Here is a 143,265-nt window from a genome sequence, read left to right on the forward strand (position 1 = left end):
GCCAAAGGATGTTTCCTTGCCATTTCTACCCTTGCTTTGGGAAAAATCTGCTTTACAATCATTTTTTCAGCACATGTCCCCTTGGAGTTCTAGACTTCAAACTAATCCTTCCACCATTCCTCATATAGTCTACTTTCCAACTCGCTCCTGAGGGCTTCCTGATCACCATGGAATCCATCAAGTTATAGGATCTTAGCTCACTTACTAATTTGCTTACCTCAAATTGTATGAGGTGGGGGGGGGGGAATGTAGGAAATGTGAACATTTTATTATTATTCACCTCACCAACACAGTATAGTAACAATTTTATATCTTTGCTAACCATATAATGAAAACTGATATTATTTTAATTAAAATCCTTTGGGAATGAGACAAGTTTTTGGGTCTATGACTACTGCTGTTTTGGATTTTCTTTTACTTGTTTCCCTACAGAAATGTTAGTCTGTCTTGGAAATGGTTTATAAATTTGATCATTAATATAAGACAATCTCTTCCTTTATTGCCTACCATTTTGAGATATTTTCTGTGGTTTATTTGCTACTTTTGCACAATTTCATTACTAGAGAATTATCTTGACCTGAAAGGTGCTCCCTTTTTAATAGTGAAATATTTTGCTCTGTGGTTTCTTCCACTGTATACATATATACACTTATATTTCTTTTTTTATTATCTTTAAGTAGTTGTACAAAAGGGTTTCAATTCAACACACCAATTTGTAACTATAATGCATCGTAACCAATATCACTCCTCCTATCATTCTCCTCCCAACATTTATATCCCTGAAATCAGACAAATATGACTCTCTTTTCTTCTAGTTTCTTTTGTCATTTTATTAATATTTTTCTTTCTTTTTTCCTTCAGAGGTTCTTGGGGTGGAACCGAGGTCCTCTGGCAAAAGGCAACCATTCTACCTCTGAGCTACATGCCCAGGCCTCTGTTCTTTTCCTCAATCCATTTGGAGAAGTGGTAGTGGTGCGATGCTCATGTTTAGATTGTGTGAACAATCTGCTAACCTACACAGGGCTTCAGGTGTCGGCTTTGAAATAGTTGAGGGGGATAAGGGATTCTGTTTAAAAAGCCAAACCTAGCATGAAGACCTCTTTTCTGGAGGAAAAAGTCCTGCTGTGGCAGACACAACTCCATCAGCTGCAGCCCTTTAGAGAGGCCACCACACGGAGCCCCTCCGGAGCACAGCCAAGCTGTAAGAGAGGTGCCTGGGACTGGAGAGATTTACGAGCTGGCTGTGAGTGCACAGGAAAGTGGTACTTACTTTGAACACTAACATTCAAGTTCAAGTTCCAGTTCAGAAAGTCTGCAATAGACACTGTAAGAAACAGGAATAAAAATATATAGGTTTTATAAATACATACATATATATATATGCTTATCCTTCAGATTCAGAGGTAGTCTGTAGGAAAGAAGAAAGGGGTAAATATATAGAGAATGAATTTTTTTTTAATTCAGGCAGTACAAGAACTTAGAAGTATTCAGATCCTGTTAACCCTTATGCTCATTTGAGGGTACTCTACCGCTCACAAGGAGATAGCATCTGTGATGGCATTTATGATATTGTATAAGTAATATATATGCAAACATATATGTAAGTTTGTGTAGATATATAGATATAGGTATATATATAGGTATATAGGTGTGTATGTAGATATATATATATATATATATATAAGTATAGGTATGTTTATAGAGGTATATATACAAACCTACACACACACACACACACACACACACACACACACACACATACACACACACAGAGTCCACTGAATGAAAGAAACATTCCTAACCATTCTCTACCTTCAAGAGGCTCTATGCCTCAGTCCAGGACTTGGGTGAAATAATCTAAAGGACTTTTATGTTTTAGTAGTTTCTTTTTTATTTAGTATTATTATTTTTTTATTGTGAAAATACTGTACAGAGGGGTTACAATTACATGGGCAAGAAAATGAGTACATTTCTTATCAAGCATTGTAGCCTCCTCCTTTGTTTCCCCTTGCCATCCCTTCCCATCCTCCCCCGGGCCCCACCAAAACCTCCCCCCCCCCACCCCCCACACCCCCCCCATCCCCACACCAAAGTTGTAAAGTTCGTTTTCGACATAACGACTTGTACATCTCATTGTTGCAATGGGTCCACCTGTATCCCTATTTAAACAATTTGTTTTTTCCCTTCCCCTCCACAAATTATAACGACATCAAATACAGTGAAAGCAGGGGTTATACCGTGGGGGAGGGACATACAAAGCAACAAAGAAATAATCTTATAAATGTGTTAGAAACAATCGCATGAAAGAAAAAAAGCATTTGAATACGTATCTTAGGGTTCATTTCCCTAACATCAACTTAACTGACCTTTTCTGCTTGACTCAGACATATACTAGTTATTGCAAATAAGGGAAACCATGGGACCTATGTTTCTTTGGGCCTGGCTTATTTCATTTAATATAATTTTTTCCAAGTCTTTCCATTTCCTAACAAATGGGGCAATGTCATTCTTTCTGATGGAGGCATAGAATTCCATTGTGTATATATACCACATTTTCTTGATCCATTCATCTACTGAGGGGCATCTGGGTTGGTTCCATATCTTAGCTATGGTAAATAAGGCTGCAATAAACATAGTCGTGCTGGTAGCTTTAGTCTGGTCTTGTTTGTGAACATTTGGGTAAATGCCCAAAAGTGTGATTGCTGGGTCATAGGGGAGCTCTATGTGGAGTCTTTTGAGGAACCTCCATACTACTTTCCAAAGTGGTTGAACAAGTTTACACTCCCACAAACAATGCAGTAAGGTTCCCTTCTGTCCACATCCCCTCCAGCATCTGTTGTTATTAGAGTTTCTTTTTGGTGTTAAACTTAAGAGTTTGTTAACCAGACGAATGCTTCACCTGATTGGGTGCTTCCTTCATCCTGGGATGTGTGGCCCATTTGCCTTCCTGGTACACGTGTGGAGGAGTGTATCCATCCCTTCACACGTGAGCAGGGCTCCAGCCAAAACATTCACTCGGTCACCTCCACAACAACAACAAAAAGCCTTTGAAACATTCACATTTTCTTCTGTGTTAAAGAAAAAAGAAAAGACAAAATTGTGGCCTCCCAACGTGGTTACTTCAAGCGTAATATGAATTCAGAACAGGATGGTTAGGAAGTTATTTGATTCCTTTCCACCCCCAGCTGCAAACATATTTCCACTCCTTTTCCACCCATGCTGTTCAACCTTGGCTGCACTTTGAATAACCTGGGGGGGGGGGGGGGGGTTAATACCCCAATGCCCACACCACACCCCAGACCAATTAAACCAAAATCTCTGGGCTGAGACCCAGGCATCAGTGTTCCTTAACGCTCCCAGGGTGATTCCAATATGTGGCCAAGGTTGAAAACCATTGTCCCCTCTATAACCTGCGGGAACGAGGTCCCAGATGATTCGAATCTTTGATTTCCTCCAGATTAAATTCTCCATCCAAGCGCCATGCCATTTTGCCGAAGGTGTGAACACGCCAGGAGCCCCTGGGAATTTTCTATGGCTGAGTGGAAAGATGAGGGCTGGCTTCCCAAAGGCTGTATTGTTTGTTTTGTTTTAATTCCCTGATTAGTAATGCACAGATCACTGTGCAGATTAGAGGATTATAAAATGCTTTTATATTTTATAGTGACTTGACATCTTAGACCAAAATGTTTAGAAATCCAAGGTTTTCACTGTTAGGTTCTGAGAGTTTTCCATTTGTTCTCAGCTCCAGCATCTATTTTCGTCCAGCTCATTCTCAGCAGCTGGAAACTCTCTGCGTAGCTGTCTGTCAAGGCTGTAGTCTCCTGTCCCCGGGCCCTCTTCACTTGGGGACCCTTTTTGCAGGCAGGGATCCCTACCCAGACACTCATAAATGAGTTCTTTAGGGGATAGCTAACGTGTTTCTGAACAGTTGATTCTACACTCAGGGGCAGAGAAGCCAAATATGCAGGCAGTTCCTGTAGAATGAGAAGAAATGGCCCTTGTCCTCTTTCTCCACACCTCCCAGAAGCTGTGGTTGGTGATGTTAAGAGATAAGAAGTGAAAAGTGCGGATCCAGCTCACCCATCTGGCAAGGTCTGGGCCCTGGATCTGTGTTTTTCTGACTGCCAGGCATCAGGAGACCCAGGGCAGGAAGTGACTCATGCCAGATAACAGGGTCTGGAACACAAAACTACGGGCTGCCAAAGGCCAGCCGTCACTTTCATAGACCACCCTCTTTGCTGCTTATCACTGCAAGAACGATTCCGACGCTGTACACTTTACCCTTTGACATCTGTGGACCTTGGAGTGGAGCCGGGGACATCTGGGACATCTTATTTTCCACCTTGGAGGATAACCCAGAGCACCTGCTGTTATAGGGGACACTTTATCAAAAGCCAATAAAGTTGGGAAATTTATCTCCTTTGTTTTAACAGATTTCAATCGGTATCTAGGGAGCCATGACCTTAAAGTAATAGAGCTAGTTCAGAGTGTGGCTTAGGGACAGTCTCCCAAATTCACATATGGAAAACCTCTCTGTGCAATGCACACACACACACACACACACACACACACACACACACACACTCTTCCCTCCTACCTGACTTTCCCCTCCACCTGCAGACTCCCTGTAAAAGCAGTGCTTCACACTCCACACTGCCTCCTCCTGTTCCACACAAGTAGGGCAGAGAAAACCTGGTCCCTACCCACAGAGGAGGCATTAAGACAAAACAGACCTGGGGAAGAGCGGGGAGGGAGGGTGGCGTAAATCCAGGAGTGGAGGTAGTGGTGAGGAAGGAAGGGATAGATTGTATTCTGTATTGTATTCTGATGTGGGACTCTCCTGAAACTCTCAGAGCTGAGAGGGCCACCGAATAGAGCTGCCAGAGCCATCCTGGTAGGAAGTCTGTAGAGGAGGCCATTTGAGACCAAAGGACAAGTTTTAACAAAGGATGTGGTAACCAAAGTTCAAGACTCATTTTTTCTTGGGAGATGACAAGTCATCTCAGAGGTTTGGAATGTAGGCTGCTTTGTAGAGTGAGGGGAAAGGCTACAAAGATACATTGGGGGCAAACCACAGAACGCCTTGAAATCTAAGCTAACTTGGATTTTCCCTCTATTATGTATGTGTGTATGAGAGAGAGAAAGAGAGATGTGTTTGTTTTGGTGTGTTTGGCCACATAGTTGCATATTTTAAGGTTTTCTGTCTTCGACGGCAAGGACTAAGCCTGTTATAATTGAATTTGTACAACACAAGTAGGGGATGGGATATGAATATTGCCCCTTAAATCCCACTTGTGAAACTCGGCCATCATGGCACTACTTCCCAATGGGAAGGGGCCATAGTTAACTTCATGCTCAAGCCTCCTGGTTTTTACAGCTGGCTCCCAGTGTGCCCTGTGGTTTGAGTGTGATTTGCCCTATGATATGGAGCTTTGGGATGGTTACAGGAACAAATTCTCTTCTCAAACTGCCCCCCAGATGAGTTTCTCATCTGTTGGAAGTTCACAGTATCAGTATCAATCCGGGTTCTTTAGCCAGCCCCTCATTGTGTCCTCCAAGTGTGCTAACTTTGTTTTAAGCCATTAGAAGCATATGGTAGAATCTCCATTATGCCTTGGATCATCACTACACTGATTTGGCTAGAACACAACTCAAATGGTGACCCAAACCTAACTCTACAGTGGAAAAGCTTGTCTCCCTAACAATATGCCTTTAAAATCCCAGCTCTACCTATGGAACAGAATCCTAATGTGTCCTCTCTCATCCTTTCAATGTCTCCTAAGACAGCAGAAAGAAAGAAGGGGGTGGTTGAAGGTGCTGGTGGACAGGAACTTTCTCCTTCCTAGTGAAGAGGCAGAGGAACAGGAAACTTTCTGTCTTTCCTCTTTTACAGTATCCTCTCTAAGCCAGCAGTAGAAGAGGGTGGAGTGTCCTGCCTCATTAGAACTCTTAGAGAGGTTGCTGATCAAGTGAAACCCAAGTATTCATTCAGCTGCTGTCCTAGGCAACAAGGCACTGAGCCAAGTACTTAATTTTCTTGCAAACGAAGAAAATTGATCGTGAAAACAAGCCACCCTAGCAGACAAAAATGATTTAAGTCTCTCCACCAAGCCAATAAGGGACTCTGCTAAAAAGGAGGCCCACATAATGTGCCCCCTCCCTTCCAGGTGGAGTAGGAGACCCCATGGGGGGAAGCTACCCCTGGGCCTGGTGGGAAGGATAGGCTTTTCCATAGCTTCTGAGGTTTTAGTCAAAAGCAGCGAGGTGAGAAGTTTGGGACTCGCTTGAAAGAAAATAACCTTGCCATGACCTTGAGGCAAAAGGTACAGGGATCTAAGGCCCTCTGCCCCAGCCAGTTTGTGGTACCCAAGACAGCCCTGGGCAGCCCTCCTCGGCCTGGTGGCAATTGCTCCGGCAGTTTGAACCCAGCTTCCTCTCTAAGCTGCCCCAGATGCACAGCAAGGGGGGGGGGGGGGGGGGGGGGAGGGGTCGGCCTAGCCCCTCTGACCTGAAACCTGGCTGGGGTGGAGAGAAGGGGAGGGGGGAGAGGCGTCCCCTAACCAGGGGCTGATGTGGAACTGGACAGGGGCAGTACCTGCTTCCCAGCCCAGCCCGGGGAGGGGCGGGGAGCCTCGGATCCTACAAAGCACAGCGAGGTGCGGCCATGGGGGACCCCAGACCGGAGAGCCTGGAGGAGGATCTCGCGGACGCCGCCGGCCCCGCACCCGCGTGGGGACCCTCCCCACAACCTCCGCCCACCGGCAGAGGAGCCGGCCGGCACCCCTGCAGAAGCGCGGCCGGGCTTCGCACTCGTCCCCTTAGTTTTGGGCCCCATTCCAGGCGGGGCCCTGCCAAGTGCACCGCAGTAGGTTTGCGTAAGGATTCGATTGATCTTGTGAGTTATTTTTTTTTCTTCCTGAGAAGTCAACCTCGGCGAACACCTCCGGGGCTTCCTGGGACTGGAGTGCGGCGTGGGGGCCCCTGGAAGCCTGAGGGTTTCCCTAGGCGCCCCAAGAAGTCTGGCTCTCCAGGAGCCGTTGTGTAGGACAAGAGTGACCTCTAGTGGCGCCCAGGAGAGCGCAGGGAGGGCTGGTGTTCCCGGGGTACCTGCGCACGCGCACGCACAGGCGCAAACGCGCAGGGTTCTTCATCCAGCCTCCCTCCTCCGCCCCCCTTCCCTCCCCCCCTCCCCCCTCCTCCCCTCTTTCTCTCTAACAATCCAGAAGTAGACGAAGATTTGCTGATAATGTGTTAGACTATCTGCGCGTTTCAAGTGCAATCCCGATCAAAAATTCAGTTTCTGTCCTTCCAAATTCTTCTTCTGCCTACATATTTATACTTGTCTTTTATTGACTACCTGCTTTGTGAGTGGGTGGACGGGCATCTAAAGGGTAAGACAGGTATATGCTGTCTGTCCTATGCCGTGGAGAGACTTGACAAATGTCACTGTCCAGTACACCATGAGGCACCGGGTAATCTGGGTATACTTTGGAAGTCAGAGATAGGCAGGCCAAAGGAAGGGGGCAGAGTCTGAGGAAGATTCTAGGAAAGACCCTGAGATTTGGAGAAGTTGTGGGCCAAGAAGTGAAATGAAAAGGTGTTTGGACATTAGAATGGATAGAAGCCACTAGGACCCTCTAGGGGCCAAAGAAGAGGATTTTTTTTTTAAGGGCCTGCTCATAGGAACTTTGGACAATGTTCTCAGAGCAGTCCAAAGTCACTGAACAATTTGGCCAGGTGAATGTCATGATCACATTTCTGTTTGTGTAGGCTCATTCTAAATTTGATGTTAAACTTTGCCTTAAGCTTGCTGTTGGCACAAGCAGCCTGGCTGTAAGTTAATCAAGCCAAAAGGGATCCTAGGGTTCACCTGGTCCATTACCTCTTTGCCCTTTTATAGACATTGAAACCCTAGGATCTGAGTAGGCAAATAACTCTCTAAATGGTTGAGGCAGAATTAGACTGAACCAAATACCAGCTCCCAGACTGTTCCAATTAACACACACACATACACACACACACACACACACACACACACACAACACACATACACACACACGTCCTCAAAAAGTCTCCCCGTAGGCCAGAAAATCAACTTCAAGATTGGAAAAGGTCAGGCTCATCAGACTTGCAGAAGAGTTAAAGCCTTACCTAAATACCCATGGCTATCAAGGCCCATGATAAGACATGGAGACCAGAGATTATAGACAACCAATGGGAGGAGGCCTGACCCAGCCAGGAAGCTCCCTCAGAGATCTGGGCAGCAGAGGGCTTGACTCCAAATGGACACACCAAATCCCATTTCAAATAACCAATAACACTAAGAAAACAAGTTTAGAAATTAGAACGTCATTCAAACTTTGTAAAAACAGTTGGTGATCAAATGCACTTGTCCTAATATTTGGATAATTTAAATATCCTCAGCAGTTCAGCCAAGCGACAGAATTAAGGAGAAATAATTCAACTGCCACCCAGATCATTGAGCATTTGGTTTGAAGAGTTACGGGTCAGGAAGGAGGTCCCGGCATTTGATGAAAATGTGATAAGAAAGATTTTCAAAGAAAGAAATGTGATCTTGGTGAGCCACACCTGGAACTGGACAGGAAATGGTAGAAAGGTGACCAACAGGCCAGTATTTGAGACCTGGCTTAGCCACTTAGAGCTATATGACCTTGCGTAGGTCACTTAACCTCTCTGACCTTTGTCTCAATAATGAAGTTACAAAAACAGTAACACTGCCTTGCATATCTCACTGGGCTTTTTAGCAATTACTGTGGCCCAGGAGGTGGGTAGGACTGGGTTAAGTGCAGCAGTGCTTCTCTCCACCCTTCTAATCACAGGCTATGTAAGTGGGGGCTTTAGACCCCCTCTGAATGTTGATATGCAGATGCTAACACCTAGCCTGAAGGAAAGGAATGAAGAGACACGAATAGTGCTTCAAAAATCAGAGACTTTTAAAACCAATAATGTGATCATTTGCGAACTTAACAGTATGTTCATAAATGTATATAATTGAAGATTATTGTTATATCTAACATGGTGTGATTTCACTGGGTAACAAGTTAAATATGAAAAAGAGTGAGGTGACAAAGCACTCTTTCCATGTTTAAAAGGAAGGAATTTGTAGCTAAGAACAGATGAACGGAACTCACAAAATTAACTCCTGCTAGCTTAGCTAAGATCTGATCCTATAGACCTTTTTTAGGAATATTAAAAAAAGCAAAAACCCTAGCAGGGATCAATGGCCTGGTGTCAGATTGGGATAAGGTATCTAGTGAATGACTTGTAGGAGTGGTGATCCTTCAGATCCTATCTATCTAACATCTCTATCTAAGAGCCAGAGTAATTGGTATATTAATGGAATCTTACAAAGACTCTTGGCGAATCTCTCTGAGCCTCTTCAGAGCTGGAGAGACTAACCCAGGAAGCCCAGAAATAATATAAAGAGCCTTAAAAGTCTGTTCACTTATTCAGAATGTATTTAATTCCCTGCTCTGTACCTTTGGGCACTGAGAATTCAATGAGGGACTGAGCAATTATGAGAGAGAAGAGTCCTAGGTAAGTTTGAGGTTAATGACAAGTAGGACTACTAATCTAGCCCATTTAAGAGCGAGAGCAAGCAGAACCTGAGTAGGCTCTTCAAGAGTCCATTACACTTGGTCTGATGGAGGAAGGCTAACTACCTTCCTGGGTGCAGGGAACACCCCCTGCAATGACTGGAAGCCATTGGATTTGGTCCTGTGGGGCAAGGATGCCCATCCTGTTCAAGGAAGAGGGTTCCTTTGAAATGCCAGCAAATGGCATTACCTTCCCACATCAGAGTCATTGTCTCTTTTTCAAAGTACATAATAACTCCTTTCTCCCAACCACAAAAGAATCGATGGATAATTTAAATGAACTTGCATCTTATTCATTCCAACAGTGTCCACTGACATTTTTGTTAGGAAAAACAATTTTACTACCCTTTCAAATGACCTTGTGTATTTTAATCTACTGTACATATCTACTTCACATTGTTTTTAATTTGAAATAAATATTTGCCCCATGTGGAAGACCTTTTTAAAATATTTTTTTCTGAAATAACGTTTGTAGATGTATTGATAAACTCTTTAAAATTGCTCTCAACTTACCCTATGCACACTTCCAAAGTTTGTGGTCCACAGTGTGGGGTTGGAGCCCCAGGGAACTGGCAGGGTCTGAGATGAGTGGAGGGGGAGGAGTTGCTGGGGAGTTTGAAGCAGTGTCATGATGGCAGATCATTTTAACAAAGCCACAAGCTAGTTGGGGCATGTTCTAAATTAAAGCCATAACAGACAGGAAGAGAACTGAGCTGAACTGATCCATAGTGAAACAGAGTTGATGTGACTGAGTGACCCTAGATGTGGCAATAGGGGGAGAAGTCTCAGAAGGCCCCTAGTGTTCTATCTTGAGTGACTGTAGTACTGAAAAAATTGTAGCTGCTGGATGAGGTCCTCTGTCTCTAAGGTCTCCAAGAATGAATGCACAGACATGGAGGGAGAAGTAAAGCGGCAAAGGTTCACTGAAGCAAAAGATAAGCAGGACCTCCAGCTAGCCAGGAGGGGTCCCACAGGAGGGTATCACCTCAGGTGGATTGTGCAGGGGTTAATAAGGTCTCACTGGGACATCACTGGACAGCCTGCAGGCCATATCATTCTCCAGACCCATTCAGGTGTTCCGTACCACTTGTATGAGCTCTCCATGTGGTCATCTCACTCCTCTGACTGGACTTCTGTTTCAGTACAAACCTGGCTCCAATCAGTTGACTGTCCACATGCTTGCAAGCCTTCCAGGAGCAGTCACCCATGATGTGATGCGTCCTGGGCTACTACTCAAAGCCATGCTGAGGAATGTGGCATCTCTATGGGAGGAGGGAGCTTTGCCTTGAGATGACTCTCAACTAGATAAACAGGAGTGCCATCATGGATTGGGTGTAGGGGCCGTGTGTGTATGTGTGTGTGTGTGTGTGTGTGTGTGTGTGTGTGTAAACTCAGGGCATGGGCACTGTCTCTGAGCTTCTTTTGCTCAAGGATAGCATTCTACCACTTCAGCTATAGCTCTACTTCCAGCTTTTTTTGATAGTTTAGTGGAAATAAGACTCTCACAGACTTTCCTGCCTAGGCTGGCTTCGAACTGAGATCCTTAGATCTCAGCCTCCAGAGTAGCTAGGATTATGGATATAAGCCACCAACTCACACAGTCCATCACAGATTTTTAAAAAGAAAGCAGAGATAAGCACATGGTTGGAGAAGATTGAATTGCATCCTGTGACTCATGAGTTCCTTGAGGGTTGCCAAGTGAAAATGTATAAGTCTAGAAGAAGGATCTAGGCTAGGGATGGGCTTTGGGAAGCATGGATCTGAAGGTAAGAATCAGGTGTAGGTGTAGACCATAGCACCCAGGGAGAAGTAGGCAGTGTGAGAAGAGAATCCAAGTGCAATGCATAGGGGAACTTCCATGCCTGAGAGTCAGGTAGTGGGTGAATGATTCCTCCTCAACAGGAAACCACAGGCAGAAATGGAGGTCAGTCTGGGAAGAGAGAAGTCATGGGGGGAAAGAGAGGGAAGATTTTCAGGAGGCAGCCATGAAGAACACCTGCCCCACAGAGCAGTCATGTCTGATAAGGACCCAAAAATATATCTGTCCACAAGGACCACAAAAAAAGAGCAACGAAGTCCCATCCCTTGCTTACCTAGTTCTTTAAGCTTATAAAGCATTGTCTTTATAAAGCACTCTTAGCTCATCTCATTCACACCACAGCTTATGTAACATTCTTACAGATGCTAAAGCTGCAAGGCCATGAGGTTAAGGGATTTGCTAAAGGCATCAAGCAAGCTAGAGTTCGAGATTGCAGCCCAATGTCTTGACTATGCTTCCTGGATCCTAACTCCAGTTAAGAGTTCAAACCAACCAATGAGGACTTCCAAATAGAACCTGTTCCAGGATAGCTGCTTGTTACTGGCAAGCTTTCAAAAGGGTTACTTATCACACATCGGTTTGTACTTTCTAGAATCAAAAGATGTCAGCCTTCTGGGATCATCTTATTCTAAAACCCATTACCTAATTTCTTATACCTAGCTCTGTATGTAAGAGAGACAATTGAAGGTTGGCAAGCAGAGGAATTATATAAGTTTGAGTATGTGCTGGAAAGGTTAATTGGTATCACTGAACTTTATATTTGACTATGCTTATGTCTGGTTGTTGGATTCTTACATCACCTGAAACAAAATAATGAAAACACACTGTGGAGACACAAGCTGTCTGGGATTGTTTTACAACTGAGTCCTTCCTCCTTTCCTTTCATCCTATCCTGAGAAGCAAACTGTGTTCACCAGGGAGGCAGCAAAAGCTTCCTGACATTTGAAAGCCAAAGCTCCTTGCATATTAGATGAGGTCAATGCTCAGATCACAATTCTCCCATCACCCCTATACCATCCAGAGCAGGCCTGGCTATGCATCTAGGCGTTTCCTGCTTGTTCCTCTGTTCCTCAGTCATTTTAACAAGAGGGAGATGCTGCCTCTCTCCCAGTCAGATCTGGGCCCAGCCCAAGCTTATCCATGTGGGACCGAGCCTGGAGCTCTTCTCTGCCTAGCTCTCCTTTGGGAACCATTTCCAACATACTTATCTCTGAGAATTCACCACTCTATTGGGTATGAGTCTGATGTTCTCCTTCCCCCTCCCTCCTCAGCACAGAAGGTACAGCAAACAAAAACCTCCATTTCCTTTTATGACGTTTTTCTCTCCTTACAGCTCAGAGGTTAGGCAAAACACAAAGACAGTCATCACCAGGCAAGCCTGATTTTCAGAGGTGACATTACAACCGTATTTCCACCTGGTGGCTTGATTTGGGCCGTTTCTACTGGCTCATAAAACTGGCCTTCCCCTGGGCGCATCGGGAATAGCTGGGAAGTCTGGAGTCAGTACCAGATACATCATTTCTCTTTTCACTCATGGCATGCTATCGATATGATCCCACTTCTCTAGCTGAAAATATCTAGTTCCACAAAAAGATTGGAAGCAAGCAGAGGAGGTGGACTGCGATCTCACATACCAACTTTATCACCCTCTTTGTTATGTTGCAAAAGTGAGAAAACATCTGTTAAATATTAAATACAAAATGCATTCTTAGATTTGAAAAAGCCGAGTTGTTAGCTATGTCTCTGTCCCCTTTCAGAATAACCTTAGGCAGGTGACAGGTCTCTCATCTGTCAAATCTGTCCAGGAAAGATGCAAGTAAATGAGATGGGAAGTTCCTGAAACCCTTGAAAGCCTGTGCATCCTGGGGAAAACTCTGTCAAGGTAGTGAAGTCTGCCTGAGCAGCAAGTATGACTTTACAGCTTCGGGGAAAATTCCCCGCTTCCATATCAGAGTCCTTTCACTGGCCTATATTAGGCAGCTATGGGAACAGAATCCCTAGATTCAAATCCTGGCTTCTAGACCTTAGCCAAGTCACTTAGCTGCTCAAAGTAAACATGGGGATAGTAGTAGTTCCTTGCCTTAGAAGTTTGTCAGGATAGAGGATGAATTCTGACAGTGAAGCAGGTAAGTCAGTGTCTGGGAAGAGCCAGTGGCAGTAAATGCTGATTGAGCCAGTCCGCTAATAGTGCACTCAACTTCCTAGCTACTCAGAAAGTTGAGATCTGAGGAGCAGAGATCGAAGCTAGCCTGGACAGAAAACTCCTTGAGATTCTTTTCTCCAATTGTCATCAAAAAGCCAGAAATGGAGGTGTGTTTTAAGTTGGTAGAACTCTAGCCTTGAGCAAAAAAGCCAAAAGAGAACTTGAGATCCTGGGTTCAAGTCCTAGTACCAGAATGTATAGATAGGCAGATAGATAGATAGATAGATGAATCCTGAGTTCAAGTTCCAGAACCAACAAGCATAGATAGACAGATCGATAGATAGATAGATAGACAGACAGACAGACAGACATATTGATAGGCAAATGATAGATAGGTTGGACACTTAGCATATAGAGTAGATGGATAGGCAAGCCAGGGCTGACCAGACTTTCGTTGTCATGTTGCCTGGATAATATGATATTGAGTCCTATACTGGTTACTTTTTTCTTCTCCCCATTATAGGTCAGTGCAGCTGAATGGCCAGCCCTTAGTGATGGTGGATGATGGGACCCTCCCAGAACTGAAGCCCCGCCCCCTGCGGGCTGGCCGGACATTGGTCATCCCTCCAGTCACCATGGGTTTTTATGTGGTCAAGAATGTCAATGCTCTGGCCTGCCGCTACCGATAAACCACCTTCCACTCACAAGTTCCTGATGGGCCTGCTGGACTGCCTTTTACTCTTCCACCCTCATAGTACCCTGACTTTTCAGACATCTTAGTAACCAGCCTCTTCGGCCCCATACTGCTGAAGTCAACATAGACTCACCCTCCAGAGAGGCTAAATGTCATAGTGTGAGCTTAGCCTAGGTAAATCCCTAAGGAAAATGTAGACACCATGCATGCCTATATAGGATAAAGGTCTGTGTCTAGAGCTGTATGCTTCCATTTACACACACACCATGCCAAACAAGCAGACAGCACACAAATGCTCCCCCCCCACAAAACCTCACATGATCCTGGTCACACAAGGTTGTGTCTAACTCCACAACTCCAAACCTTAGCCTGCTGCTGCCCTCAACAGAGGAGGAAGGAAACCCCAGGAGGACCTGCAAGAACCTAATCCAATTCTAACTCCCTTTCCTTCGTCTTGTTTCCTGCTGCTGCCCTGGGTTTCCTGACACCTCTCTTCCCATAGGGGAGCAAATGGGTGAGTCAGCTGTGGCCTGCTGCGTGAGCTGTTTAGGTAATTTCCTGGCTGATGTATGTGTGAGTGCATGCATCTGGGTTTCTGACAGTGGCATCCATCACTGGCTATTCCTTTGGGAAGCGGGTACTTCAAAAGTAGAATTGCAATCATACTCCAGATTTTGTAAGAAGGCTCTATTCTTCTGTGAATCTGGAATCCCCAAGACTTGGAATGGGAGTCAGGTAACAGTATTCATTTGAATGGAGAATAATGTATTAGGTACCACAAAAAGCAATCAGAATCCTTTGTGTTACCAGGAAGGAAAGAGTTGTAGTACAAAGAGAAAGCAGAGAAAGCACACAGAAACATCAAATGCATACATACTCTCTAACACACACACACACACACACACACACACACGCTGGCAAATTAGACCTGCCCTGCCACACTGAGAGAATATTAGGAGCCTGAAAAGATACGTCTTTAGTTGTTAGGCTAACCAAAAGTCATTGAAAAGGTGTGCATCATAAGTCATCACTGTAAGACACACAGAATCTAGCCTTTCTTCCTCTTCCCACATAACTAAGTCTCTCTGTGGCATTTCCTGAGCAGGAATCCAATGGAGGCATTAAAGATAACCAGGTACTTTCTATGGCAGACCTGCTTACCTTAACACAGAGCACAGCTCTCAGCTCTACTGCGGGAGGACTGAGAAATTGGAGACAGCTCTGATGGCAAAACTGCAGAACGGTAGATGGAAAGCATCTGAGTTGAGCAGGTGTAATACCCTTACATCAAGCATGATTTAAGGCTCCTGATGAAGTCCATGGTGTGATTCCAGGGGTGTGTGGGTCTTTGCAAACAAGCACAGCTGCAATGACATTCTTCTCTGTGAATCCAAATGTCCTCAGGATAGATGACATGAATTGTGCTTTTCTTAAATGGAGGAAATAATTAACTGCAGTGGGTTTCCATTAAGCAGCAACACGACTTGGTAAAAGAATAGGACTGAAGTGGGAGCAACAGACCGAGAGAGGCCTGCAATACCCCAGGAGTGAGGACTTATACGAGTACTTTTAGACGAGCCAGACAGTAGAGAGTTCACAGCTGGGAGAACTGGGAATTTGAGAGAGGGAAGCCAACTGGCTGATTTTGTGTATAAGGAAGGTGGCAAACTCAGGTTTTGGCGTGCTTCTTATTAGGCACAAGAGGAGCAGCACATGGTAGGTATACTAGAACAGAAAGAAAAGAGAGAACCGAGACCAAGCTGGAGCCAGTCAGTGGCTGTGCTCAGCATGGAAGCATCTGGAGAAAGAGGAGCAGGCCCCCAAGACAGCACCCCACCAGCAAGGCTGCAAAAAGGTCGACTCCCTTCTCAAGAATGAGGTACCTCCTACCCAAGCCTTAGCTTTGAGAGGATAGGGAAGAAAAATATTAAGACTGGAGGCAGGAAGATGGAGGGAAAAGAAGAGATGGAGGGATAGGCCAACATGAGCACAGGAAAGAGAAATGAGACAAAATTGTTTCCCCAAATTTTGTCCAGATATCAAATCACTAGTATCTATACCTGAACAGGTGCAGCTGCACAGCCCTGATAATAACAAGGGAGTCATGGGTCCCTAATGGCCGGGCCTTGGACTGACTTGCTTTGCATACATAGCAGCCCCATGATAGAGTTTCTACTGTCACCACCTTTTCTCCTACGAGGTACAAAGAGGATCTTTAGCTTGCCCAGAGAAATGGGTTATTGACCCTTTATCCACCAAGCTCAGGGGCCACCCAAGTCCCAGACTCCCTGCTTTACCTGAAAGCCTCTGCTCACTCAGCACAGCCAAGACTTCCACAGCCCCATCCACACACATTTCCTGTATGGAAGGGTTGATTCTTCACTAAACCTGGCAGAATATAGATGATTCCTGATTCTTTTTGTCTTTCTCTGTGTATTCAATGCTGCACCCAAGAGGCTTACATTTTGTTGACTTTTTAGTTAATCAAAGGGAAAGCAGGAAGCACTGATATTTATCTTGTGGGTCCTGCAGTTCTAACTTCACAACCATCTCATGGAAGAACTATTTCCATTGCTCCAAGGATGCCATCATACTCCACAGTGATTTTAGCACATCTGTCTTGATGCCCTTTGGCATGCAGGGGAGGGGGAGGTTACTAAAGCAACAGCAATTCCTTTTTACAGGGCTTCACCTGTCACAGGTACCCCAAAAGACAGCATGTAGCAAACAGAGCATGACAAGCTACAGCAGGAGAGCCGCTGGTGCGGGCCTGAGAAGCTCAGAGAGCTCATCCAGGTCCGTCTTCCCTCCTTGTGCAAACCACAGCTGGGATCATCTGAGTCTTAAGCACTGCTTTATTTTAAACCCAAGAATGAGCTTGAGAAAATGCTTATTGAGAGACTAATAATGCATAATGAGAAGTCTGTGCCTTTTCATGGAGATAGTTTTCTGCTCCTCTTGCCTCTAGGAATGATTTTCTTTCTCATTTCTTATCACAAAGGCTCAGAATAAATTCTCATTGTTATTTGGAGAGAAAGTCCCCATTCTTCTAGTGCCCTGACAAAACCTGCCCCTGGAGAATATTAACATTATCTCTGGCTGAACAAAAGCTGAAGGGGGGAAAAAACACCACAATCAGACACCTGGAAGACTAAGGCCTTGGACTCCCACCCTCTCCTGGGTTTTGGGGCTGCCTTCAGGCAGATGGACCCCAAGCTCTGCATACATACCCAGGCAGGATAGAGGTGACCAACAGGTTTTACCTACTCCCAGCAGTAGGGGCTGGAAACCACTGAGCATCCACAAGCTGTGGGCCAGGCCTGGCTAGCATCTGCCAGAGTGTCTTTTTGTCTGGTTTTCCCCCTGGGAGTTCATGGACCCTGGTTTTCTTTCTGAAAACTTAGGGTCAATGCTGAATCTTCAGGAGCAAAGGCGAACCAGCTAGATTCCTGTAAAACAGAGGAGTAAGGAGTTGATTTTAACCAAGAATAACAGCAATATGTGTGGTCTGAGAAGTCAAGGGAAGGAATGGCATACACACTTACCTGACCTGGTTTTCTCCATTTCCATCTCTCTCCAATCTTGGTTCAACTAGCCCAGTCTGGACACTGTCAGAGCTCTTTTCCCACTAACATACTCTCCAGTTCCACAACCTCCACTCTACCAGACGCTCTGTCCCCATCAGGGAGCCCAGGGAAGTCTGCTGTGCTTAGATAGAGCACAATTTCCACTGTAGAATTGTTTGTGATCTTTGCTTATGAGGCACCACAGTGGAAGGGAAGATCGTAAGTACTTTGCAGAGAGACAATGCTAACATGCACAAATTTATGAGAGGACCCAAACATAAAGAGCATTAGAACCCCTCTTGTGAGTCCCTCTAACAATGACACAGATGCTTCTGGACCTTCCTTTGTTTATCCAATGCCTTCTCATCAGACACATTAGGTAACCCTCAAGTCCATCCAGGAAGTCCAGTGAATTTAGATCCCATTACAGATGAGGAAGGAACCCGCCCATTGTCTTCCAGACAGAGTGGCAGGACTACAGTTTGGACTAAGGTCACTGAAATCCCAGGGCCTTCTCTGATGGAATGCTGTTGTCTCTCCTTTTAGTGACAATCATCACCCATTCCTTATCTCTATGTTGCCCAGCTTTCTTAATGTCCTATGTGGTTCCCATAGAGAACCTTTGCATGATCTCTAGTTACGAAGAACCCAGGTAGCAGCTCTGATGAGAAGGAAATAGGGCTGTGACTAGCCCACCAGTGGCTCTGCATTGCTGTAGACATCCTACAGATGTGGGACCACTCCCACCCTGAGGTAATGATTCATGGTATTTCTGGGACCTAGGAGGTAAGTGGTAAGGTGGATATCACCTACATACCACATTCACTCTCCTCTCCTGCTACCATTAGAAGTTTGGAAGTCTCTCCATCTTCCCAGACCAAACAACAAATCCATCAGTCAGCACTCTAGGGGTGGTCTTTGCACATACCACTCTAGAACAAGAAAGTAGAAGTACAAGAGGCCCACTGCATTGGTACTGCTTCCTTCCAAACAGTCTTGAGTTCCAGAAACGTTTGAGAGGAGCTGACAGAATTCCATGTGACTGGCTCGTGAATCAACCCACCATTTCCACGAGCCAGCAGAGGAAATGGTGGGGGGGGGGGGGGCCTTGAGGCAGCCCACACCAGGCACTATTATTAAGCCCATGTCATCTTACTATTCTTTGGGAAAATGTCCTAGGAGTCCTTTTCAAGTTGTAAATGTTATACGATAAATTATATTTTTTGGAAGAAGAAGAAAAAGAAACCTTTTGTTTTATTCATCTGGAAGTTGGCAAAAAATGAGGGTAGGAACACCTCCAAGGAAAAGTTTTGTCTCTGTTCAGGGGATTTTTAACAAGTGTTAATATTTCCTTCCAGAAAACAGTTTACAGTATGGTTTATTTGAGTCTGGTGATTGCAGGGAGTTTGGGTCCATGGGGTAGTCTATATTTTGAGGTAATGTTTTGTAAGTAATAAAATGTGACTACTCTTAACTTTCTGTTCTCGAGCTGTTTTGTGGGAAGAAGGGGGCAACTTTCACACACTCTACACCTTGACCTTAAAACTGACGGCTGAGCTGGGCACCGGTGGCTCATGGCTGTAATCCTAGCTACTCAGGAGGCTGAGATCTGAGGATCACGGTTCAAAGCCAGCCCAGGCAGGAAAGTCCCTAAGACTGGTATCTCCAATAAACCAACAGAAAACCAGAAGTGGCGCTGTGGTTCAAGTGGTAGAGTACTAGCCTTGAGCTGAAGAGCTGAGGGGCAGCACCCAGACCCAGAGTTCAAGCCCCATGACCACCACCACCAACAACAACAAAGACTGCTGGATGAACTAACACTTGCTGAGCTTCTTTGACTTCAGGGTACACTGTCCTCTTCTTCTGCCTGACCAGCTCTAGTTCAACTATTCTAAGGAGATATGAAATGTTGTGTCATCGATTGTATTGGTTAAAGGTAACTATTCACAAGGCAACAGGTGAACCCCAGAATCTCATGCCACATGAAGTTCAGTTGGTGGTAGAGGGAAAGAGACCAGTGGCTCTATCCCATGTAGTTATATTTCCATCTAGACTGATGGAGACTTTCTGCCATCTTTGGTACTTCCCTCCAAGGCTGCTATGGGCATCAGCATAAAGTTGAGTGAGTGAAACACACACACGTACATACAGAGAGGGTGTGGGGCGAGGTGAGTAAGGGGCCTGACCTGGAACTGGTAATAAAACCTTTCCATTCAGTTCCATTGGCCAGAAATTAGTCGCACGGTCTCACCTGAATACTGACGTCCCAACAACTATATTTCATGGAAAAGGAGAACAAACTGTGATGGATGCTAGGAGCTGGAAAATGAATCAATGGTGTGGCGTCCCTCCAAAGCTAATTTGCTATACAGTGATTATTAGAGTTTGAATGTAGTGCTATCTAAATCCACAGGACTTCATACACTCCTAAAGCTCTGAAGGGAGCTGTTGTCTATCTACCCCCTCCTTCTTAAGTTCTGACTTTCCGCTACCTATTTGTCTGATTTTTATCAGAAAACTATTGCTGTGTTAGTAGGGTAGAAGTCTAGAAGAGGCTGCACCCTCTTCTAGACAGGCTAAAAATATAATTTGAAACCTCAAAGAAGAAACTGGTTCATAGACATTGAAGAATCTGAGGCCACAACTCCAGACCAAATGAACAGGCATACCCAGAGATCATCGCAGTGTTATCCCATTGATTCTGTCCACTTCAGAGGAAAAGTCACTCAATCTCTCTGGCCCTCAGTGTCCTTATCTGTAAAAAGAAGAGTTTGATTCAGTGGACTCCAAAGTTACCTGAACCTGCTTGTGGCCCAATTCTATGTCAGATGGTTACTGTTATGTCTCTATTTCCTCCTCATGTAGATTTATATATTAGATGCAGAATAAGTCTCTATAAAAGAAAGAAAAAGAAAAGGTAACCTATGTGTGGGGGTTCATGCTTGTAACCCTAGACACTCAGGAGGCAAAGACTGTGGTTCTCAACCAGCCTAAGCAAAAAGTTAAGGAGACCCCCATCTTAAGCAAGCTGGGTGCAGTAGTGTGTACTTGTCATCCTATCTATTACCCATACAGAAAGGCAAATAGGAGGAACCAGGACCAAGCCAGCATGGACATAAACACTAGGGCTTATCTGAAAAATAACCAGAGCAGAAAGGGCTGGGGTGTGGCTCAAATGGTGAGTGCAGCTCGGCTAGCAAACGTGAGGCCCTGAGTTAAAATCCTACCTTTAAAAAATATGAACAAACCAAAAATGAACAAACAAAAAACTCAAAAGATAAAGCTGCATGCTGGCAAAAGGAGGAGGAGGAGGAGGGGGAGGGGGAGGGGGAGGGGGAGGGGGAGGGGGAGGGGGAGGGGGAGGGGGAGGGGGAGGAGGAGGAGGAGGAGGAGGAGGAGGAGGAGGAGGAGGAGGAGGAGGAGGAAGAGGACAGAAAAAAAGATCTGATAAAGGAACTTGTATCCAAATATACAAAGAAATTGTAAAATGTACATCCATGTTGGAAAATGGCTCCAAATTTAAACACACACATACCACACAATTTTATCCACTAGTGAAATAAAACACTGAACCACCTTACACTCGAAAATGACAAGTGTTAATGAGGAAGTGTAGAAACATGAACCTTCGTGCACTATGATGCACACATTGAGGAAAGTATGGATTTTCTTTAAAAAAAAAAAAAACTAAACATAGAATTACCATGAAAACCAGGGTCTCAGAAAGAAGTTGCCACCCCCATGTTCACAATCAGAATGGAAAAGCAAAATGTGATATGCATACAATAGAATATTATTCTGATTTTAAAAGGGCAATTCTGACAAATGATACAACATAAACAAACCTTGTGGATCTGATACTTAGTTAAGTAAATTACTTAGAAAAAGACAAATACTGTATAAGTCCCATTGCTAAGAGGTACTTAACACCATTGAGACAGAAAGTAGCAGAGTGGTCGCCAGGGGCTGGGGAGCGGAGAAATGGGAATTATTGTTTAATGGATGCAGGCTTTCAATTCCACAAGAGAAAAAGGATTATGTACATAGATGGTGGTAATGGTATACATTTTGAATTTACTTAATTCCACATAACTGGATACTTAAAAATGAGTGAGATGAAAATTTTGTTATGTGAATTCTACTAGCACACAAAAATATTTGAACTTAGGTTGACACAAAAATCTGTAAAAAGTAAACCTAGGTTTGACTTGTTTGCATCAAAATGTGTAATTTTGGTGCAGACAAGTGATATCATTAAGTGGAAAAGATAAACCACATAGTGAAGAGGAAAAACATTGACAAGTAAATCATATATCTGATGAGAGTCCTTGAACATAAAGATATCTACAGCCTAGTAGTAATAATAATAATAATAAAATTTCTAAATGGATAAAGGATTTGAACAGCTATTGCACCCATTCTTATTGTGAACACACACACACACACACACACACACACACACAATGAATGATAAACAACATTATTCATTAAGGAAAGGCAAACCCAAAATTACAAGATACCATGCCATGCTCACCATGGATATATAGAGATAGAGATTTTTTTTTAATGGACAAAACAAATATGTCAGCTTATGAAGAGTGTGAGTGGACACAGTGGCAGAGGCGGATCCTGAGATGCCCGTGGCCATGCCCAGGGTGGGGCTGCCAGCTGCTCTAAGGGACGCGGAGGATGTCCAGAGAGGGCGAGGTAAACGGGGTGGTGGGGGTGAAGCGAGGCTCCCTTCCATAGTTCCACTCCCAGCTGGGGTGAAATACTTCATCCTTGGCCTCCGGATTTTCCCAAAGAACTCTTACTCGGCCCTCTCCCACCAAATTCCAGCATCTTCTTTTGCTGCAGGGCAGGGCGCACGAAGGCACCCAAGGGTAGCCTGGATGGAGATCTACTCCCTCCCCCCAAAGTCCACATCACCCACCCGCCCCGAGTAGCCCATACCAGTTCACAGGATGTTTAAGTGGCACCCCCCCATGTGATCCGTGTCAGGAAGTGCCACCCTTGGCCCGCTTGGGGGCAGAGGTCAGGCCAGGCTGGTCCTCTCTAGGAGGGGAGGGACTGCAGCACCCCCAAACCGGGGTAACTGGGGAAACCAGAAACGGACAAGGGCCGGGCCGAGGGGCCAGGAAGCCTGGGTTCGAACTCGAGGTTCGACCTTCAGCGACGGAGTTCTTCTTGGGGTGGGGACGGGCCTTGATTTCCGAGGTGCCGGATGGGGGCGGCCTCCGTGGCCCGCCGGGGAATCGCGGGGCGCCGCAGGTGCACCGGTCCTCCGAGGGCCTCGTAGGTCCCCGGGAGAAGGCTGCAATGCACCCGGAGACCTGCAGCCCCGCGGGCCCGGGGTGCTGGGGGCCGGAGTTGCAGCCCGCAGCCCGCCGCGCCAGGCGGGGGGCGGGGCTCGAACCCGCGGAGCGGGCTCGCGGTCACGTGCGCGGTCACGTGGTCCCACCCGGAAGCGCCCCGGCGCGGGAGCCGCGAGCTGGTACGTGGGTCCCGCGGCCGTGCGAGCGCCGCTCTGGTCACCCCCCTTTCCGCGGGGTACGGTCCTGCCGGGAAGGGGGGGCTCAGCCTCACCCCCTCCCCACGGGGGGGGGCGGTTGTCCTAAGCAGGAGGCCTTTCGTGGGTCGCCGTGCAGGTTTCGGGGGACGTGGATGTTTGGGGTGACACTGCTGTGGGGCTTGGGGGGCCTCGCCGACGCGTTCCCCCGATGGGCGAGGCTGCAAGGCCCGGGGGGGGGTCCCTTTGCCGGTGTGGGGGGGGGGACGGGGTCCAGGCCGTGAAAAGGGGGCGCTGGGGCTCCCCTGGGTCGGCCAGGCCTAGGGCTCCCCGTGCCCGCCAGTGCCCTCCTCGGAGGGGCCCCCTCCCACTGCAGGACCTCGGGGAGAACCCGGAAATGTCCCAGGGGGGTGGGCCCCAGCCTCTGGGGGGGGACAGGCTGAACTTCCGCCGTGCCCGAGGCCCGCTGGGCGTCCGGGAAGGAGGGCGGCCTGGCGGCCTCCCCGCCCGCCCGAGGCTGGGCCCAACCTGAGTCCAGCCGCGAGAGACCCCAGCCCCCTAAGAATCCCCGTTCCCTGTGCTTCCCTTCTCTTCTGCCTTTTGTTTTCAGTGTCAGGCTTCCTGTGAACCTTTAGATCGTCCCTGCCTTCTATCAAAGTCTGAATATTCCTGTTATTTGGAGAAGGGAAGCTGGAAATATGCATAATGATGCCCACACACACCTCTACAGCCCCCCCCAAAGGCGATTGCTAAGCTTAGGTAGCAATCTGGCTGGCTGCTTCCATGATTCTCCCTGAAACCCCTCAGGGAGGTAGAGCTGGCGTTGTTCCCTCCTCTCCCAGTGGAAGTTTGAGTCTGAGAAGTTTAAGTGACCTGGCAGAGCATTGGCTCTGCCAGGCTGGAAGCCTGTCCCCCAAAGCCTTGTCTCTTCATTGATTGTCATTCCTGGCATCCTCCCAGGAGACCTACCCCTTCTCTTCTCACTGGGACTGTGTGGCACCAGCCTGGGATGGGATGTGCTGTACAAGCTCCCCCTTAGTCACCCCTACAGCCTCCCCCGAGCCTGCTCCACCTTCTCTAAGCCATCTGCAGTGAAGTGAGCCCTTCAGAGGAAGTGGAGAAAAGGGGAACTAATGTATGTGGACTTTGCTGTGCACCGGAGGCCCTCTGGTCTGTGCCTGGTCTCCCTCATGGGGGTTGAAGGAAGACCTGCGACCTTTCACAACCTTCCCCCCTCCCCAAGCTTGTTGGGAACTAACTGGCAGCAGTGGGATCAGGGCCTCTGCTGGTCCTCACACTCACGCTCTCTGTCTAAAGCATTTGCAGATCTGAGGATGTTATGCGGCTGTTCCCTGAGCTGGTCACCGAGTCTCGCTCCCTGGAAGCTCTGCTGTGCTTCTTGCCAAGGTAGATGGTCCTCTCTGGGGCAGAGAGGGCAGTAGGGGGCATCCACTCTAGGGCTGTTAATGGCAGACAGGATAGGAGCCTGAGCCCTTCTAGGCCCTTCATACTCTGTCCTCCCACACCTCATCCCCAGCTATGCATTACCTTTGCCTAGGGTCTCCTTTATCCTTTCCATCACTCCCTTCCTCTCAACCACAACCTCTGTCCAAAGACTATTTCTCCCAATTTTGTCCCACTCACCTACAAGTCCTCCAGAGCTTCTCCCCTCCCATCTCTTCTGCACACCCTGTGCTCTGGCAGTCTCTCCCAGCTAGCAAGCCTGAGGAGTGGCGATGCTCTTCATTGCTTGATATGCTATTAGCCTCACCATGGTAGCCTCTAAACACTAAAGGACAATGGGTTCAAGTTTATAAGCCCACTGGAGCTTTGAGAAGAACACAGTGAGGACCACTGAGCAGGATTACTAGTGGATCCTGGAGAGTGAAGGGTCCAGGACCTTAAGATATTGTGAGCCTCCTGGGAAACTGGAGACTTCCCATGTGAAAGTTAGGGCCACGCCTCCTAACTTCCCCTTTTGCACTTGTATAGCCCAGTCATCTCGGTGAGGCACACTGAAGTCCATGGGAGGGGAGGAGGATTTGAAGCCCATGCATCTGTCACAAGCAGCTGTCTGGGAGCTGCCCCATTCACTGGAAGTACTAAAGTTGAACTTCCGTTAAGGTGCAGTGAAATAGCACCACGAAGATCCTTGTGGTGGTGCCTGGCATGCAGCAAGGGCTTGGTGGTTATGTGTTGGGGTGAGGGTCCTCTTCAGTACTCAGGCTGAGCTCATATGTGGAGGGGCTGGGAAGGCCCTTGACCTTGCTTCTCCTTGGCAGATGAAATGTGTCTTGGTGGCCACAGAGGGTGCAGAGGTCCTCTTCTATTGGACAGATGAGGAGTTTGAAGAGAGTCTCCGGCTGAAGTTTGGGCATACAGAGAATGAGGAAGAGGAGGTAAGTTGGGAGATGTCTGCCTCCATCCTGGATGAGCTGGAGGGCTTGGCAGAGCCTGTGCTCATCCAGTACCCTGCACATAGGATCTTTTCATGTTTGAGGTGCAGTGACTACCAACAAGGGTGCAAGAAGATAGAAGAAACATAGTGGTGGAAGAGACTAAAAGGAACTTAGAAAATCTGAGAAACTTGGGCCCTCTGCCTAAAAGCTTAGCATAAGCTTAATGCATTCAATTATTATTTTTAAATTCTTTAATGCTATTAGGGATTGAACTCAAGGCAGGCACTCTGCCACTTGAACTATGCCTCCAACACCCCCCTATTTTTTGTCGGTCTTGGGGCTTGAACTCTGGGCTGGGGTGCCATCCCTAAAGCTCTTTAGCTAAAGGTGAGTGCTCTTCCACTTGAGCCACAGCACCACTTCCGGTTTTCTGGTGGTTTATTGGAGATAAGGAGTCTCATGGACTTTCCTGCCTGGGCTGGTTTTGAACTGCAATCCTCAGATCTCAGCCTCCTGAGTAGCTAGGATTACAGGTGTGAGCCACCAACTTGTATTGATTAGTATTGAACTCGGGTCTCACTTTATGCCTGGGCTGGCCTAGGTTGTGATCCTCCTACTTAAGCTTCCCTGTGTCACTGGAGATGTCAGGTGCATGGCACCAGGCCTAGCCATTGTGCTCCCCCATAGCTGGGATAACAAGTGTGCACCAGCATGCCCAGTCATTGGTTGAAGGGGCGTCTCGAGAACTTTGTTTGCCCAGGTTGGCCTCAAACACCAATCCTTCTGTCTCTGACTCCCAAGTGCTGGGAGTAAAGATGTGTGTCACCATGCCTAACTTAGTTTTGAGTTTGGGATTATGGCTGTGATTCACGTTGAACTTTGAAGATGATGAACTTTGAGTATGGATCGAGGTTAATTTATTTTGTATATGAATATCAAGTTTGCTATTTTTAATATCACTCAAATGTACTCGGCATTTTTACTTATGTAATTTCCATTCTGCAGTTTAAAGGTGGAATTCATTTGAGTTTCTTTTTTTCCCACTAGGTTAATTTTGGGTTAAAGTTCTCTCTCTCTCTCTCTCTCTCTATATATATATATATATACACACACATACATATATACATATATATTTCATATGGAGAGTTGGGTGATTTGAAATAATAAATAGGACTAAGAACATTTTGGGGTTTTTTTTGTTGTTTGTTCTTAGGGGCAGCACAGACTGTCTGCCTCAATGCCCTTCCTGCTGTGTTGTGAGATTGTGCCTCTAACTTCCAGCTACCCAACCCATTTCTCTGTAGCAGCTTGACTCAGCATAGCCTACTGGCAACTCTTGTCAATCTTAGGAGAGAACAAGATTCCAGAGAGTATAGAAATTCCAGTGATTTTATATTTAAGTTAAAATGAAGCCTGTCTTGAAGGCTTTAAAAATTTTTTTAGCAGTCAATGTCTCTTTTTTGGCTGGTGGGGGTGTGGAGCAGGGGCAGGGGAGGGGGGGAAGGGGAGATGGGAAATGGTACCAGTACTGGAACTTGAACTCGGGACCTCTTACACTTGCTTAACTTTTTCACTCTTTAAGATTTGAGACACCTTCACTTCTGGCCTTTTGCTGGTCAGTTGGAGAAAAGAGTTTCTTAAGCTTTTCTGCCCAGCTAACTTTGAACTACCATCGTCACATCTCAGCCTCCTGTGTAGCCAGGATTACAGGCATGAGCAATCAGTACCCAGCAATGTCTCTAATTTATTTTTATTTTTATTTTTATTTTTTATTGTGAAAATACTGTACAGAGGGGTTACAATTACATGGACAAGATAATGAGTACATTTCTTATCAAGCATTGTAGCCTCCTCCTTTGTTTCCCCTTCCCATCCCTTCCCATCCTCCCCCCCCTGCCCCCCTACCCAATCCTCCCCACTACCCTCCTCCCCCCCCCCCGCACCAAAGTTTTAAAGTTCATTTTTCAAATGTCTATAATTTTTAAACAACCTTTTTGTGGCTTTTCAGTTCTATAACTACTGGCATGGGGGAAAAAAAGCACAAAAACCTACCCCAAAAAAATAAAAAATTCTAGAGTATAGCTGAAATGATAGACCCCTTACACAGCAAGCACATGACCTTGAGTTCAAGAGCCCAGTACCACCAAAAGAAGAAGGAGACAAAAGAAGGAAGGGGGAAAGAGGAAGGAGAAAGTAGGAGGAGGAAGGAAGAGAGGATGAAGAGGAGAAGGAGGAAGACAACTTGGCAGGCCTTTCTTCCTTATTATTAAAAGCCTGGATATATAGGATAAAAAGGAAAAAAGGGTTTAAAGTTTTATTTTTGAGTATGCCACACTCACTTTTTTCTGATCATGTAAATAACCTAAGTTACTTGTGGGAATTTGGAAAGAGAAATACTTTATAAGTGACCCCTAATTCCGCTACCCAAAGCTATTATTAATTTCTTAACATACTTGCTTTGGACTTCTTTTTTTACAGTTTTACTTCCTGGTGTTTTTTTTCCTCACTTCCCATTATGTCAAAATCATTCTTCCACTGTGTTAAACATTCTCAAAAGCATAATTCTTAATAGCATCATTATATTCAAGGAGGTGAATAAATATATCATTAGTTAACCATTTCCCTAATGCTGGGTGTATAGAGTGCTTCTTGCTAGCTATCACTTTGTTATAGGGAACATTATGCTTATACCTAAAAATAGAGAAAAAGTCGCAAAGCTATTCAAAGATATGGTAGCACTTTATAATTCCCACCAAAAGAAAATTCTCACTCTACCTGTAGAAAAAGCTGCTACTTTTTAAGATGAGTTGCTAGATCTAGATTTTTTTTAAGTGCCTTTTCTGTTTGCATGAATTGTGACAGTTCAAGGAAATTATAGGTGAGTAATTGTACAGTTATTGGGTTTTGCCTAAGAGGGTAGTCATTCAACAAACACTACCAGAGAACCTATTATGTGGGCCCCTGTGACAAATCAGAATGGTTTCTGTGCCCATGGAACTTCAGGACTAAACAGGGACAATGCACAGTAAACAGGAGGGTAAGCACGTGCCCTGAGTTCAGCTTGAAGATGTTGGATGGGCTGTGGGGGTTGGGGCATGACTAGAGGAGAGTAGCCCAAGTGTGGCTGGTAAAGGAGTCATCCGAGCTGGAGTGAGAATAACAGGATGGAACCACTGTGAGAGCTGGATACACCTCCAGTTTCCTGAGCACCAAGACCGTTAGCAAGCAGACATGTGCTGTCGTGCTCAGAATCGTAGTGCTGTGCGTTCCTGATGACTAGCACCTGGCTCTTTTTGAGGCAAGGGTTTACTCAGCTCCTTGTGGATTTCAACAGTCTGGGGTAAGGACTTGGCTTCCCCACTAGCCATCTGAATCTCCTGAAAGCAGTCAGAGAAGACCAGCTGTTCCCTTCTTTCTTTCCTCTCCGGCATTGAGTGTTGAGCCGCAGTTGTCTGTGGCTTCCTCCCATGTCTATTCACGGATTCTCAGCACATTCGTCCAGTTTCTTTTGTTTCTGCTTTACTTGTTTTGTTCCTTCTTTGAGAGTGTAGTGAGAATGGAGGCAGAAAAGCTTATCAAAGTAAATGCATGCTTGCTATGGAAAATAGAAGAAGTACAGAAACCAAAAAACAAAAATAGAGGAAAAAATCATCATTATAATTATTTAAACGGTGTCTTTAAAATTTTTTCAATACTTTATTCCACATACATTTGTTAAAAAATATTGTGTCAAGAGAATTTTCTGCATCATTGAAAGTAGGCATATAGATTTTATACATAGATGCTTCCATCATTTAGATGTGCTGTTATTTAACTGCCTTAACCATGTTGGAATTTGCATTTTTTCTAAGTATCTCTAACCATACATTATGCTGTAGTGAACGTCTTTATGCACACAGCTTTGTTTCCGTTTCTGATCATTTTTCTTAGGATAAATTCTCCTCAAAGAAGTCCATGCCAACAAACAGCATGGACCTTGGTCTACACGGCAGACTTCCTTAGAGCTGGTGGGTTCTTGATGGCAGGCCCCAGGCATTCCACGGTAGAAACGTGCCTAATTCTTCAACTTTGCCTTCCACATTCAGAGCCTGGACTACATAGTTACCCAGCATACCCCTTTCCCGTCTTCCTAGCAACTACCCAAGGTGTAGGGGCAGATTTCCCCTCCCAGGGAGGGTCCTGGGTCCTGTTAGTTCCGTAGCCAGAGTCTGGCACACTGAGCAGTGCTGCTTTCTCCCTGGCTTGCAGCTCCCTGCACTGGAGGACCAGCTGAGCACTCTCCTGGCACCCATCATCATCTCCTCCATGACAATGCTGGAGAAACTCTCAGACACATACACCTGCTTCTCCACGGAAAATGATGATCACTTGTATGTCCTTCACCTGGTGAGTGTGTGTGTAGCCCCACCCTGTTCCTCTTCCCCCTGCTCTCCAAGAAGGCCACACCCTTTCCCCTTATATCTCCTCAGAATCCCTGGGACCCTGGCCCTTCCTCATTTGTCTTCCAAGATCAGGGTGGGTGATGGGAGTCTCTCCAGGGCTGGCTAACACCTGTGGCCATGCCCATAGTTTGGAGAGTGCCTGTTCATCGCCATCAATGGGGACCACATGGAGAATGAGGCAGACCTTCGACGGAAACTGTGTGTGCTCAAGTACCTGTTCGAGGTGCACTTCGGGCTGGTTACTATGGACAGCCAGCTCATCCGAAAGGAGTGAGTCCTCTCAGCTGCCCCCCTCTGTCTTCTGCTGAGCAGCCTCTTGGAGGGATGTGTCCATCCTTTTTGAAACTGCCCCCACGGGTCCCTCAAGCCCACCTCTGGGCCTGCAGTAAAGAGCTCAGTGAATGAGAACAGTCTTCAGAGCACACCCAGAGGTGGGAAGGGCCCTGGGAAAGGGGGAAGAGCAAGGTTAGACCACTTGATCCTCCAAAGCTGCGATTTGAAATCCTGGGTCTTTTGAGTTTTGAAATGAGCAGACATTGTTTCACAAATCATTGTAGCCCCAGTGGTAATAATGCCAGCACCCAAGCTGCAGGCCGTGGATGCCCAGACACAGGGTTACTCTCAGTGTTTAAGGGGGCTGTATCTCTGCTCAAGAGATGCACAGATTGTTTTCAGGGATTTGTGAGGGACGTGAGAGGCACAGGAAACAGGCACCTTCCTGGCTCCCAGGGGGCTTCCGTATGTCTGTGTGTAAGAGATGAAGGAATGAAGTCATCTGCTCATGTGCCTGAGCCCTGGCACCCATGCCATACCACCCAGCAACCAGGGCACCACTGGAAACATGGCCTCTGTACTTCTAGTTAGGTGTCTGATACTGATCTGGGTGGGGCCCTTGGGGTTGGAGTTAGAGCTGGCTAGCTTTCTCACAGTCCCTCACTTTCCTGGGATCTGTCTCCAGACTGCGGCCCCCTGACCTAGAGCAACGTGTGCAGGTGTGGGCACGCTTCCAGAGCCTGCTGAGGACCTACAACCACCTGAGGGAGCGGGAGCAGAGCTTCGCGGTGGAGGTGACTATGGGGTGCGGGAGCAAACAGCAGGCCTGGATGTAGAAGGACACATTCTCTGCCCGCAACAGGAAATGCGCCACACATGGCTACTAAAAGTACAATAAAGCACCCTGGCTGCCAAATTTGTTTCCCTGTCAAAATCCATGATGGCACAAAGGATGAAGCAGTCAGCTCTTCCTGGGGGATCAGAAAAGACTTCTTGTACAAGAGGAATTGTTACAGAATGCAGTTCAGATGAAACCCAGACCTCTCCCCAAGCCCACCAGGTCCTGTCTGTTCTGTTACGGTCTCTTGTCCTCACTGTGCCTCGGTGATCTAGGCCTTCTTTCCATCTCAGGAATTCTCTACAGTGATCTCCATCCAATACGTTAGTCGTTAGCCACGTATGGGTTTTGAACACTTGAGAGTGTCTAGTCCCAATCCAGGTCTGCTGCGCATGGAATACACACAAAACTTGGGTGACCTGGCACCAAACAATATAGGAATATCCAATTAATGTTGCTCTTGTGTGATATATTGGTACTATAGTTGATAGGTTGGGTAAAACAAAATATAAAGCTCGATATCACCTGTTTCTTTTTTTTTTAACGACAAAGTTTTAAATCACTGATAGGACTTGCCTTCTGTTTCAGGCACACAGCACTGTTCCATACTGTCTCCACACCACAGGGCCTTTGCACCTCTTTCCTTGGCTTGCTGTGTTCTCCTTCTCTTTCTCTGGAAGGCTTTTCATCTCCTCAGGTATCAGTGTTAGTCACCTCCTCAAGGACACTTCTTTGGACACCCTCTCCTATTTCTCTCTAGACACATCCGTGTCTTTCCAGTTCAGCACACCTCACCGTTGACCCTGACTCTCAGTTGCTTTGTTTATTGCCTGTCTCATCCACTAGAGCCTGGGGGCCATTCTGGAAGTCTCAGGCAGATTGGAACCAGGTTAAGTCTCCCTACTCTCTAATACTTGGTGTCTAGTGTGAGCTCCAGATGGGCTGGGTGAGGGAGCCCCGGGCCTCGAAGCAGGACAGTAGAGGTGACATGGCTTCCTTCCTTGACCACCCCTGCCCAGGCTGTGGAGCGGCTGATTCATCCCCAGCTTTGTGAACTGTGCATAGAGGCACTGGAGCGACACGTCATCCAGGCTGTCAACTCCAAGCCTGCGCAGGGCGGCGAGGAGGCTCAGCACGCCTTCCTGCTAGTCCACACCAAGCTGCTGGCCTTCTACTCCAGGTGAGCCCAGGGCAGGTGTGGCGCCGTCTGACCCAGCCTCCTCCACGCCTCCGTCCAGCTCACGCCCCCATTACTGCTATGTGAGCCCTTCTCCACAGGTGTGGGAGAAGAGCACCTCCTTTTATGCTCTTTGTGGTCCTTTGAACCTCCCATTTGTAAATTTTTCCTTATTCTCAACCAAGTTGTATGTTCAAAAATCGACAGGTTAAATGTTACGTAAACCTTGCCTGTCTCCAGGACAGATTAAGTTACATGCTAACAAGCTGCCTGCCTGTGTCTCTGTAGCCATGGTGCCAGCACCCTGCGCCCTGCTGACCTTCTGGCCCTCATCCTCCTGGTGCAGGACCTCCACCCCAGCCCAAGCACAGTGGACGAAGAGGAGGACGGCACCCAGGTCTCAGAGCTGTAGGAGGCGGGCAGTCAGGGAAGTGGCTCTGAAACCTGCCTGGAGAGTGATGAATACCCTCCGAGTCATAGTTGGGGTGTTTTTCTTGTTACTTCAGATGGATGGAAAGTTCTGGAAGGCACAGATTCTGGGACATTAAAAAAAAAAAATTCAGATTTGTAGAGTTAGTCCTGGAAGCCAGCTGTGTGATCAGGGCCCAGGCCTGCTTGCTACTCTCTGAGTCCCCTGTCCCCAGGTGGTCGGTCTCTAGAGGGGCATTAGCAGGGATGAAGGAGATTGAACACAACAGTGCCAGGGTGTGGCAGCACTCGGCACCATGAGGTGCATGGACGTTCTGCTTATCATCAGTGGTAGTCTTCGCAGCTTGGATACTAGGATATTGGGTTTTCTAGAAGTTCAGTAGTAAAGTACCTAGAAATGAAGCACCCCTGGAAAGCCGGGGCTCCTCAGTCCCAGAGTTTCGCATTAGAAAGGCTTCTCTCTGAAGTGCTGGGAGGCAGGACACAGGCCCAGGCCGGTCAGACTTGCACTGATGAGCCTCTGCCCTGCCCCATCACAGCCTTTCCCACAGAGGAGGCCTCGGAGCAGCCAGAGCATCCCGGTGCAGCGGGCCTGGAGCGTGGACAGCACGAGCCCCACAGGCCCCTCCCACCCCACGGCAGAGAGTTCTGCAGAGACGGTATGGCCTGACCCATCCGGGAAAGAGAAGGGCCAGCACTCATCTTGCCCTTGACCCTGTGGTTGGAATCTGAGCTGCTCTCTTTCCATCCAGGACCCTGACATCCCCGAGGAATACTTCACACCAGCTCCTTCTCCCAGTGAACAGAGCTCAGGTAAGACGAGGGAAGAAGGATGGTTGCCATGTGGGGGCAGTCGGGGACTCTGTAGTAGTGCAGTTCACTGGGCCCAGGCCTTGTAAGGGCACCAGCTATTTATACTCAGATTCCTAGAGAGCAGGATGCTGGCTGAGGCCCTTCCCTGCCCTGCCACCTCCTGCTCGAATTCAGAGTGCCAAGACCACTCGAGCAATCCCCAGTGCTTTGCATGGCAAGTCAATTTGATTAAAAAGTATATCTACGTGTATATTCTCACCCTCAGCTTTCTTTTGTTATAACTAATAATTGAGTCATTAAATGAACTTAAGAAATAGTCATTTGATTTCAAGTCCATATGAAAATACATTCTTTGTAGCATATACCTGTTTTTCCAAAGTTATGTGGGTAAGCAGTATAAATACTCAAAATCATTGAGGTTGATTCTGTTCATGAGATTGCGACTCCATTGGACTGGGCCTTGAGTGGGGGGCAGAATTCTTCAGAATTTACCTTAAAAAGTTTCACAAATGATTTATTTTATTGTATTTATTTTTGTACGTTTTTTATTGTAAAAATGCTGTACAGAGGGGTTATAGTTACATGAGCAAGGTAATGAGTACGTTTCCTATTGAGCATCGTTACCTCCTCCTTTGTTTTTCCCCTACCATCCCTTCCCTCCCATCTCTACAACTCCCCCCCACCCCCACCATTGAAGTTGTAAAGTTCATTTTCAACATAGTATTTTGTACATCTCATTGTTACAATGGGTCAACCTGTATCCTTATTTAAGCATTTTGTTTTTTCCCTTCCCCTCCCCAAATTAGAGAAGTGTATATACAAGATGCAGGGCACCAACATCAAATACAGTGACAATAGGGGTTATTTGTCGGTCATGGGGCTTGAACTCTGGGCCTGGCTGCTTCCCTCAGCTCTTCAGCTCAAGACGAGCGCTCTATCATTTGAGCAACAGCGCCACTTCTAGTTTTCTAGTGGTTTTTCACGATAAGTGTCTCATGGACTTTCCTACACTGGCTGGCTTTAAACCATGATCCTTAGATCTCAGCCTCCTGAGTAGCTAGGATTATAGGCGTGAGCCACTGGCGCCCAGCTCCAAATGATTTTAAATGGCAGCCAAAGTTGCACACTCTGGATTAGATAGTCTTAACTTTCCGTGTATGGACAGGAGCCTCTAAAATTGTGCCTCTTTTTTGGGTGAGGGTCCAGAATCATTCTCAGAGCATCTGAGCTCCCTGCAAGGTAACCTCCCTCAGAGGTTCCTTCTGCCCGCCTCCCTCCTTCATCACCACCCCCCCGGCCCTTCTCTCAAGGTGTTTAGTTTTTCATTGCTATAGCTATAAATAATGTTCTAGTGCACACAGAACTCACAACTTACAAATGGCCTGAGTCGCACTCATCCATTTGTAAATCAGGTATATAAAACCTAGAAACTGAACCCACTGCATCCAGAAAAGCATGATTACAAATGAGGGTTATTTGCAAAGAAATATAAAAGAGAACAATATCATTGCAAACATGTAATATTCAAATCTATAATGGTAGGTGTGATAAGTCCAGGATGCCAAAGATAGATAACCAGAAATCTGATGGTAAAAAGAAGCAGAACTTTTAAAATACAATGTAGTGGGTTGCCATGCACTGGGGGCCCACACCTGTAAAAGGTGAAATAAAAAATGATGACTGGAAACCATTTCTCATCTTAGTAGGCTGAGATCTGAAGATCATAGTTCAAAGTCAGCCTAGGCAAGAAAGTTCGTGAGACTCTTATCTCCAATTAACTACACACACACACACACACACACACACACACACACAAAGAGGGGAGGGAAGGGAAAGGAGGGAGAGAGAGAGAGAGGGAGGGAGAGAGAGAGAGTGAGAGAGAGAGAGAAAGAGAGAGAGGGCACGCCACATGCATGCCCAGGAGCTCAGTTCCTAGCAGCTGGCTCTGCTCTGCAGGAAGCCTCTCTTTTCCTAGGTTGCCTCACCCTGGTCCTGGCCAGGTGCAGGAACACTTGGGCTGCCTGGCCTTTTGGGGGCTGCAGCCATAGTAAAATGCCTTTGTCCCTGCCTGGTGCATGGAGATGAGCCATGCTGGGCCGAGCTCCTAGGCCCCAGCTCCTCTAGCATGCTGCACACCCTCGCAATAGTGATGATAGATTCTCACCTGTGACCTGCAGGTAGTACTGTCTGGCTGGATGGCAACACCTCACCCATGGATGTATCTCAGGTGAGTCCCCTGGGTATGCCTGGTCACCCCTCATCTGAGATGCTGGGGGCTCTGTCAGACTTAACAGAGCCAGCCCTGCGGCTGTCCTGGCAGGGCTGCTCAGCCCAGGGGGGGCAGGGAGAGGAATGAGGTGACCCTCAGATGCTGGCCTCACTGTGACCAGTCCCCACCATACTTCTGTTCCTTGGGAATGAAAGTCCAGTCTAAGTTTTGGTAGAGCGCTTGCCTTGCATGCATGAGGCCCTGGGTTCGATTCCTCAGCACCACATAAGCAAAAAGAAAAAAGCCGGAAGTGGCGCTGTGGCTCAAGTGGTAGAGTGCTAGCCTTGAGCTGAAGAGCTGAGGGACAGCGTCCAGGCCCAGAGTTCAGGCCCCACGACCGGACCCAAAAAAAAAAAATCTAAATATAAACATTCATTACAGAAAAATGAAACATAACAAAAGCCAAGTATAGAAAAGGGAATAAAAATCACCCCCCAGGGGCTCCAGGCCTTTGTAACAACTGGCTGCCTGCAGCCTGCTAACTGTATAATAAAGACTCCAATATTCTATATTTCAAAAAAAAAATCACCCCCAGACCCATCCCCAGAATAGGGTTACCATTTTAGGGTGTTTCCTTCTAGTCTTATTCCTATGTTTTTACATAAACTTGCTGTATATATGTGTAAATGTGTTGGTTCCTTGGATCGCATTTAGAGCCTGCTGTCTTCATTCTACTTTTTGACTTAATGCACTCTGCGGCATTGTGGGTTTTACGGATTGTTGGTGAGTCCGGCCCTTGCATATGCTGCTGTTTACTTAGCAGAGCCCCAGAACAAGCAAGCTGTGCCTTGTTTCCAGTCTTGTGCTGTGTTACATACACTGGCGTGACATCCTTATCAAGAAATGTTTGTACGCATCTCAATGATTCTCTTAATTCTCTGGTTTTTCCCATTAAGGACTTCTGTACTCGGAACCCCTGCCTAAGGCTGGAGTCTTTCTTGGCTACTGAGTCACTTTTTTGTCCGTGTCCTCGGGTTGGAAGGCTGACAGGACAGGCCCAAGTGTGGGTCACACAAGGAAGATATTAAATGTTGACTGCCCTCCTCTTAACTGAAGGCAGAGCAGAAGCCCTTCCAAGACTCTTCTCTTGTGTCTGTCTTCCTGCCTTCTGGATTCCTCCTTGACCACCCAGCCCACGCCCATGCCCCTTCCCACCTCCCTGCATGGCATCCAGCCCTGATTCTGGGTAGGAAAACCCAGTAGAAGCTGACAGACAGACAGAAGACAGTGGCTGCTAGGGCAGTGCCAATAGATAGAGACCTAAGAACCTGGATTTCTTGGAGCTAAACATTTCTGTTTCTTATAGTTCATAAGTAACAAGGGAACCAAGACAGCCATGGGTAGATCTAAGCTGATGGGGAGACCAAATTCCTCTTCCCTCCTTACTTCCCTTCCTTGTTCTCACTCTTCTTCCTTCCTTCCCTCCCTTCCTCCCTCCCTTCCTCCTGCCCTCCCTCCCACCCTCCCTCCTCATAGCTCTTCTCCTTCCGCAGATAGCTGAAGAATCCCCCCAGGCCCTGGTTCCTCACTCCCCAGCACCTTCCAGCCATAGGAGAATCTTCTTGGATGCCAACATAAAGGAGAACTATTGCCCCTTGGTGCCCCACACCATGTACTGCCTTCCTCTGTGGCCAGGCATTAACATGGTGCTTCTGACCAAGGTACAGACACCCCCCCACCCCTGCACTGCCCTGGGGACCTTAGGGCCTACACGTCTTCTCATTGGCTGCCCGTTCCACCCGGGCCTTTGCTCTTTCCTGTAGAGTCCCAGCACTCCACTTGCTCTGGTCCTGTACCAGCTGCTAGATGGCTTCTCTTTGCTGGAGAAGAAGCTGAAGGAGGGCCAGGAGGCCAGGAGTGCCCTCCGCTCCCAGCCCCTTGTGGGAGACCTACGCCAGAGGATGGACAAGTTTGTCAAGAATCGAGGGGGACAGGAGATTCAGGTAGGCCCTGGATCCCATCTGTGCCGAGTCTGAGGAGAAGAGGCAGGGCTGGGGTGGCAGGGCTGCCATCTATTCCTGCTCCCCCTCAGTTCTCTGATCTTTGCTTTCCCCATTAGGAAACAATCACAAAAACCAAATCCCTTCACTGTATGTTTTCAGGACCTTTTTATGTAAGTTCTAACAGGAATTAGAATCCACATGTTTCAAATGAGGAAACTGGGGTTTCGATAACGTCCTGGCATAGCCAAGACCAGCCACCCCATGAATGGTAGAACCGGAGTCTGGATGCAATGACTTAAAAAAAGAGAGGAGTGACTTGCCCATCACAGGGCATTCCCCCTGCAGGGTGGCTGATCACCTGGGCACAGAGTTAGCACACACACACACACACACACACACACAAAGTGCAGAACACAGTTACACACACACACACACACACACACACACACACACAGTGCAGAACACAGTTCACTCCTGAACTGTGGAGCACAACCATGGGGACAGTACATGAATAGCAGTGATCAGGTGATCTCTGTGCCCCAGCACCACCTAGCTCAGAGCTGGGGAGGCTCAGGAGAAAGGGTCGCTGGGAGCTGCTCTGCAGCTGGTTGGGCCTGGGGCTGTTGGAGAAGCCGGGATTCATCCCTGGCTGGAATGTATGTTGATGTGAAAAGATCAGAAGGATTGGAGGAGGGAAGAGTAAGATGCTGATGCGTTTTGGCAGTCAGCAAGCAGAGCAGCATCTCACAATGCCTCAGGCATCACAGCGGTGCTCCCGTTAGAATGCCAAGTCTCACCCTTCAAGGAGAGCCACCCAGTCTCCTGCAAGGCCACCCCCACTGCCATCCCCAGGAGGGACTCTCCTGGTCACTCTGGTGGCATTAGTGTATGGATGTGCACCCACAGAGGCTGGGAGCCCCACACTAAGCTCACAGAAATGTTTATATGTGCGGGGAAGGGAAAGGCTGTTGAAGCCAGCTATGGCTGCACAGGGCAGGTGTGTCTGGAATCTGCTGCCTTCCCAAGACCCCGCCTGGGAAGTCTCCCCTGGACCTCACTGCAGAATGCAGTCTGGAAACTGACCTGCCGTCCATCCTCTTTGCAGAACACCTGGCTGGAGTTTAAGACCAAGGCCTTCTCCAAAAGTGAACCGGGATCATCCTGGGAGTAAGTGGTGGGCCCTTAGGGATGGGGAGTCACTTAGACCAGATCCCTCCAGGCCCAGGGAAGAGAAGGCACAGGAAGAAGCAAATGCGTGGGGATTGCACTGACAGGCAGCTCCTGGGAGGCTGGAAGTGGAGCCTCAGAGGCCAAGGACCCAACCCCAGAGATCCAAAGGCCTATGTTCAACCATAGCTGTAGAACCGGATGACACTTCCAGCATACACATTTCCATATAAATTAGCAAACTGACAGACAAGATGTCATGAGATATGGAGTACCACAGGGTAAAAAAGTACGAGGCAGCTGCCTGCTGGCCTGTGAGGAGGTGTATTGTATTTGATCAGCAAGGCCACACGAGCCACGTGCTCTGCCATGCCTGAGGCAAAACTCTCATCTCCCCATGCCCAGGCTGCTCCAGGTATGTGGGAAGCTAAAGCGGCAGCTCTGTGCATTCTACCGTCTCAGCTTCCTGGCCACGGCCCCCAGCAGGGGAGGCCCATACCTGTCCCCGCACCTGCAGGACCAGCTCCAGAGGATCATGCGGTGAGTGCACGCATGCACCCCGGGCTGACGGAGGGGATGTTGGTTGGCACAGGGTGCACTCACAGCAGCCCCTGTACCCCGGCCTCCCTTGGCAGGGAGAGGCTGCTGGACTGGAAGGACTTCCTGTTGGTGAAGAGCAGAAGGAACATCACCATGGTGTCATATCCTAGTGTGCCTAGCCCAGACAGCGCAAGAAAGCCTCCGAGCTCCAGGAACACAGTTCCTGGCGAAAGGTCACCGTGTATTCTATCATCCTTACTAAAAGAATCCTGAAGAACAATGGAGTAAGTCTGTCCAGTAAGACCACCCCACCAGTAAGACCACCCCAGGGATGGAATTTTAGCAGTCCCTACTGTCCCAATGTTAACGCAGAAGCTTACACATCCTTTGTGGCAGTGATGTCTGCCAGAACCCACTTCCTGTGGTCTGGTTTTTTAAAGAGTTCTACGTCAGCCTCCTCACATCCTCTTAGTACACAACGGCAGGTAAAGGCTCTGAGAAGGCCTGCCATAAATGTATTTCCCTGTGTAGAGAACCATTTCCAAGATTTGTTTGGCCCTTAGGCTTTGGAACACTAGTTTTATTGACTAGTGATTTTCCACACACACACCAGGAAACGTCAATGAAGTCTTCCTATGTTTAAACCTCCTAAGTTTCAGGTCTCAGTCTCCTGAGACTGAGGTGGGTGAGAAGGAGGCCAGAGGGTCTCTCACTCACCAGCCACTGCCCTTCAGTGGGCATTCCCCATTCATGTGGCAGCCTTCCCACCTCTCCCATGAACAGCAGTGACGGACGACGTACAAGAGCAAGTGAGGGCAGGGACCCTCTCGTGTGTGTATCCAAGTTCATCCTCCAAACGGGCCCAGAGGTGTCTGTGGTAGATGTACAGATGTTTAAAGACCCAAAGAGCTCCTTAAGGATGGGATACATCCCAGAATTCTAGAGCGTGGCTGGAGTGAGAGGCCGTGAGAAGGAGCAGCCCTTCCCAGTACCTGGCGCTGTAAGCCCCTTAACTCGAGCCCTCACCTACCTGGAGGACTTCCCAGGCCTGGTGCATTTCATCTACGTGGACCGCACAACTGGGCAGATGGTGGCTCCGTCCCTCAGCAGCAGTGAGAAGACTTCATCAGAGTTGGGCAAGGGACCACTGGCTGCCTTCGTCAAGGACAAGGTAATCTCTCCTCTGGCCCTAGGTACCCTCCACTGACTGCCTTACTAATCCCCACCCAAGAAAAGTAGGACTCTGAGCTCTATGAGGCTCTGACTCCTCCCTGGGCCTCACCATACTGGTCTCAACAGCATCTACACCATTACACCATCACAAGGGCCTAAGGAACAGGGCCTTGGCTTCCAGACCTGAGGGACCCAGGGCTGGGAGACGGGGCGGTGGGAGGGGATGGGGGAAACAGCCCTCTTCTGTGACAGCATTCACAGGGCAGAGGAGGACATAGCCAGTGCCTGGGATAAATGAGTGCTCAACAAGGGAAAGACCTGTGGGGCCAATCAATTTGGGCTTCAGAATTGTAATTTTTTTTTCATTTCTATTTCTTGCCATGCTTGGGGAGGAAAGTCAGGGTGTTGCACATGCCAGATAAGTGCTGTGCCACAAGCTACATACTCGCCCCAACGAAATTTAAACTAATGAATTTCAACTAAGAAAGCACTTTCTAGTTCTTTTATTCCCGTAATCTAACTGATGCTTATTCATGACAAATCTATACTTTTGGGGAGCAGGGGCAGGAGGGGGAGAAGGATACACCTCTGGCACTTTCTAATCATCTAGAACTTTTTTTTTTTGGTCTAGCTAAAGTTATCCTAAGGGACAAAATGAGCTGGGTGTTCCAGCTCCACTGTCACTAGCTGTGTGGCCTTAGACTTGGGCTAAGTGTCCATTTCTTCTTCCATAAAGGGAGGTCATAGCACTGTTTACCTCATAGGGTTATTGTAAAGAGTACGTGAGCTGGAAGGTATGAATGGCTCGCTCCTTCACACACAGCGGGTAGCACAGAATGCAGGTAGAGCGCATAGTGCAATCCTCCTCTCCGCATCTTCCTCCCGGGCATGTCTGTGGACAGCTGGGGCTCTGGCATGCTGTTCTTCATTGTTTTCTATGCAGCTGGCTGCAGTTGACCTCACTCTGTATTTGCATGCGTGGGGAGGGGTGCATGCACTCATGCTTGCCACCTTACATTTCCCGTGGTAAAATGGATGGATTTGCCATCTCATCAACTGATGGGTGACGCGCAGCGATGCATTACCCCTGTGCTATTCTTCATACGCGTGATTTTTAACAGCTCCATAATAGTCCATCATGTGAATGCAGCATCATTCACATAACCATTTCCCGCTATTTGAACTTTCAGATTGTCTCCGGGCATTCACTGTTATAAACAGTTTCTCAGTTCACACATTTGGTGCATACATCTGAGTCCTGATCGCTGATGCTTTCCTCGATATAGATTCCCAGAAATGGAAGTACTGAGTCCAATGGGAGGAATGTTATTAAGGTTATTGATGAGTGTTGTCAAGTTGCTTTCCTGGAAAGTGCAGCCGGCCCATGTATCTCTTTGCAGACTTAATTTGGTACTCCATTGTAATCGGCTATGGAGTAAATCTTGCCCCCCTTCTACTATGGCTTTTAGTAAGAGAACTCACACTCCTGGGGCCTTTCCCAGCCCCAGGAGGGAGTGGGAAAGCCACGAGGACCGGCCACCTTTCCTTAGGCATCTCTCAGGCAGCTGGTGACAGCCTGTGCTTAGGTAGAAGAACATGCCCAGAACAGGACAACCTGAGAAAGGCAGGTGGTCGCCCGGGTTCACGGTTGCCAGACGCCTCGTGATGAGCTCGTGTTTGGACTTGCACACTGGAACAGACGATTTGCCAGGTTCAGGGTGCCAGGTCCTCAGGTAGAATTGTGTTGTCACCTCCCAGACCTGAATGAGTGGGGGCCCTAGAGAGGAGGGACCTGCCTGGGTGTCCAGGTGGCCACACCTTGGTCAGGAGTCTGGCAATAGCTATTTTCCAGTCTGAACGAGTACTTTACTAATTTATAGCGTGTATGTAGTTATGTAATGCATTCTTACTTGTGTTTTATTTCTCACTCATCCATCTACCTGCTAATAGTTTGCTTCTGGGGCCTTGCTCTGAGCCTGGGCAGTGGCCTAATCTAAGGAGAAAGGCCCTGGCCTCTGGGAGCTCCAAAACCCAGTGCTTTGCTTCCTTCTTCCCACAGCCGAGAAAGGCCCCGTGGCAAGGTTTCCCCTCTCCTCTTCCCAGGTCTGGGCTCTAGTCCGGATGGCACGCAGGTACCTGCAGAAGGGCTGTACCACCCTGCTCTTCCAGGATGGGGACTTCCGCTGCTCCTACTTCCTGTGGTTTGAGAATGACACGGTGGGTGTGCCATGACCAGGACAGGATTGTCCTGAGCGCCTTCCACTCCTGTAACCTTGACCTTGGATTTTTTTTTGTCGTCCTATGCTGTGTTCAGTCTGTCTATCATCTCTTCTTGTCCTAGTAAGCTCAGTACTGGAACCCAGAACCACGGTCATGTTTTCATACCACCAGAAACTTTGCTCTATAATCCTTCCACCCCCTGCCTAACTCATTGCTGTTCACACAGGGTCCAGGTAGATAGAAAAGGGCAGGCATGTGGCCTGCTCTGGGATGGGCCCTCAGGTGGTCTTCATCTGCAGCATCATTACCCACCTGGACAAAGCGGTTCACACAGTCATTCATGCTGTCTGTCTGGGCAGAAGAACCAAGGTCCAAAGCAGTTAACCAGCCTGCCCTACACAGGGCAGCTGCCAGGAGGACTCCTGTCTCTTGCCCTTTGGCCCATTCTCTCTCTCTCCCTCTCTCTCTCTCTCCCCCTCTCTCACTCCCCCCCCCCCCCCCCCCCCGTCTCTCCCGTAACTGCCATGTAGCCCAGGTCAGGGGAATACACTGTCTGTGGTGTGTGCTTCTCCTCCCCCGCCAGCTTTCCTCCAACCACCCCCACACATACCTCTCCTTGCTTTACCTCTCCCTCTGTGTATCCTAATGATGTCCTAATAATCTAAGGAGCATTTCCTGCAGCCCCTTCCTCCCTTGTTCTCCTGCTCCTGGCCCCTCCCCAAGTCCTGCCCTGGTCTCTGCTCAGAGAGGCCAACAACCCACCGCTTCCATAGTGCAGTATGCTTGGTGGGCCTGTCACTGCAGTGACCTCATTCGTCACTCATAGCTCTCTGCAGTGGTTGGGGGTGGGTTTTGCTGACCACATTTTGCAGGTGGAATTGCTATGGTCAGACACCAGGGCTCAGGCCACGGAGATTTCACATGAGGGGCCAGAACCTAGGCCCAGCGCTACTGACCTGCAGGCTCTCGTCTTCGCTCTGTGCCTTCAGAAATGCTGGAAATTGCTTTGAACTTTACCTGAGCATCTAGGGAGAGCCAAGGATTCGTGTGCTTGGATGACTCCAGGCAGCAGGGCTGGAGACCTGGATGTGAGCTGACCACAGCACGTGGCCCGTGTGAATGTGGATGTAGATGGTCGCTTCTCCCCGCGCCCCCCCCCCCCGTCTGCCTCCCTCCTGTGGAGCTGGCCTCAGGGTTCCAGCTGGGCAATGGGCAAGAGCATCAGCTCTGTGCCTGGTGCCCTACACATCCAGTGGGTCTTAATTCTAACACCACCCCCCACCCACCATCCCCTACCCCATCCATCAATTCCCGTCTCTTCCAAAGCATCGGCCTGGGCCCTCTGGGAATGCTGTCCTGCCTAAGACTCTCCTTGATGCCCCATTCCACCCCATGCTACCCTTCCTCTGCCCACCCGAGCTCCTCAGCAGCCCAGGCACACTTGGTAGTGGCAGTGAGTGCCCCTGTGGGTCTAGTGCACACTCACACCTCACAGATGCTCATCAGAGAGAATGTTCTCACCCATATTCATAAGGTGATAGTTGTTCCTACTTCCCAGATGGTGAAGCAAGGTAAAAAGAGGTGCGTGCACTTTCCCTGCCACTGAGCACCTAGTAGGACCACTTGTGCATCTCCCTTAAGCCCCATTGCCTTCCTGTTCTCAACTCTCCTCCTTGCCTCCCCCCCGCCCCCCAGGGCCACAGACTGCAGATGATTGAAGTGCCTGTCCTCTCGGATGACTCCGTTCCCATCGGCGTGCTGGGAGGTGACTACTACAGGTGATGCCAAGTCAGCCCCGGAGCCCCATGCACCCCAGATATCAGTGGCAAGGGCTTCTGTCTTTATGGGGAGGTTCCCTGAGAAGCTCGAAACCTGGGTAGGAACCCCTCCTGGCTACAAGCCCCTCACAGGCCAGCCCTGTGCTCCATGGGGGTCAAAGCACCAGTCCTGCTGTTGGTACACCCTGGGCAGCATGGGAATTGCTGTCTGCTGGGCCAGAACCAGCATCTCTTAGCTAGAGCACCACTGTGTGAGGATTCAGAGCCCGGAGCGAGGAGCTGTGGTCCACCAGGCACAGGAGACATCGCTGCAGCCCTGAGGGTCGTGGGAGGCCCGCTGTGTGGGCCTTTAGAGGCCCCTCCCCTTAGAGAAGCACCGTGACCTTGCCTCTGAGTCCTGTCTCCTGTCTTCCCAGGAAGCTCCTGCGCTACTACAGCAAGAGCCGCCCCGCTGAAGCCGTCAGGTGCTACGAGCTGCTGGCCCTGCACCTGTCCGTCATTCCCACCGAACTGCTGGTGCAGCAGGCCGGCCAGCTAGCCCGGCGCCTGGGGGAGGCCTCCCGTGCACCCCCGCCCTAGGCCAGGCACCTCCAGCTACCCCGCTTGCAAATGTCTCCTCCTGTCTCTAGTGGCCTCCTGAGGATGTACCAAGGGCCTGGGGCAGCCCCAGGGTTTCTGAGTACACCTGGACCCCGTGTACATAGGGTAACAAGCCCCTATAGCCTTCCCCTTGGAGACAGTGGGAGCCTGTGGGATTCCACTGGTCTTAAAACAGCAGCAGCTGCAAGGGCACAGATGGCAGAGGCTTCTCTGCCTCTCTTCACCCCCAGGAGATGGGAGGAAGCCCCAGTGCTCCGGCTGTCTGAAGACACTCTCTTCCTGCTGTTCAGAGTAGAAGCTATTTCCTTCCTGACATGAAAGGTGCTCACTAGCTGGTTTGCATTCCAGCACTGCCATTCCCTTCTGCAGCTCTGGGCATTTCTCACTGTCCATATATATATATATATTTTTTTTTTTTTGGTCGGTCATGGAGCTTGAACTCTGGGCCTGGGCGCTGTCCCTCAGCTCTTCAGCTCAAGGCTAACACTCTTATCACTTGAGCCACAGCGCCACTTCCAGTTTCCTGGTGGTTTATTGGAGATAAGCATCTCACAGACTTTCCTGCTCGGGCTGACTTCGAACTGCAATCCTCAGATCTCAGACTCCTGAGTAGCTAGGATTACAGGTGTGAGCTACCGGCGCCCAGCTTCACTGTCCATATTTAAGCTGATTACACCTACCTCTCAGAGTGGTCAGGATTCCCAAACACATAGTAGGTGCTCAATAAATACTGGTTATGATCATCACCCAAGCCCTGGACCCTGTTGGCATTGAGAGGATCTCCCTAGGTCCAGCTTCCTTCCTGGGCAGCCTGCTCACTTCTGTCTTAGAGCTGTGACTTCTGAGCTCCCTTCCCTGGCTCAGAGATCCAGTTATTTTGTCAGGATAGAGCTTGGGTTGTAATGTATTTAAAAGCTTGGCAGGGACTAGGAAGGTGGCTCAGTGGTAGAGTGCTTGCCTTGCATGCATGAGGCCCTGGGTTCGATTCCTCAGCACCACATAAACAGAAAAAGCCAGAAGTGGTGCCGTGGCTCAAGTGGTAGAGTGGTAGCCTTGAACTGAAGAACTAAGGTATAGCGCCCAGAGTTCTGGCCCTACAATGGACACACACACACACACACACAAAGCTTGGCAGGCATCCAGTGTGCCTTGGATTAAGACCACTTCCAAGGGGTGCAGATCCTACCCCAATATAGACCCAAGGACAAAAGACTACCAGACTGCCCAAACACAGTCTGCTTCTCTTGGGCCAAGCCACAGTGCTGAGGTAGAGGGAACAGCAACATGAGAATGCACATCCACCACAGAAATGAGGGTCTGTTCCATGCAGCATGCGTGTGGGAGCCGGGCTGGCTGTGTCTGTCTTGGGCTGGAACTCATTTGAAGAAGACTGGCCTTCCTGCACAAGGGCCAGCTGTGCAGAAAGCAGGTGCTGAGGGCACAGGTGGTAGCAGAATCCGCCTCTGGAGACGACCAGCTCTGAATTCCTCCTCTGTGGCCCTGTGCTTGTGAGGCCAGGCAATCTGCCACGTAAGAGACCCACGTCCCCCACCCCCCACAGCCCTGATTTGCTTTAGTTACTTTTGATAGGGTCTTGCATTTTCACCCAAGCAGGCCTCAGACCTCCATCCTCCTACCTGTGCCTCCTGTGCCACCATGCCCAGCTCATCGATTGAGATGGAGTCTTGCTAATAACTTTTTCTCCAAACAGGCCTTGAACCTCTATCTTTCCTAACTCAACTCTTTAAGTAACTGGCAGTGGATGTACCAGAAAACTCGACCCAATATCATGATTTTATGGGTGGAAAAGAAAAATACCAGGTGTGGAAGATAGAGAACAAGGGAACGAGCACCTAGCCCATCAGCCTACCACTGTTTAAGACACTCACTTTTAAAAAAAAGTTTTTTCCCTTAATTCTTAGTGGCTGCATGGTGGGAATGTCTAGTTAACAGTTCTCTGACACTTCTATCTAATCATCCCTAGTTATCTGGGATCCAGGACCCTGGATACATCCCCAAATCTTGAATAAGTCCCTTAAATAAAGGTATAGCATTTGCTTGTAACCTGCATGCACCCTGTCCTGTACATCAAAGCATCTGTAAGTTACTTATATTACCTAATAGGTACATACCACATAAACAGCTAGCATACTGCATTGCTTAGGGATCAACGACAAGAAAGAAGTCTGCTTGTGTTGAGTGCAGATTTGAATATTTTTAACAGTTTCGATGGGCAGTTGATGGAGTTCTTGAAGCCTGAGGGCTGTGACAGATGACAACACTGGGTTGAATAACCTGAATCAGATTGGAGCAGAGACATTCACTGGGGGGGCCTTGCCTAGATGACCAACCATATTGAGAGTAGAGGGATCCTCCTCCCTCAGAACCATTGGCTCTGCATTTGTTTGCATTTTTTAGCAGCAGGCTCCTGTGATACTAGCAGGGCCTGGGCCAGGGCCATGTGAGAACAGCTTTAGGGGAGTGAGCAGTAGCACAGGGGCTTTGCCTGGAAAGGTATGACAGTAAGGAAACTAAGGTTGAGGTGACTTAGTCACCTTTGAAGATAATTGGAAAGTAGGAAAGGTACAGAAGAAATGGATAAACCCTCAGAATGAGAGACCAGGAACTTGTGCCCAGCCAGGCAAACATTCTCTGGGAAGAGAACATGGAGGTGGCTAAAGGGCTGTACTGAAGGTTGACTGGAGGCTTAGACCTTGGCTGTGTGAGCCTCTGGGGGTAAGGAGCAATGGCTGCCCTGGACTGTCAGACTCTGTCCTGCAGGCCAGGCAGAGTCTTGGCCGTTCCTCTCCTGGGGCAGGATTCCCTCTCAGCCTGGGCTTAATGATTGGCTCCCTGCCCTGGCGAACTGTCAATCTGAGTTCAGGAGGTGGCTCAGAGCCCAGCTCAGATAGCCTTGTCCCTCTCATCCACTCCCCTCCTGGACTTCCCACTCCCCACCCCGCCACCAGGGCTGGGGCTAGTCACAGCTCAAGGCCAAAGGGAGGCAGAGCAGCAGCTCCTCCCCCTCCCAGCCTTCTCCCCAGCCCACCGGCCTCTCCCCGCCCCCTCCCCGCCCTGCAGTTGGAAGTGCTGACTGCAAGCAAGTTCCTGTGGCTGAGATGGCTGCCAGTGGCCCTGGCACAGGCCTCAGGAGAGCCTTGGGCTCCTTGTCCTGCTCTGCTTGGAGACGAGTTCACTCTAAAGCTGGGCGACACCTGAAGCAGGAATACGATGCAGTGGTGGTAGGAGCAGGTAATGTGGGTGAGCCAGGGCAGGGGGGGGCGGGGGCGGGGGGAGCCAGCCCAGCCCAGAGGCCCAGAAGGGCCCCTTAAAGAGCCCCACTGCATCCTCTCTCTGCTCAGGGCCCAATGTAGCCTAGAGTTTGGCGAGAGTAGGGGCTGTGCCGAGCGAGGCCTTCTGGTTAAGTCAGGCTCCACCTGCTGCTGGCTCTGGGGTCAGCTTGCTGTGTAGTCTAGGGCAAATTCTTGCCTTTTCTGAACCTGTGGCTAGATAAGCCAGGAGATTCCCCTTGTTCCTCTTACACAATGAATCAATGCTCACCGAGTTCTTGGAAACCACATGGTATGTAAGAATTGGAAAGGAAATCCTAGGATAGCAGATGAATGAAATCCAGCCACTGCATGCCCTTAGTTCTGAACAGAACCACCCCCCCCCCACACACACACACATACATTGCCTTCTCTCAGACATTGGGGTCTGCAGCAGGGGTCTTGGGAGGGACGTTTATCGGATCCTCCCTCCCCCAGGCTCAGAGCACCCAAGCCTGCAAGGTGATGCCTTCTGTCCACCTCAGAGGGCTGGAATGCTGTATTTTCCACTGCACTCATACACAGTGATAGGCCCAAGAGAAAAAAATGATGCTGAAGTAGCTTCAGATGCCACCAGGGCTGCACTTTTGTGTGTTCTAAGAACTGGTGAGCATCTCAATCCCCTCTCTTGGAAACACACGCACGCATACACATAGACTTTTTGTCAATGCTGAAATGTGCAGCACACAATTTCATTCAACACTGTACTTAATATAAATCCCATGCTGCCAGGTGATTCTTATACAACGCTTTCTTCAGGTTTTGCTAAACTGTATAACTAGGCTGTTCACACATGGGCAGAGATCCAATATAAAAAAAAAAGAAAAAAGGGAGGGGGGAAGCTGGGTGCTGCTGATGGCTCACACCTGTAATCCTAGCTACTCAGGAGGCTGAGATCTGAGGATGGCGGTTCAAAGCCAGCCTGGGCAGGAAAGTCCGTAAGACTCTTATCTCCAATAAACCACTAAAAAACTGGAAATGGCGCTGTGGCTCAAGTGGTGGAGTGCTCACCTTGAGCACAGGGACAGCACCCACGACCAAAAAAAAAAAAAAAGCGGGTGAGGGGTGGGAGGAGACTAGATATTTCCATTCACTTCAGAGAGTAGGACCGAAGTGAACAAATAAGCAGCGGAGACTTATATCCCAACTTCATTCCTTCTTCATAACAAGAATAAACTGCTCAGTGAGGTAGTATTTTTCTGATAGTAGAAGAATATTCTCTCTCTTTTCTTTTGGAGCTGTGTATTCACAGCTATGGCCTTCGGGGGCTGTTTCATTAATCTGTGTTCTTAGCATGTCCCTGGCACTTTCTTAAGCCTTATAAGGAACAGAATGGGAGGTCAACCGTGAGGTTTCCGGTATGCTGGCTCCGCCCCCCCCATGGTCTTCCTCTATGGGTGGGGTTGTTGGATGGGGTCTGCAAGAGCTGACAGATGACACTGGGGTGAAGAACTTGATTAGCATCTCATTACTGTGCCCGCTATAAAAGTACCTAGAAGCAGGTGACCACAATTGGTAACCGGCACATGTAGTCATTAGAATATGATGAGCTGTGACTAGTGATTACCTTTGTTTTTTAAAATGATTTATTTACTAGGGAGGTCATAGAATATACTTGTTAACAATGGCGACCTTTGACAGCTGGCTCCAAAACCCCATAGGCAATGGGAAGCAGCGCTAAGTACCCTGCTCTGGCTTGGAACATAGAAGCATCCAGGCCTCAGCCTCAGAGAAGCCCCGGTCTCCTTCCTCTCCTGGCCACAGACACCTGGTTCTGGGTCACCAGCTGCCTTGATGAGTTGCCCACAGGTGTGAGGATGCCTCGGTGTGAGCTTTACCCTGTCGTGCTTTCTCCCATTACCAAACACCACCCACAGCCCGATTCAGAGGCACACAGGCCGGAGGGAAGACATGGGCAGCATCTTCTGAGGTACAAGTTACACCAGAGTCCCTAGAGTCACGCCCCCACCTAGCAGCCACCTGAGGATCTGTAGACTGACTGGAGAGGTTGTGAAGATGCAAACACCTCCATACCAAACCTGGGATCAGGATTGTGCAAAGAGGGCTCCAGCTATGATGTTCCCAGCAGCCAACACTGTAGTGAATCTGCTTCTGGTTAAAGCAGAGCCCTCTCCCAGGCTTGGGAGAAATCTGATTCTAGCAGGAGTCCCTCACCCAGCCAGACACACTGTCTGGGGAGGGGTCTGGAAATCAGCCTTCACACAACTTCCCCAGTGACTCTGAGTTTCTTACACTCACTCCCCATGGGTTTGGAGGGAGACATAGGACCCAAAGGTCTGATTCAGGACTCCTAGCCCAAGAGCAGCCCTCCTAGGATGCAGAGAAAGAAAAAAATGGTAAGATAGATATAAATAGGCCCTTCTAGCTCACCCCTGAAGAACACCTCAATACCCTGGCACACGTCGGAGCCAGACCCATTTAATTACTTGATCGTGAGCTGTTCATCATTCATTTGTTGGAAAACTGATGGTTGGCTGCGACACCCCTCTGTGGTAACCACAGTTGGACCAAACAAGCCAAGCATGACACTAACTCCCCATCTCTCTCCAGCACTCACCAGAATGGCCCCTTATCCCACTCATGTTTAATGCCACATAAACTAGGACATTCCCTTAGTCACCTGGGAGAGGGATGACCCGTGAGATTCTGGGGTTGGGGACATGAGGTTTAGTCCTCAAAGAATGTGTGTCTATTGGCTGATCTGTGATGCTCTCCTCTTCCCCCGTCTCATTGCAGGACACAACGGGCTGGTGGCTGTGAGTACCTGTGGCCCCTGTGATCTCACCCCCTCCCCCAAGCCCCTGGGCCCGTAGCTCTTAGCAGCTGTGAGGAAGCTCGAGGAATGAAGGAAAAGGCAGCCTGCTGTGCTCTCCGTGCTGACTAGGGTCATGGTGTAGATGCACACCTGTCACCAGGTAGGGAGGACATCTCCCTTCCCTGTCTGTTCCCTCACGCACACGGCCGTCTCATGGCCTGTGGGAGCCCAGAACCTTCAGAAACAAGCAGCTGAGAAGCAGAAGCACGGTGCTGGCCGAGAGGCAGCAGGTTAGAGTCTAGGGATTGGTCAGAGTCTCCAGCTGTGTAGAGAGCCCTGCACACCCTAGTGATGTTCAGGTCACTGATGGACCACTGGAGCACATGGCTGCCACTTGTCCAAAGTATGCTCTGGCAATTGCAAGGAGCCCCACCTAGCGGACAGGCTAGCACTTCTGTTCCCGGTACAGCTGACTTTTAGTTCCCAAGCTCTTTCAGCCCAAAGCCTTCTTCAGGCTGTGCTTCTTAGCTCTAGTCTCTGTATCTCCAAGAATCTGACAAACATGGAGCATCTTGAAGTGGTACTTCTAGAGAAGCAACACAGGGAACTTAGAGGACAAAAATGGAGTGCCAAGGGACAACAGCTCATCTAACTCATTATTTTGTTGTTTAACACTTGAGCAATATTCCTTAGTTTTTTTTCCCTCAAAGCTGGCACTCTACCACTGAACCACACCTCTACTTCCAGCTTTTTGGTGGTTAATTGGAGATAAGAGTCCCAGACTTGAGGCTGGGATGGTGGCTTAATGGTAGAGTGCTTGCCTTGCGCGTATGAGGTCCTGGGTTCTATTCCTCAGTACCACATAAGCAGAAAAAAGCCAGAAGTGTCAGTGTGGCTCAAGTGGTAGAGTGCTAACCTTGAGCTGAAGAGCTGAGGGACAGTGCCCAGGCCCAGAATTCAGGTCCCACGACCAACAACAACAACAAAAAAGAGTTTCAGACTTTCCTGTGTGGGCTGGCTTCAAAGCACGATCTGCGGGTCTCAGACTCCTGAGTAGCTAGGAATCAGCTGCCCCAGTTTGGACACATGAGTTTTACTGACCATTTTACAGAGGGCCTTTTGTCAATCAATTAGTAATTTAAACACACCAGTGTCATGTTAATAAAATAAACACTAGTTCATGTCCCAGCTCTGCCATTTTCTATCTGTGAAGGTTAAGGTGTGTCACTCACCTTCTCTGAGATAATGTGCTGCAAAGATCTGAAAATAAGTTTGACATGCATGTGGCCTTACTATTAGAATTTCGAGCCCAGGGAAGGCCATTAATGACCTTCAGGCAAAGACCACCAGTAGTGCATCTAAGGTTATTCAAGTTGAGTTTGTTACTTATAGCTAGTAAGAATGAAGAACTGTGGGTATAAACTAAGAAGGTGCTAGAAAGAACCAAACACAGGATATGAATGTTGCTTTGGAGGGGCCGGGGAAGTGCCTGAGAAAATAGGGCTTTACTCTAGGTCAGACACTGCCCAAAAGTGAGACAACCTGAAAATCCCAATGAATTTGATCTGTCGGAGTGCAGACTAGGAGTTGCATAGCAACAGTCAGTCTCAGGTCTAGAGACGAAGTGTTTGGTATTTGGCTGATGGCATATAGACCGAGCTTTCATTAGTGCTTAGACAACCCTGTGCACTAGACTTTGTCTCATCTTATGGTCAGAACAACCTTGCTGGAGGTTGTTGCTCTGAATTCATTTATAACTCATAAGAAACCAACAGGGCTTACCTCTGAGGGCCAGGAAAGCTTTTACATGTCGGGGAGCTGCCCTTTTTGGTGGTTCTTAGTGGGATAGGTTAGGGGAATAGATCATGGGCTCGGACTGTCTGGGTTTATTTTCCTGCACTTCTATTTAGCAGCTCTGGAAGCCTAAAGCCAATTGTTACTCTCATTGAGTACATTGAGCCTGTTTTCCCATCTGTAAACAAAGATTTCCTACCCACCTACCTCAAGGATAGTGTGGTAGATTAAATAAAATGCACCCAGTGTAGTCAGCAAGTACACTTTTTTCAAAAGTGACTTCAGAGTTTTACCATCCCCGATGCCATGTTGATGTCAGTATCAATAGTGTTAGGGAAACGAGCCTAGGAGAGCTGCAGGTTCACAACTAGCTCAATATTTCTTGTGCTGGAGGAAAACAAATAGCCGTGCACCTGTCATTCATTCCCCTGAATGAGGTTCGGCTATCGCCACAGGTTCATTCGTTTACAGCACTTGTCCCATGTGTCAGAGACCGTTCTGCATTCCTGCCTGGGACCGGCTCATGAAACCCTTTGAATGAGATTACGTAGGTACTGGCAGCCTAGCGCCCATTTTTGCTCATTAGAAAAGGAGCCCCATCAATCCCATGCCAGTCGAAAGAAAATGAGGCGTTAAACAGGGCCTGGCTCTGTGTTGTCAAATTCAGCCCCCCCCATGGGGCCTCATAGATGCTGCTTCTCCCTGGAGAAGAGTGACATCAGGACGGGGAATGGGGGGCAGGGGAGGGGGAGGTTCAAGCTGAGGTCCTGGGGCACCAGGGGCAGGCCATCTCCAGGTGGGACATGGGGAACAGGAGCCGGCAGGACAGCTCTTAGAAGCCATCTGTACTCAGGAGCCCTGTGCAGTGAGGGCTTTAAGATGGCAGGTCAGTCCTCAGGGATAGAGGGAGAGGTCCTGTGTCCCCCCCCCCCCCCCCAGGCTGCATACCTGCAGAGACTGGGAGTGAACACGGTGGTGTTGGAGAAGCGCCACGTGATTGGCGGTGCTGCTGTCACTGAAGAGATCATCCCAGGTAAGCCCCACTGTGGGGGAGGGGGGGAGTAGGGGGATGGGAGGGCAGTGGAGGAGGATGGGCAGGATGGGGACCCCTCCTGACTGCTTCTGTTGATCTGGTTCCAGGCTTTAAGTTCTCCCGAGCATCCTACCTCCTTAGCTTGCTGCGTCCACAGATTTACACGGACCTGGAGCTGAAGGTAGAATGGCCTCCCCCAGGACTGGGGTCCTGACTTGGGGTGAGGGCTCCCTTCCCGTGTCAAGGCAATCCCCTCCTTTCCCTTCTCAAGGTCTCTCTTCAGTCCCTGGGTTCATGAAGATCACACAGCTCTTCTGCATTCCACAGATGCACTCAGATCTTAAACACTGGACTAGCTCACATAAAAGTCAGAGGTTTTGTTGGGTTTTTGTGGTGAGGGAGGGAGGGGCTGTAGTAGGGCTCCAACTCAGTGCCTTGCACTTGCTAGGCAGGCTGGACCCCTAAAGCCACACTCCCAGTCCTTGTGCTTTTAGTTTCATTGTTTGTTTGTTTGCGTTCAGATAGAGGCTCTTGCTTTTGCTTGGGCCAGCCTCTGACCTCACGCTTCCTATTCCCCTTTTTCTGTAGCTTTGAGTTCCTGAGTTTGAACAGCTGCCTTAGGCACAAGCTGAATCTGCCCTCATTCAAATTCTGAGCCTGCTGCCATTCTTGGCAGCCCAAGCAGACTTTCACCTCTCCTGGCACCTGAGCTGTTTGAAAGGCTCCTGAGAACCCTCTGCCTGCCTCTTATTCTCTTCTCAGTCCACTCCCCTCTGCCTACTGCTTTACACACCTCAGCCTCGACCCAAACTTTACCTTACCACCTCCTGATTTAACTCCTAACTGCTGGTGCCTTTGTCACCCACCCCCAGGAGAAAGGTCCCTGTAAAAGATGTGCCACCTATATAGGTAGCTGTGTGCAGGACTCCACCAGCTTTTCTCTGAGTTCAGTCAGAGATGAATGACATACACAGCACTCTTCATTGCTCTTTTCTGCTCTAATAAGTTATCCAAACCACACCATACCACACCTACAGGCCATAACTAAAGTACCCGTTTATGGCAGCAGATACTTGGGCCGGGGAGGGGAGTAGAGACAATTCCTGTCCTTGCCTGCCTGCCTCTCTCAGCTTCCTGCTATGTCCCTGCTGCTCCTGCTTGACCTGGGAAATCTCCCTAAGTTGAAGGTTCCCAGAACTGAAGATTGCCCAGGTTTCTGCTCAGAGGTCTTATTCTGTGGGAATGGTAGGACCCAAGACAGCATTTCACAGCATTCTCCACCATTCTGAAAAAAGAGGCCCCAGCTGTAACTGAGAGCCAGAGTCATTAATTCCCACATGTCCCCAGCCCCTCAGTCACACCTGGTCCTTCCCCCGCCTGCGATGGCTAGGTAGCTTTTGTTGTTTTTATTTGTTTTGTTTTTAGAGAAACACAGGCTTTGAACAAACCTCATAGATTAGATAATCTCCTGGTTATTTAACACTCCCCCTTTTCTGATGACACCTAATTACAACAGCAAGAATGACAACAGTGCCATTTATAAGAGAAAGTCAGAATCCACCACAGCCGTTATTCACATTCAATTAGTTATGCTTGAAACAATCTGAGATCCTCTCAGCCCCTTACCTACTTGCTCAATGGGTCGATGCACGTCTGCTATGTGCCAGGCTCTGGACAAGATTCCTGGGGCTGCAACAGTGAACACAGGAAGCAGGAAGAGAGCTTCCGGTAGAAGTAATGGCAGGAAGAAAAAAAACTAGGGCAATATGACAAGGAGAAACTGAAGGTCTCAGCTTAGCCTGGTGACCAGGAAGTCTTCCTTATAGAGGTGACATGGGGGCCGATGCCAAGAAGTCTCCAGCCATATGGCCATCTGAACAGAGAGCATTCCAGTCAGAGGGAAGTGGGTGTGGACAGGTGTAGACAGAGTTACATCAGTATGGCCAGAGGTGACAGGTGATGGGCAAAGGAACCACAGCTGAGGAGGAATAGCCTAGAGCCTGCATTTTATCCACTACAGTGGAAAGCCAGCAGGAAGTAGAATTTGAGATTCACAGGTTCATAACAGATCAGCTCACCAGGCACTGTAATCCTAGCTATTCAGGAGGCTGAGATCTGAGGATCACAGTTCAGAGCCTGCCTGGGCAGGAAAGCCTATGAGTTCAAGCCCCATGACTGCCAAAACAAAAGCCATCGGCTCATGTGGGTGGTGGTGGAAGCAGGAATAGCTGCAGGTTGATCCATGCAGCAGCTTCTGCAGTGAGTCCAAAGATGGAAGCCTAGGTTGTTGACAGCAGTGGGCATGAAGAAAAGTGGACAACTCCTGCAGGTGGAGCTGACAGGAACTGACCATGGAAGAATGTCCAAGGGTGAGGGAAAGAGAAGAATTAAAGATGCCCCTGGGGTTGAAGTTCATTACAACCAAAGGAATCAAGCTGGAAGTGCCCGGGAGTTAGAATCCTATTTCTCCACCTCAAATGTTAGAAAGAGCCCAAGGTCTCCCAGCCCAAGCCCCTGCCCTTGAGTGGAACCTTTTGCAGAATGCTCAATGTCCCAGTGGTCCAGCCTAGCTGCAACATCTCTGGTGAGAGCAACTCCAGCTATCATTGTTGCAAAGGTCTTGTTCAGCTTCCAGGCAGTCTGCTAACACTGCTTCTCACAAAGGTTCTGCCCCCTGGGGCCAGAACCTTGCCTGCATGGTGGCATTCATTGAACCAGTCAATAGAATGCCTAATGGTGGTACTGGATCTACAATAGTGAGCAGAGCAGGCCACACCCTTGACCTCACAGAACTTTCATTCCACTGGGATCAGGCAAAGAAAGAAACTTAAGATACAGTTAGCCATGTGGTGATTAGTATATTGGGGGAAAACATAATATAGTGGGAGGGACAGGGAGTGATGGTGTGGTCAGGGGTGACCTGGCTGGTGATGGACATTTGAGCAGAGACCTCAGGGAAGTGAGAAACCAGACCACAGATGGAGAAAGAAGTCACTAGAGAGCAAGCACTCCATGCTGACAAGTGTCAGTGGCGCAGGCCCCTTTGGTTAGGCCTGCGTCTCCTTTGGAGAAGCAGATGTGCTCATGGAAAGGCTGTGTGCTGCCCAAACACCCATAAATCAAATTGTATTCTAAATATATCAAGGGAACTCCCATTTAACTTGGCCCTGGAGTAAATGAGTCTGCAAAGTAAATAACATTTTTTGATATAAATAATTCAGCTATCTTATAGATATGGATTTTCACTGTGCTTTATTGTGTCTTTCTAAAGTTTAATTATTTATTTCTGAAGTGAGGCAGTTATAGATTCATGCTGAGAGCTAGGGCCTGGGGGGTCACAGAGATGTGACTTTGAAACCCAGATTTACCTCTTATAGTGACCTGGGACAAGTTATTTAGCTTTTCTGGGCCTCTGTTGTGGCATTTGTACAAAGAGGATAAAGATGCATGCAGGAACGTTGTGAAATAATAACTATAATCCCTAGTATTGTTTCTGGTGCAAGATAATCATAGTATGGTGTAGCACGGTTTGGTATGGTATGGTGTGGCATGGGATGATACACTATGGCCAATTATTGAGTGCCTGGGCAAGAGGACTTTTATTATAAACATATTTGTTATAGACATATTTAAAAGACTAGGAACCATAGAGCATCCTAGACAGACAAGTCCAGGATACTCTCTTCTCCAGTTAACTAGCAAAAAAACAGAAATGGAGGTGTGACTCAAATGGTAGAGGACCAGCTAAGAGTGAAAAGGCCATGTGAAAACACAAGACCCAGAGTTCAAGCCCCAGTAGCAACACACATATACACATACACAAAACAGGAACTAAGACCACATAGTTTGGAAACCGACACACAGGCCACCAAATGGGTCACATAAATACAATGGAAGAGACTACAATTGACAGGTCCTAAAACTTGTGTTATGCAGAAATATGGACTGAAGCTTCATCTCCGAGACCCCTACGCCTTCACCCCCATGCTAGAAGAAGGCAGAGGAGGCAAGGTGCCCAGGTCCCTTCTACTGGGCACAGACATGGCAGAAAACCAGAAGCAAATCGCCCAGTTCTCATGGAAGGATGCCCAGGTAGGGAAAGCAACCACAGATGTATCCTTTGTTGTGCCTTACCAGCCTGGAGAGGCTCTTGAAAGGAAATGAGCCTTGAAAAGAGATGAACTGTCCTAGGACCTAGGACACAATGTCCTGGAGGGTTTCAGTCTGTCCAAACCTCTGATCTAAGACACTTCAAGGAAAAAGGGTAGACAGAGATTAAGAGCAGTAGACACTGGAGCCCCTGGGGCTTGTGTGTATGCGGGTGTCCATAACTGAATTTCAAAATGGAACCCTTCATACATATTCACACTATGTTCACCTTCTAGCTCTCTTGATGTCTGACAGTTCCAAAGGAGGATAATGGGGGATGAGAAACAAGTGAGGCTTGAATGAACGGGAGCAGGAATTTAGGGCAAGAAAATATTCATTCCTTCAATTTGGCATCAATCCCCTGGCACCTAAGGCAAGAAGTGTCTGTGGTGCTGGGCAGCCCTGTGAAAGAAAGGACACACACTGGATGGAGAAGGTGCGCTGTGTAGGGTTGTAGCTGAGGAATCTGCTGGGTAGCTTTGTCCAGATAAGTCACAAGTGAAGTAGTGGATCTGGTGTGCTAGGTGCTACCGATATGGAGAGTTCTCCCAAAGGCCATGTTTTTGTACCTAACCTGGACATGCACTGAAGATATAGCATTAAATCTCATCCAAGAGGATGCATTTTTGCAAGGAAAACCTAGGTTGGTGGAGTCAATGCATGCTGTTTTGTGTTATGTTTAATATTAGGCAAAGCCTAGAGAACAGACATGTGGCATTCATGTACCATGGTTCCTGGCTCTGATTCTTCATCCAGAGCTTTCTGAGCCTGGCTGATGAACAGAACCATCCCAGGACTGAGGATCTTCCAAGTCCTTCTCACATGATTGTTTTGTTCACTGAGCTAGGAGCAACTGTTTCCACCCTCCTTCAGATCCTGCCCATTTCCCACGCATCAGATGGGAGTCAGCACAAGGCCAGGACCCTGAGCCTATAGGACATTAGTGGTGACCTTGCCTGCTAGTGACTCCACAAGCAGACACCAGGCTTGTTTCCCACTGTGGAGATGAAGGAGCCCGATTTCTTAGCTGGTCATGGCAAGGTGTTAGTTTTACAGACCTGCTCTAGAGAAAGCTGTTGAACTTTATTCTTACTGAGACTTCATGAATGTTCTTCAACACAGAACTCGAGGAAATGCTTCTGGTAATTTCCTGAGTATATTCATGAGTGTAGTTGAGCCCTAATTAAAACCTCTGGGCTGAGAATCAAGTGAGAGCCTCTAGTGTTGCCTGACATTGGCCCCTCATCCATGGTGCTGTCTTGTGGCCCAGGCCTCTCTGCCCTCTCCAGGCTGTCTCTGTTACCGATGAAGAAAACTCAGCACAAACAAGCTGAATCATACCTAGAAGTGAGGCCTGAGAAACCACCAGAGGTTCCCTGTGGGGTGCAGCCAGAGAGGGCAGTATGAAGGCATGGTGTAGGGAGAGGGTCTTTGTGGGATTCTCAGTAGTGGAGCCTTTACCTAGAGCTCTGTTCTAGGCCTTTCCCAGGTATGAGGAGTTCATGAGCCGCTTGGTGTTAGCCATTGACCCCCTGCTGGATGCAGCCCCGTTGGACATCGCCGCCTTCCAGCACGGCTCCCTCCTGCAAAGGCTCAAGCTGCTGTCCACCCTCAAGCCCCTGGTGAAGGCAGGTGAGTCCCAAGTGTAGAAAGAGGTGGCCTAGGCCTTAGCCAGGCTCCAATGTGGCTGCCAATTATAGTCAGCTAATAGGCTGTCATCCATGCAGGCTACCTGGTCTTCCCTAAAAACAGAACCCAACATTAAAGGCTTGTGCACAAGTAGTTTACTTAGAAGGCTGATCTCTGGGTCCTAGTAGAGAAACTGGATAGAAGGAGAGCCAATACCAGAGAATATGACCACACTGACCCCATTTGTAGGTGATAAGACACCAGACCCTGCCTAGACCCCCAGAGAAACCTTAGTAATGAACTTGAGGCCCACTCCTGGGAGAAGGGAAGGAGATGTCCAGCTATCAGGCCATTCCCCCACTGGTTAAGGGATGCCTCATGGGATATTAACTCCTATACTTCTGGGTCATGCATCTGTGAGCAATTCCTGATGGTGCCAGAAAAGCCCAGGGTAGAAATGAGGCACATTGTACAAGGCTGAAGTAAGGTGCTGTTAGGGTTTCCATATGTGGAAATAACTTCATGGAGCTCATCGCTATGGCCACACCTAGAACAAGATATCGGGACCAAGAGAATCTGAAGCGCTACTTCCTTACAAGAAGGATACTAGATTGAGCTCAGTTAGGAAAAGTTCTGCTATTAATTAGTGATGAACGGAAGCTTCACAACCAAGCATGCTATTGTTTTCTACTGCCTTGTAGGATGTACAGACCAATTTAGCATCTAGAAAAATACCAAATCAGGTAGCTCTGCTCACAAGGAAACAAAACCCATGAGACTCCAGTGGCATCTGAAAAAAATACTTATTTCCCATGTGCCTGTGTGGTTCAGCTGACTCTCACTGGCTCAGCTGGTCTGATCTGGTCTCATGTATATATGGTGGCTGGAAGAAATCAATGGGGGCAGCTCCACTACAGGAATCGGTGCCCGTGAACTTGCAAATGCTTTACATATCCCATGAATCCTCACAATTGCCCTTGAGAGTATTAAATACTACTACAGTTTTACAAAAGAACCAGGCTCAGAGCTGTTGAAAATGGGCCCAACACCTAGGAAGAGAAGGAAACTGTAGCGTACACTTGCCATGCTAGCCTGCCTCCCTCTCATTCATTCCTGGGAAGCAGAGTCTAATTTGGTTGATATTTGGGGTTCTCTTTCAGGCCGTACTTTGGGAGCCCAGCTTCCCCAGTATTACCAGGTCCTCACAGCCCCAATTACTAAGGTAAGCACTGCCAAGCCTGCACCCATGGTAGCTGGGATCCCTCCTCCCACCCACCCTTCTCCTGTGGCTTTACTCTCCAGGTGCTGGATCAGTGGTTTGAGTCTGAGCCTCTAAAAGCTACTCTGGCAACAGATGCTGTAATTGGAGCCATGACAAGTCCCTGCACTCCCGGGAGTGGGTGAGTGAGGGCACTCGGGAGGAGCAGCTAGAGCAGAAAAGGGCAGGTCCCCAACACTGCCATTCACTGAGCTTACCCAGCATGCCAGGCACCAATTCACCTAGCAGAGCCACATCTGAAGTGGGGTTCAGAGAAGGGAATTATCTTGCCCCAAGTCACACAGCTAGTAAATGGCAGAGCTGACTTCTAGTCCAAGTTGTCCACCCCACCCCCACCTTCTTCCTTTTTGGCTACTCTCCTCTGCTTCACTAGGAACAAAACTCCCTGCCATTAGTGTCCTTTTTCCCCTCGCATCTCCCTGTGTCCTTCCTTCCTTCCTCTCCCTCCCCAGCTCCTGCAAAGGCGTAGGTCCCCTTTCTCTTTTCCCCTGTCCTCAGGCTCCAGGACACATTCACACAAAGCCTCCTACAGACAGGAAGCTGCCATGTCTGTGAGCCAGCTGTGTGCTTAGAGCCCATTAGAGAGGAGCCACAGACACAGTAAATCCTGTGATGAGGTAGGACTTAGAGAGCCCCTTGTAGAAATGGAAGGGCATGTGTGTATCAGGAGGGAGGGAGGGTTTGTCCAATGTGGAGCCATTTTCCATGCACTGGAAGTTGCTATCCATGTGCCTTGTCTTGGAAGGGAGGGGAAGCTCTCTCCAGAAGTAGCTGCTGGGCACCCATTGAGAGAGCCCTGAATTCCCCAGAGGCTGAAGCAGTGTTTGGCACCTTGGCCAACCTCTCATCAAATAGTCAAGCTGCATCCCTCCAGCTGGAGCCTCTGTCCCCTTGGGGGGCTTTGGACACTTGATTTATCAACTGTGCCTTTAAGCAATTTGTTTTTTACATTTGTGTGTGTGTGTGTGTGTGAGAGGGTCCTGGGGCTTGAACTCAGGGCCTGAGCACTGTCCCTGAGCCTCTTTGTGCTCAAAGCTAGTGCTTTACCATTTGAGCCACAGGGCCACTTCTGGCTTTTTCTGAGTAGTTTATCGGAAGTAAGAGTCTCACGGACTTTCCTGCCTGCACTGGCTTTGAACCACAGTCCTCGTATCTCAGTCTCCTGAGTAGCTAGGATTACAGGTATGAGCTCCTGGCACCCAGCTTTTACACCTTTTTTTTGGTCGTTTGTGGGGCCTGAACTCTGGGCCTTGGCTCTGTCCCTCAGCTCTTCAGTGCAAGGCTAGTGATCTACCACTTGAGCGACAGTGCCATTTCCAGCTTTTTCTGCTTACGTGGTACTGAGGAATCGAACCCAGGGCCTCATGCATGCAAGGCAAGCATTCTACCACAACCTCTTTTACATTCTTCTAATAATGATGAATGGAGCACTTGCCTATCCTGGATGTTGGGATGTGGTAGTGAATGGACTAGAAATCCTAACCAGAACAGGAGAGACTCAAGCAAGCAGTGCTAAAGAAGGGCCTAAATGTCATGACGTCAGGTCCAACTGGGAAACTTATGCTGAGGTTAAAAAAAAAAGCAAGAATTCCTCAGAAGAAGAGATGCTTGATCTGAGGAACTTGATGAATGAAAGCTGTGGGAAGAAATGGCTCCAGGCTGGCAGCTATCCTAGGCACAAAAGCTGGACTTGAACAGGCGAGTGTTCCATTTAGTGAATGGAAAAATGCCTGGTTTTTCCAGGGGAAAGTATGGGGGGGCAGGGGACAAGGCTGACCTCAGGCAGGGTCAGAGGCCACTCAGGGAGATTGGCCACTACCCTAAGAGCAGCAAGGAGCCAGTGACGTCTCAGGAGCTCATTGGGTTCTGAGATTCAGGCTCCGAGTTCATGGGCAGGGGAGCAAGTACAGAAGAGGTGAGCCTTTAGGTGAGCCTGCTGCAGTGTGAGGAAGAAAGGAGAGGGAGAGGGGCTTGCAAGCAGTGCCTCTGAATGCTCCATAGAAGGCAGCACTGGACTGGATGTAGATAGTTAAGAGACCGGTCCAGGTCAAGGGTAACACTTCAGTGTTGACAGGAAACTGAAGGCATGGTTCATGAGGATGGAGAAGACTGAAGGAGAAACAGTTTGAATGATGGGGAAAGGTTTCAGATGCCTGCCTCTCCCCGCACCCCCCGAAAAAGCATCCAAGCAGAGATGTGTGCTCATAGCTAGAAACCTGCTGGAGCTCAGGAGAAGGTGGAGCCCCAGGTGTGGGCACCTCTTCCATGCTGACAATTAAGCTCTTCGTAGAAGATCATTTAAAGGCCTCATGGAGAGGCCAAGGGTGCAAGACAGAAAGGGGTATTTGTAACTAAGACTCAGGGAACAGACTCTCACCTGCAGCCTGCGACGCTGTGCTCTGTCCTCAGGTATGTGCTGTTGCATCATGTGATGGGGGGTCTGGAAGGGACGCGGGGCGCCTGGGGCTATGTCCAAGGAGGCATGGGTGCTGTCTCTGATGCTATTGCCAGCTCGGCCACTGCACATGGAGCAAGTATCTTCACTGACAAGGTGAGAGCCCTTTCCACCTCCTTTGATTATTGACCGGGGCCCAGGCTAAAATGGGGTCTTACATTTGGAAGGGTCCTCATTCTATTGATGGACAAGGCCAGGCTCAGAATCCAAAGATGAGGAGGCCGAGCAGTTGTCAGGCACCAAGCCATGTTTGGGCTGAGGCTGCCCATGTAGGGGCTGGGACAAAGCTTTCCTGAGAAGCGGCTGAGTTTGGATGGTAGATTTTGGATGAGGAAACCTGCATGCCCAGAGTTGTGGAAAAGATCTAACCCCAGCTTTCCCTCTGGGTGGATCTTGCTGGCGGCTCCAGCCGGTGGCTAAGGTGCAGGTGAGCCACGAGGGCCATGTTGAAGGAGTCCTGCTGGAGGATGGTCTGGAGATCAAGAGCAGAGTGGTGCTGTCCTGTGCGTCACCACAGGTCACCTTCCTGAAGCTGGCACCACAGGTAAGCAGGGAGTGCGGAGGTAAGATGTCTTCTCAGACAGGGCTTGGTTAAAGGGGGAATCAGGGGAGCTCAGGCTACATGAGCGTTGGAGATGCAAATACTGCATCTTCTTGTTTGGAGAAGGAGGCAGGATGCAAATAGCAGAGAATCATGAAGGTCCAGAGAAGTAAGGCCATCTAGATCATTGCTGTCCAAACTTGGCTGAACCCTTACTAGAACTGAGTCTGGTTTCTGTCTGCCTAGAGTTATTACTAGAAAATTTCCCATTATCCAGAATTCTCCCTTTCCATCAACTCTTAATTCTACCGCCTGTGTCAATAGCCTATTGCTGTATTTGTGCAACAAAAGAACCACAGTACTTTCAGGCAGATAAGAAATCAGCTCGCAGACCAGGAGAACTGCTCGTCTTGTCTGAATTTGATTGCTCTGGGCTTTCGTTTCACCTGCCATCACCATGGTGCAGCCTGTGGGCTCCGCTTGTCTTGGCTGGACTCATTTGTATGTGTGAAAGTGGCCGTCTATGGTTGGTGCAGGACAGTTTCTGCTAGAAAGACCAGGGTAGCCAGACCTTTTTCCATGTGTCTTCCAGCCTCCAGCACAGTGGTCCAGGCCTGTGCTTCCCAGGGTCTGGCAAAGGGAAAAAGCCAGAAAGCTCAATCATCATATAGTTTGATCCGTTTGCATCTTATTTGCTAACATTGTCAAAGCAAATCCCCCATGGAGCCCAGGGGTCAGAGGTGAGGGCACTTTACAGGTGCATGGAAAGGGGTATGCACCCCGGAAAGGCTGAGATATAGAGCAATTGCTGCAATTGCCCACAACTTCCTGTCCTCCAACACTAAGGTAATGAAGCTCCAGCCATTTGGGGATTTATCCTTTGGGGACAGAGCACTAGTTTTTTTCTGAATATTTCCACTTCCCCAAATTCATCAACAAACATCTGTTCAACGTGTCCTATTAAGGCAATTCTGGGATCGCAAGACTCTCGAGAGTTTATAGACCAGAAGAGAAAAGAGAGAGGTATGTGAACTTCTGGTTCTAGCCCTCGCCCTGGCCTTGGACTATGAGCTCCTATAGGTAGGATCTCTGCAAAACTCAGAGGATGGAATGGCTAGCTTAGAATGGGAGTAGCCAGGAAGGTAGATCAGACTGAGCTCTGAAGAGCATGTCCAGAGGCAGAGGCTGAAGGACCACCAGCCTGAGCAAGTAATTCAGGTCCTGATGACTCCAGGCCTTTCACAGCAGCTTCTCCCTCAGGACTGGCTTCCAGAGTCTTTCCGGGAGAGAATCTCCCAGCTGGATACACAGTCTCCTGTCACCAAGATCAATGGTATGTAGTCTGTGATTGACGTTATCTGAGCAGGAAATTTCCCAGTCTCTCTTAACCTACCCACTTCAATCCTTCATCCTCTGACTTCCAGCTCTGCCCTACTTACCCCGACCCTCCCCGATTGAAAGGAGAAACACATTTTCATGCCTGCAGACTCCCAAATCACCATCTAAGGGAGCAGGGTGCTGATTGTCTTGGGAAGACCCTGGAGAACAGGGGCCTGACCCTCCCCTTGGGTCCCTCAGTGGCTGTAGACAGGCTGCCCAACTTCCTGGCAGCCCCCAGTGCTCCCAAGAACCAGCCGCTGTCCCATCACCAGTGTTCCATCCACCTGAACTGTGAAAACACGCTGCTCCTCCATCAGGCCTTCGAAGAGGCCGTGGGTGGCCTGCCCTCCCGCAGGTGGGTGAGCCGGATGGGAGATGGGCCCTGGCCTTTGTGTCTCGATGCAGAGACCTGTGGTGGCTGTCCAGACACATGAGAGGACTGGCCTCTTCTGGCTAGTGTTAAACCTTCACAACGCCAAGGGTGGATCTCCCTAAAACCACACTTACTTTCCAAGGACAGGAAGTGTATCCCAGGCAAGAGATCCATGGCCCAGGGCTGGCAGGGAGGAAGAGGGAGACATGGCAGGGAGTGTCACAGGTCAGTAGAGGAACAGCGCTGCACAGAGGACATTCTGGAGAGGGGGAGATCGTTCTTTGAGTCAGCCACCTGACAGAGGGCGCATGCTCCCTGAGCCCCTGCCCCATGTCCTCCCTCATGTTCATGAGCTTCTTCGTGCAAAACCTCCCCCTGCACCGCTGTGACTCTATCTTCCCAGAGCAGGTGGGGCACAGTGGGGCCCACGCTTTTCCATCCTGCCCATCAGCCACCAGACTTTTGCCAAAACCTGTCTGGCAAGACTGTACACTAGGCATGGGCTGGAGGGCCTGCGGTGTGACACAGACACAAAGCTAATGATAAGTGAGGTACCCGGGCCCACAGGTGAATAAAGGTCCTCAGAGACAGGCCCTCGGCTTGGTGTTGTTTGGCCCACTCACAAGACAGCACCAGGGCCCAGAGGGACACACTTGGATGAACCCTGAGCCCCTGCGGCTAGCCTCTTCACAGAGGCCCATCGGCTGGCCAGACCCTGGTTAGAGAATGGGGGAGAAAGGAAGGCAAGGACAGGCTGGATCAGAGCAGAGTCCTGGAGCGGGTGCAGGAGCAGCTGCTGGGGTGGGGGGAAAGGTGGCAAATGGTCCTGTAGGCACTAAGCCCCTTGGCCTAGGCCCCCTTGGCCCCAGTGGCCCAGCAATGGCATCATCCCAGGGTCTTCATTTGTCTCCAGTCACTCCAGAGCAGCCCCCAGCCTGACCTTGGCTCTTCCTCATACCACAGGCCTATGATCGAGCTCTGCATCCCGTCCTCGCTGGACCCCACCCTGGCTCCGCCCGGCTGCCATGTCATCTCCCTCTTCACCCAGTTCACACCCTACACATTGGCAGGAGGCAGAGTCTGGGATGAGCAGGAGAGAAATGCCTATGCAGACAGAGGTAAAAACGCCACCCTATCCAGTCCCCAGGACTGCTCCTGGCCTTGGGACCTGAGGGGATTCCCCTCCACACTTCCTCGTTCAGGATGAGCCCCTGTGGGTGCTGTCCCAAGGGAAGAGATGTCCCCAGGAGAATCTCACATCATCGTAGTGAAATTCTGTTCTATGGTCAGACACTGGGCTAAAAAAAAAAGCCAAAAAAATGTCACAGCTTCTGCCCTCTTGCTGCTTGTGGTCTGGTAAGGGAGACTTAAGAAACCAATCATCAGAGAATCACGTGTTTTATAGAGCTAAAGGAGGGAGCCTTAAGTCAGAGAGACAGGAAGGCTTTCAGAAGATGGGGCGTTTGAGTTGGGTTTTAAAGGATGAATTGGAGTTAACTGGAGAACAGAGGGCTCTGCTTGAGCAAAATAGTGGGGGAGGGGATAAAAGCAATAGATACACACATACACACACACACACACACACACACACACACATATTCATAAGGAAGCAAGAACAAATGCTTAAGACTGGGCTGGCCAAACACCCACAGTACTTCTCTGCTGAGTTATTTGCCTATGGATTGTTTGTTTGTTTTGATGTTTTACTTATTGAGGTATAATTTGCATAGGATACAATTTAGTGAGTTTTAAAGGAGTTTTAGTAAATTTTCAAGTCATACCGCCATCATGCGCCCTCCCCTTCCTAACGGCATCTCCTTCCCCGGCTTGGAACTCTCCAGTGTTTGACTGCATTGAGGACTACGCCCCAGGCTTCAAGGCCTCTGTGGTGGGCAGAGACATCCTCACACCACCCGACCTGGAGAGGATCTTTGGGCTTCCTGGAGGGGTGAGTACAGGCCTGGGGTCCTCCTTACCCCATCCCTACCCCCCCACACACACTTTCTCTGGTGGCTAATGGTGGTGATAGTTGACAAGGGACAGAGACACAGACAACTCCAGAGGAAGTGAGTAGCCCTGGGTCCTTCAGCCTCTATATCCCCATCGGCCTCTCCCAGATGGGGGGCTCCATCTTGAAGGAACTTCCTTCTCCCAGGTTCTCATTTTATCAAACACAGCACGCTGAAGTCCAGTCTGGCAACCAGCAGCTATGACGGCTACTGAGCCCAGCATGGCAGCTGGGCCAGAATGAGGCCGCCGCAGGTGTACAGTGCACTCTGACTGGGAGACGGCAAGAAGCAAGCTGGAACTGATGATTTTAGGTTGATTTCTTGCCACAAGGATCGTATTCTTAGATCCAGTAGGCTAAATAATATGAACATTAATTTCACCAGTTAGTGTTTGCTTTTGTGTGTGATACTAGAATTTGAACTCAGAGCCTTGAGTTTGCTAGGCAAGTACTCTACTATTTGAACTTTGCCCCTAGCCCTTTTGTTGGTACTGGTATTAGAGCTTACACTCAGGACCTGGGTATTGTCCCTTTGTCTCTTCACTCAAAGCTGGTGCTCTCGTACTTGAGCCACAGCTCCATTTCCAGCTTCTTGTTGTTGTTGTTAGAGATAAGAGCCTTATGTAGTTTCCTGCCCATGCTGGCTTCAAACCACAATCCTCAAATCTCAGATTCCTGAGTAGCTAGGATTATAGGGGTGAGCTTCTGGTGCTTTCCCTCCCCCCTCTTCCCTTCAGAACTTTTACCTTTTTGTTTTGCCAGGACCTCAATCCTTGTATTCATGCTTCCCACCTCCCTGGGATAACAGGCGCATACCACCTCATGCAGCTCTTTATGGGTTGAGATGGGGTTTTGTAAATTTCCTCCTCGCCAGCTCAAGGCTGGCCTTGAACTCTGAGCCTCTTGCTGGCAAGTTGCTGGTATGACAGGCATGAGCCACCACACCCAGCCTGCATTTACTAGTAAATCTAAAATCACACAAGCGGTGGTGGTCATTTTGTTTTACTGGGCAGGGCTGATCTGAATACAGAGTGGAGGAAGACCAGATAGAAAGGAATCGGCGGTGTTGATGGCACATGGGGCTGGTGGGGCGAGAAGCTTTGGTGACCGCATGCGTGTGCTCGCTGGGTACAGAGGCTGTGAAGGCTCCATCTCTAGGGCCGGGGACAGGAAGGTGGCCTTGTCACAGAGGCAGGAAGGTGGGAGAGAAACAGATTTGAGGAAGAGCTGGCTCTGTTTGGGGTCAGTGAGGGGCTGCAGGAGGATACCCCGCAGACGCCGCTCTCCTTGTCCGGGACTCCCACATAGCCTGGGCTTTCTGCCCCCCTCTGCCTCCCTCCTCAGCCCAGAGCTGGTCTCGCCCAAGCCAACAGAGCAGAACTGCACTTGACCCCTTGCCATGCTGTGGCCTCCTGCCCCGGAGCGGGACTCCCCAGAGGAAGGCTCAGGTGGGAAACCTAACGAAAGATATGTTCTGGCAGAAGCATGTGCCAGCAGCCAGAGCGAGACAAGCTCTCCGGGTCATCAGACAGACTGTGCGGGATTCGGGGTCTTCAGCAAACCCACGCAGTGCCCCCTTAGCTCCCCCACTCAGTCCCCTGCTCAGGAAATACCTGGGAAGAAAGGCCTTCCATAGAGAGCCAGATAGGTGAGAAATCCAGGCAGGGCAGTAAGGATGCCAATCAGTACTCCTATGCTAACTACTGCGGCCCTACCTCTACAGAACATATTCCACTGTGCCATGTCTCTAGACCAGCTCTACTTTGCCCGCCCTGTACCCCTGCACTCTGGTTACCGCTGCCCTCTCCCAGGCCTGTACCTCTGCGGAAGTGGGGCCCATCCTGGTGAGTGGCATCGATTCCACCTCTTCTGGGGGCAGTGAGGGCTCTTGGGAGATCAGAGATCTGTGGACAGACAAGGGGCAGAGAGGCAGGGTGTGGCATGCAGAGCCATCCCCAGGATCAGAATCCTCAGTGCGCCCCTGCCAGGCTGCACAGCCGCAGCCTAAGGCACCACCCTGCCCTGCCCTGCAGCTCTCTCTCCCAATTCTAATTTGGGGTTGTGTGTGAGAATTATGTCCCTCAGTGTTCCACCTTCTGGAGACAGAAAGGACCAATAAAGTTATCAACTTTTAAAATTCCTCCCTAAGACAGCTTCAGGTCGAACTGACCGCACCAAGGCCACCTTGTCCCGGAGGTGCCCTGTCTGAGCTGCGGGCCTCCTGTCTTCCTTACAGCCCTATTCTTGCATTTCTGCTTTGCCTGCAGAGGGCTTCCTCATCTGGTAGGTGGGCTCACAGACTGGGCCTACAGATGACTACGGACCATAGCCTGCCCTCCTTCCTTCTCCCTCCCCCCTCCCGCCTCTCCCCCCACCCCCCCATGGACAGAAGCCTTCAGGGAGCCCCAATCTGCGGGGCATTTGCCCCAGCCCCACCTCTGCCTCTCCCTGACTGGTGTTCTGAGCAAGCTTTGGTTCTAGGAGGCGGTGTTATGGGCGCCGCCGGACGCAATGCAGCCCATGTGGTCTTTAAAGACCTCAAGAACATGATGTGATGCTGGGCCAACAAGGAGAAGAACTCATCCCAGAACTTCAAAGATCCCGAACTGGGCCACCACCCAGAATCCTCTGCTCCCAAGAATGCTGTATGAGGATGCCATCTATAAGCCGAGCCCGTGTCAAAGCAGCGTGCCAGTTACCCTGTGCCCCAGGCCTCCCGAACAAATTGGGTTTGTTTTATTAAAAGCAATGTTTTGTCGGACACTTGTGTGGCTCGTGCCTATCATCTCAGATACTCGGGAGGTTGAGATTTGAGAGTCGAGGTTCAGAGCCAGCCTAGACAGACAGATCTAAGAAGAGACTCGTCTCCAGTTAACCAGCAAAAAGCTGGAATGGAGGTGTGGCTCAAGGGGTAGAGAATCAGCATTGAGCACAAAAGCCAAATAGGAATGCAAAGTCCTGAGTTCAAGCCCCAGGACTGGCAAGAGAAAGAAAAGGCATTGCTTCATACAGATCATTGGCTTGCATTTTTTTTTAAACACAACTCTGTCAAAACAGGTGGCCTGATGAACTCATCAAGCTTCTCAGTGTTCTATCAGTTTGAAACAGGCCATTTGACCAATGACAGGTCCATGCATCCTCCTCTCTTCCGCTTGGGTCCTACTTCAGCTGATTGGAGGACTACCCTGGCAAGGCCCAAATAACATTCTCATCCATGTAAGAATGGACCACATCATCCACAGGAGCATGGATCTGAATGAGGCTTGGTACCCTGAGACAGCAAAACCTCTGGCTCTGAAAGGCACTGTGGGATCGCACCTGTAATCCCAATAGTTGAGAGACTGAGGCAGGAGGATCATTCACAAGGCCAGTCTGGGCTACATAGGAAGGCTCAAAAAGAAAATGAACAAACAATAGAAAACCTCCAAGAAACAGCAATCAAGGAAAGCGTGTACCAGAAATTCAGTCCCTTGAATTCAATGCCAACTCAGAAATAGTGAGAGCAAAATTTTGGTAGAAAATGAAATATAGGTTTAAGTGAAGATAACACACTGTTATTTCTAGCGGGGGGGGGGGGGGGACATGAGGTTTTATTATTATTTTTAATCCCTTGGGGCCACTTGTTCTCTCGTGTGAGTCCTGGTGTCAGTCTTCTGAGTTGTATTCCTTGCTGTCCTGAATGTCCCTTCACTCCCGTGGTCAGTGACATGAGGATTGGAGCACCGTGACTTGACTTGGGCAGTAAAGCCCTTCTTGAGTTTCCTCACATGATTGAAGGGTAGGGAGGTGGTCAAAGAGAAAGAAAGGGAAAAATGTCTTTAAGTGACTTCAAACATACCTAACTAAAGCAGGCTAGTCAGGTAAAGTAAATTAGCAATTGGGCCCACCCAAGAGTTGTGACCATAGTTACATGGCTGCCCTTGTCCCTCAACTACAAAGTAGATTCCAGAACATTGTGACTCTTATTTCCCATGGGCTAAACCTGCCATGTCACTAAAACCTCTCAGTATAAATCTGGGACATTATAAGCGAGTTAAGTTGAAAAGAGTCAAGAGAAATGTCCTCTTGCTAACGCACCTTCCTCTTCCCAGCCACCTTCTCCAATGTCAGGACCAAGGTCCCTGTCAGCAGCAGCAACTCCTTTGGCAGACAAGCTAGAAGCTGCTCTGGGCATCTCCTCTTTTCTTTCCTCAGGCACATGGATGGGGAGGTGCTGTATCTACCTCCCTGGTTCCTGTTGAGAAGCCTGGAAGTCTCCTGTGTAAAGAGCTGCATTAGTCTAGCTTCAGTGTAGCATCACCTTCTGGGTCATGCTTTCGCCTCACATCTGGAAGGTAATAAGCACCCAGATCTCAGCGCTGCTCATTTCATGGCAAAGATGCTCCTGTCACTGGCATTGTGCAGAGGCTGGCTTCTCACCCAGTGCTGCGTCCGGCACACCCGGAGCAGCGGGGCAGCACGGGCACAGAGAGCTTCAGGTCCCTCCAGCTTCTCCTGAGGCCCTCCCCTTCAGCACAGGTGCCACCAGCGACTCAAGCTTGTTGAAAACTGAACTTGGGCCCCAACTGCTGGTTTGCTTGGATTTACTTTTCCCTAAAGACTTCCCAGGGGCCAAAGGGAACAAATGATTGGAAGAAAAGAAAGGAAGAGAAGGAAAACAAAGGAGAGAATGAGAGGGAAGGCAAAAAGGCCATGGGGAGGGTTTGAAGGGGGGAAGAAGGGAGGAAAAGGAAGGAAGGAAGGAAGGAGGAAAGGAGGAAAGAAAGGAAAGGAGGCAGGCAGCTGGGGTCTATATCTGACTAATATCTAGCATCTTTGCTCCCCAGGAGCCAAGGAAGAATCACATCAGACCTGCTCCTTAAAAATATCAGTGAGCTGGGTCCTGGTGGCTCACTCCTGTATCTTAGCTACTCAGGAGGCTGAGATCTGAGGATCCCAGTTCAAAGCCAGTGCAGGCATTAAAGTCCTCATAAGACTCTTACCTCCAATTAACCACTCAAAAACTGGAAGTGGCGCTGTGGCTCAAGTGATAAGAGTCTAACCTTGAGCACAAAATGGCTCAGGGATAGTGCCCAGGCTATGAGCTCAAGCCCAACTACTAACAAAATAAAAATAAAAATCAGTGATTCTTTTTTCTAATGAACAAAAATCATGAACATGGAACCTTTTTTAATGTAACAAGAAACATAAAACACATACCTAATCTCACCTGCCGAGATAAACCCTGGTTACTATTTTCTAATATTTCCAATTAGCCTTTCAAACAGTTGAGATATATTCTATATGGGGGCTTTACATCTGTCTTTCATTTTATTTCATGTCATAAACGCCTCAGTGTCATAAACTTTTTTGGAAAACATTATCTTTAATTGCTGCCTCATATTCTCCTATAAAGATGAGCCAGAATTTATTATGGAACCTTGAGCTTGACTTTGGCCTTGATTACTAATTAGGACCAGCCAAAGGCCTAACAGCTCTTCTGTGATGGTTACCCCTTCCTCCACAAAGCCTGTCTTCTCCATCTTGGATGACAAGGTGCAGCTGTTTTCTAACAGAAGCAGGAGTTGGAGGAAGTGAGGGAGAGGGAGTGGAGTGAGCACTGCAAGGAAGAATTTCCCACTGTTCGGAGATTTCTCATCGGTGAAAGATAGCATTTGGTCCAGATGGGGAGACAAGATCAGGCCCGGCACTATGGGGGGGCAGGGCTCCTAGAAGGCCTCAGCTCATGCCAACCCGCTGAGCCGTGTGGTTAGTCTTAACTAAAGTGATGACTCCACACATTGGCTATGAATCAGAAAAACAGGTCCCTGCCTGCCTCCAGTGCATAAAACTCTTTACCAGGATAAGTCAGGGCCCTGTCGTTACCTGATTTATAGTTACCTGTCTCCATGCAGCAGTCCTGAGGGAGCCTCAAGCGTGCCGGAAGCTCACGTGGGTAAGTCATTATGCTGGCCATCACCCGGCAGTCTCCTGCCATGAAGGCCCTGGGGGATCGTGACCAGAGGCTCCAGAGACCCGTGAGGCTTTCAGCTGGGGGAGGGATTTGGCTGTCTTGGTGGGAGGAATAACAGATGTGGCTAAGCAGCTGTGGGCCTTGTGACTTTGTGAAGCAGCTGACAACTCTTGAGTTCTTCTGTGGGACATTGTATCACCCCTGTGGGATGCGGGGGGGGGGGGGGGGGGGGGGGGGGGACCAGCTGAGCACAGGGACACATTGGTGGAGAAGGGGGGTGGGTGGAGAAGAAACATGGAAAAAATTTAAAGGAACACACACTTTTTTTTTTTTAAGGGAGAAATGCACATGGACAGTAAACCTGTGGGGAAAAAAATTAACTGCATAAGGAATGCAACTAGAGGCCAAATAATCATGTTTTACCTAAAAAATGGAGACAATTATTTATGACAGAAAATCGCCAGTAGGGTTGAAAAAGACACTCTGTGCTGGCATCGCCAGCCAGCACATCCATTGTGTTTTGATGTTTATTTCACATCTGATCCCAAAAAGGATCATGATATCACCAAGGATTTAAGTGCAAAGATAGTCACGCAGTGTTATTTGCAATGCCAAAATATTGGAGACAGCCTACATATCTGCCAAAAAGAGAATTGCTTAATCATGATATGCTATCTGTGATGGAATATCAAATCGCAATTTTTAATTACATTTTTGACAATCTTTTCTTTTCTTTTCTTTTTTTTTTTTTTTTTTGCCAGTCCTGGGGCTTGAACTCAGGTCCTGGGCACTGTCCCTGAGCTTCTTTAGCTCAAGGCTAGCACTCTACCACTGAAACACAGTGCTACTTCTGCCTTTTTCTGTTCATGTGGTACTGAGGAATCAAACCCAGGGCTTCATGCATGCAAGGCAAGCACTCTACCACTAAGCCACCTTCCCAGCCCAAAAGCCTTTTGTAATCACATGGAAAAAAGTTAATAAAGAGCAAGATGTAGTGTGATCACAATGTTGGTGATTGAGAGATGGTAGAGATAAATGACATGTTCATATATACTTAAGATATACATATGTATGGAAACAGAAACAAGGAGAGACAGTGAGAAAGACAAAGATGGAGAAGAAACAGGGAGAGACAGTGCACACCCCGGTATTAGCACTAGCCTGAAGTTTTCCAGCCACTTGGTGACAGTGTGGGGAATAGTCCTTACTATCCTCATGGAATCTAAAAAGCAACCCCAAAGAAAATAGATGGGGCTTGGAAACTTTGTTCACAATGGTTACCCGGGCCTGTTCCAAGTGATTTGTGACTTCTCTCTTCCTTGGCATATATTTTTATCAGAAGATTTCAGACACAGTGCCAGCCTTGGAGGTCCTTGGTAGAGATGCAGGCTTCTACTCACAGCTAGGAAGGGAAGCTGGCAGGCTGCTGGTGCTGCTATAGCCCAGCAGGAATCCTGTGGTCTTGAAAAGAGGCTACAGAGGTAGACTCACCCAGACTTCCTCTGGCTTTATCTGAGTTCTGTCAGCTCTGAAAATCAAGTTATCAGATCAGTAGCTTGGTTGCTGATTACGTAGGCCTCTGACTGATAAAAGAATTGGAAGATGAATTAAATGATACTGAGCAAAGGATATTTGCTTAGTATGCACAATACCTTCCAAAGCAATGCTTCCCTTAAGCAAAAGTAACAAAGGAAGCTGCAATGGGAGAAGGTATTTGAGCCAGATTTCTTCTCCATACTTGGTACACATTGGCCTTTCTTTCTTTTTTTTTTTTTTCTTTTTTTTGGGGGGGGTCCAGTCGTGGGGCCTGAACTCTGGGCCTGGGCGCTGTCCCTCAGCTCTTCAGGTCAAGGCTAGCACTCTACCACTTGAGCCACAGCGCCGTTTCTGACTTTTTTCTTTTTGCTTATGTGGTGCTGAGGAATCGAACCCAGGGCCTCAGGCATGCAAGGCAAGCGCTCTACCACTGAGCCACCTTCCCAGGCCTTTCTTTCTGAATGATCCTCCAAACCTCCAGAGAATTGCAGGTGGTTCCAATAGTGTTGTGAATAAGGGGGATGATGGTGCCTTCCTTACAGACGGGAAGTGAGGCTGATGTGTCCACATAGCTCACCAACAGATGCATTCCATGTGACCACACAGTCCAGCAATTCCGCTCACAGGAAAGTCACCAACAGAATGCCTATGTGTCCATCAGAGGACACATGCAGGTTGAGTATCCCATAGGGACAATTCATGGAGCTAAAGTATTTCAGATTTCAGTGTTTCTTAGACTTTCAGTGTTTGCATAGATCTTACTGGTTGGGTATTCCTAATCTGAAACCCCCTCAAGTCTCCCCAAATCTGAAACTTTTGAGCATCAACATTCAAGTGTTAGATTTCAAGGCAGGTGCAGTGGTACACTTCTGTAAATACAATCCTCGGAAGACTGAGGTAGGAAGATCTCAGGTTTCAGGCCACCCTGGGGTAAGATAGGACACCCTGAGTTCTAAGATAGCCTGAGAGACAGTGACACCCTGTCTCAAATAAAAGCCAGGTTTTAGAGCATTTTAAATTTGGTATCCTGTACTAAGGTGCAGATAATAACACTATTTGTGATACCTCCAAACCGGAAACTACCCAATGCATATCTACAGTAGAATGGATAAGTAAGCTGTGACTCGTGGACAAACTCTTAAAAACCACATGCAATAGTATTACACAAAATCAAAGCAGCCAGGCACAAAATAATATATATTGTAAGATTCCTCATAAAATGTACACACATAGACTAAGGAAATCTAATCTATGAGAAGTTCCCCTTCACCAGTTTTAGGGGGCTTAGGATGGAGCCTGGAGAGAGCTTGGGGACTAGTGATAGCCCCAGTTTGATCTGTACAAAGATGACACAAGGGAATTGCTTGAACTTTCTGTATGGTACGTTGCCACTTTCTACATGTTTATTATTCTTCAATAGAAAGTTTTGAAAAGAACAATTTAGTATCTGGATCACAGTACATCCTGACTATCCACATCTTAGTTTCTAGCAAATCCTTACATCTGAGCAAAGACACTGAAGGGAAAACAGGAATAGTAAAAGAAGGAGAAAGAAGTATGGGTATTATTGAAGTGTTGGGTATAAATGAGATCTGTGATTTACTTCTAACCAACAGAATATGACAAAGGTGAAGCCTATGGCACAGAAGATGAAAGCATTCACCTTACAGTGATCTCTCTCTCTCTCTCTCTCTACACACACACACACACACACACACACACACACACATACACACACACACACACACACACACACACGGCCCTCTTGTGTAGTTTTCTCATTTCTCTTTGTGTCTCTGCCCCTATTTTTCTCCTCTCCTCTTCTCTCCTCTCCTTTCCTCTCCTCTCTTCTCTTCTCCTCTCCTTTCCTCCCCTCTCCTGCCTTCTCCTCTCCTCTCCTTTCCTCTCCTCTCTTCTCTTCTCCTCTCCTTTCCTCCCCTCTCCTGCCTTCTCCTCTCCTCTCCTTTCCTCTCCTCTTTTTCTCTGCTCCTCTTGTCTTCTTAGCTCTCTGTGAAGAAGCAAGCGTCTGCAACAGGAAACCCCATGCGGAAAACAGGTATTTCAGCCCCCAGACGACTGTACCTTTCATTCCTACTGCTCAGATAATCCGTGCTGCCAGTGACCTTGTAAGCCCAGGGCACGGGTGCTTGCTTGCTCAGCAGAGCCTCCAGATGGGAATGCAGTGATTCTAAACAGAGTTCAGCTAACCTCTGCTTGGATCTTGAACCATGGAATCCGGAGATAAAGTGTTGAATGACAGATGACAAAAACAAAAACAACAAAACAGCAAGGGAGAAGACCACTCAGCTATGTACACAATGGGTACAAGATATGTCTGATGATATGAACTGAAAATTATGTTTCAAATTCCAATGTGTTCCATGTATAATCATCCTTTGATGGGGACCTTGCTTCCATAGTGGTTGGCCATCTGTCCCTTCAGAGGGTTAAACCAGGTTGACCACCGCTGAGGGTCTCAGGCAGATCACTTGGGTTGAGTCATAGTCTCCCCACATTGTACCCTGGGCAGGTTCCTAATTAAAAAAAAAAAAGAAACATTTTCCCTGACACAAGGCACACAATGAAAACGAACTGTCATCTTTCCTTGCAAAATGGCATGTTACTACACTCAGAAACAAAGAGATCAGACAGAGCTGGTAGGCATCTTGGAAACTTCTGAACTTTCTGAGAGCTGGAGAAAGAAATCCACACCATCACAAGCAAAAAAAGGAACAGATTCCTCTTCCATTGAAGGCATCCAACATCCTTCCATGTGAGGCTTTCTCAAGCCAGGAGCTTCTGTTCTAGGACCTTGACACAACTTACACACACACACACACACACACACACACACACACACACACACACACACACACACACACACACACGTCAATACACCAGGGCAGGAGAGAAGGAGGCAGACAGGGCAGTGTGCCAAAGGCAGACATCCGTGTGAGTTGTTGTGCTGTTTTTCTGGCCCAATAAATCAATCTGCCTTTGAAGGCCTCTCCCGGCTCTGTAACTGTAATCGGAACTACCTTCCTTGGGGGAAGTTCATTATGCTCAAGGTCAGGAGACAAGCACTGGTTTTGCAAGTAGAGCACAGATACTCTTCAACTACCCTCAGGCAAAGCCCTGTAATACCTGGCAAACAGTGAAGACAAATGTGTCTGGAGGCTTGAAGGTATAGGATGCAGTTAACCTGATGGCACAATGTTAGATTTGCAAAAACTCATTTCAGCACCCTCCCTGGACTGCCTTCCCCGGAACCAGTATCTCCATTCACTGGCTACTGGTCCCCTCTCTGCATCAGAGGCACCAGCCCCCATAGAACCAGAAACAGGTAGTGACTGTGTTTCAAGAGCTCTGATTCTGTACCAGGAACTGCACCCATCAAGCGTGTCCCTTGCTTATATCTGCAATAACCTGGGGTCCTTTAGCAGTGCAGAATAGTGAAGTTAAACCATTCACCTGTTCACAGAGCTGGGCATGGACAAAGCCAAGATTTGAACTGAAAACTTTAATAGCACCCAAACTCATGTTCTAAACAAGAAGCTACTTTCAGATCCAAATAGAAGATGACTGGTTTTGTGGCCACCAAATCCTATGACTGTTGACTGCCTTTTAAGCAGGGCTGCCCATGCATGTGAGGCGGTGGCCCAGGCTCAGAGCATTCACAGTCTAGAGGGGAAGACAAAGGACACATATATATGGATTTTGAACCACCTCAGTGCCATGTGACTCTGCAGGGCACATTCTTGGGACTAGATGGAGCTGCCCATCAGTTGGCAGGACCAGGAAGTACTTCAGTGGAAGGGATGGAGCTGGAGGCAACTCAGAGGTGGATGACACTGGATGAATGTAAAGGCCCAGGAAGGTATTCAAGCTTCCTCAGGACTGGGTGAAGAGGGTAGATGAGACTGGGTGAATGTAAAGGCCAACGAAGGGAGTCAAGCTCCTTCAGGACTGGGTGACAAAGGAAGGAAACTGGGACCATGGAAAATCCACGGTAGATGGATGAAGGTTTGTGAAGAGATGCAAGCAGCAAGAGGACCCAACTCCTGAGACTCCAGCTTGGCTGAAGAAGCCAATGTGCAGCCTGCTGAATACACCATTTGTTGGGGACTTGGTACATGGTATAGGATGTCTGGCTCTTAGTGAGTCTAACCAATCTCTTTTTTTTTTTTTTGCTAGTCTTAGGGCTTGAACTCAGGGCCTGGGCACTATCCCTGAGCTTCTTTTGCTCAAGGCTAGTACTCTACCACTTGAGCCACAGCACCACTTCTGGCTTTTTCTGTTTATGTAGTACTGAGGAATCAAACCCAGAGCTTCATGCATGCAAGGCAAGCATTCTACCACTAAGCCACCTTCCCGGCCCTAAACTATTTTATTCTTAGTATTGACAGAAGCTGGGAGGCAGGCTCTTTCCTGAAACCCTCAATGCACTGTGCAGAGGCAGGACTGGGCTAAGAATGGGAGTATGTCACCAGAAGACTTCAATCAACCTTCGGGTTACCACAGCCCACTGTGTGCCCTAGCCAAGAGCTCAATGCAGGTTTGTCATCAAGAGGCCAGCCAGGCTCGTGCTCATCACTATAAATGAGCCCTGTCACCAGCAGCCTCCACACAGTGGGTCTGGGTCACCTCTGGCCTAGGCAGGTAAGAAAGCCTGGCATGGGGCCAGCTTAGGGAAAGTGAAGTTGGCAACCCCTGCTTTTTGTTAGGTTTGTGGGATCTTGTTAGCAATGTTCCCTAAAGCATCCGACACTGCTCTAACCCGAGTGCCCCACTGGGGTTGTATAGGTGACATACACTTCATGCAGGGCCAGGACAGATGGAACTCAGGGGCTGCTGCATTTCTACTACAGAAGCCGGAGGCTCATCTGTACACTGTGGAAATGAGGACATCCCATATTTGGAGTTGGGAAGAAGTTTAATCATAGGACACAGAGCTGCTTGGAAAGGGAGGGATACCCGGGAATGGATTATTATTAAGAGGAAAGAAACCCAGTACTGTTTTAATAATAACCCTCCTCGGTCTGTAATGAGAAAACCTGCCTTCCATACAGATCAGCCTCCTAATGTGAGTCACCCCAAGACTCGGCTTCCAGCCGCTGCCCCTTTAGCCCAGGAAGCGGGAGCATAATGGAGCAGTCAGGTGTGAATTATAGGAGCTGAGCAGGACAGGAAGCCTGGTGAGTTCTAATAGTGGAGTAAATTAATTTCACATAAGTGGGATTAGCAGTTAAATACAAGGCAGTCCCCACACTAACCCTTTCTGGAATGCTTTGTCTGTCCCCTGCCAAGAGACAGAAAAAGCTCTCTGCTGAACAGGAGTCATGCCGCAGTGTGGTCACCTGCCCGCTGTTAAGGACAACTCTTCTGAAAAAATAGGAAGGTCCTTGGGTTGGAACAGGCATTGCAAGTTAGGAAGAGGAAATGGCACACAGGCAGAACTGCCCCCTATGACAGTGCCCTCTTTTATGCTTCAACAGTGGGTACTGGGTCACCCAGGATTTCGGGTAAGTAAGGGGCAATAATACTAAGGACACATTTGTGAGGAGCTTCCATTCTTGACCCAGTGAGTGTTGGTTGTATTTTTAAATTGTCAACCTCTTGTTTGTTTGTTTCTGCCTGTGTATGTGTGTGTGCGTGTGTGTGCGCACCTGTGCACATGTGCCAGTCCTGGGGCTTGAACTCAGGGCCTGGTGCCTCCCTAAGCATTTTTGCTCAAGATTGGAATTCTATTATTTGAGTCACAGCTCCACTTCTGGCTTTTTGGTGGTTAATTGGAGATAAGAGTGTTAGGGACTTTCCTGCACAGACAGGCTTCAAACCATGATCATCCAATCTCAGCCTCCTGCGTTGCTAGGATAGCGGGCATGAGTCACAGGCACCCAGCTGTTGCTGCTTTTTAAGGCTCAGTCTTTTTATCAGCTTGGATGCAATCTTTCTGCTCAGGTGAGTGGAGTTCTGAGTTCATCTAGATCATAGAGGTGCCCAGCACAGTGAGATATGCCAGATTAGGACAGCTAACCTGGAACTTCAGGCAAGCCACCCAACCTATGAATTAGGGTCAGCAATACTTCACACAGTTTTGTGAAGACAACATTAAATTAGGTCAAAAGCAAAAAGCTCCTAATTTGAGTTGTGACATACTGAAAATACATGTAAGTAACTAGCAGCTGTCTTTCCTTCTCTCACTCTGAGACAATGGAACCAGGTAAGGGCATGTCCTTCGTGAACATGACACAAAGTAGGACCTAGGGGAAATCTGCCACAGGCAGGGAAGTTTCCCACCCATCTGTTAGTTCATTCTTTCTTTAACAGGCCCTCTAGAAACGTTTCAGGAAGCTGATTTTTTTCCAGTTGTGGAGCTTGAACTCAGGGCCTGGGCACTGTCCCTGAACTCTTTTTGCTCAAGGCTAGTGCTACCATTTTGAGCCATAGTTCCATTCTGGTATTCTGGTGATTTTTGGAGATAAGAGTTTCATGGACTTTTCTTGCCTGGGCTGGCTTTGAATGGTGATCCTCAGATCCCACCCTCCTGAGTAAGCTAGGATTACAGGTGTAAGCCACAAGCACCTGGCTTAAGAGGCTGATTCTTTTTTTTTTTTTTTTTTTTTTGGCAGTTGTGGAACCTGAACTCTGGGTCTGGGCACTGTCCCTCAGCTCTTCAGCTCAAAGTTAGCGCTCTACCACTTAAACCACAGCACCACTTCCAGCTTTTTCTGATTATGTGGTACGAGGAATCGAACTCAGGGCCTTATGCATGCAAGGCAAGCACTCTACCACTGAGCCACCTTCCCAGACCAAGAGGTTGATTCTTAATCTATACTTGTGCTTAGACTCCCCTGAGTTCAAGCCCCAGGACTGGGAGCAGGGGGGGGTGGGGGGGAGGAGATTCTTTTTCCAAGACTCTACCACTTGCTCCACAAGACTACTTTTGGCTTCTTGAGTAATTTATTGGAGATAAGAGTCTCATGGACTTTCCTGCCAGGGGTTGGCTTCAAACCATGATCCTCAGATCTCAACCTTCTGAATGGCTGGGATTAGAGACATGAGCCACCAGCATCTAGCAACTTTTTCAAAGTCTATCTGATTGAAGTGGGGTCAAGAAACCCTAGCAATCTCCGCGCGCCCCCTCCCACCCCCTCCATCCTCTGTTCCACTTCTCTCCTGAGTTTCTTAATACCAAAGTCTTAGGTAAGAATTATGGAAAAAACCAAGTGAAGATGTTGCACTGATCCTGTTGAACATACCATTTGCATAAGTTATATCCTGTTTATCTTAAAGCCTGCTATTCCACATTCAGTTTTATACTATCAGTGAATTCCTTCTGGTCTCAAAAATAACCCTACTCAACTTAAGATGCTACTGTTGATTGTATGATAAGAGTTATTAAAACAGTTCATATCCACAGGCAAGCAAGCCATCAGTGACATGTCCCTGTATAAAAGGATGATCAAACATAGTGATGTACCTAGGATTTCCCCAATTTGACCCCTGAAAGGCCTACATTTTGGCAAAGCCCTCAGTCTGGGCAAACAAGGACTGATGGTTACTTCATGGTACAAGCAACCATAGGGAACTGTGTGACTATCTCCTTGGGCTACGGGGGAATCTGAGAGGTAAATTATTGTGCTGATAAGATATAAATACGGAACAATTTTATAGGCCAAAATTTCTCTTAAATACTCATTACTACCCACCCTAGAACAAGCCAACAACTCTCATCAGGCTAAATGGATAATGAAGGCACAAAACCCATAGCAATTTATAAATAAAAAGTATGAGTAACAGCAGTTGAAAACCACAGCAGCTCAAAACAACTGCTGCAGAGCCAGCTAAAAAAAGACAAACAGTCCACCTATGTGAAGTATAGCATAGAATACCACATTTGAATCCTCAGTAAACCTTGCAAACACTAATTTTAGTTTACAAGTCCTAACTTTTTTGTGAGTCACTGGCAAGTAGCCTCTAATTGTGCATAAAAAGGGAGAGTCTGGTGTGGGATGGGGGTGATCCATTCATAGGAACCATGAGAAAGGTTTGCCTTCTTGGGTCAATTCAGTCATCAGAAATACACTCAGTCCACACCAGGGCCTCAATGTCAACACCTTAAAGTCACTATGTTAGCTCAATTAATACGTTAGAAAGGCAAGGCTCAAAAAAAAGTGGCTTTTCCAAAATGATAGCTGTTATGGACTCGGAAAAAAAAAAAAAAGATTTCCTGGTCAGGCATGTGGTTCAGGAATATAATCTCAGGAAGCTGAAGTAGGAGGAGTATGAGTTATTCCTGCCCAGGTGGCCTACCTGAGAGCATCAAACACACACACACACACACACACACACACACATACACACGTACGTCCAGTGTGTTGGGAAGATTTGTAGAACTTTCAGATCCTTCCCTGTCTAGTTAATCCTTGCAGTTATGTCTGCAGGAGTGAGAAGATTACTTCTGTGACCCTTGTTGGTCCTGTCGAGTTGAATTGTGTCCTGTAATGTAATGTGGGAAATAGGATCTTTGCACATATAATCATGTTTAGATGCAGTCATGAGGATAGGCCCTAATCTAATATGACTGATTCCTAGCGTGCGTGCATGCTTGCATGTGCACACACACACACACACACACACACACACACACACACACTGACAGAGGAAAGAAGGCTGTGTGCAAATAGAGACAGAAAAAGGATTCGTGCTGATGAAGCGATCCAAAGCTGGCTGAAGCCCCAAAAGAACCCATCCTTGAGTTTTTATAGAAACCTGGGCCTGTTGACAGCTTAATTTGAGATGTCTGACCTTCAGAACTAAGCTATCTCACATACAATAACCATCCAGGAAACAAATGCAGGGTCTCTATGTGCCTCCCAGCCTCTAGCTGGGTTTCCCCCTCTCATACCTTCTCTGAAGCCAGTTGAGAAGTAAAAGAGGCAGGGGGCAGGGGCAGGTCCACTGCTTGGCCTCCCTGCTTCTCTCCTGTCACTAGCAGCATCCTAGCTAAAAGGCTTCCCTTCCTCAGCAGTGCTCTCAGTGAGAGCCTGAAGCCAGGGGTATGGTATGAGGGCCTGTGTGAGTTCTGAGGGTGCCAGGAGTCTGGCTGTAGCCCTTTTCCCTGGGAGAGGTGCTGGGAAGATGGGCACCTGCTGTGGTTCCAGTGCTTCCTGCAGGGCCTCTCGACATTTGTCCACCACAATTTGGCAAGGATAGCGATTTCGATGAGCCATCCTACCCTTTATGCTTGTTCTACTATGTCATCAAATGATAGGGAAGGGCCTTTCCCTGTAGGAGCTGAGTAGCTTACGCTCTACCTTGCTTAGTCTACTATCTTCTTACAGATACCTGTGGGCCTAGAGATTCTGGACCACTTGTGGGTCATACTGCCCATAAACTTGCACCCAGAGGAGGGGCCGGCCTCCCCCAGGAAGTATACATCTCCTGGATGCAAGGGCAATGGGCATAAATATCTATCAGGAACAGAATGTGATCCAAATTTTATAAAATAAGTACATTGACAAGTCTGTCTGTCTATTAAAATGTCTAGAGAGAAAACATCAAAAACATGATCTAACCAGGGCAGAACTATGAAGGTAATTTTATTTTACTTTTGTTACAATAAACAAGAAGGATCGATGCAATAAAAACTAGCAAAAGACAAAAGTCACCCAGAGTTACAGATCTTGAGCACAAATACCATTAACATTTGACACCTGATAGATAAAGACACCAAAAGAGAGGGGTGATGGCTACATGTACTATGTAACTGTCACCCCATTTTACTCTAGGAAGGAATGTAAGTGGCTCTTCAATCTCTGTATATTAACGTTATGAAAGGGTTGCATTTTGACACTTATCTGATCAGATTAGCCATTTATTGCTTCCCCCCACCCAATTTGCACTCTCCCTGTTTATGTTTTTTTCAGTAGCTTTCAGTGTATTGGCTTGCACCATCTTTATACAGACATTTTCTATATTGTTCATCCCATCATTCACCTTTCCCCTTCCTACCCCAAAGACAGTCAGTTTCCCCATTAGAGTCATGCTTATCTTTGTCTCTATCATTTCTCTCTCTTTCTATATAGATATACACATATATAGATATATAATATAGAGAGATCTAAATTCTGCATATGAGAGAAATCGTGATCTTTGTCCTTACGCCCCTGAACATGATAATCTCTAGTTCTCTCCATTTTAATTAAAATCTGAGTTGGGTCTAATTGCAAACAGAACCTAAAATGTTTATGCAATGACTGCAAGAGGAATCCCAGAGAAGAAGGTGAACGAGCATCCCGCACTGACATTGCGCAGTCTTCCGTCGGCCCTTTCACTCATGTCCCAGCCCTTCCCCATCCATGTCCTTCAGTGATTGTTCCAGACTGCCTCTTATGATTCTAGTATCATCCATACTTTTCTTGCTTATTTAATTCTTCATGAAGTTATAGACTCCTTTTATTTTCTACTACACACTTTGCCCCTAGTACAGTGCCTGCTGCATTGTAGGCACTCGATAAATGCTCATGAAAGCACAAGTCCTCTGATGCTGCAGGAACATATAGCCGCCCCTCCCCCGGCCCAAACTAAGCACTAGCAAAGCAACATTCTGGATAGGAGTTTATTTGCCCTTATTGTGGGAATAGGAATCTTATTCCCCCTACTCGGTTGGAGGAAATTTTTAGTACAGATTTATAACTATAATGATATCCAGTGAGGTTTTGCTTAAGGGCCTCTGAAGATATTAGACTCATTTGAGACAATCTGATTCTATTCTATGGTGTAAGAATTATGTTCAGTTTACTGTAAACTTAATATAATTATGTACTGAGAACTATAGACACACAACGAAGAACTGATTAAAGAGGAAAGGGGTAAGAACAGAGTAGCAGGAATGAATATGATAAAAGTAATGACACCTAATATATAAAGCATAGTATATAGAATAAAGTCCAATATATAATACATAAAGTATACTATATATAATAAAGTCTAATATACAATGCATAAGGTACATTATATATTATGTGTGTGCATATATATGAACACATTATATACAATTATAATGTTTACATATTTAATATATAAACATATATATGTGTCATAGATATATAGATGATAAATGGTGGATAGATAAGAGATAGATGATATGAGATTAATATGAAGAAATGTACTAAAAACTTTAAAAAGAGTTGAGAGGAGGGAGGAAGTTAAGAAAGAAGAATGTAATATAATGGGTGAATTTGATTCAAGTACATTATACAAATATACAAATATATCACAGTGAAATCCCTTTGAACAATTGATTTATACCAATTAAGTTCAGTTTTGTTTTTTTTTTTTTTTGGGTCCGGTCATGAGGCGTGAACTCTGGGCCTGGGCGCTGTCCCTCAGCTCTTCAGCTCAAGGCTAGCATTCTACCACTTGAGCCACAGCGCCACTTCCGGCTTTTTTCTTATGTGGTGCTGAGGAATCGAACCCAGGGCCTCAAGCATGCAAAGCAAGTGCTCTACCACTGAGCCACCTTCCCAGCCCCTTAAGTTCAGTTTTTGAAGAAAAGAGGTGTCTCTGTGTTGGTGGTCCTATCCTCCCCCCTCTCCAGGGTGTTCCTGCCTGACCCTATTGCTAAGACCAGGTCCCTGGGTTCTGTGTCACACATTTAGAATAAAGAGGTGAGAGGTCTGATCTTCCTGTTTTATGCACCTACTACATGTTTATTTATTATTGCTCCCCTGAAGGGTTTGGTGTGCTAGGTTGGAAGTACCCTATAGGCATGCACATGGGTATGTGAGGGAGGAGAGGAATTCCCATCCTCTAGCATTCAGGAACGAGGAAACTTTTAGAGTGATGGCCTAAATACACAGCTGCACTGTGCATCAGCCAGCTGAGGAGATGCAGGTGGCAATGGGAGAGGATCTCTACCCTGGGCATCGCCAACCTGTGAGAGGAAGGCCTGGAGCCAGCCCAGCTTTGTGAGTGCTCAGCCTCAGGAAGCATAATTGCCAGGAAGGTTCCCACTAAGCAGTTGGGTTCCCACCAAGAAAGACAGAAATTAGACCTGACTGATCAAGAGCCTGTACAATCACTGGTTATAGCTCTGCCCTCGGGCCATCCGGTGAAGGGATGTAGAAATGCCTTCTTCCTGCCCCAGGATCTGAGTAGAAAGCAAGCTGAAAGGCACTGTGATTTGTATTCCCTAGACTCCACCTTCCAGTCTTGTGACTGAGGTTTGCAGCTCCCTTTCTGCCTCCTCCCTTATCCCCAGAAGCCTGGCCTCCCTTGATGACAATGAAATTTACAACAATGCCTCCTCGAGCTGGTATAGATCTCGGCATCCATGCTTCTGACCATGTTCACTTCATTTAACGGAACAACATGGAGATGGAAGCTGAGTGCCCAGTAGCCACAGCCCTGGTTTTATAGCATAACAAACTAAGGTCCTGAGAGTAGATGATTCATTGGACTGGGAAGACCACTGCATGATGGGTGACCTTGGGAAGTCTGGGGTTCACATGGTGCATTGTAAACTGCAGCCTACCTAAGTACTGCCTGAGGACTAAATTCTTGAGAGAAGGGTTCTCTCTTGCACACACACACACACACACACACACACACACACACACACACACACACACACACGGAGGATTTGGAGAACGTTGAGTTCTTGCCCATCCTGGAAAGGAAGAGATAGTAGTGATCTTGGTGGGAATCCCAATGCCGTGAGTAAAACTCAAACTTACAGGCCTCCCTGTCACTCCCACAACCCTTGTACATGAGGTAGCCAGAATCTTAATTCCTGACATCTGTCAGTAACACCTAAAAGTTCTTTTTTTTGTTTTTTGGGTCCAGTTGTGGGGCCTGAACTCTGGGCCTAAGCGCTGTCCCTCAGCTCTTCAGCTCAAGGCTAGCGCTCTACCACTTGAGCCACAGCACCACTTCCAGCTTTTTTCTTTTTGCTTATGTGGTGTTGAGGAATCGAACCCACGGCCTCAGGCATGCAAGGCAAGCACTCTACCACTGAGCCACCTTCCCAGCCCCGCACCTAAAAGTTCTAAAAGACTAGTCACTTGTTTAGGAATGCTCAATACCCATTTCCTCATTGTGTAACAGAATTTATGAGGCAGTGCTCTCTTCATTTGGTGTTTGTACCTCCCCTGGCTTAAGATACACATGTGATCCCAGTACAACCAACCAGATGCTTGCCTGGGACTCTGACTTTTGCATAGCGTAGAGGGAAATGGTTGGGCATATTAATTCTAGAGGCATATTTATTCAAAATTGTTGTTAGTTTCTCCTGCCTAGAACTCAGAGCACTCTGTGTGTTGTCCTTTTGTGAAAGGCACCTGTTACCCTTCAATTAACCTTCTTCTCTTCTGAGAATCTCTTTCAATGGCTTGCAACCAGAGAACCGTTGATCATCATCTCTTTTCTATTTCTTTTGTCTTCCTCCTTCCATTACCAATTTGGTTCTGTTAGGATAGGAAGTGAGATTAGGTAAAGCATAGCTCCTTTAGTGTGAACAACTCCATGTTTAGGGTGTTGAGTGCATCTGTTCTTTGGTGTTATAGCTCTTGGCCAAGCAAGTTTTACAGCTTTGAGCAAAAATGGTAGAGCTGAAGTTGTGATTACTGCCACTGGGTCAGACCTTCAGAAGGAAGCAATATCATTCACAGCCCTGCCAGATACAAATTGCAGACACAACAGCCATTCCCCTCTGGCCTCCCTTCCCTTGCAACCTGAAATAGTTCTCTGGCTCTACTCTAGAGCAGCGGCCACTATGGCTGGGTGCCAGTCAGAGTCTGACAGTTGTCAAGCAAGTAGTCCAATGTTCTAGTCTGACAGTATCTGTCATTTAGATGAAATTATTAAGGAGTGCTTGCAACAAAGCTCTAACATGAAAGCAACATTTTCTTCCAGTACACTTGCATCCAACAATGCACAACCCCTACACAGGTATTCTTTTTTTTTTGGGGGGGGGGGCGGTCCGGTCATGGGGCCTGAACTCTGGGCCTGGGCGCTGTCCCTCAGCTCTTCAGCTCAAGGCTAGAGCTCTACCACTTGAGCCACAGCGCCACTTCTGGCTTTTTTCATTTTGCTTACGTGGTGCTGAGGAATCGAACCCAGGGCCTCAGGCATGCAAGGCAAGCGCTCTACCACTGAGCCACCTTTCCAGCCCCTACACAGGTATTCTTAAGGAGGCTAGAATCTTCCTGGCCTGTCTCACTGCCACCTCATTTCTGAGTGATATATTTTTTTAAAAAAACTCAATTTAAAGTCAGTCTCCTCAACCTCTATGATGAAAACTTTAAAATCTTGAAAAAGGAAATCAACACAGAACTTAAAAAATGGCAAAACCTCCCATGCTCCTGGATTGGAAAGATTAACATCGTGAAAATGGCAATACTTCCCAAGGCTATCTACAAATTCAACGCAATACCTATCAAAATTCCACCCTCATTCTTCAAGGAAATAGAAGAGGCAATCCAAAAATTCATATGGAACAATAAAAGACCCCGAATAGCAAAAACGCTCCTGAATGGAAAGAACACTGCTGGAGGAATATCAATACCAAATTTCAAACTCTACTTATAAAGCCATAGTAATCAAAACAGCTTGGTATTGGCATAAGAACAGACCTCAGGACCAATGGAATAGAATTGAAAACCCAGAAATGAACCCACAGACCTATAGCCATCTAATCTTCGATAAGGGAGCTAAAACAATAGAATGGAAGAAAGACAACCTCTTCAATAAATGGTGCTGGCAAAATTGGTTAACTACATGTAGAAAACTTAAGCTAGATCCTTATATATCACCCTGCACCAGAATCAACTCCAAATGGATCAAAGACCTTGAACTCAAAGCAGACACTCTGAAAACATTACAGGATGGAATAGGAGAAACCCTGGGTCTCCTTGGCTCAGGCCGAAATTTTCTGAATAGAGACCCGGAAACACAACAAATCAAAGAAAGGTTGGACAAATGGGATTGCATAAAGTTGCAGAGCTTCTGCAGGGCAAATGACATAGCTAGCAAGATCAATAGAAAGCCCACGGATTGGGAGAAGATCTTTACTAGCCATACAACGGACAAGGGTCTCATATCTAAAATATACTTGGAACTCAAAAAATTAAACCCCCCAACAACAAATCCTCAAAGAAACAACTGCCCAATAAATATGTGGGCGAAAGACTTAAAGAGAAACTTCTCTGAAGCAGAAAGAAGGATGGCCAATAGACACATGAAGAAATGTTCAACATCCCTAGCCATAAAAGAAATGCAAATCAAAACAACATTGAGATATCACCTCACTCCAGTTAGAACGGCAAAAATCAAGAACTCTAACAACAACAGATGCTGGAGGGGATGTGGACAGAAAGGAACCTTACTTCATTGTTGGTGGGAATGTAAACTTGTTCAACCACTTTGGAAAGCAGTATGGAGGTTCCTCAAAAGACTCCACATAGAGCTCCCCTATGACCCAGCAATCCCACTTTTGGGCATTTACCCTAATGTTTACAAACAAGACCACACTAAAGCTACCAGCACAACTATGTTTATTGCAGCATTATTTACCATAGCTAAGATATGGAACCAACCCAGATGCCCCTCAGTAGATGAATGGATCAAGAAAATGTGGTATATATACACAATGGAATTCTATGCCTCCATCAGAAAGAATGACATTGCCCCATTTGTTAGGAAATGGAAAAACTTGGAAAAAATTATATTAAGTGAAGTAAGCCAGGCCCAAAGAAACGTAGGTCCCATGGTTTCCCTTATTTGTAATATCTAGTATATGTATGAGTCAAGCGGAAAAGGTCAGATAATGTGATGTCAGGAAAATGAACCCTTAGATGTGTATTTTAATGTTTTTTTTTCTTTCATGCATGTGTTTCTAACACATTTATAAGATTATCTCTTTGTTGCTTTGTATGTCCCTCCCCCACAGTATAACCCTTGCTTTCACTATACTTGATGTCAGTATAACTTGTGGAGGAGATGGGGAAAAACCAGTTGTTTAAGGATACAGGTGGACCTGTTGCAACAATGAGAAGTACAAGTTGTCATGTCCAAAACGAACTTTACAACGTTGGTGCGGGGGGGGGGGGGGGGGGGGGGGGAGGGAGAAGGATTGGGATTGGGGGGGAGGGGGGAGGCTGGGAAGGGATGTGAAGGGTAAACAAAGGAGGAGGCTGCAATGCTTGGTAAGAAATGTACGCATTATCCTGCCCATGTAACTGTAACTCCTCTGTACAGTATGTTCACAAATAAAATTAAATTAAAATAAAAAAAAAAAGTCAGTCTCCTCACCAAAAAATGTGATGATGCTTAAAAAAAAAAAAAAAAAAGCCATATATTTGTTGTAAGGATTACATGAGAAAATGTGTGTAAAGGCCCTAGTATGGCACTTGACACATAGGAGATAGGTCCCTTTTTCTCTTCCTTTTAGTTTATTCCCTTGCTATCTTCTTGCTGATTAGTTCCATTCCAACTCCTACCTTCTTTGCCTTCTCTCTCTCTCTTTGCCTTCTCTCTCTCATTTGCTAATCCAACTCTCTTACTGTCCCCTGCCTTCTATACCTCTGGCTTCCATCTCTCCTATTCTCTCTCCTGCTCTTGCTAAGTAACCAGCATAGCAGTGACAGTCTGGCCAAGGCCCTGACTTAACAATGAGTTACATGCACACGGTACACTTTTAATGTTGGTTTGACCGGTAGGTCATGAATGTCAGGTCAATTACAAAGAGTTTCTAAGCTGAATAAGAAGGAGTCAGGCAATGGTGGCTCACATCTGTGATCGGGGGCTGAGATTTGAAGGATTGTGATTCAGAGCCAGCCTGAGCAGAAAAGTCTGAGAAACTCCATCTCCAAAACAACCAGCAAAAAGCTGAGCTGGAGATATGGTTTGAGTGGTAGAATGTCAGCTGAGAAAGCAAGCAAAACAAGTATAAGAATGTGAATTAAACCCTGGTACTGACAAAGAAGGAGAAGGAAAAGGAGGTGGAGGAGGAAGAGGAAGAGGAGTAGAAAAAGAATTCATAGAGCTGAGGAGGAGGAAAGGAATCATAAAGCTGAGTGTTAAAGCTACTTAACCTGAAAGAAGAAGATGGAGGTAGAGCAGGAATTATGATTCTTTCTTCACTGTGAAGGAGACTGTCCTGGATACTTAGTGAGGAATAAAAGAGAGACCCAGAAATACAGCTTACAAACAAGAGTAAACACCCTGGCTTTTGGCCCCAAGAGAGACAAGCACCCCCATTCATTGGGGGATAAAGAGGCACTGAGTTTGTGACCAGGCTGCGGGTACGTTGAGGTGAAGTAGGAAACTCAGGCTGACTCCCAAGTCAGGGGCTGAGCAGGCTTTTCCTTTTGTACATCTGTCCTCTGTTCTAAGCTTGGTATAGTAGAAGGTCAGTGAGACTGACTTCAGGCTGCTATATGTTACCTAGAGTGATGTGTTAGGCTCTGAGCTATTACCAGGCCTCAGGACCTCAGCCGGAAGCTGTTAAGACCAGGACCTGCCACTGGCATTTGGAAGGTGGACACAAAGCCCAAGACTGAGTTTTGGTTGCTGTGAGCCTCCTGTGGTTGGTGATTTTTACTTCCACCTCCTTCCATCTGAGTCTTTTTCTAAACTTGAAAACACCATTTAAAAAAAGATAATTAGCCTTTGACATAGCTCCACATAGCTTCCCACAGCTTTGGACAGGAGGCTTTTATACCGGAATAGTCGGAGTTATATAGAAATGGACTATCCTCCTCTTCCTTCTCCTCTTCCTTTGTTTGGAGGCAGAATTCCGCTCAGCTAATTTCCATCAAGTGCTGTGTTGCTATTCTGATGTACATGCCAAGTGAGCACTACAGTTTGGACCATGTCAGTAGGTTTTCTGGGCCTTTGTGTGGCTCTTCCAGTACTGTGCCTTCAGCAAAGCACTTTCACAACTGTTAAAAAAAATTCATAGGTCTGTCTGGGTGCCACCGATGGCTCAGGCCCATAATCCTACTCAGGAGCTTGAGATCTGAGGATCATGGTTCAAAGCGTCCAGGCAGGAAAGTTTATGAAACTCTTATTTCTAATTATTCACCAGAAAACCAGAAGTGGTGCTGTGGCTTAGAGTGGTAGAGTGCTAGCCTTGAGCAAAAGAGCTCAGGGACAGGGCTCAGACCTTGAGTACAAGCCCCACGACCGACAAAAAGGAAACAGCAAACAAAAATACAACCTTATGTCTGGCTGTGTAGAAAAGAGTTTTGTTGGCTTGTGAGCTCTCAGAAAGATAAGTCCAGCGTTCCAAAGGAAAAACATCAACAAGGTCATCTACAGAGGTCCCTGTTGCTAAAGCCATCAGCATCTGGGATGCTGATCCCATAGAACACGAGGTTTCCCTCCTCCCCTACTTTCTCTGTCTGTCCTCAATGGTAAGGAACAGGAAACTTTGGGTACCCATAAATATCATGACTAGTGATCCATGTGTGCCCAGAGAGACTGTGAGCTCTTAAGGAAGAAGTAGGAACCAGCGGGTCGCTCCATTTGGATGGACTTTTGTTTATTCTCACAGTGAGTTGGCACTGTAATTATCCTATCTTACCCTCATGAATACATTTGAATCGTCACTCCAGCATCTGAACGCCCAATGTCTCTGAATGATGCTTTCTTACCTGCACATGGAGGATCAAATGCTTCAATGAATGTGTTAAAGATTAAATAAGATAAAAACTAAAGTCAGGGGCTGGGAAGGTGGCTCAGTGGTAGAGCGCTTGCCTTGCATGCATGTGGCCCTGGGTTCGATTCCTCAGCACCACATAAGCAAAAAGAAAAAAGCTGGAAGTGGAAGTGGCGCTGTGCCTCAAGTGGTAGAGCGCTAGCCTTGAGCTGAAGAGCTGAGGGACAGCGCCCAGACCCAGAGTTCAGGCCCCATAACCGGACCCACCCCCCCCAAAAAAAAAATTAAAGTCATTGGCTCCATTCCCGATGCCTAGTGTGTGCTAATAGGCATCAGTCCTCTTGCTGGGGTTTGCTGGTGGCAGTAATGGCTCACAATTCATTTCTGTCTCTATTCCTTTGATGGTTCTTTCCTATGATGGGTCTAGGCTTTACCATGTGGCTTTCTTTGGTCAATGAGACACTAACAAAGGATAGAGAGAGAGGTGGGGGAGGGAGAGGGGGGGGAAGAAAGAGAGAGGGGGAGAGAGAGAGAGAGAGAGAGAGAGAGAGAAATACTTGAGAAATCAAGAGCCACGTAGATCCCAGTAAAGCCTAAGAACGATGGATAGTGTGTGAGTACAGTGGTGTCCTCTCTTTATATGAGCCCATTGCCATGGTGCTGGAGTAGTGCTGAAATGGCTAGATGTGATCACAGTAGCTGTCAATCACTGTGTTCTAATGAAGCACCATAGGCGTCGTTAGAATATCCAAGGCTCAGCTAAGCTCTGTGAAGGATATAAGAGCAAGCTATGACTTCATCCTCAATCACTTATGAGCTACGTCTTGGAAGTCATGCCAACCAGATCCAGAGAAGTTCAATGCAATAGAAACAAGTGGGAGCTCAATAACCACGGGTGAATTTCTGGAAGAGAAATGCTTAAGTTAGTCTAAAAAGAATGGTACCATTTAACAACAAAACCTTTTTTGTCCTGAGATCTAGACAATTTCCTCATGAAAAGCGCTGTGGTTGATTAGTGATGGCTGTATGAGCACAGGAATGGTAGTGGCATGTGTATGTTTTGCTATCTCCAGCCTCAGTGATACATGAAAGCCTCTGAATCTTTAATATTCCATGACTAATGCCATTTGCTTTTAGATGCAGCCATGTATCTGACTTCATGTAGTCAGGAAGGAAAAAGCATCACTCTTTTATTTCCCTCTGAGTTGCTAGAGATCAAACCTAGGGACTTGCATGTGCTAGGTAAATAATATACCACTGAACTACATTCCCAGCCTAGTATTACACTTTGCTAATCTAAATTTCTCACCCAGAAACTTAGAAAACTGTTAGTCCAGTCTAGAATTCTTCCAAATGAAAACATGCTAGCCACTCTAGGCAAAAAGAAAAAAAAAGAAAACTTAGGAAATAATAGAGAGAAAGTGAGGGAATAGTTAATATAAAATTCAGAATTACCATTGGGGAATAAAAGCCAAATTCCATTAAGAGAGCTAAGTTATCAGCAATATTCTGGTTTTGTCTTGCTGACTAATAATCACTTAGCTATTATTATTCACTTGTATAGAGTTCATACTCATATTTTAATGTGTGTATATAACATATATATAGGCACATATGTGCACAGACATACACATACAAACATTAGATTAAATGAGAGAAATAATGGATTTGGCACAGTAACTCTATCTGAATCAAACCTGTTCCTCCACAGCTTTCTAGACAGTTACTAACTGAAAACCTACACGAGTGTACGTCTGCCAGTATTGTGTTGTAGTAACAACTACAGACTTGGAGTTAGAAGACCTGATTTGCTACTTAATATATATATCACATTTTATTTATGTTGATGTTATTATATTCTCATCTTTAAAAAAGGAGTAGCAATTGACTACATTAAAGTCTTCACAAGAGAGTAAAAGATAATGATGATGATGATGATGATGAAGGCCAATGTTCTAGAAAGTTCCATATTTTATCAATAGCTTCCCACATTGGTCTGACCATCATCTTGAAGGCACCAGGGATTTGCTTCTGTGACTCTTGTGCATTCTCTCTCAGTTTACCTCAAGGTTTCTTGTACTGCAGTCATCAAATGAAGGCTGATCTTCCTCTTCTGGTCAAAGCAAGGAGCTGTTTTCTGGACAAGATCTTTATCATCTTTTATCTCAGGCTGACAGAGAGGTGATCTGATAAGGTCACTTGGTTACCACATCTGTTGTCCCTGTGGGAATGGCCAACCTGAGACCTAGAATGCCTAGAAAGTAGACATTTGTGACTTTTCCAGGTGACCCCCTCCCATTACAAGATGTTCCTCTCAGGTTCTCCATACTTTCAATCTCCTTAGGAGGGGCACATGGTGAGGTTATGTTAGGGAACACTTCCCAGACCTCCAGAAGAAACATGTCATCCAATGGGCTTAATTTATTCTCAGGAATCACTGGGAGCACATCCAAAAATCCTTGTGCACCCCACCCAAGATCACCCAGCAGGAAGTGGTACCCACCTTGGTTCGTCAGACCTCAAGAGTCTACCTTTCCTTCCCTAACCAATCATCCAAGAGTTTCTTGGAAGTATACATTAGGACAGGGCCTCAACTTATTCTCTACTTTCCATTCCACATAAATATGGTTGTTCTTAAAATTACCTGCCTCAGACCCCCTCAGAAGCATGTATGGAGGAGTCGGTGTAAACTGGTATTTGCTTCAGCTGCAAGCTCCAGGGAGCACACACCATGATGGTAGATGGGTCCAGCAGGATCTATTGTTGCCACTGCATATCTCTAAGGCATTGTGCCAACATCTAAAATAGAACCCAAGAATGTTTTTATTTGCATTTTACAGTTTATTTTGAAGAGCTGAACTCCTTAATAGTTACCCTAAATGTATTATTTCCCTTTAAAATCACACGTTAAAATGTTTCACGGTATCAAATGTAATTTTATTACATCTTGGAATCAAAATACTTTCTGAACTTAATGTCAATTTTACGACTCCAGTCTATCAGAAAATAAGCCTAGTTACGCATTCAAAGATTACATTACAGGATACTGTTATGTGTGCCCATTTCAAAAAGAGGTTTAATCCTTCTCCCTTCCTCGCCCCCCCCCCCCCACACACAATTCTTCTCTTTCTCCATGTCCCTCCTCTTCTCTCTTTCCTGAATTTCAAGAAGAACCAGACAGGAGCTGATGGGCAAATAGACAAGACATACATAATTTTGGCCCTCATAGATCCTTAACATCATTTTTTAAACATTCAGTTTCTTATATCTTTTAGAGAGTGTGAGAGCTTGCCACCTGGGAATTCTTCACTGCTTAAAGCATTTGCTATTAAAAACTACTATTTTCTCCTTTTAGCACACATAGAAACCCCACTGTGTCCAGGGGTTCTCATTCTTCTATAATCATTTTCATCCCACCTACTAACCCAAGGGAGGTTATGTTTCTAGGGAGTGGCAACACATCACAAACCCAAGGCAGCTTTGGGCAGATGCAGAAAAAGCAAATAGATCCAGTAAAATGCTTCACTATTTTGCTGTATTTAGCTGCTTCCTGACTCTCACCTGTCAAGTTCCTCCAGGTCACAAAAACAAACTCAGAGGGATGCCTGCAGCTCCAGGGGGCTTTTATGCATGCAAACACAAGGCCACCCTGGGTTTACACAGACTAGTGGGTGAGACTGGCCGGCAGCAGCTGGCATAGAGGGAGAAAGAGCTTCCTGACTGGCCTTCCTGTGTCCAAGTCTCCCTGTCCCCCCCCCCCACTCTGAACCATAGACCTTTCTGAAATGCGCATAGCTCTCTTCTCAGCTTAAAATTACTTAGATGCAAACAAAGGGTGACAAGAGACATTATGAACAACTTAAGTAATGTTAAGGGGGAAAAAAGAAAAAGAATTAAACCTGAATCTAATGGCATTGCTCGCTCAAACTCTCAATTTACAGGAAATATACAGCTAACGGCATGTGTTACATAGTACTACTACCAAGGCCATTCACTCCACCAAATCCAGACTGTGGGAAACTTTATAGGACAAATGATCATGTATCTTCAACAAAAGAGATGAGAGAGAGGGAAAGAGAAAGGAGATGGAGGAGGAGGATTTGGAAAGGAAGAAAAAAGAAAAGAGAAAGAGAGGAGACTATGAATTAATGAATTAAGAGATTTTAAGGAAAAAGGGCAAGATTTTGATGGCAGCTTGCATTTGAACTCCATGAATGAAAAGAATAGTGACACAAAAGAGCCCAGGTTCAAAGGACAGCAAGAGAGGAAGAAAAGAGAAGTCATAGGGAGGCAGAACATTACAGAAAAGCAGTCACTGTAGGGGGGTAGCGAGGAGTTTGGTACCGCTGCCTAGCTCTCCTGACTGGAGGAAGGGAAACTGAAGACAACAACCAGGTCTTCCAAAAGCATGGAGGTATATCTTTGAGCCTATATTCATCTAAAGAGATCAAAGTAGTAGCAGTGACCAATCTTAGTAGAGACTGACACAAACAAAAGGTCATGGGTTGCCATGTGCAGTAGCCTTTGAGGGGTTTTGTTTTGTGGTTTGTTTTTTTGCCAGTCCTGGGGCTTAAACCCTGGGCCTGGGCCCTGTCTCTAGGATCTTTTTGCTCAAGTCTAGCACTCTGCCATTTTGAGCCACAGCACCACTTCTGGCTTTTTCTGTGATTAGTTGGAGATGAGTCTCATGGACTTTCCTGCCTGGGCTGGCTTCAAACCACAGTCTTCAGATCTCAGCCTCCAGAGTAGCTAGTGTTACAGGCATGAGCTGCCAGTGCCTGGCTTGCAGAAGCCTTGGAAACCAAGCTCCCTCACTCCCAGTGGAAAAGAGCCCCAGGAGAATGTCTTAAGCATTGAAATTGACTACTTGTCAACTGAGACCCACCCTTCCAATTTATATACCACAATACAGCCATCACTCTCCTGAGCAAGTCACAAAGTATCAGCAACCAAAAGGATGTAAGAGCTTGAAATCCACACTATGATTCCCCTTTCTAGGACATCCATCTGACTACCACCGACTGCAGGGATGCTCATTGAACTTCAGGCAGCCTTGGTGCAGCCCAGAGAATCTCCTTCCTGGTGTGAGCTCCCTGCCAGGCAAGGGAAGGAAGTGATCTCAGCTCTCTGGATTACCACTGTGCTCTGTGTCTTTTCTTAAAAAAAAAAAAATTCTTTCCCAAGGAGAAAAGTTCTTAAGACTAGAAATGAGATGATCGTTTGTGCAGATAGACTCTCCGGTGTGTTTTCCTTTTTGTCTCCTCTTCACAGCATGATTTTGTTAAACTTTAGAAATAAATTTGTTGTGACACATCACTCTTGAAGATCACCTGCTTGTTGAGAACCATCCTCATGGTTCTTTCCTGAAGTCAAATGTAACAAACACTCTGGCAAGTTGACCCTGGTCAGGATCTCTGGCGCAGTCCCTTGTTAGGGCTGCTGATGGAATGTCACTAATTTAGAAATGTCTGAAGGCAGTCGAGCGAGATGACTGTTGTGTTAGTGAGACAGGGCTTTGGGAAGTGGCTCGATGTGACCACTCGATGTGGCCATTACTTACGCCAGTTCCATTCTCTTCTCTCTCTCAGGGCTGTAACATTTTATCGTTACATGTTAATCACATTTCTTCCTTCCTTCCCCACTAAGCTCAGCCCAAGCGGTGGTTAAATCGCGGAGCCCCTGCTCAGCATGAAACCAAGATGTCCCCGTTCTTATTCCGACAGCTGCTTGCAGACCTGGAAGCTTTCTGTATTGTGATCCTCGCCATTGCAGGCTCTCTGAGGTGAGGATGGGGAAGTGTCTGTGTTGGCCCAACCTACGGGCTCTCAGGGGAGCCATATTTCAACAACAAGACAAATGCATAGCTCTTGCTCTTAGTGGCAAGTCCAGATGTGCACTCACAGGAGAGGCAGCATGCTGAGACGCACTGGAGGCGAACGCCAGGGTGGCTGCTCTTCAGGAACGAGGCCTGTAATTTGGCACTGAGTACCCTCTCCTGCTGTGTGTCTGGATTTGACATCGCTCTTCGGGATGTTTTGAGATGGGTTGTAAATCTCTCCTGCCTCTGATTTGATCTAACAAGCTAGCCACCTCAAGGGACTAGCAGGTGGGTGGGTCCTCGGTGAGGGTAACTGCAGCTGCCCTTCAAGGAGGTGACCTCAGGGTATGAATTACGGCCTGGGGGGACGGGGGAGGGGACCCGAGGAATTGTTTCTTGGAATTTTGCACATGGAATTGTCACCTGTGTCTCCTGGTCCAGGGAAGGCAGCAGAACCTAAATGTTCAGCAGAGTAGTTGATTTGCTTAGCTATGATCCCACAGGTGTTCCTGGGTGTGAATGCTAGAGACCTGGAAGGATCTGGTGTTGGTAAAGGAGCATTCTGCTACTACCCCAAAGGGTGATTTATAGCAATCAGGAACTCCAAGTTCAATATCCAGAGCTGGCATGATGGAGGAAAGGATTTAAGTTATGGCCTATTACTGTGTTTTGTTTTTCCAAGTGACCACACCCAGAGATGTTCTCAAGATGAGAGGACCTCCCTTTAAATCTGAATCCTAAGGGTCTCCCTGTAACCTAGACACCCTAAACTTCTCTCTGGATCTTCAGAACAGCCTCTGTGGTGGGTGCTGTCACCAACATTTTACTAATGTGTATGCCGAGGTTCGTAAAACAATAAGGCACGTAAGACCTCTGTGCTAATAAGTAGCAGAATGGAAGTTGAATCACAGCTCTTCCTTAATAGACTTTTTTCTCTAGATGTCTCAGTCTGCTTGAGCTGCATAACAAAACTCTAGCTAGACCAGGGCTTAGTTGACAAAAAGTAACTTTCTCCTGGTTCTGAAAGCTGGAGGTCCAAGATCGAGGTGAAGTGGATTCAGCTGGGTGAGGGCTCCGCCTGACTTGCAGAGGGAGCTACTTGCTTCTTGCTTTGCTTTATCCTCACATGGCTTTTCCTTAGTTTCTGGTCAAGCAGGGAGGGAGGGACAGAGGAGAAGAGAGAAGGCAGGAAAAAGACGCCTTCTTCTAAGTACACCAATCCTATTAGGTCAGGGTCACTCTTATGACCTTGAAAGCCATTAGAGGCCCTATCCCCAAATAGAACTACACTTAGGATAATATATCCATTGGGGGGGGGGGGGGCGGGGAGGCCACAAACATTCAGTGCCTAACATAAGGCTCCCAATTCTTATTTGGACTGGGTTTATTGAGATCATACATGGAGAGCCCTTAGTAACCAGGGTGATGTAAACAGTTATCTTCTTCACAGAATAGCTGGTGAAGACTGGGGTGGTAAGCTGAGGGCTGAACACAGGCCAAATGTCCAGTGAGAAGTTAGGTCTGGCTGGAAGAGCATGTGGGTCACAAGTTGTTCTGAGATGGGAGTAGTCTGTGTCTGAGGTTCCCCAACAAGGGCCTTTATTTGGGGATGGCAAGAATTCTCCAGGGAGTAACATGACAAAGCCCTCAAATCTCCTCTTCCCTTCCCTTCCCTTCCCCTCCTCCACCTTATCCCCTCTCCTTCCCCCTCCCCCTCTCCTTCCCCCCTCTTCCCCTCCCCTCCCCTTCCCTTCCCTATTCCCCCCTTCTCATTTTACCCTTTCCTTTATTCCGTTCCCTATGTTAGACTTTTTCTCCAGAGTGCTATGTGTGAGTTTACAATGGTCCTGTGAAGGCCATGCTACATCATCATTCTACATCATCTAACATCATAGTTCCTTGGTCAGCCTGCAACATTCATACCACAAGTTGATTCCCTCCTCTTTTTGAACATCTCCCCCATCAATAAACATCTCCTGAGCCAGCCCCATTCTGTTTGTAAACATGACCCCATTTCTGGGGGAAAGACCAGTTAGCTCTTTAGAAGACGTGGAGTACAAATCTCTCTCTACTCAAAATTCATCCATTCCTCATCTAAGATTTTCCATATTTATCCTTTCATATTTGACCTATTCACTTCCTATGACATATTTTATTCCTATACCAGCCACAAATCCGGGTTAAATAAGCTGGTATTCACCAGAACAAAGCTCTACACTGTTTGCATCTGAGCCATTAAGCAGCCATTCATACACTCACAAGCTAACGAATGAACATGATGTGTGTATGAAGGTCCTTCAGGGCACCAGGAACACAGCAGAATGAGACTGGCAGAGTTCCTGATTACACAGAGTTTACGGTCTAACAGAAGAGACAGACAAGTGGACAAGAAAACAAACAGTGTCAGCTGGGAAATTCCATGAAATAATAACATTTCTTTTCATAATTAGACTACAGTTCTAGAGTTTAGTGCGGACTGATTTTTGAGCAAGGTAATCGTTAATCATGAAAGCTGATAATCTTGTTTGCAAGCTTTGTGTCCCATGAACCAACCACACAAGAACCTTGTTAAGTAAGTGGGAATGGCATGATTAAGCCCCTTTTGCCAACGAGGAAACAGACTTAGGAGGGACACAGCCAGGGAACATGGAAGAATTCACAGCCTTCTGCTACTAGCACTCTGTTCATGGAGCCTAGCTGCACACATCTCATTCATCACTGCTGGCTTATCCCTACTTCCCAGGCCAGCTCCAGTGCGGTCATTAGCTGTGTCATCTGCTGGTTTTTAACCTATGTCTGCGCACACGCACAGATTTATGCAATGTCTTTGGTGGTTTGGAAAACACATCTTGCATCTTGCTTTCATCACGGGTTTCATAGGGAGAACCTTGCAGGGAGGACCTTGCTGTGCAGAGGCAGGAAGCCAGCACCAGGTGGCCCCAACACGGAGCCCAGGCTGGTTTTCCCATCAGGAAGTACAGGAGAGACATCTGGGGAGGTCAGGTGTCCCCTCAGTTAACAGCCCAGATTGGGGAAGACATGGCCAGGCACAGGCAGGGATCCTCAGCAGGAGGGTCACAGGCCACAGCTGCTGAGGAGAAGCCATACTGGGCCAGTGGATCATGGAGGATTGGGGGGTGAGCAGAACGAAGCATCTTCTAGCAAGGGAAGAGGTGGCGGTGTTTGGAAGTCTGCTAAATGAGGTGGCAAAAAAATAAAAAAATGCTTCCACTTCCATGAATGAGAAACCCCTAGGGTTGTGCAGTCCTTACTGGGACTCTTTGCCCTTCCTTCCTCTTCTGTGTGCTCATGAAAGAACAAGACCAAAAGGCATATGCCTACCTTTTTAGGGTTTTCTCTTTACTAGTCTTTTTCAAACCCCCTATTCTCCTATCAATTCTTGAGTCATTATGCTATATAACCTCTTCATGTCACATATGCCTATTGGATCTACATTCAATCACGAGTACAGGTCCTGTTCAGTTATGTTGACCAGGGCCAAGCTTGTATACTCCTATTGAGGTAGCCTGGGTCTCCGTCAAACTCATCAGACGGAAGGGAGAAGCAGCAAGACACAGGTGCTGTACAGAACCACACCTGAAATCTAAGCAAACCAGCTCCCAAGGGAGAGGAGATAGATGTTGAGCCCCAGCAGAGAGCTGAGGCTTTTTTACCTCCCACCTTCACCTGCAGAAGGTTATTCTTTGCAAAGCAGCCTGATCACACTAATGGAGATGTAAAGGGCCTAGAGTGTGCTAATTACTATTATTGGCTTGCAGCAGGGTGGTGGCTGAGTGAGTGCCTGCCACAACATTTGATAGAGCATGTATTTTTATTTTTATCGTGACCAGCATAAAGGGTCCTGAAAGTGGCAAATGAGATGAAAATCAAACAAAACCAAGTGACTACTGTAAGGTCTGCTCCTGGATGGCTAGCAGATTCCACCCTCCTCGCAGCAAAGTCTCCACCCAGTACCTGCGTTACCTAGGCAACTGGCACACCTGGAAGAGGTCACATCTGCATTCACTGAGGTCACATCTGAATTTGATGTGGCCACACCTTTCTGCGCCCATACCCTACATAAGGCCTAACCCAGGCCCAGACGGTCTCTCTCTCTGTTCTTTTCTAGCTCTCTCTGCCCTCTCTTGCTGCTCTTTTCTAGCTCTCTCTGTTCTTTTCTAGCTCTCTCTGCTCTTTTCTAGCTCTTTCCTCTCTTTCCCAGCTCTCTCTCATTCCCAGGCCTTTCCCAGCCGCGTGGAGTGCCAACCTTGCCTGGTCCCAGCAGGTCTACTGAATAAACCTACCCCTTACCTGAATACCACGTGCGTGCTGCTGTTCTTACTTGGCTACCTCTTTTTAAAAACCTAACAACTACAGCCAGACATTAGTGGCTCATGCCTGTAATCCTAGCTACACAGAAAGCTGAGATTTGAGGATTGTGCTTTGAAACCAGCCCAGACAAGAAAAGCCATGAGACTCTTATTGCCAATTAACCACCTGAAAATCTGAAGTGGAGCTGTGGCTCAAAGTAGTGGAGTGCTAGACTTGAGCAAAAAAGCTCAGGGACCACACCCAGGCCCTGAGTTCAAGTCCCAGGACCAGCCAAAAATTTTAAAACAGATGAAGAAAAAGGGGGAGGAGGGGGAGGGGGAGGAAGGGGAGGGGGAGGGGGAGGGGGAGGAGGAGGAGAAGCAGCAGCATGGCTCATGGTTCATGGTTTCAGAGGTTTCTGTCCCTGGCAGCTGTTGTTCCTGGGCCTGGTGAGATCGAGCATCGGGGAGATAGAAGAATGTAGTGGGACCTGCCTTAGGCAATTATAACCCCTCTGAATGTCACCTTTACAATAAAATTTTTAAATATATTTTAACAACAACAACAATGTATCGGGGAAAAGCTACTCACCACATGGTGACCATGAAGCAGAGAGAGAAAGACAAAGAGAGGGAAGTAAAGGGGAGGGGGAAAGGCCAGAGGCAAGATAAACCCTTCTAGAGTATATCCACTGTTGTGAGGAAGCTATTTCAGACACACAGACTGTCTCACATTTGTGTCTTTCCACTTTGTGAGAATGTATCAAATTTTATGACTAGCCAATCCACAAGCTACATCAAATTTCATGTGGATTAATTCAGCAACTACAGTTGAGGTCACTTGATAACCATAAGCCAATGGCAATACAGGTTCTTTTAGTCCAGTCTTAATTACTAATATTAACTTCCAGATCACACATTACACTCTACACAATAACCACCTATAGATAAGGCTAAGAGGCTGTAGAATTCAGAGGGCTGTGTGGGTGGCCAGAAGAGAAAGCTGATACAGATTCAGTGGCTGGGAAGGCAGGGAGTGGGGGTTTTAAAGGGAACAAGATAAGAAGTTCAGGAAACCACAAGCACCTGGTTGTTCAAGGTACAAAGTTGTCAAATACAAGTCCGAGGGTCAGTGTGTTTCCAGTGTCCTTTGGAAGTGAACAGCATGTCACCAGCAGAAGAAACAGGAGCAGAGAGGCCCTTGACTTTAGCAATCTTCCTAGGTGGGGTGCACTGTCAATGACTGGAATGACAGGGTTCAGATGCCTGCCATGCCTCCTTAGTCTCAAGGGTGCTCTTCCTTTTGTAGTCTCAGGTGACAGGACATATCTAGTGTGATCAATAAGTTTGTGTGTCTTGGGTTTCTGATACGACTTAATCTATTCACAGATGTAATTGCTTATTGACACAAATAAATGATCAGTGTGTGCCTCCTGGTGTGCTAACAGATGGTAGTTGTTTATGTGTATAAACAAGTTATAGAGTTGCGTTCGGTTTTGGCATTTATATTCATAATGGAGCAACTTAGGTCAAGACAATTGCTTTATAAAATGGAAGCCAGGCATATGTCTTAACTGTTATGGTAGACAAGATAAAGCAACCCAGAGCAGGCCTGGACTGTTTTCCTAACCTCCAGTGACCTATCTCCTCTAAGGAGCCCCTACCTCCCATAGTTTCTGCACCTCTCACTAATACTATCAATCTATTATAGTGGATTAACCCATTAATAAAATCAGAACCTTCATGACCCAATCACCTTCCTCCATACCTGGTAACCAATTCATTAGCACATGGCCTTTGCTGCTGCTTTTCCTCCTCCTCCTCCTTGGGGGGGGGGGGGGGGAGAGTGTTTTAGATCCACTACTTCTGTTGCCCTCCCCCATCACAATCCATTTGGCCCAAGTATGCCTCAGCTCAGTCCCTGAGACTTTCCCTATACTGGCTGATGTGAAGGGTATGCATGGGGAAGGATTTCAACACTAGCCACGCAAAAGAATTATGCTCATAAGGCAAGAGGGTCTGTCTGCCATGTCTCTGAACAAGAAAATCAATTCAACAAATATTTATTGGCACTTACTCTGTGCAAGGCATGGCCTGTATATTAAAAAGAGAAATGGCATGGCCTTGAGGTGGTGAAAAAAAAAATAAAAACACCGTTCAACTAATTTGTAAATGTCTGAGAGAGCACAGGGAACAAGGTAAGTCCCATACAGTGCATGCGTCCAATCAGGCCAATATCTCTATTATCCCACAATAAGAATAATGACAATTGGAAGGATATGACAGCAGGAGGACTTCTCTCCCAGAAGCTGAACAATGGGAAGCAGCATAGTGCCTAAGGGGATGAACTGAGAGGGGAGAAAGCAAGCCTCCAGGAGATGGACAGCCAGGTCAACCCTGGATCCGAGCTCCAAGTGAAATAGCCTCAAAGAGTAAAGCTAGGAAGGGCCTGAATCGACTGTTGCTCCTTGGCAACCTTTCATGGAGATTGAACTTGGGTCTCTCTCCCTACTTTTTGTTGTTGTTGGTAGGTAGTGGTCATGGGGCTTGAGCTCAGGGCCTAGGCCTTGTCCCTGAGCTTTTTCACTCAGAGCTACCATTCTACCACTTTGAACTGCAGTATCATTTTGAGCTTTTTTTTGAGTAATTTATTGGAGATGAGTCTCATGGACTTTTCTGCTCAGGCTGGCTTTGAACCTCAATCCTCAGATCTCAGCCTCCTGAGTAGCTAGGATTACAAACATGATTCACTGGTGCCCGGCTTCCTCTTACTTTTAATATTGAATTTGACTCCAAGTAGGTCTTATATTTTTTTTTCCACACACAGGAAAGTAGATTCATGCAAGACTTGGAAGACAGTATTTGTCTGGTAGAAATTAGACATACAAAAGAAAGCAAGCAGCGTGACTAGGTCTCCTAAAGACTATCCCCTGAACAATCAGAGTAAAAGCTTGTCCCCGCTGGGACTATACACGTAGGTACAGAACTTCATGTGGGCCTCCAGTGGCAAAGGCCACCCAAGCCCAGCCGGATACCCGCATACCCATTAGTCACTGTCAATGCCAGCCCACCAACCAATCTTCTGCCACTATACCCACCAGTACCCTCTTCCTGAATGTTCATTTTTCCAATAACTTCTCAGTGGGCACAGCCCCTGTCCCTCACAGCAATCATGAACAAGCATAATTACTAGAATTTTTGCTGTCAGGGACTCCAATGCCACCTGAAAAGCTCCCGGAGTGTAAGAACCAACGTGAATGCTTGACGCACTTTTTAAATTATGAAGGGAATACAAAGCTCACTGTCTTAACACTCAAACCAACAGGGAAACAGGCACAGGAAAAGCATTCGGATCTGCCTTCATCCTTTCCTCAGAGATACCCACTACTAACAGATTCCAGGATTCTTATTATTCATTTATGGTAATCAGGGTCCTATGGTTCCCGTGCAGTCTATACTCTTAAGGGGTTGTGTCTGGCTGCAGGGTGGGAATAGTTTCTAGGAGTGAAAACAGGAAGTCTCCTGGCCCCGGTGAAAAGTCAGGGCAGTGCTTAAGGTGGCATTGGAAGGAGAGAGGGCCAAGTGGGCAGATTCAGAGTATTTTGGGGGCAGTAGGACCAGTAAATAATTGTTGAGTGACTCACGGGACTGACATGTGAAGAGCCACCTCCCCAGCACCGTGAACTTCTTTTGTCCATGCGCTCCCTGGAAGCAACCAGAAAACCAGAAGGCTGTAAAAATAGATCCAGCCTCCCTTCACCTGCCACCCAGGGAGCAGCCACCAGACACAGAGGAGACATTGTCTTTTAAATCCCTATTTTTAAACTCTGAGCGCTTACTAGAAAGTGACCCTCCAGAGCACATAGACATTTTATTTCTCGATGGTTTCCAACCCATGCGTGGAATTTGAAGAGGTCGGATATTCAGAGGAAAGAACAGATTCCCATCACCCTCGATTCGCCCCTGGGGTGCGAGCCGATTTGCAGATTCCTTTTCTCTTCCCACTGATGTTTAAATCTCTTGAGCCAACCCTATACATAGCTAGGGAAGCGGCTGTCTGAAAATAGCTACTTAGAGAAACAGAGCAATTTGGAATAAGCAAAAATAGCTCTTTGTGGTAACTTGAGTGTCTCATTTTCAATATTGATTTCCTCGCCCTCTTGAGTGTGGTTTTCTGGAAGTGTGTGTGCGGGCAGGTGAGGGCCTGCCCCTGTGTATTTCCTGACGCACAACATGCAGTGGCTCTCTAGCCTCTAGTCTTGGTGTTTAGAAGGCTGAAATAAACTCAGGGATCCGGTTTCTTTTCACATGGAGTCATCAAGGCCATGAATATCATATGGTGGAGAATCTCTAATCCAAAATGCTTGGGGCCAGAGATTTTCAAATGATGGGTTTTTTTTTCAGCTGTAGAGACCTTTCCCTACACGTGAGGTATGTTTGAAATGAGCCCCAAGTCTTCCCATGAAATCCATTTACGTTGCATAGACACCTTTCAGACATAACCTGAAGGTAATTTTATACCATATGTTTAGTGCATTTGTGTTTAGACTACAACCCCTCACCTGGGGTCAGGTGTAGAATTCTCCAATTCGTGGTATCAGATTGAAGGCATTGTGGGTTTTCAATTTCTTGTCTAGAGATGGCCAGCCTGAACCACCTTCACACGATGGCACACAGGCCCCACAGAGCAGCATGCTCCACTGTGGAATGTGGCTCTTACCCAGGGATGCAGCCTGATTTCCTTCTCTTCTGCTTCAGCGTCACTGCCCAGGTGGTCTTTAAAATTGAGCGGCGTGACGTCAGAATAGCTATTTCAACCAGGCCCCACCCTGGAACTAAGAATGTCCTGGAGATGGAGATGGACATATACAATGAGGGAAAGCTGTGGCTTTGCTGTGTTCCCCAATAAATCCTGTATCTTTGTACCCATTCCACACTTGCACACTATAGGGCACAAGAGTGCCGGACCACTCAAAGTGCTTAGATGTGTCCAAAACCCCAGGCAAGACCACAGAGAAGAAACCCACCAGGCTGCATGGTGCTTACTTGAAAATCCTTTCATATGCAAAAAAGGACTTTTTTTCCCCCCAAGAAGCCACGTCAGTAATAGATAAAATGGATGACTCTCAAAATAATTACGCTGAGTCAAAGACACCAGACCAAAACCAAGTGCATATGTTAAGATCCATTTATAAAAATTCTAGAAAAATGCAAGCTCATGCATAGTGATGAATGGCAGATCAAGGTTTGCCAGGCAATAAGAAGAGAGCGGCCAGGATAGAGTATAAAAAGACACGGGGAAATGTTGGAGGGGGGCTGATGTATCTGTTCATTATCCTCATTGTGATGATGCTTTCACAGTGTACCACACGTCAGAGCCTATCAACTTGTATGCTTCAATGCATGCAGTGTATTGTATGCGGGCTGTATCTCATCAAAGCCAGGGAACAGGGACATTACTTCAAAAGAACGGCACAGGCAATAATATTGTTAAGCCTGCGCTCCCATTTTTACTTAATCCTCCAGATTGTGTTAACACAGCAGAAATAAAGACAGAAAGACACCCCGCCCCCCCCCAAAAAATAACCAAGTCTTCAAATTGCTCTTCCTCTTCATCTCCACTGTCTTTCCCTTTCCTTCCTTTGAAGATCGCGATGGCTGTGGCTCAAAGACAGCAAAGAGGTGGCACGTTGGCTAGGGCCCAGGAATTGAGATGAGATGGGTGTGTCAGGGCTGAGACCTTGGGGTTAGTTGGCGCTGTCAGAACACTCATTATATAAAGAGACTAAATAAATTAAGGCTAATTGGAAGCAGCTTTTCCACTGTTGGAGCGGAGAAAAACAGAATCCAGAGGTGACACATCGTAACTGGAAGTGTCAGTATGAACTTTGGGCAAATAGATGGTGACAATAATAGATAGATGATAGATAGACAGAGAGACAGACAGACAGACAGACAGACAGACAGATAGATGGATGTGTTTACATATGCATGCATATATAAGCATATAGATATGTAGTAAGGAAAGAGAAGGGGAGGGGAGGGGAAAATTCTAATAAGGCCTGTGAATAGTCACATTGTATCAACAGTATTTGCTCATTTTCAGGATTTGCAGCTGTTGCAGAAGAATGTCCTTGATATGGGAAGTAGTCACAAGGCTTTGTGGATTGGCCTGCCACTTGTCCTCAAATAATCAAGAAGCAGAATAATGTTAATGTCTAGCTGGACATAATAGAGGAGGTAATGAGGCAAATGGTTTTTCTTTGGGGACTGTGAATAGAGGCATTATGGGAGTTCCTTGAAAATGGGAGTTCTTGCAACATTCCTGTGAATGTGAAATCTGTTTATAAAAATCACATGATGAAATTGCTCCGCATGTTCCCGCCCCCCCCCCCCCCGCCGTCCCCCCGCCAGACTTGATGTAGGGAAGGGAGGCTTTTCTTCCCTGGTACAGCAGCGCCTCATAAAAAGTTCCTTCCACTTCAGCCAGCTGAGTTTATCCCCCTCTTCTGCCGACCACGGCAAAACACCAAAGCAAACTAAAATAAGACTTAACGTCTCTCATAAGAATGAATGAGACACTAGAACTGCTTCAGAAGACACTAGAAAGTAACCCTTTGCTTAAAATCCCCAAGGCCAATGGCCAGATGCCAGAAATAGCAAGCATTTACATTTTTAAATTAAGTGCCTCTGGGAAACAGTTGGTGCTGTTTCATCAGTGCCAAAGCAAAAGCTCTGTTCTGATCATTTTCATTTGTTAATAATGAAATTGGCACTGGAGAAGATTAGCATGGTGAAGCATTAGAAGCTCATTCTCTGGAAAAGTCATGGTAGTACATACCTGAAGTTCCAGTTACTCAGGAGGCAAATCTAGGAACACTGTGTCTAAGCCCTAGTAAAGTTAGCTTGATGCCCTATCTAAAAAACAAACTACAAGCAAAAGGACTAAAGGTGTACTGTAGGTAGCAGAGCCCTTGATGAGCAAGATCATGGCCCTGAATTCAATCCCCAGCACCAGGAACACACACACACACACACACACACACACACACACACACACACACACACACAAAGTGGTTAATTCTTGGAAGTCAGACAGTCCAGGGCTCAAATTCAGACAGATTCTTCTACTTTATAACTCTGTGTGTATAGGAAAGTTGCTCAACAATACTGAAAATTGAAATTTAGTCTCTTCTTGCTGGTACATCATTGGTAGACCATCCAGTATCTGGAGTCCTCAGTTTACTTCTGTCCTCTTGATTTTAGTGAAACACATAAAATACTTTTAAATCTAATCCACACCTCTAAGCCATCTTCCTAATAATGAAGCACTTTGCCCTTATTTGGGAGCTGCCAAGCCCAGGCCTCTTGCTGTCTGAAATTTCTTTCCTTTGCTCTAATGACATTTTTTTCCCCTGCCTGTCTTTATTTCAACCAGACATCCCTTAATCTCGTGACACTAAGTCCAGGCAATGTTTGTGACATGTCCAAATTTATTCTTCCCCCATGAAAGGCATGTCCTTCCACTTCTTGGGGCTTATAAGCTAGGGAAGCCAAGAGGAAAAATGTTTGTCTGTCTTAGCTTGTCTGCAAAGAGGAGCAACACCGTAAGAAATTGGACGGAGATGAATTTTCTGAGGGCTGAGCTTAATAGCAAAAAGCCAAATAAATCTCACTGAGTGTACACACAAGGAGCAAGCACACTGCTCTGGGGCCATGTCTCCTGGAAGCTGGGGTATGCTGAGAAGAATGTGTCATCTTTTAAAAGCCAGCCTGGTGTCAGATCTAGCAATTGTTTCTGCTCTCGTCTCCATCATTGCTCACATCCAGTGGGTTGTGTCATTGTCTGTCTGGCTCTTCAAGCCCCCTAATCACTCCTCAGTAATCCTTTACTACTATGCCTGTTGGCACAAGAGAGAGGAGAGAGGCAGGGATCGCTGGAGCTTCCAGCTCTTGCATGGATTGCTTCAAATCCAGGGAGGGACAGGAGGAAAGGACAGTGGAGACAAATGGTGGAAAGGGGCTTTCATTCCACTCAGAACCACTTTGTCCTGAAACCAGGGTAAGATTGCCTGTCCCGAGTATACTTCTTAGAGCCAGGTTTGATGGTGCATTCCTGTGATCCCAGCACTGCAGAGGCTGTGGTGGCAGAAGGATTGTGAAACTGAGGCCAACCGGGACTTCCTAATGAGATTCTGTCCCAAAACAAACAAAAAAGCAACAAACAAAACAACAAACACAAAAGATCCTTAAAGACCCTGTATTCAGATACCTTCCAGGAGAGAAAATTGTGAGGAAGAGATTATTGCCTTTGGAAAAATAAAATGTTCTTTTTTCTCTTATTGCTAAGGAAGTTCCTAATAAGATTTTCATAAATACACAGAAGCCATAAACAAAAAGTCATAGTAAGAAAGAATTATCTGATGGCTCATGCCTATAATCCTAGATACTCAGGGGGCTGAGATCTGGGAATTGTGGTTCAAAGTTAGCCTGGGCAGGAAAGTCCATGAGACTCTTATTGCCAATTAACCACCAGAGAACTGCTAGTGGTGCTGTAGCTCAAGTGGTAGAGCACTAGCCTTGAACAAAAGAGTTCAGAGACAGCACCCAGGCCCTCAATTTTTTTAAAAAGAAGTATCTGTAATCCTTCTATAAATATAGAGTGTTATGTGGGTAAACCTTTTCAACCTTGCAAAGGACTGTAAAACCTTGGCCTGTGTGCTAAGAATCCTTCCCAGCCATCCTTTGGGACACTGGACCATCTTTCTGAGGTCCCAGTGCACTAACCACACATCCAGTGGCTTCTCCCTGCTTTACCCCATAGTGAAAGCTGGGAGAAAGGCTTTATGGCTCAGTCCTCACATCCATCCATGACTATGTACCTAGGAGAAGCTTCCAGGTCATATGTAAAACTCATGGAACAGGAGAATGTACATTTGTAAGGCTTTTGCCAAAAATGGTCATTTTTCATGCCAGAGAAGTTATACCAATGCAGTAATGTCACCTTTGTTTTGGTGAAACACACCTGCCACACACTGCCATTATCTTCTCCATCCCTCTGAGACATGAAGGGCTTGTGATTTACTCACACAGAATAAAGTGGGGTTAGAGTTAGAAGGTTAGAAGGTGTGAGAAGCAGAACCAGGAATGGAGAGGGGGTCATTCTGAGACTCTTAGAACTTTAGAATAGAGCTCATTCTGAAAATCTTAGAATCATGGAATGAAGAGGAGGTTCATTCTGAACATCTTAGAACCATCTGATTCGAAATATTTGAGAAAACATGGGCTGACACTGATTCCTCTCTACAACCTCAAAAATCAGTATTTAGTAAGGAAATAAATACTGTCAATTTCTATTAATAAATAGACATTTGCTGGCTCAGTGTATGTGCATGTGTGTATGGATATGTGCATGTATATGTATATGTATATATACATACATATACACACATATAGGCATATATGTGTGTATACGCATGTGTGTATATATATATATGTATATATATATGTATATATATATATATATATATATATATATATGAGACTTCTCCAAGTTCATCCAATCTAGACATTACCACTATGAATATGTGGGCAGGTTTTCTCTGTTGCTTTGTTGGCACCTATGATTGTTCGTGCCAATGAGTTAGTACTGTAATGCTCCTCCATGATGTCTGATTTCTCACATCTCTTCCTAACAGAAGGCTTTCCTGCCCTTCACACACTAAGGATGCTGCCTGGATTGCCTCTTCTCAGAGAATACAAACCATGTGGTGTCCAGCTGGGAAGTCCCTTTTCAGGCTGGCTCCCAGAAGGACATCCACACACCTTTCCCAAAGCATTGATGGCTGGCTCCAGCACTGGGCTTCCAAAGACTCCAGCTGGAGCTTGCTCAGTAACAATCTATAAGCCATTAGCTGAGGCTATATTAAATCTAGAAGGATTCATCCCTAAGACCTCCGTTTTTATCCAGGGTCGATATAATAAATGATTGTCTGAAGAAGGTTTCTGCATCTTCTGCAAAAGTCTTTGAAGAGAGTGTCTATTATGTGCTTTCTCTGTCCCTTCTATTGAGATTCTTATGATAAATTCATGCTCACCCGGAGTGTCAGGGAAAAGTTTGTCTCTCCTGACAAATGGCCATACTTCCTTTTATCCAATAACTCATCCCATTTCTCCTTTGGCTTTAGCTCAATTTAGTGCACAATTGCAGTAACTATCTTCTGCTAGGCTTCTGGGTTAATCATATCCTTCCTTCATCTGTATGACTTTGGACATTTTACCTGTGATATTACCGTCCTGAGGCCTATATTGTTCAATTGTCAGTCATCTCAAAGTTGTTTGGAAGTTAGTAAGAACACATCATAAATAAATAATCATCCTGTCACCCAGACCATCTCCTTAAAGTTATGCCTACCTTTCTACTTAATAATTCACTTCATTAGCCCCAGGTCCCTCTTGGTTCTTCCAGGTAACTATACCCAAGAAGCCATTGTTAGGTGTCCTCGGGGACATTAAGGTTGATAGGGAAGGATGGGTTGTTTTTAGGAATGAATTGTCCTGTATTGATGTCATTTGGGCTTCTTCTATATAAGTGAAGTCCTCTAAATCTTTCTGGCCAGGTAGACTTCCTTTCTGATGTGACAAGGAGTTGTTTCCATACAAACACACCAACCACCTCACCTTAACATCACATGGAAAAGTTTGTCAGGGCCATGGAATAAGAGTAAGAATTGGGTCTTCTAGGCAGAGTGTGACAGAACTTTTCAGTCAGCTCTTTCTACATAACCAGCAGCCATCACATCCTCTGGCAGGCAACACTGGCATTTATTTCACTTGTGATTCTATGAGTCCTCTGGAGTCTTTCTGCCATACAACGGCCCCGGATGAAGCAGCAGCAGCTCTCCAGAAAAGGCTGCACTCAGGGTCTTGGCAGAAGCTCACCAGGCCTGTGAAAGTGGAGACTGGTGGCTGGAATATGATCACTTGTGCCCCATTCTATTGACCAAGGCAAAGCAAGCTTCGTATCAAGGAGCATGGAAGTCTGTCCTGCTTGTGCTGAGGTCATGGTAAAAGAGTAAGTACAGAGAGGGCAGAGAACTGTCTTTAATTTGACCTAAGGGAAGGCTCTGATACATGGGCCTGGGTGGGGCTAGGAGGTAGAGAGATGCCCAAAGGGACACATATGGAAAGACATGTTCCAAAGGAGGTCCAGGTAGTTTGCTTAAGGGGGAGACACGTGTTCAGCGGTCTCCAGTCCCATGGCCCCAGAGGACTTTCGTCAAGATCCCTGTGCTGTGGAAAGGCACCAGATCCTCAAGGCAGAGATGGATACAGCCCTGGAGAGCTTTGGTCCTAACTCCCTCATTTTACAAATGGGGAAACTGAGACCCACTCCTTCATAATATGGTCTCACTTTCCACTTAGGAGCATCAGCTAAGGCCATGTTGATTCTATCATCTGGACGGTGAATGCTCTCCAAGGCTCCAGAGTTCAGAGCTGATTCTCCACCTCGTGCTGTTGGAAGGCAGTGAACCTTTTAGGAAGAAAGGGAGCCTGGGTCAAGGATTGCCCTTGAAGGGGATTGTGGGAACCCAGCCCCCCTCCCCTCTCTCTCGCTCACTCGCAGGCGCAGGCGCTTCCTAGCCATGAGGTAAGCACTTAACTCTGCTACATACTCCCTTCCATTGCCTCCAGAATTCTAAAAACAATGTCTCCCCTGAGCAGAAACCTCTAGAACTGTGAGCTAAAATTAACCTTTTCTCATTCTAAGTTCTGATCTCAGATATCCACATACAAGTGCCTGATGCATCCCTGTCATTAAGTGTTTATCCAGTGTGTGCTTAATGGAACCTGAGACGCTATTCCTTGAGATAACTTCTGTATGTAACACCTGCGTTACTAGGTGTGTGCTAATTTGAGCAATCAGAACTCAAATGATCTGGGCTACATTGAAGTGGACACGCTTTTGGACTCTTATGTGATCAGAAGTGGCGTGTTTGCCTTTGGATGTCCTGGCAGAGCTCTTGTTTATGCCATGAAAGCCTATTCTGAGCCAGGACCAGTGAAAGGATCCATCCTAACGGCTCCCAAGAAGGGACCATGTTTCTTTTTCTTTTCATTTCTTTTCTTTTGTTGTTGGTTGTGGGGCTTGAACTGAGGGCGTGGACACTGTCCCTGAGCCTCTTTGTGCTCAAGGCTAGCGCTTTACCACTTGAGCCACAGCACCACTTCAGGTTTTTGAGTGGTTAATTGGAGATAAGAGTCACGAGGATTTTTCTGCCTGAACTGGCTTCAAACTGTGATCCTCAGATCTCAGCCTCCTGAGCAGCTACGATTACAGCATGAGCCACCAGCACCTAGTGGGACTATGTTTCTGAGTGGACATGTGACCCTCTCATCCTGCAGAGACCGCACTCTCGCCCCTGCTGTGCTGTGGGCATAGTCTCGTATTCTCATGAGCCCTTTCCATCATCCCATGAGCCTCACATGAGACATGGCACCTATTTCTTAAGAGATTTGCTTGATGTGACAGAAGCAAAGGTGGACCACAGTCTGGTGGATGATGCTTCATTTGCCTTTTGTTGATTGCTGGTGAGGCAAGAAGAGAGTTCTTCCATCACACTTGGTCCCCCACCCCCACCTGACATCCCTGACTCTATGGCCGGATGACATGCCCCAGGCCCACCCAGAGAAGGAGTCCAAATCCACTTAGGGACCACTGGCCAGCTGTCCCTGAGCAGAGACGGTGTGTCCCCGCTGTCCTTCCACAAGTCAGCGAGAGGTGACAGCCTCAGGGTTCTCTAGATGTGACTCTTGGAGCTGCCCATGCCGCACGCGCTGGCCCCTCCTCTGATGGGTGTAAATTGGTTCACAAATCCTGCAATTCGTTTAGCTCATGCTCCGCTGCGTTTCCTCGGTGATTTTCTGGTTTATTGCCCGTTGCCTGGTTGCTAAGATTCCTTGTAAATTGCCTTGCCCTCTGCTCTGTTCCGCCATTTGTCCAGGCACAGCGTGGAAGCCACCGTCCCACCACTGGCCGTGTGCCGGTCGTGAATCGCTCCAAAACAACAGCTCCACTGCAGGTGGGTCTGCCACCTGAATGGCACAGAGACAGCATGGCGACACTAAAGCCAAGGGTGCAGAGCTAATTTATGCCACCAGGCAGAACTCATCCTTCTTGCCTGTCGCATTCCAGAGGAATCAATATACTGAGGGAGGGGATTGTTCACATGGTACTCTTAAATGTTCTTGACCCCATCATTCTTAGGGGGAAGAGATGACTGGAAGATTGATAGCTTCTTGTGGGGCACCACGGAGACAGGCACAATGTGACTGGAAGAGGTTCAAAGGCAAGCTCTACCATTTCTTGTCCGTGTGATTGGTGCTACATTATCTGCACTCTCTGTGCTTTACTTGTTCTTCTATAAAACAGAGATCAAGGGCTGGGAAGGTAGTGGCTCGGTGGTAGAGTGCTTGCCTCGCATGCCTGAGGCCCTGGATTTGATTCCTCAGCACCACATACACAAAAAAAAGCCAGAAGTGGCGCTGTGGCTCAAGTGGTAGAGTGCTAGCCTTGAGCTGAAGAGCTAAGGGACAGGGCCCAGGTCCAGAGTTCAAGTCCCAGGACGGACCAAAACAAAACAGAGATCAGGAGACCACCTGTAAACTAATTCTTAAGTATAATGAAGTAATGTACAAAGCCTAGACCGGACTGTCACTTCTATTGTAAGTGCTCAGTAAACATCACCATGATCACAACAGTATCTCGATCCCAAAGCCAGCTGCCAGTGAGCCTTGTACCCATGTTCTTCCATCCTCAGTCCACCAGTCTCCATGCTGTGGCTCTGCTGTTCGACCACTCCTTTGCCGTGAGTTTCTTGTTAGTTCCCTCCCTGGTCTGCCTGCCTCTGGCCGCTCCCTCTGGCTCACCCAGTGGCTCCGTACTCTTCTACCCTTTCATTGGGAAGGGCGAACCACTCATCATGATGAAAAGGGGAGCCCACCTCTTCAGAGCAGAACTGTAAATTACACAGCACGTTTCTACAGATGCCACAGAGGCATTTAATTATAAGTGATGTCTTTATTACACAGGTCTGGGGACCTTTATGGAGATAAAAAGCCTTCCTCTGAGAAGGGACCTGACAAAGTCGGCGGTGCCCAGACCACTTCTCAGTGTCCTTAGCAGACACAGGGCCCACCATGCTGATGGCAGGATTCTTCTTCCCCCCAGCTCTTCAGGATCTGGGGGCTCCTCACAGAATCTTGGAGGAAAGACCTCAGAAAACACAGTCCTCCCCAGCCCCAAATTGTGATTCTCTTACCTCCACCTCTCAGGTATCTGTAATTATAGACAGTCACCACCATGCTTGGCCCACAAAATTCAGTTTTGTGGGTTTTTTTAATCTAAAAGTGAACTTCACATTTGCTCCTGTGCCCTTGGTTTGGCATCTCCACCTTCTCAACCCCAACATCACTTAGTGAAGAGTGAACTTTGCAGGTCCTTAGTCATTCTATTACACTAACATCTATCATGGTGTCATACATACAGCAGGCACTCAGGAGTAGCCACATCCTCAATGACCTGCTGCACTGCCCCTCCGTCATAAGTTCAAATACAGGATACATATACATACAGGAACGCTCTGTGAATGGTGCTAAGTATTGTGCAGACATCAGCTACTGTTAATGCTGCTATTAGTAGTAAGGGATTGAAGTCAAGAGCCGTGTTCTCTACCTCTGTAGTATTTAGTATCACATCATGTACACAGCAGGTGCACCACAACTGTTGACTGAATTTAATTGAAGGGGCCTGGAGAAACTCTAAACATGGGATGGGAGGCTCTGGGAAGGACAAGGAAGAGGCCTCTAGGTGGCATGGAAACACAAAATCCTATGGTTTCTACCCTGTATCAGTTCACTGTCACTTCATAAATAAAACCCTCTCCCTATAGCCAAGAGGCTTAAAAGCAGCCTTCTAAGACTGTGGTTCCTTGGGGGCAGAGCTAAGCCAGCATGGCCTCAACCCAGGCCTGCATCTGAAGATCAGCTGGAGGCAACTTGAGTCCTCTCACATCACAAGTCTGGTGCTGGCTGGCTGCAGGAGGGGCAGTGAGGTGACAAGGCCATGTACCTGTCATCACCACTAAGCCCCCTCAGGCTCATTCACTTGTTGGCGCAGCAGGGCTCCAAGAGGAAAAGCAGAGGACCAAGTCTTGGCTCGGGACTGACACTTTGTCACTTCCACTGCAGCCCATAAGCCAAGGCAAAGCACTGCACAACTAGATTTAAGGAATCAAAGGGCAAAGGCCTCCTACTCCTTTATGTGAGGGGCTGAAAAGTCATATTGAAAACATGTGGGAAAGATGGGTATGGCTCAAGTGTCAGAATGCTTGGCTAGCAAGCATAAAGCCCTGGATTTAATCTCCAGAAAAGAAAGAAAGAAGAAAGAGGAGAGAGAGAGAGAGAGAGAGAGAGAGAGAGAGAGAGAGAGAGAGAGAGAGAGAGAGAGAGAGGAGGGAGGAGGAAGAGGAAGAAGAAGAAGAAGAGGAGAAGGAGGAGAAAGAAGGAGGGAGAGGAAGAGGAGGAGGTGGAGGAGAGGAAAGAGGAGGAGGCAGGGAGTGGGGAGGGAGAGAAAGAGGGAGGGAAGAAAGAGAAGGAAAGGAGGAAGGAAGGGAAGGAAGAAAAGGAAAGGAAAGAAGAGAAATAAAAGGTACAAGAAAACTGGAAGAAATGGAGACATTTTAATCATCAGTACACCTTGTCTTCTTCCTCCTTCCCTCCCTTCCTTCCTCCCATCCCTCCTGATAGCCACCCATATTTCCATCCAATATACACTAAGTGAACACCTACTACAGAACAGGGCCGAGCCAGCTGTTGGGGGCATGGCTGGAGAATGCACGTAAGAGCTCCAGACTTTGGGCAGGGGCTCCCTCTGGAAGACAGTGTCACAGGCAGATGGGGAGGAAGGCTGCTGGTGGCCGCTGAGATGCTTCTGGGGTTCAGCTGTGATGGGGAGATCTCTGTGTTCATGCTCACCAGTGTTCCTTTGCTTTGTGACCGCTGTATCCTGAAGCCCAGTATTGCTACCCCCACCACCTCCAGGACTCTGAATGTCCCCACCAGGCTGGTGCACACTGCCTCTCCACACATCACCCCAGCTCTGGTGAGTATGTGACCGCTTCAGAGGCCCCTTGAGGATGCAAGGAAACCAGCAGCTTTCATTGACTGCAGAACTGTCCCAGAATGAGGTGGGACAAGATTGGGGGCTGGGGGCCCAGGCAGCCTAGGATAGAAGCGTCATGCACAGCTCTCGCAGGGCATGTTATAGCTCAGTTTTATGAGCTCTTAAATCTCAACATTTTCTAAAATGAGGGAGCCTAGCAGGAAGATTAAACACTACCAGGCCCTTTAAATCATCAGCGCCAGCCATCCTGGGGGTAGATTTGTTTAGGTCTGGCATGATCTCTATGTCAAAGACTCAGGGAGATGAGCAATGTTGAAGTGCTTGAACCCTTGCCAGGTTCTGCCAGAGTGGCTGTGTGACCTTGAACTAGTGACCCAATTTCCCCCATGGCTCAGTTTCCTCTTCTGTACATGGGGCCCTAAGCATTGGAAAGAGTGCTTCAGAGTCTTTGAGGGCCCTGATATAGGATCCAATGGTTGTGGGGACTCTTGTCAGCTTCTAGCCCCAGGTAGCCTCCCTCTACTTCTACTTTGCTCCTCATGACCCCAGGCTGCAGGAGGACCTCCAGCACTGATGTTTCTGTCAGAGCCCTGACCCAGTGAGTTAGCCAGATGCTCTGAGTCTGCTCAGATAACCCCAGACCGAGGACTATTCTCAGGGATTCCCATAGGCCACTATCATGCTCCTAATTTGCTGAGTGACTGAACAAGTCACCTAACTTTCCTGAGCCTCTGAGAAGCATCACATGGTTCTAGAAACTTCGGGAGGAATGGGGTGGCATATCAGCTCTGAAAATTCTTTAGAGATCATAAATCTCTGTGTGATTTTAACAAACAATAAGTGCCATGTCCTCAAGCACTCTCCAGGCCCCAGAGGTAGAGGGCTGAGCGAGGCCTCATTCTTGATCCCTGAAGACTCTGAAAGCTATGTGGAGAAGGAGGCGGCTGACAATCTCCTGCCTAGGCCCAGAGCCCTCCCAGAGCCCAGGGAGAGGGCAGTGATGTGGAGTGTCTAGGAGGTGCCACAATAGAAGCGCCAACAATGAAAGCATCACAGACTTGAGGGAGCCAGCTGAGCCCAGGAGGGCCTAGCGTGACAGGGAGATGGGGATGGAAGAGGCTAAGAACCTGCCATAGATGGCTGGCTGAAGGGGTCTGCTTTTTGTCCCAGGGTGGGGCTGGGGAACATTGGCAGAAGCTAGGAGCCCACATGCTCCCCAGGAGGGAGCAAAGCAGCGTCACAGACAGCCTTCCCAGAGCACCCTGTGGCCAGGGCCCTGTACCCGGTACGCAGCACCTCTCACACAGTCTGGAAGGTAGGGCCAGGCCAGACTTCTGATCTATGGGTCAGAAGACTTTGTACCAAACCCAAGACCACCCAGTGCATCTGAAGCAGCTGTCTCCAGACCTCTGCTGCTTGCCTTCTGGGAACTCAGGTCCCCCTTCCCTCCAGCTGCCATCATCTCTCTGACCTACATTTAACCGCTCCCCCTCCCGCCCCCGGCTCATCCCTGAGTCTGCCAGGAAGCCTCTGTCCCCAGTGGAGGCCACTCCAGAATCCTCTTCATTAGACTCCTAATGTGGAATATTAAAAGCATGAGCTTGAAACGTTTCAGGGCAGCACATAATATTTACGGGTATACTGTTTTAGAAAATCAAATATTTATACTCGAGTTGACTCCGTCATAGTACACGTGTCTGAGTGGCTGGGGCTGGGGCCGAGGCTTGATGAATGGACCCAGTCATTAAAATGCTTTCGAAACCATTTGTGCTCCTTGCAGCTCCTCTTGTGTGTGTTGGGTTGGGGGAAGAGTTGCTAGGTTCCAACATGGTTCCACTGCCTAGGGCTGATGAGACTGGTTCCTTCCCTCCCAGTAACAGCCAAGGACCTCCATCCTCCCCCTCCTTTTGTCTGGGAGAGATGTGCGCAATGCTTTATTCAGATCCTGGAGTTCCCAACAGAGCCTGTATTCTGTGATTTCTATCTTCTTACTAATTCTTTACCACAGAACCCATAGCATGTGTGTGTGTGTGTGTGTGTGTGTGTGTGTGTGTGTGTGTGTGTGTGTGTGTGTGTGTGTGTGTGTGTGTAAGTCCTGGGCACTATCCCTGAGCTTTTGTACTGCAGGCTAACACTCTACTAATTGTGCCACAGCTCTATTTCTGGCTTTTTTTCTTTGGTGGTGGCCAATTGGAGATAAGAGTCTCTCAGATTTTCCTGCCTAGACTGGCTTTGAATCTCAATCCTCAGCCTCCTGAATAGCTAGTGTTACAGATGTGAGCCACCAGCACCCGGCAGTGTTCTCAGGGCAAGACAATGCCTGTCTTCTGAACAGCTGCTTCTGCAGAGCCTAAAACAGTACCTGATTTCCAGTAGGATCTGAACAAACTATTGCTGAATGGCAACTTGCCCCAAGTGGATCATTTTCTTAAGACTCACCAATGAGAGGTTTTCTGATCTCTAGTTCTCTCTCTCTCTCTCTCTCTCTCTCTCTCTCTCTCTCTCTCTCTCTCATAAACACATACTTTTTGTGTACTTTTTAATAATATATTCCACTTTATAGAGACATTTATGATTGATTTCAAATCACTTTCCAGGTCTAGAGTATGTCCCACAGTTGCCTTACCTTCACTGTTTCCTTCCTCTGACTCTTCATCTTATAATAGTATCTTCCTCTTCCTCCTCCTCCTCCTCTTCCTCCTCCTCTTCCTCCTCTTCCTCCTCCTCCACCTCCTCTTCCTCCTCCTCCTCCTCTTCCTCCTCCTCTTCCTCCTCTTCCTCCTCCTCCACCTCCTCTTCCTCCTCCTCCTCCTCTTCCTCCTCCTCTTCCTCCTCTTCCTCCTCCTCCACCTCCTCTTCCTCCCCCTCCCCCTCCTCCTCCTCAACATTAAAATAGCTCTATTATACTGCATAATGACTCCTCATGTCCCTTATCTCAAATCTCCATTCCACTGGCCTTCAGAAAATTTCTCTGAACTATCCCCTGTTCAGGGACATCCCACAGCCAAGAAGCATGCCCACTCTTGCTATGGTTGAGCGGAGAGGCAGTTGTTTTTTTCTGGTAGGAGGCTAACATCTAGGCTTATTGCCTTTTGCAGAAGTAAGGAATAGAAAAGTTCACAGAGCCTTGAGCTTCTCTCTGGGTTTCATGGGGTGGCTGGGTAGGACGTGATCCAGGTTGGGGAGACAGTGACCCTGTTCCCAGGATGCTCTCTTCCAAAGTCACCAGTGAAAACTGGGGCTTGGGGCCAATATCTGTGATGTGCATCTGTTTATGTGGCCAATATCTGTGATGTGCATCTGTTTATGTGGCCAAGCTGAAGTGGACAAATCACAGGGTGGCCACTGAAGTAACAGAGCTATGTTTGGCTCATGATGTAATGAGGTTGAGTGTCTGGTCTGGCTTGGAAGGCCAAAAGAGATTCTTAGGAGTGTCTCATGTCAACTCTATGTATGTGGGGTATAATAAAAATACTTTCTGAGACATTCATATTACTCCCACAGTGCCTGCACACACACACACACACACACACACACACACACACACACACACACAAAATGCCGTTACCCGCCTCTCCCAATGCTGATGGATTCGTGACAAATGGCTTCTTTCAAACTTCCTGCTTAGTTCTGCGTTCAATGATTTTGCCCTTCATTATAGATCAGTGGTTCTCAAACTTGTCCATGTGGCTGAGCACCTGGAAGTTATGGGGCTTTTTGCGGAACACCATGAAATACTGATATATTTAATCCCATTATATGAGCCAGGAACAATTTTACTAGCAGAAAATATGACTATATTAATGTCTGTGATATAATATCACAACCACAAACACACATGTTCTAAAAAAGAACTAAAAGAAAAGCAAAGAAGAAGGCTGCCAGACTGAGGTAGGCTGTGTGAGCCTTGTTTGCTGCTTGTTTATTCAACTGCTATATCTAAAGCTGCCCAGTGTGTATCAGGCTTACCACCATCACCGTGAAATCCCCTTCATGCCTGATTCTATCTACTGGAGTCACAGTCATCCTGTCTCTTCGTCTGTCCCACCACACCTCCCAGAGAGCTAGCTTTCCAGACAGACTATGATGAACTTCAAGATGATGCTTTTGCATTTTTTTATTTCCCAGACCCGTCTCGCACTTCTGCCCAGGACCAGCCTCAGATCCTCCTACTTCTGTCTCCCAAGTAGCGGGTGTTATCAGTGTGCACTGTTAGGCCTGCCCACGCTCTCAATTTTTCTTTAAATCTTTTCAAAGATGGTTCCTGAAAAGAATCTTTGGGGCACAAAGTTGGCAATACCGAGGTCAAAGTTGTTTTCTATCAGTAGGAGAGTAAAAATGAGCACAGGTTAGAAGGAAGCTGAAATTTCTTAGGTCACTGGGGAAATATTGTCTCTAAGATTACTAATATAATAAAGCAGGTGTACTTGGAAATAGAGTTTTGTCATTGGGTGAGTCTTTGAGATGATGGCTTCCACCAACTCTCCACTGACCAGACCTCTCACATATCCCCAGAGGAAATGTACTGGCTAGAGGGGTGCCTCCACCATCACCCCACTAGCCCCTTTTTGCCTTGCTGCTCCTGAGCCTCTGATCAACTGCCATCTTATCCAATGTGATTGTCATCATGCTATTACACTTCTTGTTCTTACAGACTCATTGGGTCATTTGGATCTTCTATCTCATCATCTCCTTCCTATCGGCGGCACAGAATCATAAAGTAGCCTCAGCCAATCTTTCTAATGCCAGCTGTTTTTCTCTCCTCTTGGAAGGTGAAATGGAATAGGGCCACTGTCTGTGGGGCCCCTGCCTTCCCCATAGGAGCCCAAGGTTCAGGAATTGTGGGTTAGCTGCACCCTAGCTCCAGGAAGAGGCACAGAATTGGCCTTGGGATACTTCATGGAGCACAGAGAAGTGGGAATTCTGGCCCTATTACTCAGGGTAACTCGGTATCACTTTCTGGCCTAAGTCATTAGACAATTACCTTCTTCCTCTAATGTCTGCATCTCACCACACAGTAAACTCCCAAGGACAGAGATAATAATAGCACTAATAGCCACTGCTTACTCTGCTCTTACTATAATGTGTGTGTGTGCGCGCGCACGCGCGTGCATGCGCAAGCACTGTATTTATAACCTTACTGGGTCTCTCCCCCACAGCAACAGGCCTGGGTGCTGCCTCCAGCTTCACTTTGCAAAAGAGGGTAGTGATGTTCAGTCATGTTCAATGATAGAGCTGGAGTTTGCATTCAGTCCAATGAGCTCCAAAGCTTTTGTTCTTAACCCATGCACCTACCACAGTACCTGGCACACTGTAGGTACTTAAAATGTGCTGAAAGGGGCCACTTCACTAATGAGTCCCTTCTTCCTGCTGCCCCAGGTTCGGCCTGTGCAAACATCCCTGTTGTCCCTGCCCTTCCCAGCAGAGCTCCTCCACAGCCTGGCTCTTCCAGCCATGCTTGGAACTTGAGTGCTGACTTTCCGCTGTTAAGGTCCTGGGTCTGGGGCCTTATGCACTGCCATCAGCATGAGACTGCAGGTGGCGTGGATTCTGAAACAGGGAAACATCCAGCATCCAGGAGGAAAGAGAAACCAAAGTTCCCTGTGGAGACCCAAGGAGGAATGTCCATCACAGGAATAACCAAGTTATTAACTCATTTTCCTTCTCTTCTTACCCTCTACCCTTGGGGCTGGGCTCTGCAGAAGAAGAGGCCCAACATCATGTAAGCAGAGGACTGGCTCTCCATCTTCCCACCCCCCTCTGGGGAGTGAGATTGTTCTAAGAATCAGAACTTCAGAGAGCAGAGGGAAAAGATGGATCTGGCAGGCAGGCAGAGCTGTCATTTCTTCTCAGCTAGGAACCCTTGGATAAGACAGTTGCCTGCAGGACCAGAAGAGGGAAACCACTCTTCCCTCCCCATGTCTCTCTCTGGAGCACTTGACAAGACCTCAGGAAATCACCTGGCACGCCAACCCCCTTCCACCTGCTCCTGACACAGAGAGCTGCTTCTGTAGGGAGATTAAGGAGCTCAAGTCTGGGGCTCTGCAGAAATCCCAGCTCTGTCACAGGAAACACGGCCAACTATGTAACTTCTCTGGCCCTCAGTTTCCTTATCTGTAAAATGGGGCAAATCCTATCTCACAGGGTTGCTGAGATACGCAAATGAGGCAATGCACAGAACTCAGCTCAATCAAGCAAATATGAAGGACTTGTAAAATTCAGCCACTGTCCTCTCTACTTGTGTTGCGTCACACAGTTTACAAAACATTCTCTCCTTTGTGAGTTTTTGTTTTTCTTTTTGCTGTTTGGGCTTTTGTTTTTGTTTAGAGGATTCTTTTGGACGGGATTTTGCTATGTAGCCCAGGTGGGCCTAGAAGTCATCTTACTCACTGTTCCCTCACATACTCTTGACAATCCAGTCCTAAAGGCAGTGCCCAGGGGCCCTTTAAAATCCATCAAGATATTCCAAGGTAGGGATTGTCCTTATCTGACTGAGGCGCTGCAGGCTCAGAAAGCTTACGTGGCAGGCCCACAGGACACAAGAGAGCAGCCTCTTTGTCAATGTGCCAGGCTATTTCCCAACCAAGGGAAAATGTCACCACACCCACGAAGGCATTTAATTTTACCACAGCCCGGGCAAGTTAAGTGACTTCCTTGCAATGGCTCTGCCGGGTAAACAGCCCTGGCTCCGTTTCAACTCTGAGAAGAAGCCACCATCCTTAGGCCAAGGCTTAGACGTGGTGACTCTGTAGACAGTTGCCTGCAAATAAAGGCCTGCAGTTTGCCAGGGTGACCTCAGCTGAGATGAAAGCACGGTGCCACCCTTGCCCCAACACTGAAGACAAACAGCCCCTCCTCTGGTTTCCTCCAATGTGCCCTTTCTATTCAAATGCAGGCAGCTCAACCTCCTGCTGGAAACCACACACATGCAAATATTAGAAAAGCCACAACTGCACTCACATGCTACAACACACGTGACACTTGTTGCCTGACCCAAGGCGTCCCTCTGACTCAAAGGCTGAAAGGCCTGAATAATCCCCAATGTAGAAAGTAGCCAACAGCTGGGCACCTGTGGCTTCTGCCTGCAATCCTAGCTACTCAGGAGACTGAAGTCTGAGTATTGATTCAAAGCCATCTCAGACAGACGCATATAAGACTCTTGTCTCCAATTAACCAACAAAAGGCCAGAAGTGGATCTGTGACTCAAGTGGTAGCTTTGAGTGGAAAAAGCTAAGGGACAGCACCCAGGCCCTGAGTTCAAGCCCCAGTACCACCACTGCCTACCCCTCCCCCCAAAAAAAGTAGCCAAGCTAATTCCTAGCACTGGGGAATACATTTTCTATCTAAGAGAGCAAAGACAAACAGTAGCAGAGCCCAACAGTAGAAGCTTATGGTTTACCAAAACAAGACAATGTATTTGTTAGCCTGCCAGGCTCAGAACTGACCTCAGGCCACAATAAACTCCCCAGACCATTGCAAAGACACTAATAAATACTCTACCAGAGGCACGAGGGGAGGAAGGGAAGAGGAACTTGTTGCCAAATAATTTCAGGAAACAGAGTTGAAGAAAATTAAGTCTGCATCCTTCTTTCTTGAAAGTGCTAGTGCTACAAGACAAAGTTCTGGAGAAATCAAGATGGTGCCCCTAAGTGCCCTCATCCTCATCTAGAGTGTTCTACCCCCTTGTTCATCTCTCTTCCCCTCTCCCGGCACCTGCCAACACCCAGCTTCAGACAGACAGATATAGCATGTTGAATTGAATTGAAATCTAATGTCCTGTCAGTGAACATTTGTCAGTAACTCTAAGTTCTTTGTCCTTGGAAAGGGAGAAAGATTCCCCTCACCCCACCCCAGGTACTGGGACTCAAACCTAGGGCCTTGCTCATGCTGGGCAAGGGTTTAACCATTTGAGCCATATTCTCCACCTAGAAGCCCCTCATTCCTGGGGACAGTTTCTGCCTTTGCCTTAATTTGATGCAGCTGAAATTCCTACCCTTGGTGTAGCGGGCTTCTGGGATCCTTGTGTTCCCAGGCATGAGAAAAGCAATGTGTTGCACATGAGCTCAGAGTCCTGCAGTGTGGCCCGCTCTGCTTTCTCATCTGGAACAGGAGCTTCTTGACTTCCTAGGCCCATGTTGAGAATCTAAGGAGTAAGCAGACGTGCCATTCTAGAGTAGGTGCTTACTCAATCATAATTCTTTTTTGTATGATACTTCCAAAACCCTTGACAAGGCCATTATAAAAGGTTGAAGAAATTCTCTTGCAGAGGGGGAACAAACATGTCAACAATCATAGCACACACCAAGGAAGATTCACGAATGTTAGCTCCAGTGAAGTTAGTTCTACTTCCCTTCAGAATCCCAACAGTGCATTTCTGGTGGACCTAAGCCAGCGCAGAGAAGCCCTCTCCTTCAGGGAAAGTATTTGCACTGAGTCAAAACCACAGCGTGGCTTGTACTTAGCCTGAGGTTTCAGCAAATAATTCATAATCCTCATCACCAACTCCGCTTCCGCTCACAGCACTCAGCTCAGACCGCCAGAGAGAAGTGGACAGCGGTGGACGAAGGGCAGGCTGCACAGGCTGGCCTGGACACCTGACTCAACCACATTGCAGCTGCAGGAGTTAAACCAGCTAATGTCTTTGAGCCTCAGTTTCCCTGTTTATGCACTGTCAGTGTGTGTGTGTGTGTGTGCCAGCAAACTTGAACTCAGGGCTTGGGCAATATCCTTTAGCTTTTTTAGTCAAGGTTGGTGCATTACCACTTGATCCCCACCTCCACTTCTGGCTAGTTGGTGTTCAATTGAAGATAAGAATCTTTCCTGCCTAGGCTGGCTTCAAACCTTGATCCTCAAATCTCAGCCTCCCAAGTACCTAGAATTATAGGTATGAGCCAGAGGCTCCTGGCTACAACAAAAGTCTTGATGTCTGCCTCCTCAAGGTCAGGAAGATGAAAGAAGCTAGTGAGTTGGAGGGGAGGGGGCTGGCTTTATCAAATGCATGGCCTCTGCCACTCAGAATGCTACTCCACTGGCACTTCTTAGAAGAAACACACATCCACTTCTTGGAAGAAACAGTCATCCAGTGTCATCCTCCATGGATTCTGCATCATGCTGGGCTAGAAGCAGTTTTGGCATTACTGATGCTGCTGCACCATACTGAACCTAGGCGCAAGCCTGCAGGGAGATGGATGGGAGGTGCTGTGGGAGCCTGCCCTCCATGTCCACCCTTTTTGTCTGCAGTTGGCCTGAGTTCTAGCTTGCTCCCACTTTTTTATACAAAAATTAAGCCCCACTTTGCTCCCAGGGGTACCCCATTTTGATGGTAGCCCACATGATATCCTGATTTGGGACATTTTCCTGGGGCCACAGCAAAGGAAATAGACCTGCTTCCCAGTTGGCTCCTTAAGAAAATGCTCATCTGCTATATCTGAAGAACACACAGGGACCTTCTAGTGCAACCCCACTGGAGCTGCAAGATGACAGCGCCCTTCCCCACATTCACCAGCCAGTCAGCTCCAGAAACCAAGTGTCCCAATTCCCAAGGGGCTGGTATCTGTCTTCTGAGATAAGAGCTGAACGGTGCGGGGGGCGGGGGGGTGCTCAAGCCACATTGAAACAAGGAACTCCAGAACTTCTGGTATGGAGTGTGTGACCCTGGGCCCTTCCCCTAGCTGCCTGTGTCCCTGTTAAGTCACCAACAAATGGGGATGTGAGCCAGATTCTAAGCCCCTCTGTGTTCTGGTTCACTGCCTTCTTGCTGGGGGCTGGGAGGGGTCTCTTCCTGTGGGCATGGCTTGAGCCAGGTATGGAGTGTTGTTGCCATACATATGAGATCACACGGATTCCTAGTCAAGGGGAGACATGTGTGTCTCACAGGCAGGAGGGCCTCTGCAGCAGGCCATTCCAGTTCAGTACAGGGCACAGAGCAGCTAGCTTGCCTGAAAGATTTCAAACTACCTTGGTTGATCTTGCCAGGATTCAGTACATCGAAGCCAGGGGCCAGGTGAGCCTTCACAGTGCCCCAGGAGGCAGGCACCAGGGGACTCAGGTTGCTCCTTCAAAATAAAGTCCTTTCTCTTCTTCTGATCACCCAGGCCTGGCTACTCTTCCTGAGGCGGCTTGGCTGTTAACCTATTCTCTGGAGACTTGGCGAATCTCCAGGCTGCCACTCTTACAAACGGAGAGTGCCTCCACTCTTCTTTGAACCAGGATGCTCTCATTTAACCAGGGCTACAAACTGAGCCCGACACCAGATACTATCCATCATCCCTCCCTTGCCCTTACACAACCCTTTGAGTTATGCAGTAGTCTCCACTTACAATGAGAGATGTAGACTCAGAGACTATTGGGGAGCGAGTGAGGATGGCAAAGAAAGAATAGACGGGTTTTCAAGAAGGGTCATTACCATTTGGAAATGAAGGGAAGGCAGGAAAGAAGAGAGATGGAACTATTTAGACTTCCCAGTCGATATTAGCTGACCCCCTCTGCTCTGACGAGAGAGCCACTGATCCTGGAAGAGTGACTCATGGTATTCTCACTTTATCATCTGGAAAACAGTGAGGACAAGTGAGTTGTTCAGTCACACAGCCCAGAAGTGGGAAAGCTGAACTCGAATCAGTCCCTGACTCCTGGCTCTTTCAGGCACACCACAGACTTTCTTTTGAACACCTGCTATGTGCTGGGTTTCATGCCTTGGATTCTAAGTGTTCACTTCTAGTAAAAACTTAAGACTCCAGTGAGAGTTTTCTCAGAGATGGATATTGTCTGAGACAGTGGCAGCCAAAGGTATGGGAACGGGTCAGGAGAGGAGCATCCACTCATCGTGTCAAAGCCTCCTGAGCCCTGTAAGGAGGGCAGAGGTGTCTGGTGTCTTCTGGCAATCATAAAACCCTGCCTGGGGCAATTACATTCTGAGTCCCCCAGAGTCGGGGCCAGAGATACCGCAGTCTTTCCCTGCCAACAAAACCCCCTCAGAGAACCTCTCTCCTTCCTTGCTGTGTCAAGCAATGCTGACCTTGAACTTGTCCATGCAACCCAGGCCCAGCCCCTGTGAAATAACCTTCACATTCAATTCCACAAGTGACTATCTACTGTGGATCCGAGCTGAGCAGACCCAATCCCTGACTCTCAGGAGTCCTGTGCTAACATAGGGACCAGGTGAACTCACCTCCAGAGGAAGATGTCAAAGCCACGTGTGTAGAAGGGAAAATCATTCTTTGGAATGGTGGTTTGGTTATGTACATATTAGTGAATCCAACAACCTGCATGGTTTTGAAGGGTTTGGGCCGGTGCTTGCAATCCAATACTTAGAAGACAGAGACAGGAGGATCGAGTTTCAGGCTACAGAGCAAGATGTTGTCAATAATAAATACATAGATACAATAACAATAATAAAGTACAGGATTTTTCTAACTAAACCATTTCCTGCAGTGACAATGGTGCCATGCAGGAACTAAAAGTCAAGTTCTATAGTCTAATGACAGCTGGACACCAGCCCCTGAATGGACCCAGGCTGAGCATCCCAGCATGTATGCACCCAGATAACACAGCCGCTAAGCTATCACAAGGACAATGAGACTGCAGAATGAGATGACCACAAAAACGACAAGACACAGGTGTATCATGGCCTCTGTTAAGGAATTGCACGCTGAGGTGTGAAGAGAGGGGCCTGGGGTTAAATTGCCGTTAAAAGCTGTGTGGCAGTGTTCATTACATCCTCTAAGGGAGGACAGATGCCCAACCCGGATCAACCCAGGGGTTAGTGGGATAGTAGGATCTGGGAAGGGGAGCTTCTCACCTTTATGGGAAACATGGGAAAATGTGGCTTCCACACCTCTCCCCTCCCTCTCTCTCTCACCTACTGCTGCTGTCCCTGTCATGAAGACAGGGCAGGGCCCAGCGTTTCAGCAAAGGGAACAGAGACGTGAGGACTGCCAAGTGCAGAGGGGTAAATGGAGCGTGAAGAAGGTGACCATGAGGTTAAACAGAGTTTGAGGAAGGAAATGAGGAGGAAAAAGATGAAAGGCTCCAGAGCATAGAAGGGCCCATCCTTATGGATTTCTGATTCCCAGGCTGCTGAGCACTGTGTTTCCGAGTAGGGGATGACTTGTGGATTTGTCTCTGTTCCCTGGTGGAAAGAGAACTCAAGGGCAGCTCTCAGGATGGTCCCTGGAGGAGCTCTCCCAGCTGAGGCAAGCCCAGCCTCAGTCTCTCACCCAGAGCACCCTACCCGGGTGATGAAAGGTCCAGCCGACACTGGTTTAGGGGTGGCCAGAAGAGGGCAGAAGAGGGCTGGTAATAGACCACAGACGCCTTACTAATGTGCAGGTGCCCAGGGCAGCCAGTGGTGGCTTTGAAAGGCCCTGAGAGCCTTGTTGGACTGGAGAAGAAGTCATGGTGAGATAGGGAAGGTGAAAGAAGGAAGAGATTGGAGGAGGAGCCCCTGAGAACAAACTCCATGATGTGAGCTGAACTTACAGTAAACAGGATTCCCAGCTACTCAATTACGCTGTGACATTGAGTGAGTTACTGACTTGTCTGTTCCTAATCTCCTTCTTGGCAAATTAGGAGATGTTAATAGCAAAGCAATGATGGTTTTCACATAAAAGAAGGCAAGGGACAGTTTCATACCCATCCAGATGCCCTGGCCAATCCTTGTCATGCATATATCTGCCTCAGCCCGAGTGCTAGTGGAACCAGCTAACCTCTTGGTTTTACAGGAGTGTGGCTGTCAGGGTGTCTGTGCTGCTGGACCACTCTCTCCCACCTCCACTCCTTCTATCACTTTCCTCTCTCCAGCAATACCTCAAACTCTATTCCTATCCTCCTGAGGGCTAGGAACCCAGCTTCTGACCTGACCTGCAGAAGATCACCGGGAGTGGGTGGCCCCTCCATTTCAGCCTTAGGGTGTCTCTAAGAACTCCATCCCCAATTCAGAACAACTCTGGAGACCACCTGAGACATATCTGCACATACATGCACACCCGTGCATGCATGGACTCACAGGCTTTCCTAGAGACCTTTGCTGAGGGTAGTGATCGAGCCCTGATCCGTTTCCTCTGTCCCTTTTCTTCCTCATTTTTGTCCCTTAGGATTTTGCTTACAAACTGCCAGGTTAGGAAGAGGGATGTGGCATACCTTTACCAACTGCACTCAGGCACTTGTAGACTGGAGCATAGAGAATGAGCTGAGAAGTGTCCCTTTCCAATAATGACCACATTTCCCCACTATCCTTGTGTCCTCAGCATCTCCACAGAGGGCCATCTCTCAGGGAGCATTTGATGTCTGCTGACCCCAGGTCACTAGATGATGTACCCACTACCTGGTGTCAACTGGGGACCACTAGCTTTCATGCAGATGGCTCCATCCTCAACCCCTTCCTTTGCCCCAGCCTCTGCAGACAGAAGCAGCTGGCCTAGGTCACTCCCTTGGCAATCTCAGAGATTCTAAGATCCTTCCTACACACACACACACACACACACACACACACACACACACACACACACACACACACACACACGTGGGAACTGGGGACTTCGGCAAATGGTACCATGCATGAAGGTTTCACACTAAGCCTTGTGAAGGCACCTGCAGGGTTGGCTGGGCCCCTGGGGAGGGTGCATTGTACTTTCCTGTCCTCTCACTTTAACTAGGGGCACTCCATACTAGATCTGTCTCTTATAGCAGAGCTCCATGTAGGCTTTCACATTTCATGGAACTCAGGATTCTGACTATACAAAAAAAAAAAAAGTCCTTTGATGTGTGTGATGGGGGGCAGTCCTCAGCGGGGTCTGTGCTCCCTTCCAGCGGTCTTAATGGTCATACTCAGCGAGACAGATTTCATCCTCTCTCCCTTGTTGTCACCTTGCAGATATTTATAGCATTATCTTGTCCACCAGAGAGCGTAATGGGCTTTTTAGGCTAAACCAATTAAACTCTCCTCCCGTAAGTCATGTCTGCTGCCTGCCTCCTGCCGCCCTTCTCTGAACTTGCTCCTTCTTCATTATCTCGGCCCCTCGTGGCGGGGAGTTCACAAGCTGGTTACGGGATGCCTGCCTTTCTTCCAGCTGCCTTAGTCATCTGCCCCAATGCCCTTCTTCTCCCTTGGGCTGTGCAGCTGTAACCTTGACCTTGGCAGTGCAATGAACCCTCTTGGAAACAAGGAAGGCTGAATATACCCAGGAAAGGGTATTTGATCCTTCCCTCCTTTTCTTCCTGTCCTTTGCTCCTTCCAGATATCACACAATGATCTAGAATTATCTGCTGACAGCAAGCACCCAGGCTTATATATATGCACCTGCAGTAGGGACCACTGGTTTAAAAAACAGAGTGACAATAAGATAGAAATGCAACATCAAGTTAATGAGGATCATTAAAAAATAGAGTAATTCTAAATTTTTTCCTAGTACTTCATAAACCAGTGCTAGAAACTGGCCTGGAAACATAAGGCTATACCTGCAGCAACAACCCAGTCTGGGTGTGCCCAGAGCACTGACAAGTCATGGACATCAATAGTATGGGGGAAACCACTTTTCCCAAGTTCAAGTTTGCAATCCCTAAGGGCTCTGGTGATCCTACAAGGGACCCAATCATAAGATGTTGTCATTTTTTTCACTAAAAACATAAAGAAATGCTTTCTCAAGCAAAAGAGCAACGGATGTGAGAGCTGGAAGCCTGCCACCAGAGCCTGCCAGCCCCACACAGAGCTGCAGAAGATGTCAGTTTGGCCATGACCTGGTCTCCAGTTCACTGGCACCTCTCAGCCCAACACCACTGACCAATGCGGTGAGCTTTGCCATCTCGCGGTATTAAGTCCTTATTATGTCTAGTCATACTCAGTTTAATTTATACCCAGTATGAACCATTGATTTAAGACATGAAACATAAGGGACACTCAGATAGAAATACAATATTAAGTTAATGAGGACTATAAAAAATAGAATAATTCTAAAAAATTTTTCCTAGCACTCCATAAACCAATGCTAAAAGGGGAAAACACAAGGCAATTAGAGTCAATTTGGCTTATTTACTAAGAATAAAGATGATCCATTCTTATAAGGATTTTTTTAAGAAGTGCTTGCAATGAGCAATTTCAGACTTTCCCTTTATTTCAATCTCTGGTAGAAGAAAATCCTTTACATTAAAAATAATTTCATTTTTCAAAACACAAAAATTTCAATAATTCCAAATATGAGGCTCTAATTTTTATAGTGGCAACTTAAAATTGCCATCTGCATTTTAAAACACATTTGGGATCTATAATATATCAAATTAAAAGTTGCCAACAAATCACCTTTTTGCATAATTAACTTAAAATAAATTAAACATTTATCACTTAATGGGGAAAATGTTCAAATTCATTTTCATACATTATGCACATAATGAGTGATTAAAATAAACTTTATGACACGCTTTTTAATAATACATTAACATAATGTAAAATTATTGTATTTTAAAACCATGCTACATTCGACATAAAAATTATAAAACAACCTAGACAAGGTGGTGTATATCTGCAATCCCAGCACTCCAGATCACAAGTCCAAGGCCAGCATGGACTATATAGCAAGACCCTGTCTCAAAAATATTATTAGCCAGACACCAGTGGCTCACACATGTAATCCTAGCTACTTACTCAGGAGGCTGAGATCTGAGGATCATAGATACCAGGCTGGGCAGACAAATCTGAAGGACCTTAATCTGTAACTATCAAAAAGCCAGAAATGGAAGTATGACATGTGGTAAAGTGCCAGCCTTAAGCCAGAGTGTGAAACCCTGAGTTCAAGTCCTAGTAACAGCACACACACACACACACACACACACACACACACACACACACACGAGAGTCAGTAGTGTTGCCCTGTAATCTTTCTGGTTTTCCTCGTGTTCCCATGGTAAATATGCACTTTTCAATGTGCCGTGCTTGGCCAAGGGTTCTATAGGGAAAGTTCTAGACCTTCAGAAGTTCCTTTTGCCTCTCACAATAACTGGCAATATTTCAGATGGTGGTCATTGTACCAATCCAGATCCCTGAGTCACTATGATGAGCCCATCTCCCTTGCTAACCCATAAGACACATATTGACAGGGAATCAAATCAAATATTATATTTTAAACCATTGATATTTGGGAGTGTCTGTTACTATACATCAATCAAGCCCGGTTCCCGACTAGAAATAAAATGATCTCACATAGTCATATTTGGAAATTGTATCAGTCAGGTCAGGCTTGGTTAAAACATAGTAAACCAGCTCCCAAATTTAAGTGGCTTAACACTACAAATTACCTCTTTTGCCAGGAATAATAAATAATATTATGGGACAAGATTAGACCAAGATTAGACTTTATTTTTTAATCAACCTCTCCTTTAGTTTCATGAGGGTTGACCAGTTGTCTCTTCTCAAGATGGAACTTTAGAGATAAATTTATTAATGTCTAAATAATAAGCTAGCCACTAATAGCTATATAATTTAGACAAGTCACTTTAACCTCTCTATACTTAGTTTCCTCATCTTTAAAATTAAGATACATGATGGGGCTGGGAAGGTGGCTCAGTGGTAGAGCGCTTGCCATGCATGCCTGAGGCCCTGGGTTCGATTCCTCAGTACCACATAAGCAAAAAGAAAAAAGCTGGAAGTGGTGCTGTGGCTCAAGTGGTAGAGCGCTAGCCTTGAGCTGAAGAGCTGAGGGACAGCGCCCAGGCTGAGTTCAGGCCCCATGACTGGACCCAAAAAAAAATAAAATAAAATAAAATTAAGATACATGACACCCACCTTGCCTGGCTACTGATGGAATTAGAAATAGCATATAGAAAAGATCTTCCATCATGCCTAACACTGTAAAAATAGAAGCCATATAAGAAAGTTCATTTTTTTGTTGCTTTGTATGTCCCTCCCCCACAGTGTAACCCCTGCTTTCACTATATTTGATGTCAGTATAACATGTGGAGGAGACGGGGACAAACAAGTCGTTTAAGGATTCAGGTGGACCTGTTGCAACAATGAGAAGTACAAAATGTCATGTCAAAACCAGCTTTACAATGTCAGTGTGTGGAGGGGGGAGGGGGGGTATGATTGGGTGGAGGGGAGGGGGGAGGCTGGGAAGGGAGGTGAAGGGTAAACAAAGGAGGAGGCTGCAATGCTTGGTAATAAATGTATGCATTATCCTGCCCATGTAATTGTAACCCCTCTGTACAGTATGTTCTCAAATAAAATAAAATAAAATTTAAAAAAAAAGAAAGTTCATTTATAAACTTCTTTTATGTTTCTCTTCTCAGCACCCCTGTCCCATGTCTCTCTTCTTTGGCATCACAATCCTCTCCCTCCTTACTCATATGGTTCTAGTGAGGTTGCTGTACCTTGGCTGAAGAGGGTACATATTTAGCCAAGGACTCATGGATCCCAGCACCCTTTAAGGATGAATCAAAAGGCAGGGCTTATGACCCATGCAGGCCAGTCATGATGTTTTCATGGGATTTGATATAAGGACAATCGGGAAAGAGGTTCATCATTCATGGACAGTGACCAAGGGGTGCATAAGCCTGCAACTGGCAGTGATCTCATACCCTACTATGTAGAAGAAACTTCAGTGGAAGAAAGTTCCCATACAAAGAGAAAAACCAGGAGATGAGGTGATGGGGAAAGAGGAAAAGAAGAGGCAGGAAAGAGGGCAGAGAAAGAGAGGGACAGAAGCAGAGAAAGACAGAGGCTCTCATTATAGCTGCTCTTGCCAAGCCCTTGGATGTTGCTCCATCCAGCCTTGGCCAATGCTAGTACTACCTTCTTCTGCCTAGATACATGAATCCATAAATTCCTTGTGGCTTAAGCTAGCTTAAGTTTCCACCATTGGCATTCAAAATCATCTTGATGAATCCAGACATGCACAGTTAAGACATAGGTATGCATACGTAGCCTTCATGCAATCCAAGCAGATGTGGTTAGCATCTTGGGAGAAGAACCAAAGGTGCAGTAGAAATACTGGGAGGAAGCGATTATGCCTGACTGGCTATAAAAGGCAGTGATCAGGAAGGACTTTCTGGGGGAGGTGGCACTGGAAGCAAAGCTTTGAGGAAGCAAAGCCTTGGCTCTTGAATTTGTTTATTTTACCTTTTCAAGCACCAATGAAAACCACACCCTCCTCCATCTCTTTCAGATCTGGACCTCAAAGATTAGACTAATGTGAAAGTTTCTATGGAAATTTTCTTTAAGCCTTGCTTCCTCATACTCCCCACCACCCCCAAAATACTAATGAGATGCTGACAAAGTGGTAGATCCTAGGGATATACAGGATTCCCCCTGATCGAGGGAGCTGATGGTCTACTGGGAGATGTGTGCTGGATAGACAGTGGTTAGGGAAGAAGTGAGGGCCCCACCTCAGATGGGCAACCAAGGACTGTCTGAAGAGGAGTTTTTGAGTTAGTGCTGCAGAGAAAAGAGACTACCAAATGCAACAGCAAGCTCCTTGGGGGCATAGGCTGATATGCTGATTATGTCCAGAGGTGGGAGGAGTTAGGTATGGACATTTAAGGAAGAGCAGTATGGATAGTACATCCAGAAGAGGCTGGAGATGCAAAGTCAGAGAAGTAGCCAAATCCTCAATCCCGTGGACACATGGGGTCTTGAGGGCCCCAAGGGGAGTTCCTAAGGGTGTGGAAAGCCCTATAACACTTTAAGCAGGGGGTTGACAAGGCCACCGTCATTCCTGTTGCTTTATAATGGAATCTTAACTCTTTCTCTATCAGCCGCACATGGGGGGAATCTAAAGACCTCACTTCTGACCAGGGCTTCATCTCCTGGTATCCAAGCTCCAGCCTGACCTACTTGCCCTGAAGCTTGTTTCCTCTGATATTTTGGTCACCCTGAGTTGAAATTTCCTGCCCTATGGTTCCTAGAGAACCTGAAAAATTACACAAGGGGCTTATGAGCCCCCAAGCCACCCCCAAGAAAACCTAGAGTTCTAAACCTGTACAAGTTTCTGAAGGCTTTAGGTGAACCCTCACCTATTGGGCTGGGGTCTTCTCACTGGCATCCTTCCCCAAGAGCCAACCACCTGCTTTCTGGACCATTTCTTCTACCCTTCTGTTGGATACCTAGACAGGGACCATCAACTCAGTGTTTCCCAACTGCTCAAGCTCCTGGCAGCTGAGGCCCATCTGTTAGGAACATATTCCAACTATTTCTTGTCCAGAACACCTCAGATATTAAACATCTGTCTGGGCCACCAACACCTGTCACTATGTCCTTCTCCCCAGTGTTCTTAGCTGGGCACCTTCCCATCCTGGCAGCTTGGATCCACAAGCCCCAAAGGCCAGTCTCCTGCTTATACAACACTGAGCCTAAGCACATGGGTTTTTAGTTGGATGGGCCTGGGCTGGAACTCTGGCATGGCTACTGAGCAGCTGGGAGGCTTCAGGCAAGCTACTTACTCACTTACAGATTCAGCTTCATGTCTTGAAAATGGAGCCAATAACAGGAAATGGACTGAAAGCTTATGTCCCCCTAAAATGTATCAGTTGAAATCTTAATCCCCGATGAGGTTATTAGGAAGTGAGGCTTTTGTGAGGTATCATGAGGGTCAGAAGGATGGAGACTGCACAAATTTCGTCAAACACTTACAAAAGTAACCCCGGAACACAGTCTCATTCTCTCTTTCTATCTATCTGTCTCTCTCTGTCTCTGCCTCTCCCCACTACACCCTTTCATTCCCACCATTTTAAAATCCAATGAGAAGTCAGAAGTGTGCAGTCTGGAAGAGAGCCCTCCCAGAACCCAGCCATGCTATGGAACCTCAACCCCAGAACTGTGAGAATTAAATTTCTGACATATATAACTCACTCCATAGTGTCTTGTTATAGAGGTCCAAAGTGATTCTAACACTACAACTCATATTTGTGCTCTGAGAACTGAGCAAAACAACACATGTAGTAATATGTAGAGTGTAGTCACTCAATAGCCATTATTTCTATAATTATCAGGGTCACCTAGTCAAAATAAACATAGTTATTTCTTTGCCTAGCCAAGTGTGATCATCTTGACAACCGATTTCCCATTCTCTGCTCCTGACACAAGCCCACTATAATGCCCTGAGTGACAACATGGTCCTGGACTGCCACTGGGGACTCAGGAGAGGGAAGAGGACAGGAATCAACCCCCCCACAACCCATGAGAAGTTCATGGCCTGTGATTTTTTTAGGAAGAAAAAGGACTGAGACCTTGTCCTCCTTTCCACTTAGGCTGCTCTAAAGTCTATTTTTACCAATTTTCGCACTCCTCTGATCTATTTGGCTATAGGGAATGACTTATCCAGAGGTGGGAAAAACACACAGGACTTTGGCTTTGGCATCTCTCTGTAAAATCAATTGCATGAGAGATTCTGCTGCTCTGGCATCTCTATGTGCTCCAGCTGGGAATCCAGCTGTCTGGGAGATGAGGCCATGGAGATGGGCTGGGGCATGGCCCGCTCCCAGATGGGAAAGGAATGTATTTTTCTGCTAACCAAGAAGCCCAGGGGTGGTCCAATAGATCCAAGTTCTAGAGACAGGGCCAAGATGGACACAAACCCACATGGGAGCCATCCACTTCCCAGGTAGCTACAGGCCGGGGCAGGAACCACAGCTATGGGAGTTAGGGTGGTCCTCTATGACTATCTCTCCTAACCCTCCCGTCAATCTACTGAAGAGCTGACACCCAGAGGGAAGGCACTCTCCTCATCCAGGGTGAGACAAAGCCATACATCCTGGCCTCCCAGTGACCTTTCTGAGGAACTCGCTGGCTGGCTGCTCACCCGAGTTATCTATTGCCCAGGGAGAGTTCTGCAGTGGGTTCACCCAGTGCCCTCTGCAGCTGCCTGGCTGCCCCTGGTCCCTCTCTGTTTTACTGCCAGGATTGCCTTCCTGCTTGTTTTCTTACGGGAAGAGTTAGAGGGGCCAGGCAGGGCCGCTATTGAATGGCTCTTCTGAAGGGAGACTGTTATTCCAGCAGCTCTGGAATGTCTAGAGGGATGAAACAGAACTACTGTTTGCAGGGGTGGATGGAGCGAGCTGGCCTCTACTCTAGCCCTGTGTATATTATGAGCTCAGAGTTTTTAAACAACTCCAAGCCCCAGATTCCAAAGCATGTGTGCATCGTTTTCATGCCTGTATCCCTGATGTCCTGGGATGTAAGGTCATTGGGCTTTACAGCCGCTGGAGTCCACAGAGGATCAGCTGGGATTTGAGCAGTCACATGGTGGTTTCTGGAGCACCCTGTTTCCCTATCAATAGCTCCCACTCTTCTATCCCCAAGGAAAGTTTTGGTAACCAGTTTAGTCTCAAATTCCTGGAGCCTGGCCCAACTGGTAGAAGGAGATTTAATTCAGGCATGAGGCAGGAAGTCCCTCAAAATGTATGAGGTTCTTCAGTCTATAGAGGGACCTCTCCAGATTCTACAGCACCCAAGTAAGAAAAGCTCCTCTTCCCAGACTCTCTTTACTTCCAGTTGTTGGAACAATGTTGCATTATGTTGATTTTATTAGGGCAAGAGACATGATTGCCAGGATCATATTATAAGTCTTCTACAAGCCTGTAATATATAAGACCTGAATGGCGCCACCAGGGCTATGCAATGTGTCACCTGCGTGTGTCACAGAGATATGTGGTGGCCTGCGATGCTATTACTGCTCTCTTTCTGCCTGTCTTAGAAATGACTCCATTAGGCTCTCCCTTTCTATTCCCTGATGGTTGGCTTGGCCTGGAATGGACAGCTTATAGCAACATATACATTCAACAGCAGACTGATAGAGCCTTCTATGGGCCCCTAGAGCCTCCTCCACCCTCTGAAGCCCAAAGCAATGGGTAGAGATGGGAACCCAGGCCAACCTCTGATAGAAAAGGAAGAGAGGGACAAGGAGCATGGAGCTGATCTGGACTTGCAGAAGTGCTAAGGAAGGGCTGGGAAGGTGGCTCAGTGGTAGAGCGCTTGCCTTGCATGCATGAGGCCCTGGGTTCGATTCCTCAGCACCACATAAGCAAAAAGAAAAAAAGCCAGAAGTGGTGCTGTGGCTCAAGTGGTAGAGCACTAGCCTTGAGCTGAAGAGCTGAGGGACAGCGCCCAGGCCCAGAGTTCAGGCCCACGACCGGACCTCAAAAAAAAAAAAGAAGTGCTGAGGAATAGAAGATATAAGAAAATGAGACCGCATGAGGCTGTATAGGAAGAGCTGCAAGGATGGACACAAAGCCAAAAGTATCCACAAAGCATCAACCTGCAGGGCAGAAAGGAAAATCCTCGCCTATTTCTTTTCCAGCAGAGACAACTCTGCATCTCATTTTCAAAAGTAACATGTTAGTTACTTTTTCACAACTGTGACCAATATACCTGAGAGAACAACTTATAGGAGGAAAGATGTACTTGGGTTCACAGTTTCAAAGATCTCAATCCATAGTCGCTGGGGCATAAATTTAGGGAGCACATCATGGTAGAAGGAGCGCGTGACAGAGGAACTACTCCACCTCATACAAACAGAAGCAGAGGAAGAGGAAACAGCTCAGCCCTCTGCATCCTACAACTAGGCCCCCACCTCCTAGCCTCCAGAACTTCTCAAAATAACACAACCAGCTGAAGACCAAGTGTGGAACACATGTGTCCCTGGGGAATATTTCAGACTCAAACC

The 143,265-nt window shown here is 47.3% G+C and overlaps 3 protein-coding genes across 6 annotated transcripts in view; all 3 read left to right on the top strand.

The window, feature by feature from the left end:
- The window catches only part of Hpse2 (heparanase 2 (inactive)), a 452,598-nt gene extending 438,121 nt beyond the window's left edge, over positions 1-14,477 (top strand). For 2 of the 3 annotated variants that reach the window (XM_042689535.1, XM_042689536.1), the window contains one exon: positions 14,103-14,268. In XM_042689535.1, coding sequence (XP_042545469.1) covers positions 14,103-14,268 — 166 coding nt within the window. Of the gene's footprint in view, positions 1-14,102 lie in introns of all 3 variants that reach the window. The other variant, XM_042689534.1, reaches the window with a different exon arrangement.
- An 8,819-nt stretch (positions 14,478-23,296) lies between these two features.
- Positions 23,297-45,771, top strand: Hps1 (HPS1 biogenesis of lysosomal organelles complex 3 subunit 1). Of its 2 annotated transcripts, none has more exons than XM_042689572.1 (20): positions 23,297-23,333; positions 24,666-24,755; positions 25,631-25,747; positions 29,996-30,133; positions 30,317-30,459; positions 31,148-31,256; positions 32,320-32,480; positions 32,766-32,874; positions 33,446-33,565; positions 33,659-33,719; positions 35,897-35,946; positions 37,482-37,649; positions 37,752-37,931; positions 39,037-39,098; positions 39,504-39,638; positions 39,734-39,799; positions 40,665-40,809; positions 42,915-43,028; positions 44,727-44,809; positions 45,226-45,771. In XM_042689572.1, exons 3-20 carry the CDS (start codon positions 25,631-25,633, stop codon positions 45,386-45,388), a joined length of 2,124 nt encoding a protein of 707 aa, XP_042545506.1. In that variant the 5' UTR covers positions 23,297-23,333; positions 24,666-24,755; the 3' UTR covers positions 45,389-45,771. The 2 variants fall into 2 exon arrangements, with proteins under 2 accessions (XP_042545506.1, XP_042545507.1); XM_042689573.1 differs by lacking the exon at positions 23,297-23,333 and adding an exon at positions 23,370-23,389.
- Positions 45,772-48,509: 2,738 nt separating this feature from the next.
- On the top strand, positions 48,510-70,915 carry Pyroxd2 (pyridine nucleotide-disulphide oxidoreductase domain 2). The gene is made up of 16 exons (XM_042689666.1): positions 48,510-48,661; positions 51,496-51,515; positions 54,248-54,341; positions 54,449-54,522; positions 58,278-58,433; positions 59,969-60,122; positions 61,280-61,341; positions 61,422-61,519; positions 63,808-63,949; positions 64,263-64,397; positions 65,655-65,727; positions 65,973-66,129; positions 67,111-67,265; positions 67,989-68,095; positions 69,879-69,999; positions 70,637-70,915. The coding sequence occupies exons 1-16, from the start codon at positions 48,529-48,531 to the stop codon at positions 70,708-70,710; spliced, it is 1,755 nt and encodes a 584-aa protein (XP_042545600.1). The 5' UTR covers positions 48,510-48,528; the 3' UTR covers positions 70,711-70,915.
- The last annotated feature ends 72,350 nt before the right edge of the window (positions 70,916-143,265 follow it).

This window comes from Dipodomys spectabilis, unplaced genomic scaffold (assembly GCF_019054845.1).
Source record: "Dipodomys spectabilis isolate Male_0828 unplaced genomic scaffold, ASM1905484v1 ptg000125l, whole genome shotgun sequence".
Taxonomy (NCBI): domain Eukaryota; kingdom Metazoa; phylum Chordata; class Mammalia; order Rodentia; family Heteromyidae; genus Dipodomys; species Dipodomys spectabilis.

What these genes read in the sequence shown, in the direction of transcription:
- Hps1 (XM_042689572.1), top strand. Translation starts at nt 25,631, where the DNA reads ATGAAATGTGTCTTGGTGGCCACAGAGGGTGCAGAGGTCCTCTTCTAT. An exon ending in AAGAGGAGGACGGCACCCAG is followed by an intron (nt 32,875 to 33,445) that starts GTCTCAGAGCTG and finishes GCCCCATCACAG; the next exon opens with CCTTTCCCACAGAGGAGGCC. An exon ending in CACCCATGGATGTATCTCAG is followed by an intron (nt 35,947 to 37,481) that starts GTGAGTCCCCTG and finishes CTCCTTCCGCAG; the next exon opens with ATAGCTGAAGAATCCCCCCA.
- Pyroxd2 (XM_042689666.1), top strand. Translation starts at nt 48,529, where the DNA reads ATGGCTGCCAGTGGCCCTGGCACAGGCCTCAGGAGAGCCTTGGGCTCC. An exon ending in CAAGCCCCTGGTGAAGGCAG is followed by an intron (nt 60,123 to 61,279) that starts GTGAGTCCCAAG and finishes GTTCTCTTTCAG; the next exon opens with GCCGTACTTTGGGAGCCCAG. An exon ending in CAAGTATCTTCACTGACAAG is followed by an intron (nt 63,950 to 64,262) that starts GTGAGAGCCCTT and finishes TGGCGGCTCCAG; the next exon opens with CCGGTGGCTAAGGTGCAGGT.